This window comes from Balaenoptera musculus, chromosome 19 (assembly GCF_009873245.2).
Source record: "Balaenoptera musculus isolate JJ_BM4_2016_0621 chromosome 19, mBalMus1.pri.v3, whole genome shotgun sequence".
NCBI lineage: Eukaryota > Metazoa > Chordata > Mammalia > Artiodactyla > Balaenopteridae > Balaenoptera > Balaenoptera musculus.
The window spans coordinates 24,994,945-25,139,123 of record NC_045803.1 but is presented as its reverse complement, the minus strand read 5'-3'; the positions used below and the strand labels follow the sequence as shown (position 1 = coordinate 25,139,123).

The window sequence follows — 144,179 nt, the reverse complement described above, 5'->3', positions numbered from 1 at the left end:
TTGCGGCCTCTCTTGTTGCGGAGCACATGCTCCAGATGCGCAGGCTCAGTAGTTGTGGCTCACAGGCCCAATTGCTCCGCGGCACGTGGGATCTTCCCAGACCAGGGCTCGAACCCGTATCCCCTGCATTGGCAGGCAGATTCTCAACCATTACGCCCCCAGGGAAGCCCCTGTGGATATATTTTTAAACCATCACAATGACCAAGCTAGGTCTTGCTTCCTTGCAAAGGCTAATCTCCCTCCTTGCTTTTTATTTTTTATTTTTTTAACCATCACTTCTTGCTTCTTTTGGGTCTTTGAATCTTTCACCACTTTCTCCCTACCTTGCCTCTCCTATTTTCTCTGGTCATGGAAGTACACAGACCACCCCCCTCCACCGACACACATGCAGCATTCTTACAAGTCCCTTTTTCTCCTAGTCATCATCCCTCTGGTTCTGTGCTCTGGCCCCTCACTAGCGCCCCCTCCTCCCATCTGCTCTCCTTATCTCACTCTTCTGCTGGCGCCTCCTCCTCCTTCCTCTCTCTGAACATGGACATTCTCTAATACCCTTTTGTTTCTCTGTATACTCTTGTCCTTGAAACTCTCATTAACTTCTATGATTTTAACCAACCCTTCTTGATAGATGATATCCCAAAGCACACTCTTTTCTCAAACTCCATCCCCAAATTTCCTCCTGTCTGCTCTACTTCTCCAGCTGAATACCCCAGAAGCCACTCAGCCTGCCAAGTCTACATTTAGACCCCCTCCTCCAATCTGCTCATCAGACCATAATCACCAAGATTCATAACCTCAGGGACTCTGACACTTGCCTCTCCCCCATTTCACCACTACGCCCTTTGGATTTTACCACCAAGACAGTGTCACTAATCTAGTATGAGAGCCTATGAATTGGTCTCTCTGTCTCCAGGGTACCCGGTCCACTCCTTCCTGCTCAGCATGCCTGAATTGATCCTTATACAGCATGGTTCCGAGTATGTTACTCCCCTGGCTCAAAAACTTTCAAGGGCTCCTCCTGGTTACAGACTTTCAGCTGGGCATCCCAGGTCTCACAGTCTGTGAGATTATGGTGCTTTAATGTTTTTTTTTTTTTTTTTTTTTACATTATTTATTTATTTATTTATTTTATTTTTTTAGCTGTGTTGGGTCTTCGTTTCGTGCGAGGGCTTTCTCTAGTTGCGGCAAGCGGGGGCCACTCTTCATCGTGGTGCAAGGACCACTCTTCATCGCGGTGCGCGTGCCTCTCACTATCGCGGCCCCTCCCGTTGCGGGGCACAGGCTCCAGACGCGCAGGCTCAGCAGTTGTGGCTCACGGGCCCAGTTGCTCCGCGGCATGTGGGATCCTCCCAGACCAGGGCTCGAACCCGTGTCCCCTGCATTAGCAGGCAGATTCTCAACCACTGCGCCACCAGGGAAGCCCATGGTGCTTTAATGTTTAACCTCCAATAGGCTTGAACTCCGAAGACCTGATATGAAATCTTGGATGTGTCACTTACTACTAATGTGACCCTGGGCAAGAAGCCTCACCTCCATGAGCCTGTGTTTTCCTATTTCCAAAAAGGGAATAGCATTACTTCCAATCAGGCGTCTTGAGGATTAAACGAGATAATGTACATAAAGTTCTTATTCTTGTTCACATTAAACCAGGAGCTACACTGTAGCTGCCATCATTACCATCCCATTTAAAGACACCTAGCAAAAAAACACCTGCTGCAAGGTAGGTGCTCAACAAATCAGTGCTTTCCCAAGTGTTACTTGAGTGTGTACCTCTGGCGTTACTTTTATTTTTAAATTATTTGTTCCAGTTGCTTTTCATTATGACAAGTGACAGGATTTCCAAATGTATATGTTAATACATTTATTATACATCAGAGGTTGGCAATCTTTTTCTGTAAAGGGCCAGAGAGTGAATATTTTAGGCTAGGAGGGCCATGTACGATCTATGTCGTAACAGTTCAATTCTGCTGTTATAGCGCAAAGCAGCCATGGACCACATGTAAATGAATGGCGGTAGGTGTGTCAAACAAAGCCTTTTAATGGATGCTAAAATTTGGATTTCATATAATTTTTACATGTCATTAAATATTCTTCTTCTTTTCATGTTTTCCAACCATTTAAAAAAGTAAAACTATTCTTAGCCAGTGGGTCATACAAGAACAGATGGTGGGCTAGATTTGGTCTGCGGGGCCAATTGCTGACCCCTGGTACAGAGTGTTCATTACATTTAAACAATAAACAGAAACTGACTTAAGAATAATATGAAGTAAAGAAGAGTACAGATGATATGTGGATCTGGAAAATATTCTGACAATGGTGCAAGAATCATCTAAGTTGGGGCAACACATCAATAAAACTGCACTGGCCACAGAGCTCTACAGTCTGGTTCAACCTAGCTGTCCAGCTGCATCTCTTCCAGGGCCCAGCCAAGCCAGGCTTTTGTTTCCCACATACCCTGCATGTTCCCGAGTCCTTTGGTCTGGAACACCCTCTCTGAGTTATTTTTACTCCCAGTTCTTCTGACACCAAAGCTGTGGAATTCTTCCACACCAGCAACCAGTTCAATTCTCCAGACAACCCTGTCCTGACACTGTCTACGTGGAGCCGGTGTCAGCCCTGCAGGTTGAAGGGCGCAGTCCCACAAGAATGCCCTCACTTCAGATGACAGTCCCAAGCACTGGGTCCCCTAAGTGCCCACACTTCTATCAACTTGGCTACAAAGTTGGAGGTTCCCACAACCCCTTACTTTCAGGTTTGACAATTTGCTGAAATGGCTCACAGAACTTAGAAAAGTGTTTTACTTACCATTACCTGTTTATTATAAAGGATACTATGAAGGATACAAAAGAACAGCTAGATGGAGACGTACACAGGATGAGAAACGGAAGGGTCTGGAACACAGGAGCCTCTGTCAGGAGCAAAGACCAAATACATATTTCTTGTTTTAACATGATATCACCCCTTCTCATTAGGCCCATTAAAATCATGTCCTGTAAGGGCCACATTAAATACCATCTCTGTTAAAAGCCCTCCAGTGATTTCTCCCTCCCCCACAAATGATATTTTCCCTTCCCTGCCCCTTCCCTTCATGCCCTCTTCTCTCAGTAACAGCCTGCTGGCACCGTCATTATTGTACTTGTATTACAGTTATTTGGCTATTTATCTGACTCAACACCAAGGTTCTTAAGGGTCTGGGACCTTATCTAGCCAGAACTTGGCAGTACCTGGCACAAAGCAGGCACTCAGAAAGCATTTCTTGAACTTTGTTTCCTTGAATTGAAAATGGGATTTGACATTATTCTGGCCACTGTGTAAACTGACATAATGGAGTGGAAGAGATTAGCTGGTCAAATTGTCGTCAATGGAGCGGGTCTGCTGCGAGGCTGGGGAGGGGAGAGGTCACACCCTCCGATCTGCAAGGCTGTGCTCCTGGTCTATATCAGCGAAACCTTCAGGAAGCAGGTCTGAATAGAGAGAAAAGTAGGCTTCCTAGAGCTTCCCACGCACCCGAGAGGCTAAGCAAAGAGCACAGAGCAGTTCAACTGCTGATTGTCCCGGGCCCCTGGAGAGCCCAGGTCTGAGAAGGGCGTCCCGATACGCATCGTGCCCCAGTTCTGCGGAGTGAATCAGGCTCTGATGCAACTGGCAATGGGCCTTCATCACGAGCCCAGTCTCTCAGGTTCGGTACAGACGAGCTTTGTCATTTCTCTGAGGGAATCACTGCCGTTCCTCTTCCAGGCTCAAAGCAGCCCCCCTGCCCCATCTAGCCCTCATGAGATGGCAAGTTAAACTGCTCCGATGACCAGGTTTCATTAGGTAAGGAAGACCGATTAAGCAACGGTGACCCAAATAACCTTAGTGGTTCAGATGCTTTTTCGAAGCCAGCGGAAGTCTTGCCAAATTAAAGGATGTCAGGATGAGATACTATGAATATCAGTTTCCTTCTCTCTGGCAGTGGAGAGGATTAATTAAATGCTTGTGAAGTGCTTTGAAAATTTAAGCTGTTAAGAATTATCGTTCTGTGTAATAGGGAAAAAATAGAATTCTTGGCTCATTAAAGCTGTAATGTTGTAAGCCTGAGTGCTTTTTCCAGGATATCTTTGAAGGCTACATTTTTATTAAAAGAAAGGAAGAACGAGAAAGAAAAGAAATGTGTCTATAATATGCATACACACGTGCTGGAAAGTCAGCTGGGTTAATCAGTGTTTCTGTTGATTAAGAAATGAACTGTGAGAAGCTGTTTCTTACTGTGTACCAAAGAGACAGTTACTAGGAATCAAGCGTTCAAATGTGCAGGGACAGTTTCACTAAAATGTTAGCAGACACGCACTTGCTTTCTCTCAATAGGCTCAAGGGATTCAAAGGCTGTGAGACTGAATGCAGGTAAACATGGAGTTCGATGTGCTCTGATAGCCTTTTCCATCTTAACATAACCACATGAGGTGGACATCCTTCTGCCTTCACTCTATTGGCAGATTTGCCCAGGGATGCTTTTGCTTTGTTCCAGATGTCTTGTGATATTCAAAAGTGTGCCATCCTCAGTGGACCCTCGCGTCTCTTTCTTTTTTTTTTTATAAGACCCCAAATAACCAAAGCAATCTTTTCTTTTTTTAATGTTTATTTATTTATTTAATTTATTTATTTCGGCTGTGCCAGGTCTTAGTTGCAACATGCGTGACCTTTTAGTTGCAGCATGCAGACTCTTAGTAGCAGCATGCATGCAGGATCTAGTTCCCTGACCAGGGATCGAACCCAGGCCCCCTGCATTGGGAGCATGGAGTCTTACCCACAAGACCAGCAGGGAAGTCCCCTCAGTTCTCTTTCAATCCACATTGACTGAGGACTTAGACTTCCCTTTGTGTCTGCACCCGTTTCCTATTGCTGCTGCAACAAATTACCACAAACGTAATGACTTAAAATGACATAAGTGTATTCTCTTATAGTTCTGGATGTCAGCAGTCTAAAATCAGCCTCACTGGGCTAAAGTCAAGGTGTTGGCAGGGCTAGTTCCTTCTGGAGGATCCGGAGGAGAATCCATTTCCTTGCCTTTCCAGCCTCTGGAGGCCGCCTGTATTTCCTGGCTTGTGACTCTTTCCTGGCATCACCCTGACCTCTGCTTCCCTCCTCACATCTCCTTCTGTCAACTCTCCTGCTTCCCTCTTTCCCTTACAAGACCCTGTGATTACACTGCATGCACCAGGATAGCCCAGGATAATCTCCTCATCTCAAGATCCTTAACTCAATCATACCTGCAAAGTCCCCCTCCCAACATATTCACAGGTTCTTGGGGGGAGGTTGTGGATATTTTGGGGGGCCATTATTCTATCGACCAGACTCCATCTGCCAGCCCCCTTCTGTTGTTTTTTTGTGTTTTCTGTCTACTCAAGTCAGGCTCTGTTCTAAATGTTTTACATGGATTAACTCATTTAATTTTCACAATCATCCTAGAAGAGAGGGTCTGTTACTATAGATAAGGAAACTGTGGCAAAAAGGTTAGATTACTTGCCTGGGGTCACTAATTTAGTACTCAAGCCTAGAACTCACAGACTTTGTGTCCTTAAAGACTTTTTATTACCTTTATTGTTTTTAATTATAAAAGTAATGTCATATATATGATTAAAATAATTCAAATGAAAATTCCTTTCCTTCTCCTCTACCCCATCTTCAGCTGGATCACTCCTCCTAATAGCCCTTTGCAACTTTAGTGCTTCCTGCAGTCACCCTTATACCTTAATATTATACAGACACCTGAATTTTTAAATTAATATAGACAGTTTTAGGTAGTTGTCCAGATAATATAACATGTACTTTTTACTAATTCTTCTAAAATTATTAGAATGAAAATCCTGAATTTAAAAATTCTCATCAAGGACTTGAGAGCTCTGGAGAAGAATTCATGTATAAACTCTTATAGATCAGTGTACCTTAGTTGAAATACGCAGGCACAGAACAAAGAGCGAAGGCCTTGGAGCCAGGCAGGCCTGGCTGTTAGCTTTCACCCCACCTCTTATTATTAGGTACCCTTGGAAAAGTTACTTTTCATCTCTGCGTTTCAGTTTCCTCATCCATACGATGCTCCCTTCATATGTGTTGTTAATTTTAAAGTAAGTAACCTGTAAATTTTTTTTTTTAATTAATTTATTTACTTTTGGCTGCGTTGGGTCTTCGTTGCTGCGCGCGGGCTTTCTCTAGTTGTGGCGAGCGGGGGCTTCTCTTGTTGCAGAGCACGGGCTCCAGGAGCACGGGCTTCTGTAGTTGTGGCTCGCGGGCTCTAGAGTGCAGCCTCAGTAGTTGTGGCGCACGGGCTTAGTTGTTCCGTGGCATGTGGGATCTTCCCGGACCAGGGCTCGAACCCGTGTCCCCTGCATTGGCAGGCGGACTCTTAACCACTGCGCCACCAGGGAAGCCCCAGTTACCTGTAAATTTAAGCACATGTTAGGAGTTCAATAAATGTTAGTTCTTCCAAGAAAGAAGGAACAAATGTCTTCTGACAAAGAATGAAAACATATAAAACAAAAAACATAAACAGATTCCATAGACAGCCATAGGTTTTTAGGACATGGTCCTTGTCTAATATTTCCTCATTTGCTCAACAAAAATTTTGAGGGCTCTCTATGGCATTGTGCTAGGCCTGGATGGGGACACAATGGTGAATGAGCCATGCCCCTCACTGCGAAGGGCTTAGTGTACTTCTTAGCACAGAACAGGAGCTCAACATGGAATTTTTTAAAAGGCTAGCTTCTGATGACTATAAAGAAAAGATCTGGATCTGTGGAAATGAGTATGTGTGTGTTTGGGGGTCAGGGGGAGGCAGGGATTGTATCAAAAGCACTGGACAGGTGGATACTAATTGCATTTCACTGATTTAAGATTGACATTTGGAATGTAATTATTCTTAATACCACCAATCCCCACAGACCACCAGGTACATAAAAACCTAAATGATTTTCCAGCTTCTTGCAAAATTTAGTGCCTATTACATAACCTGTTTCGTGAAGAAATAGATTCAATTCAAGGAAAAAAACAGTTCTGGGTGAATGCATTTCCTGATCATTGAGGAACTTTTGGCAGTTAGTGCCCATCACGTTTTTGGGTGTTCATGCTGTATCTCCAATTTCTTCTCCACCTTGTTTGGCAAAATTTGTTTTGGATGCTATTTAATACAATCACCAACACCAGACAGTGACTGACTGTCAACAGGTGTGTCTGATAAAGAAAACATTGTTTCTGCTCTGCTTCAGGCATGTCTGACATGTTGGGGACCTGCTTTCCTTTGCAAAGCTGATAGGAATCTAGTATTTGGGAGGGAGGAGTGCTTCCCTGTTTCAGGCCAAGAAAGGCTCTCAGTTTGGCTAGCAGCAGAGCTAAGCTTGGAAGGGAATGCTAATATGTCTTCAGAGCTCTCCTCCTCAGCTGAATGATAAATGGGTATTAATGGTCTAACGTGAGAGAAGATAGCAGTAGTTTCCTGGGCAAGAGATATCTATGATTGCCCGGAAACAAACACAGCTCATTGACGATCCGGGAGAGATGGCTTTGGCCTTGTAAACTGGTCTGTTATAAAACAATTGTATTGACATTAGACACTTGGAAATCATCTGTACTGTCTTAACTGGTTTTGCCAGCTTTGACGGTGTTATCTGGGATTGCATGTAATCCATGCAAAGCACAACTTGCTTTGACTGTATAGAGGACAACCAGTGTGCCTTGAATGGTACTAGCACATCCATCAAATGAATCAGTGAACTAATAGAAGCTTGATGGAAGAGAAGTTTGAGAAATGGGCCTTCCAAAAACTCAGGGATTTCAGAGACCCATACAGAAAGCTATCAATTAGAGCAGGAGCAGGAGAAGGACTTAACAAAGGCAGGATTTATGCTTTGGAAAAAGGGCACCGGTGACTGGGAGAAGGGAGGGTGATGTTAAGTGGGGCTAAAGCTTTGAGTTTTGGGGAGCATTTGGAAAGTTACTGTAGCATTGTATTGTTGTATTGGAGGGACGAAATGGAGTTTAGAATTTTGTATACCTGAGGAATTCCCTGGCGGGCCGGTGGTTAGGACTTTGCACTTCCACTGCTGGGTCCCCGGGTTCGATCCCTGGTCAGGGAACTGAGATCCCACAAGCCGTGCAGTGCGGCCAAAAAAAAATAAAAACCAGAACTTTGTATATCTGAGATTTATATTTATATATATATATATATATACACACACACACATATCTATATCTATATATATACATATATATAAAATTTGAATTCATGTTTCTTAAATTAAGAACACTGGTGTGTCCAAAGATCTACATAGGTGTGTCTGAGTGCTCTTAATTTATAGAACAGTTACAAGAGAATGTGGAAGAGAGGAAGAATGTATGTATATGTGTGTATTTTTAGCAAATTTCCATGTGAAAGAAATGATATCCAATTTTGAACATGATTCAATTAGTAAAAATCATGGACTAATGCAGTACGTCAAAACACTTTCTACTTATTCCACTCGCTCCTACTTCATCTTTTGGTACAATCTCTCCAGACATCATGGAAAGAATAGTTGTTTTTGAGAAGATGTCAATGAGTTGGTCTCTAACCTATATTAAATGTCGAGTTACTATGAATTCGAATAAGATCCTAAAATATAGATACTATTATGAGCTCCTGCTTTATTCATAAGTAGGAAAAAGGAAAGTCACGCCGCTTACTATCACTGGAGCCTTTATTATGGGTCACCTACAGGATTAGCACTTTACATTCCATTGGAGTAGATGAAATTGCCATTTGATGTGATTTCAGGCGACCAGGAAGGATCCCTACCCTGAAATATTTTCCCCATATGGCCTGAAAATATTTGGCACTCACCCTGAAATCCCATCAAGTAGAGCACAATTTGGGTTGGCTTTAGAATTTACAAAATGCTTCTTTATAGATTAACTGTCATGGAAGAAGGGTTGCTTCCTTATTCAGAAAAGGATGTCTAGTTACTTCACAGTAGGGCTATTTTCCTTCAAATGTTTAAAATTTATAACAGCGTGTTTGTGTCCTACCCACACCTATCAGCCATTCATACCTTCAGTAGGAATGAACTAAATCAGATTAAGCCCCTCCCAAATCTAGGTAAGATTAGTGGGGATGAAATTATTCTAATGAGCTAGTTTTGCATAAAAGGGAAGCGGGAGAAGGAAGGAGACGTAGTTTCAACTTTTCTACAGGAGAGCAGGCACAAACCAAGCCAAGAAAAGCAAGTGTGAGAATTCCAGAAACAGAAGTTGCTTCTGAGTGGTGACGTGAAATCTCCAACACTTCGTAACTGACGTGTGGCATCTCCAAGGAACACGTTGTCCTGGGCGCCCCTGCAGCTCCAAAGAATCCACCAATTTATAAGGTACTCTAACATCAAAGGAGATAGTGTCATTTTCAGATGGACAAAATGCTGTTGATAAATGGGTATTAATGGTCTAACAGGGAGAAGGAACGGGGATATGAGGGGTCAAAATTTGATTTTGGCAAAGCATAGTATTTGTAATTTTGATTGCCACAAAATAATATGCACTGTAATTTATGGGCAATTCAAAGGATTTTCAAGGGTAATTTTTATTACACTTATTTTTTTCTTTATGGGCAGAGTTTAGAACCTAACTCTGCTTAGCTGTGTCACCACTATATGTTATGTACTTTTGTATATACCATATGTTTGATTCGTGTCTACCTTTTTTTTGTTTTAATTATTATTTATTTATTTATTTATTTTTGGCTGTGTTGGGTCTTCGTTTCTGTGCGAGGGCTTTCTCCAGTTGCGGCAAGCGGGGGCCACTCTTCATCGCGGTGCGCGGGCCTTACGCTATCGCGGCCTCTCTTGTTGCGGAGCACATGCTCCAGACGCGCGGGCTCAGTAGTTGTGGCTCACGGGCCTAGTTGCTCCGCGGCATGTGGGATCTTCCCAGACCAGGGCTCAGAACCCATGTCCCCTGCATTGGCAGGCAGATTCTCAACCACTGCTCCACCAAGGAAGCCCGTGTCTACCTTTTTTAAAAAAGGTAGACTGTTCCTTGGACTCTGATGAGACACAGCTCAAATCTCCAACGGAGAGGGAAGTATAGTTTGAAAACTGAGGGAATCTGGGACTTTCTCTGGTCTGGCTCCTAGGAAAATACCAGGTTTTCCTTGAGACCAATGTACTTGGCCCTCTCTTTATAAAGAGGCAGTTTTCTCAAAGGTAGAGAGATCGTGTCCCACTGGCTTACATTATCCCATCAAACTTCCCTCATTTTTTAAAAAAATTATTTTATTGAAGTATAGTTGATTTATAATGTTAATTTCTGCTGTACAGCAAAGCGATTCAGTTATACATAAAGATATTTTTTTCATGTTCTTTTCCACTGTGGTTTATCACAGGATATTGAATATAGTTCCCTGTGCTATACAGTAGGACCCTGTTGTTTAATCCATTCTATATATAATAGTTTGCATCTGCTAGTCCCAAACTCCCAATCCATCCTTCCGCCACCACACCTCCCCCTTGGCAACCACAAGTCTGTTCTCTATGTTTGCGAGTCTGTTTGTTTCATAGATAAGTTCATTTGTGTCATATTTTAGATTCCACATAAAAGTGATATCATATGGTGTTTGTCTTTCTCTTTCTGACTTACTTCACTTAGTATGATAATCCCTATGTCCATCCATATTGCTGCAAATGGCATTATTTCACTCTTTTATGGCTGAGTAGTATTCCATTCATGTCTACCTTTTTGATTTAGTTTATTAAGTTCTACCTTATATCTTAAAAATATGTACCGTATACCATCTTGTAATGTCCAGTTTTGCCTTAATTGAATTGAAATTGACAAACCTCAAAATAACTGCTGAAAAAGAACCTTTCTTGGTTTTCCTCATTAATTCCTTTACTAGGCCCCGTTCTCTGTGACTCCAGAGAATCTACTAGGAAGACACACCTCTGCCCCACCCCAAGCAGGGGTGGGGTGGGGTGGGGTGGGGTGGGGTGGGGTGGGCGGGGCAGGGACTGTGGGGAGTGACCTATCACCTCCTTCCTAAGTCCTGGGTTAAGTCCTGGTTTTTTACTTTCCCAATCTCAAGAAACACTGTGCTAATGGTCCCAGAGGAAGAGAGCAGCCACAATAGGCAAAGTACTAGGTTGAGAACAGAAGTATCAACACAGACACAGTCTACAAGTTTTTGGGGGGAAGCTGGAAATTAGCAGCTTGCGTTAGTACCTAAGAGAACTTTGTGTGCCTCTGGCTTTCAAGCAGAAACTTCTGAGTGTGTTTTCAGTGGAGTGCTTGCATAAAAATTTCCCTTTTTACAAAATATTTATTTTTGGCTGTGCTGGGTTTTCGTTGCTGCGCACGGGGCCTATTCTAGCTGCGGTGAGCAAGGGCTACTCTTCGTAGCGGTGCTCAGGCTTCTCATTGCGGTGGCTTCTCATGTTGCAGAGCACGGGCTCTAGGCGCTCAGGCTTCAGCAGTTGTGGCTCGCGAGCTCTAAAGCGCAGGCTCATCAGTTGTGGCGCGCGGGTTTAGTTGCTCCACAGCATGTGGGATCTTCCCGGACCAGGGCTCGAACCTGTGTCCCCTGGGCGGATTCTTAACCACTGCGCCACCAGGGAAGCCCTCCCATATATATTTTTTTTTAATTTATTTGTTCATTTATTTACTTTTGGCTGCGTTGGTTCTTGGTTGCTGCGCGTGGGCTTTCTCTAGTTGCGGCAAGCAGGGGCTACTCTTCGTTGCGGTGTGCGGGCTTCTCATTGCAGTGTCTTGTCTTGTTGTGGAGCACAGGCTCTAGACACGTGGGCTTCAGTAGTTGTGGCTCGAGGGCTCTAGAGCGCAGGCTCAGCAGTTGTGGCGCGCGGGTTTAGTTGCTCCACAGCATGTGGGATCTTCCCGGACCAGGGCTCGAACCCGTGTCCCCTGCATTGGCAGGCGGACTCTCAACCACTGCACCACAAGGGAAGCCCCCTCCCATCTTTTTTAGATGGGAAATCTTTTTGATTTTCTATTGGTAGGGAACTTGAACATAATGGGAGACTATTCCCTGGCGGTTTCTAAAATCTCATATAAAAAGTACCTTTTTGTTTTCACACAGAATACTACCTTTATGGAGGCTCTTACATGGAAATCCAGAGTTTGTAAAGGTCTGACACTGGCGTTTGCTCTGATATATACCTTGTACCCGTCAAGAACCGTGAATGACATTTTCTTTTTATTTTTTATGTAAAGACCCAGAATCTCATTTAGTTTCCAGAGGAGGACCCGGTGAAGGGCGTGCCACTACCCACTCTTCAGCTAAAATAAGCTTTTGTAACTCGTTCCGGTTTTGCTGAAGAGCAGCTCAAAGCTAAGGAAGCGTCTTGGACCTCTTCCCCTTTAGGCGTGGGGTCCCACGTCGGCGGCCAAGGCAGCCGGCTTCTTCTTCCTTTGGGAAAGAGTGGAGTTGGGAAGGGCCGGAGGAGGCATTACGTGAAACCAGCAAACAAAACAGGAGGGGTGGTAGATAGCGGGGCCGGGTCGCGGGACGACCCCTTGGGCCGCGAAACAAAGCCCCGCGGGGGTCGCGCAGCCGGGGTCCCTGACGCGGCAGGCGAGCGCCCGCTCCTCCCCGGGAGAGGACGGTTGCGGGCAAGAGCGCGATATGCCAGAGTTTGTGGCTCGCGAGGTGTTCAGTCACAGCAACAGTAGCCGAGGAGCCCGGGCTCTAACTGCCACCCTCGGATGCTTGCAAAACTCTCAGCCTTCCGCGCGAGAGCCTCAGCGCCTGCGCGCCCGCGGGAAGCCCCGCCCTCTTTGGGCCGCCGGCGCGCGGGGCCGCGCCTCCTCATGGCGGCCGCCGCAGTGTGTGGTATTTAGCGGGAGCGCGCGGCGGGCTCGAGGACGCGCGAAACGGCAGCGGCGGCCAGGGGGGAACCGGGGCGGCCGTTGCGGGGCGCGCTCTCGAGCGGCGGCGGCGGCGGCCCAGGGTGTCCCGTCGGTGTCGGCACGGGGAAGAGGCGGTGGCGCTGCCCGCGGTGGCGGGGGTTGGCGGCGGCGACGGAGCGCGTTTGAGCCAGGACCGGGGTCCGAGGCGCGCTCTCCGCCCACAGGTAAGTGGGGCCCGGCCTGGAGGGAGGAGCTGGCCGCGAGGGGCTCTGCGGGAGGAGAACTCCCAAGCCCGGTAATGGCGGCGGGCGGGAAGGGCGGCCGGACCGAGTCGCGCCGCCCGGGCGGGGGCGCGGGCAGCCCCCGGCGCCGGGCGCCTTTGTCTCGGCCGGAGCCCGGCTGCCCGGCCGCCGGGCCGAGCGCCGCCCCCCGCCCCTCCCCTCCCCTGCCCGGCCCTTCCCCGCGCCGCGAGCCGGCTCGCCCCCGCCCCCGGCGCCCCGGGCCCCCCAGGCCCGCGTCGGGGGTCTGCCCCGAGCGGCCGGGCGAGGGCGGGGTAGGGCCTCCTCGCCGCCCGGCCCGGCCCCCGCGCTCCCGGGAGGCGGGCCCGGCCGGGGGAGGCGCCCGGCGCGCCCTGCGCCCGGGTGCCGGTCTTTGTTGTGAAGGGTCCCGGGGTGTGCGGCCAACATGGCGGAGGTCAGCTGAGTGCGGGCAGTGGCCAGCCCTTCCCTCCGGCCCCTCCCCGCACCGGCCCGGGGGCAGGACCGGGCGACTCGGCCGTCCTTGGCCTCCCCTGCCTGCCCCCGACCCCGGGAGCGGCCGTCCCCGACTGTGCTGCGTTCTTCCTCCCGCTCCGGCCCGAGCCTTCATTGTGCGGTGGGAAGAATGCAGCCTCCTCCCTTGTTTATGTCGTTAGAGAGGAGATCGCGTGAACGGCTTGCCAGGGAAGCTCCAGCTTTTTATTGTAAACGTTGCTTTTCCTAGGCTTCATTTGTCGAGTAGTTTGGGGGCCTTTCTCGACTCTCCCAGATTTATAATTTAGGAGTGTGGATAATCTGGGCCACAGCGTTGCGTAGGTTTTTCTTTTCCTGGGCCTGGAAAGATTCAGAATTTGTTTGCTCTGACATCTAGAGAAGTCCAATTTGTGTGTTTGGAAAATCAGATGGTGTAGCTGATTTGTCAAAGTCGTAGAAGCCATGAGCACGGATATAGGACAGTGATCGGACTGACGGTTTCTAGCAGTTGAACATTTACCATTTCTTGATAAGGGGCTGTCAAGGGTAAATTTTTAACTCTTTGCACCAGTTGAACGTTGGGAGCACGACTCTGAAGTCAGACTGCCTGCTTTGGTTCCAGCCCTGCCCCACCGGTTTGTGACCTTGGGCAAGATGCTTAACCTCTGTGCCTCATTTTCCTTATCTGCAAAATAGGGGGTAATGACAGTACCTACCTGGTAGGACTGTTGGGAGAATTGATGAGATGATAGTAGGCGAAGGGCTTAGGGCTTAGAGCAGTGGCAGGCCCATGGTTAAGTGCTCAGTAAATGTTTACTGCTAAGGCTGTTGTTTAATCACTAAATTTGTGAGATTATCTTGGCATGTTGGATATGTTGGAACTGCATAGGCCAGAATATGTGAAATTACATTATAAATCATTAGTGCTTGGGTTTTTCTTTTAGTGCATTTTGTTAGTTCTTAAACATGAGAATAAGAGGTTTAGGTGGTAAATGTCCAGGCATTTGGAGATGATGGCATTGGGAAATTTTTATAGTAAGACATTTGGGTAGGTCTTGTGTGGTCTGGAATTTAAAAAATGAAATTCATGGGTCAGTTTGCTTTTGAGGACTTAACTAACTTGGAAGAGTGAAACAGTGAGTCTCTTTGAGTGTTAGGTGTCTGTGGTGTCACCATCTATTTTGGACATTACTGAAGAGCAGAGTGTAGTATGGTGATAAATGTAATGGTCTGGTAATTTTATCAGGCAGATATTGGCTCAAATTGGGGAGGAGAGGATTTTGGTTAGCTGTTAGGAGAACTTCGTGACAAGTAGATTTTGACCTAAAGAGGAGTATATGAATTATGCAATTTTTTGTTCTGGAAATTAAAGATACAGATTTTTGTGATCTGGAATAATTAGTTGCAACCCTAAGGTTGGCTTTGCCAAAATATTTTCTTTAGATATATTATAGAATTGCTTTACATGACCCCTCTTGACACCTTTCCAGCATAATTTAGTAACATTTAATAATATTTTAAGCTGAAGTATAATTGATAGATATGGAACTTTTCAGGATAAGTATTACACAAACTACAAATTCAGAAATTTAATTCAATTTAGTGTAATGTGTTCTCCCTCTAAGCTTTGGGAAATTCTTACAAAATGGTTGTAGAGCAATATTCTTTAATATCTGTAATTAAAAAGAATATTAGGCTACAATTAATTGGAGTTACAAAGGAAATATCTAGCTATGGCAACAATGACATAATATGAAGAATAGAATTTTATTTTCAGCTTATACAGTGTTTTGAAAACAGGTCTTACATAAGGATGGTAACAAAGTTAGTTTAGTAACTTTGCAAAGCAGCCACTTAAAACTGTATTTTAAAGCAGTTGATTTACTTGATTTCTAGAGATTGAAGGTTTTTCTTGGCTTAAGAGATCTGTTACACACTTTCAGTTATAATTATGGAATGTCCATACACACCTTATAAAAATGTTTAAATTTTGGTTATTTTTGGTCTAGACCTCATTACAAACAAAATCAATATGTGAAAACCTCAGACTTCCTACCCTTCCTCCCCGCACCCCCCAAAAAAAAACAGCAACTGGGTATAAATTTTTCCTCTCTAAAAAGCATCCTTAATGGTTTCTTTTATTTCTTTTATTTTTTTAATTTATTTTTTAAAGGTCAAGTGTTTATTTATGGCTGCTTTGACTCTTCATTGCTGTGCGTGGGCTTTCTCTAGTTGCGGCGAGCGGGGGCTTCTCTTGTTGCGGAGCAAGGGCTCTAGGCGTGCGGGCTTCAGTAGTTGTGGCATGCGGGCTCAGTAGTTGTGGCTAGCGGGCTCTAGAGCGCAGGCTCAGTAGTTGTGACCCACGGGCTTAGTTGATCCGCAGCATATGGGATCTTCCTGGACCAGGGCTTGAACCTTTGTCCACTGCATTAGCATGCAGATTCTTAACCATTGCGCCAGCAGGGAAGTCCAGTGGTTTTCTTTTAAATAGAGATTTTTCTAATGCATTTTGAATCATTTGGTTTTCCATGGCTATAGGTACTAGAGTTTCTGCTGCAAAAGGGCAGGGATTGTGGTTTTTTATTCCTATATCCTCAGTGCCTAACACTCAGTACAGACTTGTTTCCTGACCTACTACTTCTGTATTCTTATGACACTCAGATTTCTTTGCTGTGAAACTTAGACCCATGTATTCTCTTGCTCGCAGATCTTTTTTTTTTTAATGACTATTTTTTAGAGGAGTTTTAGGTTCACAGCAAAATTGAACCAGAAGGTTCAGAGATTTCCCATATACTCTGCCCCACTCCTGCATAACCTCCTCCATTATCAACATCTTCCATCAGAGTGATACATTTGTTACAATTGATGTATCTACACTGACACATTCTCACCCGTAGGTTATGGTTTACATTATGGTGCACTCTTGGTGTTGTGTATTATGAATTTTGACAAATGTATAATGATATGTCCCTACCATTATAGTATCACACAGAATAGTTTTCACTGCCCTAAAAATCCTCTGTGGTCTACCTATTCATCCCTCCCTCTTTCCTAACTTCTGGCAAGCACTAATCTTTTTACTGTCTCCATAGTTTTGTCCTTTCCAGAGTGTTATGTAATTGGAATCATACAGTATATACCCTTTTCACACTGGCTGCTTTCAGCTAGTCATATGCATTTAAGTTTCCTCCATGTCCTTTCATAGCTTGATAGCTCAGTTCTTTTTAGCGCTTAGTATTATTCCATTGTCGGGGTGTACCAATTTGTTTATCTACTCACCTACCAGAGGACATCTTAGTTGCTGCCACGTTTTGGCAGTTATGAATAAAGCTGCTATAAACATCTGTGTGCAGGTTTTTGTGTGGACATAAGTTTTCAGCTCCTTTGGGTAAATACCGAGGAGTATGATTGCTGGATCTTATGGAAAGAATATATTTAATTTTGTAATAAACTGCCAAACTGCCTTTCAAGTGGCTGTACCATTTTGCATTACCACCAGCAATGAATGAGAGTTCCCGTTGCTCCACATGCCCACCAGCGTTTGGTGTTGTCAGTGTTCTGGATTTTGCCATTCTAGAAGGTGTGTGGTGGTACCTTATTTTTGTTTTAATTTGTATTTCCCTGATGACAAATGATGTGGAGCACCTTTTCATATGCTCTTTTGCCATCTGTATATCTGATGAGGTGAGGTGTCTGTTAAGGTCTTTTGCTCATTTTTTAATTGACATGTTCGCTTTCTTGTTGAGTTTTAAGAGTTCTGTGCTGTATTTTGGATAATAGTCCTTTATCAGATATGTCTTTTGCAAACATTTTCTCCCAGTCTGTGGTTTGTCTTCTCATTCTTTTGACTGTGCCTTTCCCTGCACGTCATTTTCCACTTTCACGTACCAAGGTACTTCAAATTTATGTGTCTAAAACTAAAACCTTTGTTTCCAGCCATCCAAGGCTCTCATCCTCTGTATCCAGTGAGTCATAGAGCCCTGATTTTTCTACTGTCTGGTTATCTCAAATCTGGTGTTGCTTCTGTCTCTCACTCATTTGCACATGTACATTCAGTCCTTCTCTTTTACTTTCTAAGTGTCTATCTGCTTTTGGTCTCTGCCTCCTCCCTTCAGTTTTTCCCACTGCCATTTAAGGGAGCTTTCTAACATAGGTGACTTAAGGCCTTCAGTTTTAAGTCCCAAGTTCCTTGACATAGATAGTAAGTACACAGACCCTTCTGGAGCTGGCTTTTGTTACTTTCCTGTCATTTTCAACTGTGTACTTGCAAGTGCCTGTGTGCACCATATTTTGTCTTCCAACTAAGCTCTGTAATCTCAGCCTAGACATCACTTAGCTGAGGCACTCTTCCTGGATCCCCCACCTTGAATTGGATGTCATCTTTCCGTGTTCCCATAGCACTTTCTGCTTCGCCCTACTACAACCATATCCCCCTGAACTATAATTTTTCTCTACTACTTTGCTTCCCCAGATATAGACTGCAGTCTCTATGAGGACTTTGCCTTTATCACCCTTGTTGGTCTAGAGTTTAGCACTGTTGCTGGCGTGTAGTTGGTGCTCAGTAAATATTTATTGAATGACTGATACCTTCGCAGTGTTCAATTATGCTCTTCTAGCCTTATCCTCCAGCATTTCTTCTTGGCCATATCTGGTTAAACTGGATTCTTTTTGTTTCTTGAACATTCAGCATACTTCAACACCTCTGTGCCTTTGCTCATGATTGTACTTGATCTCTCAAATGTCTGTGCTACTTTGGGCACATGACTTAACCTCTCCAAGCCTTAGTTTCCACTAGCATGTGAACAGCTGTTAAGCATATTGCTGCCCCTTGCTCTGTGTCCTAAAGCTAGAGTAGCAGTGTAGCTGAGTGGTTAAGAGCCAGATCTGGATGTGTCTCTTGCCTCTATCACTTACTAGTGTGTTTATGACTTTAAGCTCAATAAGAGCAGGGACACTGCCTAAAAGCAGGGACACTTGCATTTAAAAGCACATTACTTAACACAGAGAAAGTGCTTAAATAATTTAAAACATTAGTTATTTAATTTCTCTATTATCACTTATATTCTAGTAAGGGAAAAAAGAATTACAAATTGTGATATGTACTATAAAGGAGTAAAGAGTAATGGTGGGAGGGAGACTTGCTGTGAGAAGTGGTGATATTCAAGCTACCTTAAAAGGATAAGGAGCTAGTCCTTTGAAGGAGAGAAAGGAGAACATCTCAGGTTGAAGGAGCAGCAGAGGTAAAGGCCCTGAGGCAGGAATGAACATGGACTGTTCCAGGAACTGAGAGAAGAGAGTGTTTCTGGAGCAAATGGATGAGGGGGAGAGATAGGCAAGGATCAGATCCTGCAGAGTCATAGTAAGGAATGTGAATTTAAGTGTACTGAGAAGCCATCAAAAGGTTTTAATTAAAGTAGTAACATAATCTGCTTTTAACTTCTAAGACTGCTTTAGCTGTTTGGAGAATGTTTGGTTAGAAGGCCATTTCTTTGATCAGGAAGTACCGTAGTTGAGTATAACCTGGATCAAGGTGGTGGCCGTGAAGATGAAGAGAAGTGGATGGATTTGAGATGTATTTGGGGACAGAATTAACAGGGCTTGTTGATGGATTAGATATGAGAGGTGAGGGAAGGAAGAAATTAGGTTGTTTCTGGCTTGAGCAACTGTGTGGATCATGGTGCTATTTACCAAGAATGGAAAAACTAGAGGGGGCGGGGGGTGGTGGTACAGATAGCAATAAAACTCAAACAATGGAAGGATAGCAAATCAACTCAAAGTTCTGATATGTTGGATTTAAGATACCTATGAGACATCCAGAATGATCCAGTGAGGTAGAAGGAATATCACAGAAGCCGGATGGGAGATAGTAGAGCGTGTTCGGGTGTTAGGGAATGGTCCGGTAGAAAAAGAGGGAGAGATTGATGTGAGAAAGGGATAATAGGAGTGTGAAGTCTGAGAAGGTGACAGGACACTGCCCAAGGGCCTGGGCCACTTCTTCCATTCTAAGGGGAGGAAAGGAAGTGGTAAGTCAGCATTTGATGGCTTCTGTTGTATTTTCTGAACGAGGTATGGGTTGAGTATTTACAGTTAGCGGTTACTGTACTATGGTGGGTTGAAGACATAGCAGAGAGAGAGATATTGAGAAACTGAGCAGAGGGGAGGAGAGAAGAGGTTCTGGATGTGTTACCAGCTATGACACCTGACACTTACTGTTCTCAGGAGATTCTAGAATACCTAGAGCAATAGTATTACTTTTTTTCCCCCCAATGTAAACTTTTTTGATGAAGTGTAGGTTAGCTACATATAGAAAAAAGTGCTCAAATATTAAGGATACAGCTTGATGCATTTTCACACTATCATGACCAGCTCCCATGTATCCTGTTACTTTTATTTTGATTTTTGGGGGGGGGGGTGTGTGTGTAAATCTTCAGGAACTCTAGGCTGAATGATACATCAATAGATAATACAGTCCATTTGGTGGTCAATTTATTCTCTCGGTTTGAGCCACAGTGACTAAAATGATATTGGCAAAGATCTTTTATTAGGTTTGAGGTTGCCCAGTCATGTTGAACTTACTTGTGGCTTTTGTTTTTGTTTATTTCGAATAGTAGGGGGTTGGGAGCACATGGAACTAGAAAGAGAAGTGGAGGAAAAATCTTTGGAGAACTAATCTATATTTATAAAGCAGGTATTGCCAGTGAGAAATAGTCTCTTAGAAAATTAGAAAAATTTAATGCCAGTCTTGAATTTTATAGGAAGTATTATGCTGTACTTGTTACTATTGTCATGTTGACAGGCTTAGGTAGTAATGGTTGATACAGTGAAATTAAGTGTACTGTACACTAAATTTTTTACTTCAATTTTTGGTTTAAATGAAGTAATCTAATTGTTAAAAACTTGCTTTTTTCCCCCTTTGTGTTTTACCTTTTAGCTCCTTTGAACTCAGCTAAAGTTGAGTTGTGGTTTTTTTGTTTGTTTTTGTTTTGTCAGAGTCCCTGATTTAGCTTTGTTAGGGACAGCTTCGGATATCTTGTTAATACAGATAGTTTTGAGATAATTTCTGTAGACTGTGTTCTTTTGATTTTGCTTGGAGAGGTGAGCAGATAAATTTTGTCTTAGAATTAACTTTTAAAATGCTAAATTTAGGTATTTTTTATAAGTATAAACTAAAATATATGTATCCATATTTGAAATATGTGGGTTTTAAAAAATGTGAATAAGCTGTTTTTTAAATAATTTTTTCCCTATAAGTATTCATCTATTTGAGGCATTTTAAGAAAAAAACTAAGAAAAAAAAATGCAGTAGGCAAAATCAACTCTTGATCTCTCAGTGTTTAAATTTGTGTATGAAGTCACTAGCAATTCGTTAGCAGCAAAGGGTGGAGACACAAAATATGCACTAAAATTTAATTATTAATCACCAAAGTAATATAAATATGTTTTATGGAACATCTGAGAAATGCATACAGAAATGCAGCCCCCACTTTCCTCATGATCGTTCATAATGTGATAATTGAAAAGTAACCATTGTAGACATTTTGGTGTAGTTTCTAGTCTATGTGTGTTCCACATTTTTTTGAGACAGCCATAGACATTTTAAAGTCCGTTTCTTTGATCTGACTTAAATCCTTGTAGATATTTTCCCATTAATGATTACCACTTGTCAGTAACTATACATGTTTGAACTGCATAATTCCACACGATGAAGTTTGTGCTTAGAGTCTATACCCTTCTGTTCTTGATATTTTGTGTACTCGTAGTTAAGTGGTCCCATCTCTTCTCTGTGATTTCTGGTTCTAAACTTGACCTCCTTTTTCCCTTCTCTAAACCCTTACCTTAAGTCTTTAAACCACGTTCTGCAATTCAGATGCCCTTCCAGTTTCTTTTCTGTGCCATTATGTGGTATGTACACACATGAGTACATATATAAAAATAGACAGCTATGTCAATGTCCATATTTACTTATTCTTTTTTTCTCTTTTAACATAAATGGGATTGTTGTAATATATCCTGTGGGTTTGTTTTTTTTCTCCACCTGTTTAAACAGTTTGCTTCTTATATGTTAGTAGGTATGAGTATCTTTTTTAAAAGAAAAAGGCAGCATTGTGTTCTGTTGTATGGACCATAATTTAATCACTTTCTTAAGCTAGGGCTGTTTTCAGTTTATTTGCTCTTACAAACAGGATTGCTGTAGGCATCCATATGTATACACCTTTGCCAATGTGTAAATCGTTGGATAGACTCTTGGAAGAGAAACTACTGGGTCAAAGAGTATACAAACTTTATATTTTGAAACAAACTGCCAAATCTTATTAGAAGCCTTCACAGTGGACATTTCCAACAGTGTAGGAAAGTCTGTTTCTGCACATCTTATGTAATACTTGGAATCAAATCTTTGAAAACAAATTTATGATTTTTAAGTAACGCATGCAGTTTGTGGCAGTTCTCATATCAAGTTTTTGAATTTCTTTTTCTTTTAGTCTGAAGAGTTTTACATGCACAATAATTAAAAATCAAATATTTCACTAGGCTTATTTTTTAAAGAAAAACTCCCTGCCCCTACTCCTCTCCAGGATCTAGGGGATGTAAATAATGTTTTGAAACCTTGCATCGTTATTCTGCCCTCAACACTTTTAGGATGATTTGGTTGGGCACAGAATTTCTAGAATGTTAATTAATCATTTTCTTTGTGGATTTTAAAAAGTATTGCTCTGTTGCATCTAGCTTTGGATATTAGTGCTCAAAAGTCCAAAGCTCTTTTGCCTTCTAATTTATTTATTCATCTATCAAATATTTCTTGAACCTGTACTGTGTGTCAGGCACTGTTTTAAATGTTTGGGACACATCATTGAACCAGACAGGTTCCCATTTTCCAGGTGGTGAGGCGGGGGGCTACAACAACAAACATAATAAATAAGTAAATTGTATAGCCTGATAGAAGGTCATACATTTTATTGACGACAACAACAGAGTAGAAATGGAGGAGGGGAAGGGAAGAGGAAGAGAGGTAGAATGGGCAAGGATTAGGAGGAGGGGTCAGTGGGCACAGTGCTGGGCACTGTTTTAAATAGAGGGAACAGGGTAGGCCTCATTGAGAAGGTAATATACAAGCAAAGATTAGAAGAAGGTGAAAGAGTTAGTCATGTGGCTATCCAGGAGAAAAGTATTTTAAGGCAGAGGCCCAAAGGAGCAACCTAGCCTTATGGAACAAGGAGGCTAGTACAGTGAGTGAGGGAGAAAGAGGTAGGAGATAAAGTCAAAAAGTAATGGGACACATCGTCATATTGTGTAGGGCCTTATAAGCTGTTGTAGGATTTATCTATTACCTGCACATGGGAGATTTTAATGGATTTTTTTGATTGCTGTGCTTGGAATCGGCGGGTGGGGTGGGAAACAAGGATGGAAGCAGGGAGACTGGTTAGAAGGATATTGCAGTAATCCAGTTGAGAGATAATGAGGCTTAGACTATATAATAGTAGTAGAGGTAGTGAGGAGTGGTTGGATTCTGGATATATTTTTCAAGGAGATACAGTAAGATTTCCTGGTGGTTTTAGATACAAGATGTGTAGAGAAGAATCAAGGATGACATGAAGGCTTGAAGGCTTTTGGACCGAGAATCTGGAAGGATGGAGTTTCCATCAAGTGAGGGGAAGGCTATTGGTTGAGTAGTCTGGGAGAAGATAAGGAGTTCAGTTTTGGTCACCCCCCCTGTAGGAATGTCTAGGAGGGTGTACACATCTGGGGTTTAAGACACATCTGGAGGGTTTTTGTTTTTTAATCTGGACTGGATATAAAAATGTTGAAGTCCATGGCAGTATCAGTGGAATTTTAAAAATACAAGAGTGAATGAGATCACCAAAGTGAAGAAAAGTGGGCCATGGACAACTCCCAAATTCAAGACTTTGGGGAGAAGAGCAGGAAGCAATACCAGGCAGGAGCCAGTGATCTGATCATCTCTGTCAGATGTTGGTGACAGCTCAAAACTTACAAATTAAATACAAACAAAACTACAAAACCAGTAAAATTCAAATTACACTAATTTATGAAAGTATTGAATACTGCCTGCTACATTGAAGTTTTGAAACAACATGAGTTATGGAATTGACTATTATGCTGTAAGTTCTTTTTGAGTTGAGCACACCAAAATTATCCCATATGTTGTGGTCACCACATGATGCATTTTCTTACCAATGTGTAAGTGCTTCAGTGAAAACCATGATGTCATTTGGGCTTCACTTCACACAAATGCATCATTTATATATTAGGTCCCCCTCTGTATTTCTCTTTAGCCTCCCATAATTAGAGTACTGTAGTACCAACTTGGAGCTAGTGTGACCATAAATGTAAATAGGAACATTCAGTTACATGGCTAACAGGTGGATTCAGATGATTCAGAATGTGCTAATGCCGGTTTTTAGATTATTAAACACGGGAAAATAAAACAAAAATTTTTGTAGAGAAATGTGGCACCCACCCTGAGTACAGAATCTTAGTTTGAGGAAAATTAGAGTCTAAGTTAATTTGTGTGTTATATCCTTATTTGAAATAACTAAAATGATTTGGTTAGAATTTCAGATGTGATGCTTATGAAGACACAGATTATAACTCTTTCAAAGGAATATAATTTCATTTGAATAAGGCTCCATGAATTTTTTAATATGGCATTTCCCCCTATAAATTCCATTATTTTTCTGCAGTAGTAGTAAAGATCTATCAATATCAGTGTATTGATATTAACATTCTCTGGTGTGACTTTTTACCTCATTTCTTTAATTTCTTCGTCTCAAGCAAGTGTTCTTTTCTGTTTAGCTTAGTATCACCAACTCTTCATAGGTTACTACCAATTTAGATATGCTTTAAATTTTTGTTCTCTGTATGTATGTGTGTATTTACTTACCATTATTTGTCAGGAAGAATGGGAAGATGAATGTTACAGTGCAGAACTGGGTACAAGATATTTTATGAGGAAGATTTAAAAAGCATAGCTTAACATCAAGATGGAGCAAAAGAGCAAAGATCTACTGGCATGTGTGACAATTTTACATCCTGAGAGAATATAAAACATAATCAGGGTAGTGAACAGTTGTTTTCAAACTTGGACATGTAACTAAGTGAATAGTATTTGGCTGCTTTTATCTAGAAACTGTGAGCCTTGGTTATATTGCAGTAGTGACTGTGTTGTAATCATGACCGACATGGTTTCAAGTGAATTTCAAGTGAATTCCCAAAAATTCTATTTAGTGATATGTGGTAGGACATAAAAAAGTTGAGAGCCTATTTTTGACCCTCTTCCTGCTTCTTTTACTCTTTTTTTTTTTTTTTGGCCGCGCCATGTGGCATGTGGGATCTTAGTTCCCCAACCAGGGATTGAACCCGCACCCCGTGCAGTGGAAGCGTGGAGTCTTAACCACTGGACTGCCAGGGAAGTCCCCTGCTTCTTTTATTTCTCTGCTCTTACCTCTCTTCTTGATTCTTTGCTTTGATTTAATGTCTAATGGTTTAGTGACTGTTAGATTATACCACTTTGAAACAAAAAATTTCAAAAAGCAACTACTTGCTATGACTACAGTTTTAATTTAAAGAATTTAGGGAACTTTTTTTTTTTTGGTCAATTTTTATAAACATTGAAGATTAGTTGGATGCTAAGTTGAATATTCTGTGCCAGAGTGAGAAGATTATACATACTTTTTTTTAGAGTTATTTGAAAGAAAATAAGATTCAGGAAGGAAGCAGTCTGGCTCTGTTCTTATTACCTCTTAATTTTTCTGATCTTCAATTTCCTCATCTGCAAAATGGAGATACACCCTTCTTTATGAGTCTTAAATAAAGACTGTATATGAAGCTGCTGACATGAGGCCATACAGGTTGGTAGATGCTCAGTTTGAAGCTTCTTTCATTGCAATCTGTTATCTTTATCATGTTTCAGACACAGTCCCAAGTTGAGGTTACGAAAATGAACACAGTACATTGAAACAACAGTTTTCAGTAAAATCCCGTATAATCTGGATCTTTTTAATTTAGTGATTCCTTGCAGGGTTCCTAGTATGGCTCTGTAAACATCACTGAGTGTGTTGTTAATAATATACCAAATGTTCCCACATACTTGATCTTAAAGTCCAAAAATCTTGTTGTTAGTTTTATTGTTTCACAAATGAGCAACTTGAGACCCAGGACATTGTAGTTTTGCCCAATATCAAAATAATTAATATAGGTATATGCATAGGTATATTCTTAAGGTAGGTTACCAGTGGTGCATTACTAAAAAATGAAACTACTACCTAGGAATGAATGGGTTTATGGAACTGTGATGTCACAAACATGTTTTGAAAACTTAGAGAACTGGTATGAAAATATATTCAATTTTTTAGACTGTGTTTATGGTGATAAAATGATTTACTTCACCACATAGTGTTATTACTTTTTAAAACAGACTTTATTTTTTAGAGCAGTTTTAGATTCACAGCAGAAGTGAACAGAAGATACAGAGATTTCTTGTATTCACCCTGCCCCATTATTATCACCCAAAGTCCATGGTTTACATTAATGGTTCTCTCTTAGTGCTATATATTATATGAGTTCTGACAAATGTATAATGATATGTACTCACAACTGTAGCATACAGGATAGTTTCACTGCCCTAAAAATCCTTTGTGATCCACCTATTCATCCCCTCCCTGCCCAGTCTCTGGCAAATACTGATCTTTTTACTGCCTCCATAGCTTTGCCTTTTCCAGAATGTCATATAGTTGGAATCATACAGTATGTAGCCTTTTCAGACTGGCTTCTTTCACTTAGCAGTATGTATTTAAGTTTTCTTCATATGTTTTTGTGGCTTGATAGCTCATTTTTTAAAATTTCTGTATTATATTCCATTGTATGAATGTATCACAGTTTACCTGTTCACTATAGGAAGACATCTTAGTTGCTGCCATGTCTTGGGAATTATGAATAAAGCTGCTGTAAACATCTATGTGCAGGTTTTTGTGTGGACATAAGTTTTCACCTCCTTTGGGTAAATACCGGGGAGCATGATTTCTGGATCTTATGGTAAGAATACGTTTAGTTTTGAATAAACTGTCAAACTGCCTTCCAAGTGGCTGTACCATTTTGCATTCCCACACGCAATGAATGAGAGTTCCCATTGCTCCACATGTCCACCAGCGTTTGGTGTTGTCAGTGTTCTGGATTTTGCCATTCTAAAAGGTGTGTGGTGGTGATACCTTATTTTTATTTTAATTTGCATTCCATTGATGACAAATGATGTGGAGCACCTTTTCATATGCTCCTTTGTCATTTGTATATCTGATGAGGTGAGGTGTCTGTTAAGGTCTTTTGCCTGTTTTTTAATTGGCATGTTCGTTTTCTTGTTGAGTTTTAAGAGTTCTGTGCTGTATTTTGGATAATATAGTCCTTTATCAGATATGCCTTTTGCAAACATTTTCTCCCCGTCTGTGGTTTGTCTTCGCATTCTCCTGACTGTTGCAGAGCAGACGTTTTTACTTTTAATCAAGTCCAGCTTATCAATTGATTCTTTCCTGGTTCATGCCTTTGGTGTTTCTGAGAAGTCATTGCCAAACCCAAGGTCATCTAGATCTTCTCCTGTGTTGTTATCTTCTAGGAGTTTTATAGTTTTGTGTTTTACGTTTAGATCTGTGATCCATTTGAGTTAATTTTTGTGAAAGGTGTAAGATTTGTGTCTAGATTCCTTTTTTTTTGCATGTGGATACTCAGCTGTTCCAGCACCATTTGTTGAAGACTCTCTTTTCTTCATTGTGTTGCCTTTTGCTCCTTTGTCAAAGATAAGCATAGTGTGTTGTAAAATAGTGTTATTTAAAGTGAATTTTAAATCTTAGTTGTGAATTCACTCTCTTTAATATCAAGTAACAGATATATTCTACCTTAGGGGTCATCAGGGATGAGTGAGTTCTGGTTGTATACATGCTATTTCTTTTATTTGGAATCTTTCATACTGTTGTACTTGATTTATTCATTCCTTCCAGAAATATCTGAGTACCTGGTCTGGGCTGGGTACTGTCCTAGGTGCTGGAGATAGAAGCGTGAGCAAAATAAACAAGGTTTATTCTGATGAAGTTTATATTGTAGTACAGAGCTCTTGAACCAAAAGTTAGTGGTTCAGGGATACTGGGAGTTCTCAAGACCCTTTGAGGGTCAAAACTTTTTTTCACAATAATGAGACATGAGAGTAAAGTGAGGTTCCCAGAGGCTACATGACATGTGGTATCTTCACAGATTAATTGCAGAAGCAGATATTAAATATCCAACAGTATTTTTTATTTATTTTATTTTATTTTTGGCTGTGTTGGGTCTTCGGTTCATGCGAGGGCTTTCTCTAGTTGAGGCAAGTGGGGGCCACTCTTCATCGCGGTGTGCGGGCCTTTCACTATCGCGGCCCCTCCCGTCGCGGGGCACAGGCTCCAGACGCGCAGGCTCAGTAGTTGTGGCTCACGGGCCCAGCTGCTCCGTGGCATGTGGGATCCTCCCAGATCAGGGCTCGAACCCGTGTCCCCTGCATTAGCAGGCAGATTCTCAACCACTGCGCCACCAGGGAAGCCCCAACAGTATTTTTTATTGCATCAGATATTAAAAAGATTTGCAGAAAATGTAAAACATAAACATTCTTCTCCCTATTATGGGAGATAGTTATTTTTTCATAAACATTTAACATGTAATAGATTTTTACTTGTTATGTAAAAAATGTGATGGTAATTTTAACATAAATATTTTTAAAGTTCTTGGCTTGAATTTCTAATATTGTAAATATTAATACATATAAACCACATTGACAAAATGCTCTTTTGGGGTCCTCAATAATTTTTTAAAACTTTAAAGCAGTAAAGACAAATTTTTTCTTAAATGGCCGGATAGGTTTAAAAGGGCTTTAGGAGTCATAGGGTCAACTTTTCAACTCCACCCTTGAAAGCAGTCACGGATAATATGTAAATGAATGGGCTTAACTATGTTCCAGTAAAACTACTTACAAAAACAGGCAAGTGGTCTGTAGCTGTAGTTTGCCAGTTATTGGTGTAAAGGGTTCCTGGTACCAAAAAAGTTTGAGAATTGCTGTTATCAGTGAAAAGCTGGTATTGTGGAGAGAGAGACGGGCAAAAGATAGACAGTAAGTAAGTTATTTAGCAAGAGAATTTCATATGGCAAGAGATAATATGAAGACAGTAAGAAGGGTGATCTGGCCTAGAAATAAAGTGGTCAGGAAAGGCCCCTCTAAGGAGCTGACTTAAGGTAACTCTTATTTGTTCAGGTTTTCAGGTTTTATCTCCCATCTTTTTTTTTTTAAATCTCTCCTGGCTACATTGGGATCTCTCTTGTGTTGGGAGGGAAAGCAAGACAGTTGAATCTTATTAAACTTAAATTCAGAAAAGGTTAATTTTTCAAGTTGAATTAGAAAATATCCAAAGCATATCTGCTTTGAAAGGATCTAGGAAATTATAACATATTGCCCAGATTAGAACATTGACCTACTTTATACGACATCTAGCAAGTTAACTTCTCTGTATCATTTTTCTCTTCTGAAAATGAGAGAGTTGGTTAAGATCTTTTCCAAGTCTAAAATTTTTCATAATGTCTGTTTGCCTAGGATGCCATTTGTCACCCCTTCTAAGTCCTCCTCGATCAGATAGCTCCAACTTCCTTTTTTTTTTTTTCCTTAAACTAGTTCTGTGATCTGAAATATTTATTTTATTTTGAAATCTATTTTCCTGTCTATAATGCAGGGGGTAAATGCTTAACCTGGAAGCTCATTAAAGACAATACCTGGTACATAAGTATGCTTATTAATAAATATTTGGGGCAGCTGTTTTAGAATGGAGGAAAGTCCCTCCTCTGCCTCAGTATTTAACTTGCTGACCCTGGAACCATTTAGGTTATAGCAGTAAGAATGAAACCAACCAACAATGAAGCTCCAATGAGGGACATGAAAACTTTAATAGAGAGGTTAAGGAAGTACAAGAGCAATGCAGTATGAATTTATGTGGCCATTCCAACTTCAGGGAAAGGAAGGGGACGTAGCCGTTCCTGCCATCAAACTCTCTGTTCCCTCGTTGGAGATTGAGGGTATCTACATAATTAAATGCTTTAGCATATCAAGAGATAGGTAACTTTAGCAAAACCAAATTTATGAATTAGAACTTAATGAGTTCTCTTGGAATGCAGTGCAAAACAAAGATTGGAATTATGAGAAAAAAATATATAAGTGACTTGAAGATAGATCCAGGAGAGTCAGTATCAGAATTACGCGGAGAGAAGAACTGAGTAATGGTAAGAGTCAAAGAACAATTAGAAGAAAGGTCCGCAAAGGTAAAAGACTTGAGTCTTGGGATTGAAAAGACTCACCTGGTGTTTGGCAAGTGCTGATGGCATATATCTAGATGTTTTGATGAAAATCTCTTCCAAAGATAAGAGTCTTAGAAGCCACCTGTCAGAGTAGAAAAGGTTACCTGCAAATGAATGAGAATAAAAATGACATTAGATTTTTCATCTACAGTTACATGTCAGAAGACAGCAGAATTTATGTAGTTCTAGGGGTAAAGGGTGTGAACTAGAATTCTAAGCTTGTGCAAGAGCTTCAGATTGTTAAGACTGAGACTTGATTGCTTACATGCCCTTTCTGAAAACTTTTTTGAGGTACTATGGCCATACCAAAAAATGAATCATAATTAAGGATTCAAGGGGAAGAAAAAGATGGGTATTTGTCTTATGATATAGTTGTGAGAAATGAAATCAGAATGGTTGCAGTTAGGTTTAAATGATTGTTTTGACAAAAGTTTTGAAGTTTAGTACAGTCTTTATCCTGGCAGGTGGGAAAGGGAAAGTTTCACTATTAGCACATTAAATGACCTGCCTTGTTTTGGGAGATGTTAATACTTTCATTCTTGATGTTAATGTAGATTCAATGTGAAATAAAAATAATAAGGATAATAGCTAGTAAAATAAAATTAGGATGTAGAATCATGCTTTCCAATAGGACTTTCTGCAGTGACAGGATATGGTGATACTGTTTTGCATTCCCACCAGCAGAGTATGAGAGTTCCATCTCTTAGATGTGTCACAGGCATCTCACTTCTACTTTGCATTTCATCCATTATTACAGTTTGGTATCTAGCATAGTGCCTGATGGGCTCTGGTTAAGTATATGTTGTTTTTTACCAGGTGTAGAAGCCTCAAAATACAGTGTTAGGCATTAAAAAGCAAATGTACTTTGCTTTACACTTTTAAGTTATGGTTTGCATTTTCCTCTCCGTTTACTGTCATCACCTTTGTTCAGACTTCTGGTTTTCCAGGTCTTCTATCAGGTCTTTTGTCCTGGGCTTTCCCCACTTCAGATCATCACTCTTACTGGACACATAACTCTGATTCTGTGGCTACAACGTCTTCTGAATTATCTTCAGGAAAATAGAGCTTTTAGGAAAATACTTTGTATAATTTTTTTAAATTCCCATTACTTTGGTGCAGTTCTGGAAACTAAAAATAGATTGCTTTACTTTTTTTCTTGGCATTATGGTTTTATAACAAAGTTTGATTTTTAACTTTTGGCATTTTAAGCTGTTGAATTTTTAAGGAGACTTGCCTTAGTTTTAATTTCGTCTGAGGTGGACAAACTATTAGGATGTGGCCATCTTTGAGGGGGGCCATTATTAGCAGGCCGCAGTAGCATTAGTAAACTGCAAGAAAATAAAAAGCACAACATTGTTGTATATTCATTTTAATCAGAGAAATTCTTCATCAGTCATTTATAATTTATAATAGGAAACAAAGGTTCCCCCATGAAATTGAGAATAAAAGTTTAAGACTTTACTTCTATCATAAGTTTGTGAATGTGGCAAAGCAATGGTTAAATGCTCTGAAATTACTAAGGCAACATTAAAGGCTGATTCTAAAATGTTTTTATCTAAATTAAAATCTGTTTAAACTTTATACCAAACGGGGCCTGAGATGTAGGCTTTATGTAGGTAGATAATAGTGCACTCTTGGTAAATTTTGGATTTTTGCTAACTTTGGATTCTATGGGCTTGTCTTAGTGTAATGTAGTTTTTGTGAAATTTTCCCTCGTAAAACCAGTTTAAATAAATGTTTTACCTAGTGGAGAAATTCTACTATATTGTGCTAAAAATTAGTTAAATGGCAGTTGATCTTTGGTATACATTTTTGATAACCTTACAAGCTAAAGGCATCTTTCAGAGTATATATCTGGAACCCACAAGTTCTAGGTCTCTAACTAATTGATGACCTCAGGCAAAACAAGTTAACTTTTGGAATTGTGTGAGTACTTACATATTTTGGAATATGTACCACCTATGATATATATAACTTACCCATCTCCCTTAATCCAGACAAAAGCCATGCAAGGCTGGAAATATTGTCCCAGTTTTACAGCTGAGCGGGTGAAGACTGGGTTTGAATCCAAGTGTAGATGGCTCCAGAACACTTCCATTTTTACTGTCCTGACTCACTTATTGTGAGGTTTGTCCATAGATTAATGGTTTTCAGATAGTAAGGATCTGTACAGGTCCTTTGGAAGTTTGGGAGAAAATTTTTCTTTGGCTTGAGAAATCTGTCATCCCTTTTATTTGTTTTACACATTTAGACTCTCTTAATTCTGTTTGGAAAGAGTTTTTCCTGCCTAAAACATTTGACGTCTCCTGCTTTAGAAACCTGAGACTTACCTGTTGAATAGAATGAATATGTATTAGAAAATAAAAACCTAGGTAATAGTAATTTATATTTGTTAGTGAAGAGACTGTATTTTCAATTATATTTCTATTCCTAAAGATTTCCTAATATCAAAATGAGGTTGAGGTGACTGAACACACTATTAATAGGGTGGGTAAGTGATTAGAGTTAAGATTTTATGCTGAAAATGGGCAATCTACAATTTGCAGCATAGGGTTCACTCCCCACTACCAGCTCTTGCTGCCTTTAAAGGCTGCCCTAAGCATGATGTAATGACAGGTTAAACCTCTGAATGCCTGAGCTGACGCAATGCAAATCTGAGGCCCTGGACTTTATTGGGGCAAGGGTAATGCTTGTTTAAAAACAAAACAAGCTACTCTGTTTAATGAGGCCGTTTAAGATGGCTTTCCTAGAGTGGGAAGAGAATAAAATCTCAATTTGGAGGTTGAAGCAGGAGTTTAATATGGTTATGTGTGTTTACTACTCTCACTGCGAAGTCTTCTCGAAGGGAGAAAGGGGGAGTTTAAAACAAGGTGCGGTAAAAATGGGGAAGTGAGTTACAATTGAGGAAATAAGGTAGTTGACGCCCGATAAATAGTTATTGAACGAAGTAGGGAGAATGTTCTTACTGTATAAAAACCTAGCGCTCTCACGGTTAACCGGGAGAGTGTAGTGCAGAGAAGAGTGCTTGTCTGGCCACGGATTCCCGTATATTCTGTGCAGACCTTCGGTTGAAACCAGCCGAAACCAACCGAAATTGCCGATATCTGACTGTTTGGGCCTACAGAAGCGGAGTGTTTCGACCTACTTGTAAGCTGGTGGAAATGCTGTGGCGTGCGCAGTGTCTCCAGGTTCGCGGGGATCTCGGGTTTAGCCCGGCTGGGTGGCTGGTGGGAGTTGCGCGCTGCGTGCTGTAGAGCCGCCCTAGGCTGAGTGGGGTGGAGCCTTAATCCCCGCCCCCGTGCGCCGCCCCGCCCTTCGCCCACAGAGGCAGCCGCCGCCCTGAGCACAGCGTTCCTGCGGCCGTCTGACGCTCTGCGTTGGAGCGGGCTCTCCCAGCTGCGGGCCGGACCCTGCAGTGGTAGCTCGAGCTGGCACCGAGAGCGCAGTTCCTCGTCCGGTCGCCTCCACGCACCCTACAGTCCTGTCCTTCACCGAGCTGGCTGGAGCCTAGCCGATGAATTTGGGGACGATAGACTTCCGAGACAGACAGACGAAGGTTTAGGGCCCAGCAGAGGACAGCTCGGCAATGGCTCCCATTTTTGGAGACGCAGGCGAATTTGAGCTCATGGGGAGGTGTGGTCGGCTCCTCTTGGGACAGGATGGGTGCTTCAGTTCTCTGCCTCTGTAGCCAGTGCTTCTGAGGAGTGAATGCAGTGTATGGAGCAGGGCACGTGCCTTCCCTTCTTGAAATCTTGACCCGGGACATGTTTAGGAACAAGAGGTGTCCAGGACGGCCCTCTGTTGCAAGTCGTCTTTGCTTCTGGGGGAAAGGCTATGAGCTGCCTGGCTTCTCATGACGGGGAAGCCTCCCTTACCTTTTCTGTACTCCTGGAGGGGCGTCTTGCTCACTTGTTTACCAGCATCTGGAACAAAGAAGAGAAAAGGTACTGCCATTAAGAGACTGGGTTGCTTAAACTGTGAAATGGGAAAGTTGTGTGAGCCAGTGGAATCGAAGTGGATCAGGGAATGGCCGCACCATAATTGAGCTGGCAGTGATGTTTCTTTTGATCAGCTGTAGTACTTTTCTCAATTTAAATCAAACTTCAGGTTATGTCATGACTCCTGCAGAGTTGTCCAGACACTTGAGTCCTTGGCTCCTACTGCAGGGCTGTGTGTGGGTTAGGGCTCTTTCTCTGTTTGAAGATGGAGCTGGGTTCCACCTTCCGAGCTTTGGGAGGCTTTAGCAGCTGCTATCCTGTAATACTTCCATTCACAAGAAATAGAAGCCACATTTTGCTTGTTTTCACACTTTGAATAGGAATTTAAGTTGTGCTTTCTACAATGTTGGAAAAATAATGTACATTGTAACATGAGCCTGAACTATTGATGATAAATGTATAACTATTTTGCTTGGTCAAGAAATTAAAACAGTAATACTTTTCTTGCTTAATAGTTATATTGAATACAAACTGAGTTTGCTGCCTCTCGATGTGTGACTAGCTGTTTTGGTTTAGTGATTTGAAAGGCATTGGTGGCTTAGATTATTTTGTGCCCAGGGAACCACTTCCCAGTTATTATGTTGCTCTCTGAAATGAGCAGCATAAAATGGACCATGAAATAAACATACAGCACACATACAGGATATTCTGGCAAAGCTAATAAGCCCATTGTTTTACTAGTGACCTAAAACAAAGTGCGTGGATCATCATGTGCACAGAGAATCTCCTCAGGGGAAACTGGGTTACGGCAGAGTTCCTTTACAGTGCTTTTGTTGGGCTGGAATCCCGGGGTTATAGAGGGCTTCAGTGATGAGAGTTGATTCCTGTTGTCCTAAATCCATGTGATGAGCCACATTATGATAGAATTCTGTGGTACTTTTGTTTCCCCTTGTACTTTAGAATATACCTTTAGTGACAGGGGAATTGATCTATTTGTTTTGGGGTTTTTTTGTTTTTCTTTCACTCTCAGTCCCCATTTAAGGTGTCTATCCTTGAGCAATCTATGAGTAATAGAAGCCAGATTGCATTTATGTGGTCACATTGATAACAGCATTTTTTCAAAGTTAAATTCTTTCCAACAATAACAAGTACAATTGAGAAAACATTAAATTTGAGGAGTTAAATTTTAATTTTTTAGAAATATGGCTTATGGTTATTGGGAGTATATACTCTTAGGACATCAGTAGACTCATTTTTTTGTCACCCCCAAGAAAGCGGCCCACTGTATCCTAGCAAAGATAGATTCCTGAGAAAAGGTGGCTTGTTTTATCTTTCATTTAGCTTAACAAGTTAGTTAATATTGTTGATCATTTCTTCCAGATGGCATTTATTTCTTAAATAATGTTTATCACTGTACTGGTGAATGCCTCAGCAACACTGGTGAACTCTAGGGTACAACGAGCTCTTTACCTGTTGGCTCTATCCCTCACCCCCAATGTTGTGTGAGTCTCTCTGATGCTTTTTATCTTTATTCTTTATTTATCTTTTCCTGGCTCTCTTTCTGCTTTGCAAATTATACCTGATTTATATTGTAGAATGGAAGTAGAATAGAATGGTGTACTTTCTTTGAATACCAGACTCAAATCTTTTATTTGAGGATGGCCCTCCATTTCTCCTCCATACTTCCTCACTTTTGAAGGGGGCACAGATCAGTAGGAAACAAGGTTAATACCTAGCTGGTGTTAACATTCCATGGAGACGGATGATGGAATGGCAGTAGACCCTTCCCCTTGTAACCCCTTCCCTTCCCCCAATACACCTCTAGAGCAGATAACTGTTCACCATTAGGAGGAGTTAATCATAGTGCCCTGGTGATCCTTTGGATCACGTATAACTCACTGGAGCTATCAACAGCTGACTTAAGAATGAGAAAGAAATAGAATGAGTAGGGCAGTTGAACACAGAGAGGGAGGAGATCCAGTCAAAACTGATTGCATCGAACTTAAACTACTTGTACAGTGTTCCTTAGTTGTTTATGGTCCAGTTTCTATTTTAGCATTTATTACATACAGTCCATCCAAGGATGATTTTTTTTTAACAATTTTTAGAGAAAAGGAATTCTAAATGTGCTCTGGAACATTTTGAAAAGAGATTTTATCCAGTGTACAATGCACATATTTCGTGTAATTTATGTTTTTTTAAACCCTGTTTTCCTTTATTCTTTTGCTTACAGTAAGTTTTGCATGAAACTTAAGTATTTCTGGCATGTAAACATTATTTACATAAAACAAGTTATAGTTGTAATTATTTTTCTCCTGCCTCCTTTTATTTTTATTTATGTTTTTTATTACAGAAATGAGCCGTCAGACTGCAACAGCATTACCTACTGGAACCTCAAAGTGTACACCATCCCAGAGGGTACCTGCCCTGACTGGCACAACTGCGTCCAACAATGACTTGGCGAGTCTTTTTGAGTGTCCGGTCTGCTTTGACTATGTGTTACCACCCATTCTTCAGTGTCAGAGTGGCCATCTTGTTTGTAGCAACTGTCGCCCAAAGCTCACATGTTGTCCAACTTGCCGGGGCCCGTTGGGATCCATTCGCAACTTGGCTATGGAGAAGGTGGCCAATTCAGTACTTTTCCCTTGTAAATATGCCTCTTCTGGATGTGAAATAACTCTGCCACACACAGAAAAAGCAGACCACGAAGAGCTCTGTGAGTTTAGGCCTTATTCCTGTCCGTGCCCTGGTGCTTCCTGTAAATGGCAAGGCTCTTTGGATGCTGTAATGCCGCATCTGATGCATCAGCATAAGTCTATTACAACCCTACAGGGAGAGGATATAGTTTTCCTTGCTACAGACATTAATCTTCCTGGTGCTGTTGACTGGGTGATGATGCAGTCCTGTTTTGGCTTTCACTTCATGTTAGTCTTGGAGAAACAGGAAAAATACGATGGTCACCAGCAATTCTTTGCAATTGTACAGCTGATAGGAACACGCAAGCAAGCTGAAAATTTTGCTTATCGACTTGAGCTAAATGGTCATAGGCGGCGATTGACTTGGGAAGCCACTCCTCGATCTATTCATGAGGGAATTGCAACAGCCATTATGAATAGTGACTGCCTAGTCTTTGACACCAGCATTGCACAGCTTTTTGCAGAAAATGGCAATTTAGGCATCAATGTAACTATTTCCATGTGTTGAAATGGCAATCAAACATTTTCTGGCCAGTGTTTAAAACCGTTGCATTCAATTTCACAGAGAATAAGGCACCTGTCTGCCTACCAACCAGAAGCTTTTGGTAGGTGGAAGCTAGACACATGAAGGTAAATAAAAGGAAAGGCTGTTAAATACAGGAAACAGTTGCATGTAGTAACACTAATATATTTAAAAATAAGTCAACAGTAAACCACTGAAAAAAAAATATATATATATACACCCAAGATGGGCATCTTTTGTATTAAGAAAGGAAGCATTGTAAAATAATTCTGAATTTGTGTTTGTTGTAGATTGAGTGTACTGTTAAAAAATATTGGGTTCTTGTTTTTTGTTTTGTTTTTTTTGTGTGCGTGTGCGTGCGTGAGTGTGTGTGTGTTTGGGTTTTTTTTCCTTTAACTGACAAGCCATGTTGAGTGGTCTTGGACCACTGCTTTTCCCCTATGTGAGTCAATACATAGTGCTGCTGTGTGTGTATATTTTTTTGTGTGTATTTGCTAATTTTTATTAATTCTAGTTTTTCATTAAATAAATTTGACTTTCTTTTCTGTAATTCAGGTTTTTCCTCACTTTTTTTTTGTACCTTTTTAAAGTTAGTGTCTTTTTGATATGCATAATTGTTTATGGTAAAATTTATACATATGTGTTCAATACATATTTTCTTTTTCCCCCATTAATCAGTTCATTAGAAATATTTTAAATTCAACTATTTTGTGAAGATACGAGTTTCAGAAAGGAAAGGTAACATCGGAAGAATTATCAGAAGCTATTTAAAGCAGCTATAAAGTGATCTCTCTCTCTCTCTCTCTCTCTTTTCTCCAGTTGAGTCATACCTTCAAACTTATTCTTTGTAAGGTTAGGGAGTACTGATTTTTTTTTTTTTTTTTTTAATACTGGGAAAAAAAAATCAGGCTCTCTCCCTCCCCCCAAATATCTTGGACAAATCACATATGTTTAAAATGTGTTCTTGTATTTATTGGTTTTGCAAAAGAAGGCATCGTCTCACACAGTATTTGTAATTAAAAGCAAGTCATTTGTTTAAAAAAAAGGCAGTTTGCAAAAAAAATGTTTTTGGTCTTTTATAATTCTCATTAAAAGAATATCTGGCAAATTAAAAACTCTTACGTGTCTGCTTTAGCTCCAAGTTTGATTAAAATCCGAAGTTATTTTCCTGTTAAATTCTGTATTTTATAGCCAAAAGCAATATATTATGTACTTTGAATTTTGGTGGATAGAGATCTGTTCTAAAGTACAGTAAAAGAATGGGTATATGGTCTCTGTTTGGCCTACACAGAATCTTTTTTCCTTCCTCTTGCTTAGATTTTGATTCTCACAACTCTGTTAGGAGGCCAATTAGTTAAAATGCTGATCACTTTTCCCCCCTTTTTAACAACAAAAAAATGAGTTAGTATTTTATAGCCTCGTGGTTAAGAGCCTGGTTTCTGCAGCCAGACTACATGCCTATGCTAGCTGTAACTCACTAATCAGCTGTGTGATCTTGGGTTCCAGTTTACTAGTGAAAACTGAAATGAGGTTAATTATGGTAGCTACATCCAAGGGTTAAATGGGATGGATACAAGTTACCTAGGACAGTGCTCTGTACATAATAAGCTAACCCAGCATGTTAGCTGCTTTTAGTATACCTGTAACTAGCACCATATAGTTAACTGATGTGAGTTAGCCTGAAGCACCTAGCAAGATTCTGAAATTGCCTTCTGATTGGCCAGAGATCATTTTATTTTGTGTGGTTTTTATGGGTACCCTAAACATAGGAAGTCAGTTAAAAATAATTTGGACTTCCCCTTACCCTCCCCCCCCCCACCAATTCTGGATAACAAAATTTACTTCTGTTAACCATTTTCAGGAAAGAAGGTTGTGTAGTTTCTTTCCTACGTAAGCCTTATTTTTTGAATTGGTTATAACTTGTGCTTGTGTAGCCATTTTTGTGGCGAAAGGAAACAGGTCAACCACCAATGTATATCTAGGTCTATTCCTCCTATTAGTATGTGTGTTTAGAAAAGCAGTTTTTCCTCCTCATTTAGTATACTGAATATTTTTGTGGAGGTATATCAGTTGTATTTAAAATATTTTAAAATGTTTCTTTGATTATAAAACATTTCTTTGATATATGTCTTCAATATATAGACTTTGGCACACGCAGTAGAGTCTGTAGTCTTATCCATTCAGAGACGACTACAAACATTTTCGTTTTTCTAGTTCTTTATGTGTATTTACATGTGTTTACACACATTTATTTTGAAATCATATAATTTGGGATTGTGTAACTATGTAACTCCCTCGCGCCCCTACACACGTGATCATCTAAGCATTTAATAATCTTGGAAAAACATCATTTGGGGTAACTTTTGTGAAGATTGACTGTAGTTTTAGCCAGGTCCCCAGTGTTGGATATTTGCTTTGCCCAGTTTTTCCAGGTAAGTTTTTTTGGCTGATTATAAATAGCCTGTGAACATTTCTCTGTTTTCTGGTTATATTCTTTGGGTTCTTTTTTATTTTCTTTAAAGGTCTTGATACTTTTTTCATTGCTTTCTGGAGAGGTTTCAGTGGAAACTTATGGTAGCAGTGCGAAGGATTTTGCCTTTCATTGTAACGTCATGTTTTGCCAGTTTATGCCTAAGAGAGTAAATTTTGTGTGTTTGATAGGTAATAAGGTTGATATTTTAATATTTGTTAACTATACTTCTTATTTGTCTTCATATTTTTGGCCTATAGGGATAATGTGATCTAGAGCTGTATTTATTTCTTGGTCCATTTGAGATTTGATTTATGAGATCTAACTCTTGTTCTTAAATCATCTGTATTTATAATCAATATTCTACTTTTCCCTATTGATGCCCCCACCCCTTCTGGTGTCTTGGTTTTTTCTTTCAGGGGATTATATAGGGTAGGGGTAGGTGATACTCTTTGTTCTTTTACATTCTTAAACTTGAATTCATCCTGTTGAACTGAATCATGGACCAGTTTAATATGCTAACGATTGTTGGCGAATGTTTTCTTTTGCTTTGAGTGATTTTTATTATAATATGTATAACTTTTTAATTTAAAAGGCCCACAATTTTACAAACTTTAAACTTAAGTGAAGCAAATGTCTATAGATGTTTTTGGCTCACCAAAAAATCTTAGTCATGTTCCCTGCCCCCGCCAAGCTCAAGAGCTCTATATCCAGGAACATCTGCAATGATTCTACTAATGGAATTTTATTTCACTCAGGTTCCTGAGTGGAAAAATTGGTCAGTAACCCAAATTAAAAAACAAAACACTGGATCAAACTTAAACATACCTGGGGGCCAGGCCAGTCTGTGACTGGTGCATTAGACTAGAGTAAGATTAGAACACATAGGGTGAATTGAGTGTATGACCTACCAACTAGTACTGTAGTCATTTATGTAAGTTAAATAAGAAAGGTACACACAGAACGTTTTGAAAATCTATAGATTGAATGCACTGCTAGAACCTTCGTCATTCCCCTCCCCACCTACCTGTTGCGCATGTTCCAAACATAAAGGATGATTTGGTGGCTTACTGCGTACGATCTTAAGCTAGTTGAGTCATTTACCAAAAGAAACTCACATTTTCCTAAAAACAGCATCATCCCCCAAATTCAAGCATCTCCTAAAATGTAAAGTGTGGGCTGTAGGTTCTAACTGCCTGGGTTTGAATTCTGACCCTTTACCTACTAACTTTGACTTAACTTTGCTCTAAGTTCCTTCTCTGTAAAGGCTGTAGTTGTGTCTGCCTCGTAAGGGAATGAGGATGGCTAAGTGTGCTGTAAAGTGCTTATCCTTATGCCTGGCACTATAGCTTCATTGCCGAACCATTTTCCTTAACTTTATACAGCCTTAAGAATTTTCTTTGAAAATAATTTATTTTTCTTAGGCCTTTCTAAATTCTGAAAAGTAGAAACAATGGTTTGAAGGAATACTTGGTTTTATAATAAAGTCACATTTTGACAAGCTTGCAGTGTCATGTCAAGATTAGGATTTAGCCTAAAGGGTTTTAGTTCCTATTGCCTGGAAATGTACTGACAGTATGTTAGAGCTCAACTTAATTAAAAAATTTTTAATACGAAAGATTTTTTATGAGGTCCAAGAATGTTAAATACATTCTTTAGCTCATTGATAGTACCTACCATACCTAGTATGTTCCAAATAAGTAAATTTTCATAGCAAATAAATCCTAGATTAAAAAAGAAACTTTTGATACAGCTGTTTAAAAACATTTCAATAGCCATTCAGTGCATTTGCCTATTGTGTCCCTTCAGATCCTTTTAATATTTATTTCTTTCCTGTTTTGGTGCTTTAAAAATTTTTCTAGTAACTGTAATTTTCATTGCAGTATCCACTAAATGTTATTAAAACAAAAAAGGAGCATAGCATTGGATCATAAATCATCAAATTGGATAATGACTGTACTTTTGTAGTCTTGACTTTTTAAGCTGCTGGATAAAATTTTCATGAAGATGGGCACTCAAATACAACGCATTTTTGCCAAAATAATGTGAGCTTGAACATGTTACACTTCATTAAAAAAAGGTCTTGATGTTTACATCTAATAAATAGTCCCAGACAAAATAAACTTTGGATTTGGAAGGAGAATTGGCAAAATTAACATTCTTTGTGGCTTAGTGTCAAGTCCCTTTAATTATAGTAAGGTTTTTCTCATTTCAGTGGTCAATAAAAGGAAAATGCAAAGTCAGCCCACTCTACCCTCAGCAGTTGGTTACCTCACAACATGGTAGACTTTGGTAAGGTTTAAATGTGGACCAGTCACCGAGCGCCGGGAGCTCCTCTTGGTAGACATGACTAGTCACTATGTTCAGATGATGGGAATCAGAAACCTGCATTTCAAGCAGCCTCTGCAACTCAGATGGCACTGGAAATGGAAATGAATTTGCAACCCCACTCTTCTTATGAAGAGGATCTGTGCTATGACCAGAATGCAAATCTTGACTGATGTCCCGGGAAGAAAAGGAGAGAAGGAAATCGTGTGTGTTTCACTCAGCACATAACTTTTACCTCCCCTTATTTAGAAAAATTCAGGTATGTTTAGTACACTTTAAATCCACTCATTTAGTCAGGAGACCTTAACTATGGTCCAAGATTTGTAGGCTGATGTTAAATAGGATCACTCATTCTGATGGCATCTTCCACTGTATACAGGTGATTAAAAGCAGTAAATCTCTGACATGGTTTACAGTAAGGTTCAAACAGAAGGGGCAAAGCCAAGTGAAAACCACTGAAGGGGCAGAGCTAAGTAAAAAATGTGTGCCTCAAGCAGTGTAAAATTTCTTGATTACCAAGGCACTTAAAGCTTTACATAGTTTTAATACTTTTGAAGAGTTTTAAAAGCCCACATAAAAAGTGTGGAGAGCACTGGTTAAGTACACAGATTCCCAAGCCCTCACCTCTAGGCCTGCTGAATTGGAATTTAAGTTAGTTAGCAGTTCTCAAAAAACCTAGCTGACTGATATATGAGGGGTCTTTGGGAAACACTTTTTACAAACAGTACTAAGAAAAGATACTCAACCATTAGTCATCAGGGAAATGCAAATCAAAACCATGAGCTGCTTCTTTACACTCTCAGGATGGCCATTATCAATAATGAAAATAAGTGCTGGCAAGAATGTGGAGAAATTGGAACCTTCTTTGTGTATTGCTGGTGAGAATGTCAAATGGTGTAGCTGTGGTGGGAAACATGGGTGGTTCCTCAAGTATATTTCCAAAAGAATGAAAAACAGACTCAAAGGGATAGATAGTTGTACGCTCATGTTCACAGCACAATAGCCTAGAGGTAGAAACAACAGATAAACGAATAAAATGTGGCATGTGCAGCAGTGGAATATTATTCAGTCTTAAAGAAATGAAATTGATACATGCTGCTGCAACATGGATAAACAATGACATGCTAAGTGAAATATGCCAGACACAAAAGGGCAGATATTCCACTTACATAAGGTACTTAGAATAGGAAAATTCATAGAGACAAAGTAAAATAGTGGCTACCAGGGTCTGGGGGACGGAGGAATGGGGAGTTAACTTTTTATTGGATACAGAGTTTCAGTTTAAGATGATGAGAAGGTTTTGGATATAGCTAGTGGTGATGGTTGTACATTAGTGTAATTAACAACCCTGAATTACACACTTCTAAGTTAACATGGTAAATCATTTTGCCACAATTAAAAAAAAAGGTGAATAAAAGAGCTCAGACTTAAAAAACCAAAAACAATGCTAGAGAAATGAAGGTCATACTGCTAATTTCATATACGTACGGGTTTTCTCAGTCAGCTCCTTTAGTAAGGAAAGTTACAGAAGATGCCCTACTGCTGTTCACAGACCAGTACAAAACTGCATACTCAGGTCTCCTGAGGAAGAGTACAGATAACTCCCACTTTTTAAAAGTGTGCTATGTTGCCACTGCTGGGTGGGACAAGGCAGAGCAAGGTGGGTATGGATTAACTCCCTCTGGTTGCTGGAAACAAATTAACATCATAGTTTCTTCTACCTTGTAAGATGATTGTGCAGAAATAATAAAATCATAGTAGTGGTAAGATAGTCAATGAAATGTTTTCCAAGTTCCCGGTGCTTGCTTTCTCCCACTGGCCATGGCCCTAGGTCTGCACTTGTCCTCCCAGAACACATTCAGATTTTTACCACCAGGTCTGAGCACAGTATTTGGGTAATTTGTATATCCCATTCTTATCCAAGAAATTCCAAAGTATCTTTACATATCTGTTGTTATATTTTGTAACATAAGATTCTGAAGTCTATTACTGGCTGGAATAATGATTAGAAATTGTTCCGTGTTACTATATGTTGCATTCTAACTGTATCTTCACAATAACACTGATGAGTACGATTATTTGCATTTTAAAGGTAAGGAACACTAAGATACAGAAAGTTCAAATGCTAGTAAGTAGAAGAGCCTAACTTCATAGTTATCCATGTCCTGGACTGAGTCACAGGAGAAGAGAGGCATGGAAAGGCTACCAGAACTGGGGATTGGCACAGGCAAACAAGCAACACAAGGGGAGGTGGCAGGAATCAGGATACCAAGTGTAGGGACCATCCCAGGATGGATGGCTGCCTCCCTCTGGGGACTGGACTTTTTTCTAAGATGACAGGCATTCAGGGCCAGTATGTTTCTGTCATGTGGGCCAACACATGCCACTATGCTGCTTCCCTCAGCAAAGGAAGGGTAGGATGTATAGACCTCATCACAGAGTTTGCTTCACTTGAATATTTTCCAAAAAGACTAATAGTTGGCTATTATTTTCACCTTTGCCCAGTTCCCCTTCTGATTGCTTTCAGGGGCCAATAAAGTCTACAGGTGAATCTGCTAAGGTAATGGTCTATACCAATGGTTCTTGACCTTGACTACACATCAGAATCATCTAGGTGGCTTAGTAAAGCAGATTGGGTCTCACCCCCAGAGTCTGATTCAGAAGGTCTGCTGGTGGGTTTTGAGAATTGACATTTCTAACAAGTTCTCAGCTAATACAGATGCTTCTGTTTGGAACCACAAGAGAACCACTGTTCCATAACTTTCCAGGGACAGTAATGAGCCCATTCAAGACAAGAATTCAATTCCAATTTAATCAATTTATTAAATTGACATTTCTATAATAACCACTTGCCACCACTTGAGTCAGGTTTGTTACTGCTGTGAGTAGGTTCGCAAATTAGGGACATTTTGCTTACCCCTGCTGGTGTGAATAAAATCATCCTGTCAGTACCTTTCGGCACTTTATAACTTAAAATTCTAAGAAGTTGAGATCTGGGCTTACAATTTGCTATTTAAGAGGCCAGGTGTGGTGCTGACAGTAAAGCCACCATCAAAAGCTGCGTTAAGAACTTCATCCAGGCAGGTTGCTGTGACAAAACTTAAATCCTGCCGGACATTGCCTGGGATTTCTTCAAGGTCTTTCTCATTCCTCTGAGGAATAATGACACGCTTCAATCCCGCTCTGTGTGCTGCCAGCACTTTGTCTTTAATTCCACCCACCTGTAAGGAGAGAAGAATGTTATTAAGGTTTATGATCATCCTCAGGCTGTCAAAGAAACCCTGACCCACCACCTTTCACTGCTTTTTTAAAACATCCAAATCATCTTTCATTTTGCTACAGCATGAGCTAGGAAAGCCACTAAAAAGGTTAATAGTAAATTCTTTACATTTCAATTAGTATTATATTAAATCCTTTTAATGGAAAATTCTAAATTTTTGACAGGTATGAGCACCTCTTCTGTCCGTGATTCTCTTTTATATTGTCAAGGTTAACATTTATATTCCTTTCTGTACTCACAACAATCTTGTTTATAGGTTAATTCTGAAAAAGCATTACATTATTTTGACCATAAATACCATTCCTACAGAGCTTAGTTGCATGCCAGGATTATTTTCTTCTGTACAGGTTTAAAGCAATGACCTCTGTGCTATGTGATGAAGAAAACATCTAGGCTCTTGTGGTGGTTTTAAAATATGTGTAAAATGGTCCCTTCAGAAGGTGGAGTCTAATTCCCCTCCCTCGAATGTGTGCCAGGCTTAGTGATTTACTTATGAGTGTGGTGGAAGTGATGCCGTGTGACTTTCAAGGTTAAGTCACAAAAAATAAGAGCTTCTGCCTGGATCTCTCTTGGATCTCTTGCCCTGCAGGTAGCTCAGGTAGCCCAGGTGTCTGAGGTCACCCCAGCAGTCCGGCCAACCAGGACCAATCTGCAGTCACGTGAGTGAACCACAACAGAAGCAGATGCCCCGCCCCAGTCAGCCTTCAGATGACTGCAACCGGGCTGGTATACGACTACATGATGAGAGACCCTGGGCCAGAAGAGCCCAGCTAAGCCTCTCTTGAGTTCCTGCCCCACAGAAACTAAGAATAATAACTGCTGTTTTGGGGTGGTGTGTATGAGTAATAGATAACAGACACAAGTCTCAGTCACGCCACGCGGAACACGCGACCCCTGGAGACAGCCCTCAGAAGCCTGCTCCCGCCTGTGGCACCAGACAGGCTGGGCTCTAGGCCTTTCTGCACAGCGGCCATCCTAGCACACTGTCACTCTCTTGCCAGGCTTTTGCTTTATGCTGCTGAACTACACTTTGAACGTAACTTCTTCAGAAAGAGTGTGAGATAAACGGATTCCCTGCACGTATGGAAATGTCTATCTTGCATTCACATTTGATTGACGGTAAGGCTGTGTATACAAGACTTGAGTTAAACCCATTTTCCTTCAGTCTTGAAGGTGCTGTGTATCTAGGGTCACGGATGAGAAAGCTTTTTCCTCGGTGATCTGAAAAGTCATGAGGATGCAATCCTTCTTCCTAGCTGGTATAGGCCCTTTCAATCTGAACATAGCCTTAAATTCTAGGAAATGCTCCATTATTTCCATGACAATTTGTTCTCTTCCATTTTCTCTGTTTAGTTAGATGTTGGATTTGTCAGATTGTTTTTTCTATTATTTTTTTCTGAATAGTTCATTGACCAATTCCTAAAACCATTGTTTTAAATTCACGAGCTCTGTCTTATCCTCTGTTCTTGAATTACGTTTTCTCCAGACTTAGCAGGTCTTTCTCTTAAATGCTGCTGCTTTTCTCCATGTCTCCCATAATAGTTTAAAACTGAAGGCTTACTCAGAGCTGCTGTGGCTTCTCCTCTGCTGGAGGTGGGGAAGCCTTTACCTGGGTGCAATTTGCTCTGAGTGCAGGGGACCTAGTGGTAGAACCATTTGTTCTATGGAGATTGCAACGAATCCCCTGGTTTTCATTTCTCACCCCCTTCCTTTTCTCCTGGTCTGAACCTTCTGGCTCTGAACCAGTGCTTTTCAACAGATTCCTGCTGGGAAGACTGTCTCTACCTCCAATTCTGTTACATCAGCTGGGGACACTTCTATCTTCTAGAAGTTGGCTGAACCATCAGCTGATGGCTCCCCACTCATTCTTTTTTTAACATCTTTATTGGAGTATAATTGCATTACAATGGTGTGTCCCCCTCATTTTTTTTTTTTAATATTTTTCATTTATTTATTTTTGGCTGCGTTGGGTCTTCATTGCTGCGTGCGGGCTTTCTCTAGTTGCGGCTAGCGGGGGCTGCTCTTCATTGCGGTGCGCGGGCTTCTCACTGCGGTGGCTTCTCTTGTTGCAGAGCATGGGCTCTAGGTGCGCAGGCTTCAGTAATTGTGGCTCACAGGCTCAGTAGTTGTGGCTCGTGGGCTCTAGAGCGCAGGCTCAGTAGTTGTGGAGCACGGGCTTAGTTGCTCCGCAGCATGTGGGATCTTCCCGGACTAGGACTCAAACCCGTGTGCCCTGCGTTGGCAGGCGGATTCTTAACCACTGCGCCACGGGGGAAGTCCTCCCCCCTCATTTTTGACTGTTATAATTTATTCCCTTTATTCCTTGCTTAGCTTACCATTTTGAACTAGGAAACTATAGAGTTTATGGTCAGTAAAGCATTTGCTCATTTCCTTTTAGTAGTACAGCTAGTATTAACCACTACTGTCACTAGAAATGCAGTAGTTCTGGGGTAAGGTGAAGAAAAGAGATCGACATTCCTATTGAGTATAGATATACAGTTATATCATAGTAAATAAGGTTTAGAATATGACTTTCTGGTTGAATTAAATTTAAAAAATCAGGGAACTGAGAACATTTTTTGTGATCCTAATTGGTGATTCTATGACCTACTTTCACCATTACCTCATAAAATAAAGGCGTTCTCAGAATAAAGAACATTCCTTTTTTTCTCATTTTGCTATTGAACTCACCAAAACTTTATTGTAGTCTGGTACTACTAACTAATGACTTAAACCTCTAAATGATCTCTCAAGTTCTATGAATTTTTCAGTGTTTTTATAAGTAGTTATGATATAGGTTGGAGCCCTAAAGCCTCATGTACAGAACTTTTTCAAAATTTAGCAATTAGGCATGGTTAGTCTTTACTACAATTTCCATTTTATACTACTTCTTTTCTATTATTATTTTTTTATCAATCTATCAATTACAGTAATCTAAGTTATCTACAGGCGGATAGGAGGTCTCACAGGAATTCCAAAAGGTGAGAATTGGGCTTAAAGTTTAAAAATAGCTACCATCCTATTTTACACACATGCCATATATTTAACAATTCGTTAACTAGAACAAAGCCTCAAATCTTCACCTGAACAGCTGATATTTCTGGTGACCAGACTGATATTTTTTTCTGTAAGCAAGTCTTCTTTTTTAGTAGAAGGGAAAACATGGGGAAAATGGTCAGTTTTTCCTTTATTTGATCAAAATTTAAAAATCTGAATTACAGATATAAAAATTTAATATGTGTTTAAAACTAAGCTATTGATAGGAAGAAGGCAAACCACTATTAATTTAGATTTTAAAATGCTATTAATAAAAATTTTAAATTAAAAAATTTAAAAACCATATAAATAGGTTTCTTCATACATACTGGAAGAACAAGACCTCGCAGTGTGATTTCACCAGTCATGGCTACATCTGAACACACCAGCCGCCCACTAAAAAGTGAGGCGAGACAGGTTGCTATGGTAACTCCAGCAGATGGTCCATCTTTTGTGACAGCTCCAGCTGGGAAGTGCAGATGGATGTCTGTGTTCTCAAGAAGATCAAAACTTCCAGAAGCTTTAAAAAAGGAAAAAAGGATTTTGATGTAGAAAAATTAAACCTGTTTTCTTTTTCTCCGAAAAAAGAAAATCAAAGAGATAAAAATGAATGTTTCGGGTAAATAAATCCTTCAAAATATTAATGGGCAGTATAAGTAAAGTGGGGGTCTGGAAGAACAGCTTCATTCTATTCCAAGTAGCAGGAAAAACAGAACAAACCCTTGGAGTCAGTTTCCAGCTCAGGTTCCAGTCAAACAGTCCTCAACTGGGAACTAGAATTTCCACGGGAATTCAAGAGCAAAGGTCTGTGCTTTAAGGGGTAACTGGATCTGTCTCTGAACTGTGGGATGCCTCCTGGGTCACGATCCCAAGGCTCTCCTGTGCCCACGGCTGCACACCCCCCCCCCCCACTCCCCGGGGTGGGTCGCTCACCATTGGTCAGATGGTATTTCTTGGCATTGCTGCGGAGCCAGCTGATAGCCAGGTGGGCAGACTCCTTCATGACGTCCCCCAGCTGGCCGGTCAGAGTTAACTGGCCTTCGCCATCCATCCGACTCGCCTCCACGAACATGATTTCCCCACCTAAGGGAGTCCAAGCCAAACCTATCGCCACTCCTGGCTGACTCAGACGCTCAGACACCTTGAGAGAAAGAAGGAAAATGATCGGTAAGGCCAACAAGAGCCGAATTCTTTTCAGGCTGACCTAATCACAAGCGTTGGCTCTTCCTCAGAGGGCTTAAGCTTAAGCTACACCTCAAAGTACTTATTACTGCACATGACTTGGAGTCACATAGGGCTTTTTTGCCAAGAGAAACTTTGGCATTTATCAGAAACAATTTTACCTTGAAGTATGTGTGAATGACTCTGATTCTTAAGCACCACATCTAGTTACACATGCCCTAATTTTCAAGGAACAAACGCAATCGTTTTATCTATCTCAATGCTTTTATTAGGCTGCATATTTAAAAACACTACACCACCGAACTTCATATTAGGCAATCATAAATTTGCTTCTGGAAGTAGAAATGCTCTTTTCAACATACTTTTGAGAAGTGTTAGCTCCAGAGGCCAAGGTATATATTAAAACCCCTGGATCTTACTTCCCCGCCACTCATCTTTACTTTATTGCTGCAGAGACACTATAAAATGCTACTTTACTATGTCCTGGATCCTTTCTGTGTGCTCGGAGGCCCACTGTGCTGCCTCACTTCCATATTAAACTGATCGTGTCACTCACTGGTGATTTCAAGCCAAATAGGTTAACACATCCAAGTTATGAAAACATATCAAAAGTAACAGTTGAAAAACAGTCATGTTAACTTTTATCGCACACTCTGAGCCTCCAAATTTCTTATCCTATAGAAGTTATCCATGTTAGAAGAACTGGGCACAATATGTCAACCCAGCACTAATGCAATCATGAGATTTTTCCACCGAGAGGTAACTTTCTCACTAAGGAGCAGTGGAGTCTATAGCCTGAGTTTCTGGTTAAAGGGCTGGGTGGCTGATGCTTACTTCTTTTCCAAGGGGCTGAGATGCTGAAAATCCTGATTTTAAATGGATGTGTGACACCCATTGAAGCTATTGGGCACTTATTTTTAGTAGTAAACATAAAAGCCTATTTTTTAAGTTGGTTTTATATTTAAAATTTTAATTTTATATTTAATGATAAGTTAGAGACTGGGAAGGCCCGGTTGCACTGCTGGCTGAGCTGAGGCTGTGCACCATGGATTTCACCTTCCCTCAGCTTTGCATTTGCCCTGTTTTCTATCTATTTGAGGAGAAAGACGCAGAAGATCAGTACTATTTAAGGAAAACATAGAAACAACTATTTATAGAAGTGTTCACAAGGCTTGTTCTTGCTAATATGAAATCAATTCTCTATACCTGAACGACATCTACTTTGGGTGGGAACTTGTCAGGGGTTCCTGTTTTTACTGCGTGGCTCTTTTCTAGGGCTGACTGAACCAGTCCTAAAGAATTATCCTCAATATACTGAATCCTGTGCTAATTTAACAGAAAAAGCCATATAATATAGCACAACTTCATTAGCTATAATGAGAACAATCCCTTTTTTTAACAGCTAAATCCTCAAAACTCATTTTGTCAGAGTAATACCAAACATGTCCCCAAAGAATCAGAAGTAGGATTCATGTTGATTACCACATTGCTTCAAGAAACCACGCCAGTTTCCAACACTCTCCATCTGCTGGAGAGTCGTGGTGCTCTGGGTAAAAGTAACTGGTCCGTTGTTCATTGAAAGGACAGGGGGTAGATAAGTACACGTGACCAAACCAAAACCATCCAGGATCGTAATCACTTTATTCTAACTTGACGGTAAGTGCTGAAATATTAACCTGAAGATGGGACCAGTGACAAATCTGTGTAACTCAACAACAACATACACGGGTGGGAGAACTGAGGGCAGGAGTTACTATCAAACCTATAGTCTCGTGATCAGGCTAATAATCTAAGAAGTAAAGAATCTGTAATTCTTAGACTTGGAGTCATATTCTTCAAAGCCATGTGTTCTGAAATTGTAACAATTCTCTTAACAACCAAGCATCCAGTTTCTATGTATTTTTCCCTCAGAAATAATGAGTGCAAGTAAGTATGAATTTAAAAGATAAGATATATGCTCTTTCTTGCTCCTGAATGCAGTTTCCCAGCCTCTTAAACCCTTTATACAGAACAATTTGTATTTTACAGACTTCCCTAACAAGTGATTCAACACAATAATTTCAAAACTATGTTTATCTACTGGTACTTTTCTACCAGTTTCTAATTCCATTACTGGTTTGTGGAATCATCAATTATATTAGCCAAGACAGGCCTAGGCTTGATGCTTGAACGTTTTTCCCTCTAAATGTCAAAGCGGAACAGCAGTATCTCAAGTTCACTTCTGTCATTCAATTTCCCTTGAAACTGGTGCTTCAAGTTTCCTTTATCTGTTAACTAAATCTTGTTCAAAGAAGTGGTCAGGGCTTCCCTGGTGGCGCAGTGGTTGAGAGTCTGCCTGCCGATGCAGGGGACACGGGTTCGAGCCCTGGTCTGGGAAGATCCCACATGCCACGGAGCAACTGGGCCCGTGGGCCACAATTGCTGAGCCTGCGCGTCTGGAGCCTGTGCTCCGCAACGGGAGAGGCCGCGATGGTGGGAGGCCCGCGCACCGCGATGAAGAGTGGTCCCCACTTGCCGCAACTAGAGAAAGCCCTCACACAGAAACGAAGATTCAACACAGTCATAAATAAATAAATAAAAGAGCGTGAATTTAAAAAAAAAAAAAAAAAAAAAAAAAAAAGAAGTGGTCATTTTCTTCTGTAATAATTCTATCAATCATGTAAATATGCAGACTGAGGAAGTGTTTAAAATAGTTAATGAAAAACCTAATTAATAATAGGATATGTCTTATAAAGTATGATTGCATTCTGAACACTTCAATGATAGCAGTGTTTAAGGAGCATTTGAGCATCTAATCGTTGCCAATTTCACACTGTTCTTTCCTCTCGATTAACTTAAAATAGTGATATTTAACTGAAATAGTAAATACGTACAACTCTTTGTGACCCTTCCAAACCTAGACCAACAGTTACAGTTTTAATACCTTGTTATTTACTGCTGCAGCCATCAGAGGGACTAAGAGTTTTACCTTCATCCAGTGGGTGCTTTACTGGCAATGGGAGCCTGGCCCCATCATGGACCATAGGGGTATCAAGTGAAAACCTCTGAGCGGTGACAGACTACCTACCTAACCACATCAGATAAGGGGCCGCTTACCCCCCAGCACGGGGAGTGCAACAAGACCATCTAGCCAGTGCCTGTATCTACAGAGAGCCCTGCAGAGGCAAGGGTCCGTGTCTGGGGAGTTGGGACAGGTGTCACAGGAGAGACTGAGCGGTCTTAAAGTCTGCTGGGCAGAAAAGGGCCAGGAAGCCTTTTCACAGCAGAGAGGCCAGCAGGTGCCGAGGACTCGAGACAGGAATAATACTGTGGGCCTTCTCGCCAGGGACAGGCACAGTGCCTCGCAAAACCTGAGCTGTCAGATGGCTGCGGCATGTGTGCAGGTTCGTGCCTCAGTAACGCTTACACCACACGTTGGTTTGTTTTCTCTATAGCTCGCATAGCATTTTTTATGCTCCCGCCAGGGTTGTCACCACGGCGGCTCTCCATCTGCCAACCTCTTTAAAGTCTCTAGGAATATTTGATTTTTCCAGCTGTGAACTTGTTTGCTTCGGAGGGGTGCCGGGGTCGGCCACCGTCACCTCTGGAAGCTGCGCGACACAGCCCCGGTGTGGCGCGGCACCGGCGCTGCTGAGAGCCAGCTGCTTGCCGGCCCTTCAGTAAGGCCTTTCCTTGGTACCACCGGCTGGTGGTGGGCCAGGCTGAGCGCAGCATCGGTGCTGTCCTAACAGGGGCATGGGGCACAGCAGGTCTGAACGGAGAGGGAGGAAGAAGGGATTTACTACCATGACTCTTCGGGCATTTCGTTAGTGTTTATACACTTTGCTCATTTCTAGCACCTGCTTTTGTCTGTCTGCAAGGCAAGCACCCTGATGGAATCTCCTGGAATTCACCTGTGGGTGCATTCTATTCAGGACGTTTTTTGAAATCTGCATGTCTTGTCTCTTCTTCCCTTTATTACTATTTTTTCTAAGGGCAGTGACCTTTGCATAAGGACTTTTTGTCCACCACTGAGGCTTTCATACAAACTATGAATGGAGTCAGGAATACTCAGATGACACATTCTCAGGATTAGCAGACTGGACAAAACATAGACGCTCGTGGCTTGGATGACTGGTTTTCTGAGGCTGAAAAATCAAATTTATCCTGGAAAGACTAGAGTTTATGTGTTCTTCTGATTGTGTCACCACATTTGCAGTCTATGAGATTGACTGTTACCCCCAGAGATATATAGGAACTCTATATGTCGGGTTTTTTTTTGGGGGGAGGTGTCAACTGCAGGATTGTATTATATTTATATAATGTATCTAATTATGTATATATATCTAATATGCAGATAATATATGTGTGTGTGTATATATGTATCTCATAATGCGGAGGCTTCTCCTGGCTTCACTAGGATGAAAATGAAAATTATCAGATTCTCATCTCCCCCCAAAGAGGTTCATGTAATCAACAAAAGTAACTGCAACCACGTTTACCATTATTAATGGCAATCTCATAACTGATCAGATCAAATAAGACTCAACAGCTGCGTCCTTCCTAAACCCTCCACGCAGGGACCCGGGCCTGCCTCTGAGGTGTTCTGAGAAGCAGTCAGGGAGAATGAAGTCTCGGCTGCCCCAGACGCCGGCACCTGCCCCACCCTCTCCCACTCTCTCTCTCATAATGCAGGGCGATCTGTTATTCTTTAAAAGTGGGTGTTTAACTGATCTTGCTTCTTTAGGAAACTTTATTGTATTTGAAAAGGTGACTTATGATACTGTTCCTAAATTTGAAATCTAGACAAAGTTTTAGGAACTCATTTTTCAACCTGCTGAGAGAATTCTGAACGGATGTAACACGGGTAAAAGTGTGCCTTCTCATCTTTCCTCCTCACTGTTAGTTTGCTAGGTCAGTAACATTTTTGGTACTAATGTATTTTTGCAGACTCATCCTCAATGAAAATAAAGCACGGTAAGGGGTGGTATAGGTTATTAAAGCAAATATAAAATTAGGGTTATAATAAAAATAATAGGGACTTTTACTTTTGTGACTGGGCATAGGTCTATTTGTTTTTAGGGTGTATGGTGGTTGCAGGAACCAGTATTTGTTTGTTTTTTTAGCATGTACCGGGCACTATGGTGGGTGCCTTATATTCATTAACTCAGCAGATTCTAAACACTCTCTAAAACCTACGTATAATTCTCCCCCATGCATCGGATGACGCCAGCACAGTCAAGGAGGCGGGGTTCATCATGGTGAGTGACAGGCCTCTTCCTCCTCCTACTAAGCCCTGCTTACGGCAGCTGGCTTCCCATCTTCATTCTCTGCTCACTGCCTTCTATATGCAAACCCACTCTTCTCCTTCCTGACCACCCTGAGTCCCGCCATCACCCTGGGTTTCTTCAGTGAGTACCTGAGACTCGCGCAACCCGGCCTCTCTGTCTCTAAACACCCCTTAACTCCAAAAGCACGCTCCTTACCCTCACCCAGCCACCCTTCTCCCGGCCCTTATTGCCAACAGAAGCCATACGACCTCCGAAATCTGAATTTAACCACCCCCTTCTCCGACCACCACTTTTTCATCCTTCTAGCTCACTTGTACTCAAGACCATCAACTCTACCTCCTTCACATTATACACCAGCACTGTCCCAGCTTTACTGCTCTCCTTGTGCACGAATACTCCTTTGTTCCAGCGTTATCATCTTTTCCTTGTGATTACTCAATACTCTCAGCCCCCCTTCTCCATCATACCCCGCCACAGGGGATCCTCATCACAGACCACCGCCTCCTTCACACTGGGGACCCCACCGCCTCGCACTGCCCAAAAGACTCTGCTCCTGTGGTACCACCTCTCTCTCCAGCAACCTCAGTCTGACTCTCTCTACTGGACTATTCTGATCAGCAAACAGGCTGCCATTTGTTACCACACTCCCTTTGACCTCCATCCTCCCTTCTAGCCACCTCACTTCTCTGCAGTCGTTCACAGCCAACCTTCTGAAAGAGCTGCCTACAAACGACTTCTACTTCCCCACCTTCCATTCCCTCTGCAACACACTCCCATCACACCCTGTGAACCCACTCTGTCAAGGTCACCTACAACCTCCATGCTGTCAAATCCAGTACACAGCCAGCAAACACATGTGCATGTTCCCCCTTCCTGAGACAGTCTCTGCCTTTGTTGTCATGGCGGCACAACATCCTTGTTTTGCTCTTACCTGACCGCCTGTTCCTTCTTAGTTTCTCTCTGTCTGTCTTGAGGGCTCCTCTTCCCCTACGTGACCCTAACTGTCCAGGGCCTGCTCCTAGGCTCCCTGCTCTTTCCTCCGTATCCTTTTCCTTTGGTGATTTCAACGTTCCCAGGACTTAAAAAATCCTCTATTTTCTAACAACTCTATAATTTCTATCTCCCATTCCAAAACAGAGTACTATAGTTGGTAAGAATAGAAATGAAAATCTGAGGTAGAGCAGGTATGCCTTTTTGTTAAACTGCTGTACTTAAAGCAATTCTCTTTTAGCAGGAAAGGGCAGGAATTAGCTTGGCTGCAGGGTATTGCAGGAGAGTGGAAAGAATACTGGACTTGAGTTGGCTGATCTGAGTTTAAAGATTGGCCTCGCTAATTGCACCTTATGTGAATTTGCATGATTCATTTAATTTCCTTAAGCTCTTTCCCTGTGTGTAAAATGGACGACCCCTAGCACACTGATGGACCTTGTGGACAGTAAAGAAAAGTTCCATAAATCTTAATTTCATGGATGCAAAAGCTGGGGCAGAAAGTGGTTATATAATTTGGGGCTGATGGTCATCAGACCACTAAAGGTAGACAAAGAAACCCCTGGCGCCAGAGTAAATTCTCTCAACTGTGGAAAATATGAACAAAATGTTCCAAACTCCCAGATACCAGACCTTCTATTCTAAGATGCTATTTATAGAAGGGAAAATGGCTACTGGATTCATGCTGGTGAAAGTGTTCATATGTAATAGCTCAGATGCTACAAGGAAAATAAAATAGTTTTTGCAGTGATATCAAACAGAGCTATTAAGCAGTGTTTATAAAATTTCTCTTTTCTGTCCTTTGGCTCCTTCTCTGCCAAAGCTCCAAGAATGTCAGCAATGCTTCCAAACCTAACAGGAGCAGTCATGGCTGGGAGAGAAGGGTCTACGCAACAGAAACACGCATCCATCTTTTGTTTTTATCAACTGCTCTGGTGTAAATTCCCAAAGAATGGCTGGCATGTACTGTTCTGGAAAGCCAAGAGAAAAAAGCCCGCCGGACATGCAGGAGCAGAACCTGTTTCCACTGTCACTCACACAATCACTGGGTTCACTCGGAGCAGGAAAGCAGCTTTGGCCCACATTCTCAACCAAAACAAGTTTTGCTCCACTTCTTTCAACACTTCAAAATTTAAATCCATCCACAGTATCTTAAGAATTCAAATAACCAAAATAATGTTTCTGATTCTATCGTTCAGGACCAGGTTTACTGCCAACAGTAAACGTGTGCTATTCTTGTAGCTGAGAGCTTTGCAGAACTAAATGACTAGCTCAGAGTTTAAGTAAATAAACAAGATGGGTTTGGGGGCTACTTCTCCTCTTCTCCGTTTTAAGACTTGAGGAAAATCATGTTTACTGGTAGTGATTTCAAATGCTGGATGGAGAGATTATCTTCTGCATAATTCACCAGATATATCTTCTGCAAACCTTTTTTCCTTTACACAGACAAGGTGATGGTAAAGCTTCTGAAGAAAGATGCTAATAAGTTCAGTAGTAAAATACATACTCTTTCTAGTAAATGCCCCAGGAAAGCTCATATAAGCATCCTATAAAGTATATCACAATACCTCAGCAGTCACAGCTTCCAACACCTATTTCTATCCCGCTCCCTCGACTCAGTTCTGCTCCCAAGGCCCTTATGGCTCCGCGTTCCGCTATGAGGGATAGTTAGGGGAGACAGATGGAAATAGGGAAGGACTTGCATGTCGGTTTAACCCGAAAGGAACTAGTGATAACAATGAAAGAACAGATCCTGAAAGATGCCATCTGGTCTGCACTAGAGCAGCCTGAAGCTAAAGCCAGGCTCATGTCTTCAGGTATTCTGTACTGGGTTGTTTCCCTCCATCCTCCCTCCAAGTCTTTGATAGCACAAAGGAGTACTTAATTAAAGCACATACAACAGGAATATAGAATTTCTAAGGAGGAAAGTCAGAGAAAGTCAGAGACACTGTTCTTAAAATAGAACTGGATGCAAAGAATAAGATCAGACTGGGTTTCCAAAAGAGGATGTGGCCAGGGTCTCTGGCGCTCTGCAAAAGCCGTATTATCACATTAAGCACCAAAATTTAATACCATAGAGAATGCAAGTTTCCAATCTTAAGACAAAATTCAGCCTCCCCAGATACCCAAATCTACTTCTCCCCCAATCTATTAGGCAACCAGCAGAGTAAACTGGTGGGTATCAACAAAGGAATGAGAATGATCACCTCCATTTCATACATCGGGGGCCCGAGGATGTCTTTCAGAGCATGGAAGTCGATCAAAATTGGCATTTCAGGTGGTAGGGCCAAGTCGGTAGTGTCACTGGTAGATTCCGGTTTTGTATCTTCTAAGATGTGTTCTCTGTAACCTAAGAGAAAATTTTATTTAAGAATTCTCAGAGATTTGCAGGTATGAAAATTCATTAGCAGTAAATATCAAACAGAAGCTCAGTGGACTTCCAACCGTTCAGTCACCTTTATACATTTATTAAGGCACAAAAATTCACCTTGTGTACCTGTGGCACGCAACAGAAGAATCAGTCTTTCAAGAGCCCCCGGGGGTGACACAACGCATTGCCCTGTTCATTTACTTTCACTTGTTTGTCCTCCATCTTCCCCCATTAAAGTGTAAGCCCCAGGAGGGCAGCAACCTTGCCTGTCTTCTTTTCAACCATTATATTAAGCCAAGAGCAATGCCTGGCACTGTTCAACTGATGGCCTTTAGAGGCCAGATACTCAAGTGTCAGATGTAATAGATTACCTTGTACAATTCTCTGTGAAATCAACACAACTCAAACTGTTCAATTCCCTCCTCAGAGGAGTTGCATCAGGTGTCCCATTTCCTGACAGGCAACGTGAACTTGGAAATGACAGAACCCCTAGAAGCAATGCCTCTTGTGTAAACATATAGCTCAACTCCAAGGTTATTATTTTCCAATAAAAACGAATATAATTGTCATCGCCAGGGTAAGATAATATGAAGCCTGGCTTGAAATCCCTATAATAATGGACTATTTCCTTTACCTGCCTAAGAGCCCTGGTTGCTGACATCTTGTCGAAGGACTGACTCATTCTGGTTGAGATTAGACAACCAGGGAACAGGAGCCAATTGCCCTATGACCACCTTTTCTACTGGTGTTTGTAATTCCAACCTGAATAAAGAAAAATGTTACTTAAGTCTGTAGCCAGAAACCTAAAATGAGTAGAGGTTTAAAAATGTAGGAAATATCTGGCTCTATTCATTTTCATTCCCTGCTTTTCTTTTCTTTTTGTTTTACCATAATTCTTCTAGTTCTTGTACTACCTCACAAAGTGCTTTAAAATATTTTTCTTTTATTACTTTCTTTACATATACCCTTCCTTCTGGAAATGATTACTGTATATATTAATATACAACACATAATAATTATAAAGTCACCTCAACATTGTATATCCATATATATTTATTCTAGCTTTGCTATCATTCTTCTATTCTGATATCATGAAGTTAAAGGAATTGCTTTTCACTAACTCCTTTCTTTTCCAAAGTGATTACTGAATATGTTTAATCATATTAGACCTTAATTTTAGATTCCAATGATAATTGGACACATCCTGGGGTGTCCCCAAATGATCCCCGTGTCTCACGGCCTTGCGGTGACCTTCAGGGGAAGGGCTCTCTTGGTCTACTCTCTTGCTGGCCTTAGGGGGCTCCTCTTCAAGACTGAATTACAAGTGAAAACAGACAACAGTTCAGACTTTTTGCCACTTGCTGGCTATTTGACTTTATGCAAAACATTAAACCTCTCACTACCTATCTCTGCAGGACTCTTGTGAGAATTAAAGAGAAAACCCTTTGTAGACTGCAAAGTGTAATACACACACTGTATCCTAAGTGTGGTTCTTGAGTTATACATAATCTCATAGTCATACCTCTGTAATGTCACTTGATCTTTCAAAGTTTGGCTCAACCAGATTCTAGGAAGTCTTCCCTGATCTTTCCAACTTCTTACAGCACTTACTTATCTGTTTCACTAAATTGAGCAATTCCTGGGTTACTCAGTCGCGTGTAGGAGATCTTCTGTCTGCTGCTCTGTTTGCAGCAACGTCAGTGACCAAGGGTGGGGAGGCACTTAAACCATCAGTTTAGCTACACGTAGATCTCAGAGCGGAACAGAAAGTAGGTGTCATTGCTTAATTAAAGTTAATGCACAGAAAAAAAAAGCACTACTGTCTAAGGTTACCGTACACTAAGAATGAAGGGCTCTGAAACTCTAGCCGATGCATAGAAGAGGCTGTGACTTTCTTTAACCTGTTGTGTTTTGTGATGGGCTTTTCTGAGATCTAATTACTGTTGCCAGCCTGGAATTCACTATCACAGGAGGAAGTAAAGCTGGATGGGTGAAAGCCAATCCACAATTATGTAACCACTGCTTTGGGATATCCCATCCCTTTCCAAGTGGAGGAGTGAATTCAGTGCTTTGAGTACTGAGGGGGCTGGGGGTGTGGAGAGCTACTTCTAATGCATCTAGACCTTACAATGCAAAAGATGGCCATTTACTCCAGGCTCTAGGCACAGCAGCTGGGTGATGAAAAATGCAATAAACTTAGAACTAATCTGTGCTTCAAAATGTTCCATCATGGAGCAGAAGCCTAGAGAACTAAAGCTCATGTCAAGAAAATGGTGCCAGCTAATCACGAAAGACGGGCTGGCACTGGATTTTAAGAACCATCCACTGCACCTTGGGTAACGCAAAGTGAGAGTAAGAGAATGCTGGGTTTTCAGAGAATACACGCTCTGATTCCTCATTAAACATCATCTCGCCAACATGCCATTCAAGGAATGAGGCCCAGGTTAGAGCTGAACCCTGAGTCCTCGCACAAGCTTTAAGTACTCAGCTCTAGTGCCACGGTCTCCCTAGTCAGAAGGGATCGGCACCAAGAGAAGATAGTGGCAGAGTCCCTGGGCCTCATTACGGGCCTTGCCCCAGATCATAACATTCACGCCAGGTGGACTTTTTAAGGCAAGGCAAACAACAACAATAAAACAAAGTTCAACCTCCCTATAGGACATGGACCCTGTCCCACAAATCCTTCCTGTTGGAACTGCACAGTTAACTTTCTTCTTCTATGCCCTTATCTTGGGCTAAAACAGTGGTTCTTAACAAATGGGGAATAGTCACATGAAAAAATGATTATTTCACCAAGAAGCAAAGAAGTTTAAATTATAAAAACAAGATACATTTTCTGGTTACAAAATTAAAGTAACCAGTAAAAAAGTTTAAGAAATGACAAAGATCAATGGAAAAGAGAGTGGAGAGATCTTCTCAAATACTATTGCTTATAAAAATATAAATGGGTTCAATCTTTCTGGAAAGCCATTTGTCAATATATTGAAAGTCTCCTAAATATTCATTATCTCACACCCAGTGATTCTATTGGGTTGGCCAAAAAGTTCCTTCGGCTTTTAAGTAAAAATAAAAGAGACATTTTTCATTTTCACCAAGAACTTTATTAAACGACGTATTCACCGTTTTGTTCCACTACCTTCCGCCATTTTTCAGGCAACATCATAATTCCATCTTCCCAAAACATTTTATCTTTTTGAGCAAAGAACTGTTCCAGGTGCCTTTTACAGTCTTCCAGGGAATTGAAGTTTTTTCCATTAAGAGGATTTTGTAAAGACTGAAATAAATGGAAATCCGAAGGTCAATGTCTGGTGAATATGGCCGATGAATCAGAACTTCCCAGCCAAGCTGCAACAGTTTTTGCCTGGTCGTGAAAGAAACATGTGGTCTTGTGTTATCCTGATGGAAGATTATGCATTTTCTGTTGACTAATTCCAGACACTTTTCTTTAAGTGCTGCTTTCAGTTGGTCTAACTGGGAGCAGTACTTGTTGGAATTAATCTTTTGGTTTTCTGGAAGGAGCTCATAATAGGACTCCCTTCCAATCCCACCATATACACAGCATCACCTTCTTTGAAGACCGGTCTTGGTGTGGTTGGTGGTGGCTCATTTCACTTGCCCCACGGTCTCTTCCGTTCCACATTATTGTACAGTATCCACTTTTCATTACCCATCACAATTTGTTTTAAAAATGGAACTTTTCATTACGTTTAAGTAGAGAATCGCATGAGGAAATACGGTCGAGAAGGTTTTTTTCGCTTAACTTATGTGGAACCCAAACATCAAAGCAATTAACATAACCAAGCTGGTGCAAATGATTTTCAACGCTTGATTTGGATATTTTGAGTATGTCGGCTACCTCTCACGTGGTATAACATTGATTGTTCTCAAATTAATGTCTCGATTTGATCGCTATCAACTTCAACTGGTCTACCTGACCATGGAGCATCGTCCAGCGAGAAATCTCCAGCACGAAACTTCACAAACCACTTTTGACAAGTTTGATCAGTCACAGCACCTTCTCCATACACTGCACAAATCTTTTTTTTGCATTTCAGTTGCGTTTTTACCTTTCTTGAAATAATAAAGCATAATGTGCCAAAAATGTTGCTTTTCTTCTTCCATTTTCAATATTAAAATGGCTACACAAAAATTCACCAGTTTTGATAAGCTTTTTTAAAAAATGCACGCTGATATGACAGCTGTCACTATACAATCTAACAAAATTGTTTTGAATGAAGTTAAAGACAACTCAGTGCTACTAAAAGCATCTTACAGAAAACACCAAATGAACTTTTTGGCCAATCCAGTATTTTGAAGGAACCTATCCTTAAGGGCATAACCAAAAGTTTAGACAAATGTTTAGACCACAAATATACTCACTGCAGCACTATCTGTAACAGCAAAAATTAGATCCATTATAAATACGCAACATTAGGAACATGGTTATGTAAACTGTGGCACAGCCACACATCTAATAAAATAGTATACAGTCACTAAAACTGTTTCCTAAGTGTTTTTCAAGTGATGCGAGAAAATCCTTTTGAAACAACATCAAACGGAGGAAAGGGGGGGAGTATAAAATTTCATGTGCCATGATTTTTACTAATATAACATGATATAAATGTATATGAGAATGAATGAAATGATATAGTCCAAAATTTTAACATAAGCTATTCCCTAAGTTATGAGGTTAAGATTACATGATGAGATAGTCAATAAATAATAGTCTCCAATCCTGGCTCTGGCTTCCTGATTGGCCTTGACAAAAGTTACTTTACCTCTTTGTATCTGGTTTTCCAATCCGTAAAATCATAATAATTATAGTAACCCTCAGAGTTGCTGGGAGAATTTGATAATGCTGAAAGCCTTACTATGCATAAATGAGGAAATGAATTATGTAGTTAGAGCAGTATTTAATACAGACTTCTAAGACTCACATGTCTTACTCCATAGTCCCTTTCACTAGAAGAAAACAAAATGCTCTCTGCAGCCCAATCCCACCCAGGGCTCCATAGACAGGGCTTTGACTACAAACACACGACTGCTGGGAATCACATAAATTAAATACATTTAAGAAAAAGAAAAAGATACCAAGGCTCAAGACTCTGCCCCATGTTTCTCAACGGTATTATCAGCCTGTTCTGAGTCTAATTCAGGACACAGCCAGGGTGGTCAGGGCATAGCCAAGGAGCTTCACGGCATGAAGGTAGCAGATAAGCAAACAGCACCAGAGGCAGAACCTGCAAGGCACTTGCTCTGCCAGCAGGACAAATGTGGACCTTGGCAAAGCAGGGGTGAAACTCAGGGGTACTCCCCAAGGGCCAAACCAGGCTCCACAGCTGATGTCGCCACAGCTATGACAAAAGGATATTCTATAGCTACAAACTCCTCAGGGGAAGGGTCTGGCTTTCCCAAAGCAGCTGTCACGAGGACATGATCACGTGATCTTTTCCAGCCACTTTTCCTCTGTCAGAGGAACATGATTTACATGAAAGCAGGCCCAAGAGCCAAAGAATCACTGTGGGAAGCGGGGAGAAAGAAAGATCCTAAGAAGGGAGGACAGGAGGAAGGACAGAGGGGTGTAATACTTCAGGAAACTCCAGTAGCTTTCTTGTTTAAAAAAAAGTTTCTTACCTTTTGAACAAACCTTGCAGCAAATGGTGTCTTTGGGCAGGTGATCCAACCAAGGGAAAGTAGCAGAGGCCAGGAACAGGGTACTGACACCAAACAACTATTCCGCAGAATGTGGCAGAAACAAAAATCTCCCCAACCACAAACAGCCCCAGGTTATCTATAATCATCTTTACTCAGGACAGAACTTTTTAGGTATCACTTACTATTCTCTATATTCTGCTTAACTTGAAGCATATGCTACACTCTCTAGACCACTCTCATGAGTTCAAAAGCTACATTTCGTGGTACCGCCATAAAAGGAACCCCTTCTTCTAGATTATTGAAGACGTGTGCATCTTCCCGAATAACCGTTTCTTTTTTAACTCCTTCGGGGTAGGTTTGGAGGAGAAGATAGGGTGTACAATACTGTTAACTGCAGCCAGCAATCGAATAACAGGGCCCAGAAACAGGGGGTTAATTCTCCAAAGGAACAAATATCAATACTACCTGTTCCTGTCATACTAATACAATGTCCCTGAGAACATCTCAGATCTCATTCTGAGGCTTAGCAGAATTCAGGACGCATCAGAAATTCAAGAATAGGATGGAACCATGATACATAAAAATATAAGAGCTAGTCAGAAAGTAAGAAATCTGGTCCAATCTTTCATTTTATACTCAAGGAAACTTGAGACCCAGGAAGGTGAAGCAAATCGCCTGACGTCCACAGCAAATCACAGACAGTCTCAGGGTTCTGGACACCCAGCTAAGGGAACGTTTTGTCCCACCTGAAGTCCAGTCTAGAAAAGCTGCCTGTAGCTCAGGAGTTCCTTGACAAGGCAGCCGGGTGGTAAATTTAGAGATTAGATTATTTTTTTCCTGACTGAAAATAATCAACACATCTGGCATTATATACACGGATTCCCTTCTATGACTGTTGTCAGAAAAAACTGTGAAAGACTTGGAAATGAGCAAAACATAGATTACTGGGTATGCTGTCCAGTGTGCCCTCCCAGGCTGTCTGTGTCTCAGTGCCTTTCAGCTATTTTCCTGTAAGTTGTAGGAAACTAATAGTAATACGAGTGATTCTTGTCCATAGAAATGAAAATGAATTTTGCCCTCTCCCTTTCCCAAGAAGCTGGTTTTGCAAATTAATTTCAGCATTCCTGATTGCCTATACAGATGTCTGCTTTCTGAATTCTCCATGGAACCAGATCTTACTGGTTCTCTAATTAATTAATGAGTTCATTAAAATCTTTAACGCATGTTCATTTTATACCTGTATAGTAGTGATGATTTTGCCATTAAAAATTATCCTTTAATACTGAACAAAAACAACTGTTTCTAAAAAGTGACAAATTCTCCCAGTAGCCAACTCTTAACCACTAAGAGTAGCTGAAATGTTTCGATTAAAAAGCTTTAGGGCCTCAGACAGATATACCAAATTGCTTTAGATACAAAAGCATGAAACTTCCCGTTTTCAGTATTCCTGATTTTGGGTAGATCCTCAGAAATATGCAGGTGAGGTACAACTGATGCTCCTTATTTCCAAGAGGCCTTGGAGTCAGATAGCCTGGGTTTGTGGTCCATTTCTTACAAGCTTGTATGATTTGGGGAAATTTCCTTAACCTCTTTTTTTTTTTTTTTGGTAACTTTTTATTATGGTAAAATAGATATAATATTGATCATTTTAGCCATTTGAATTGAACAATTCGGTGGCATTAAATACATTCACAATGTTGTTGTAACCTTCACCGCTATCTATACCCGAAACTTTTTTTAATCATCTCAGTATAAACTCTGAACCCATTATATAATAACTTCCCATTCTCTCACCCCCACAGCCCCTGATGACCTCTATTTTACTTTTATGTCTCAATGAATTTGCCTATTCTAGCTACCTCATATTAAGTGGAATTATATAATATTTGTCCTTCAGTGTCTGGCTTATTTCACTTAAGCATAATGTTTTCTAAGTCCAGCCATGTTGTGATATATATATCAAAATTTTATTCCTTTTTATGGCTGAATAATATTCCACTGTATGCAGACACCACAGTTTGTTTATCCATTCATCTTCTGATGGACACTTTGGTTGTTTCCATCTTTTGGCTACTGTGAATAATGCTGCCATGAACACTGCTATTGTTTGAGGTCCTGCTTTGAACTCTTTTGGATACATACCTAGAAGTAGAATTGCTTGGTTACATGGTAGTTCTACATTTAAGTTTTTGAAGAACTGATGGACTATTTTCCACAGCAGCTGCACCATTTTACACACCCACCAGCAATGCACGAGGGTTTCAATTTCTCCACATCTTCACCAATGCGAGGCTTTTTATTTTCCACTTTATTTTATTACAGCCATCATACTAGGTGTGAAGTAGTATCTCATTGCAGTTTTCATTTGCATTTATCTAATGACTAACAATGGTAAAACATCCTTCCATGTGCTTATGGGCCATTTGTCCATCTTCTTTGGAACAAGTGTCCATTCAAATCCTTTAGTTTTGAACTGGGTTGTTTTTTGTTGGTTGAGTTATAGGAGTTCTCTATACATTCTGGATATCAACCTCTTATCAGACATTTGATTTGCAAGTATCTCCTCCTATTCTATAGGTTGTTTTTTCTTACTTTCTTGACTGTGTCTTTTGATGCACTAAAGTTTTTAATTTTGATGAAGTACAATTTATCTATTTTTTCTTTTGTTACCTGTGCTTTTGGTGTCATATTCATGAAGCCATTGCCAAATCTAATGTCATGAAGATTTTCCCCAAATCTTTTATGCCAGGAGTTTCATAATTTTAGCTCTTACGTTTAGGTCATTGATCAATTTTTAGTTAACTTTGGTATATATAATAAGGTAAAGGTCCAAATTCATCCTTTTGCATGTGAATATCCAGTTTTCCCAGCAATCATTTGTTGAAAAGACTTTCCTTTCCCCACTGGTCTAGGCATCCTTATTAAAAATCAACTGACCGTATATGTGACCCTTTATTTCTGTGCCCTCTCTTCTATCCCATTGGTCTATACGTCTGTCCTCATGCCTGTATCATACCAGCTAATTACTGTAGCTTTGTAGAAAGTTCAAACTCGGGACATGTGAGTCCTCCATTTTGTTCTTCTTTTTTAAGATTGTTTTGGCTATTTGGAGCCCACTGCAATTCCACATGAATTTGAGGATCCGCTTTTCCATTTCCCTGAAAAAGGATATTGAAGTTTTGGAAGAGACTGCATTGAATCTGTACATCTTAACAATGTTAAGTCTTCCTATCCATGAACACAGGATATCCTTCCATTTACTTAGATCTTTAAAAAAATTTTTCCAGCAGTGTTTTGTAGTTTTCAGCACACAAGTCTTTCACCTCCTTGGTGAGATTTATTCTTAAGTATTTAAGTCTTTTAGATGTTCATTGTAAATGGAACTGCCTTCTTAATTTCACTTTCAGACTGTTCATTTCCCTAGTCTCTTTAAGCTCCATTTCCTCATCTGAAAAGAGAGAAATGGTACCTACACTTCAAATAGTTGTTATAGGGATAATGGATATAGGATATATAGGAATAATGAAAGCATAGTATAGCTACTGAGGTTAGACTTGGAGCTGTTTGGCGACTTGGAGCTGTTTGGCCTAGATTAAAATCTTGACTGACATTTACAAGCTGTGAACCTTGGGGAAGTTATTGAATCTTCTGTGCCTTAGTTTTCTCATCTGTAAAATGGGCCTGAAAACAAAACTTACAGGGTCATTAAAGGATTAAATGCGTAAATACATGTAAAATGCTTAGGACAGAGTCTAGCAAATAGTAGGAACTTTATAAATGACAATCAGCCTTCCTGCCTGGATTATCACGTAGCCTTCTAATTTGGTTTCTCTACCTAGTTTCCTACTATCCCTTTTATTCACTACTTGTAAATGAATCTTTCTTAATCACTACTCTAATTACATCATTTCCAGACTTAAAATCTTTACTAGTTTCTCATTACAAATTAAGCAAATTCTTAACTTCTAAGAGGTGCATCCAAGATCTACCACCATATAGTGTCAAATTACCTTTCTAATCATAGTTCCCACTGGAATCCCTTTTAAACTGAAGGAGTAACCACCACCCAGGACTCGACTAACATTTATAGAGCAAAATCTTGGGTAAGAAACTGCACCCTAGATTCCCTATTTGTAAAATGTCAGACTAGATGAACTCTAATCTTACCATACCAATTCATCACAGTGCCTTATACAATACAGGTATTGAATTATGGTCTGCTGATTTAAGTTGAATTTGGCTACTGCATTTTTTTTTTCATTTTATTGGAGTATAGTTGATTTACAATGTTGTATTAGTTTTAGGTATACAGCATAGTGACTGGCTATTGCATTCTTAAATCTTAATAACATCTATGGACAAATGACAAATCACCAAAACACTTAATCATTACTTTGATTTGCCAAGAAACTATCAGGTCTTTAATACTGGCTTTGTCAAGTAAATATAAAGATGTTTAATAAATGAAAATTAAATATGTGACAAAATTATTGCCGAATGATTAAAATTTCTTCTTGAAAGTTGAATCCAATCACACCGGGCTCCTGCATCTTGAAGAAGCAGCAAAATGAAACTTACAGATTGGTTGAACTATATTTGTTTGCAGGGCGTAGGACGTGTATTACTAGGTATATTAACAGGTAGTTGGCAGAGAGGTCGTGTATGAACCAATGAATGGGAATACTGTTTACATCTCAATTCCTTAGCATACATGGGTATGTAAACATGGATCCAGACCCCATTTAGGCAGGAAGAGAGATTTGTATGGCTGCAGTTATAAAACTACTTTAAAAAAAAAAAACCAAGTCTACTTTACAAATTTAGATGAGATGCTGAGATTATAAATGGCTTTGTTATTTCTTACAAGATAATAGATGTGCCTCAAAGCTAAATTGACCATAGATAAAAAGCATTTGAGAGCCTTCTCTTAGGAAGGCAGAAAGGGGAAAACAAAATATCTAAAAACAAATCAGAAAAACCTGAATATTTTCAACTATATAATTTGTCTGTCCGTTTCAGGTTAATCTTTTCCAAAAAACCATCTTCCCAGCCAGAGGAAGTGTGCTACACGCAACTGAGATTCAAGTTACTGACCCTGGCTGCCAAAGCATTTGTGCCTGCATATTTTCAATCTGTTTTTCTTTCTTTCTTTTTTTTTTTTAAAGGAACTAGTAATGGGGAAATCTGTGGATCAAATGCCCAGAAAAAACCTTCATGCTAGCAATAAAATATTTTAAGTCCTTTCTGCCAATATTTTCTTCATTATTTTGGGGACGATAATACAACCTTAACATTACCAAATACATTTTCTTTCCAGTTTACCTACTAAACATTTCTACATAATAACTGTTGAGATATAGATGGACATTAGGATTGTGAACCATTTCTCAATTTTAGTAACAGTTATCTATTCATAAAAATAAAGAACATCAAAAAAGGTATCTGGAAAACATTTTTTTTCCATCTATTTACCTATTCAAATCAATTCTGAGATGTAAATAAATGACCATTTTATCTCGATTTACTAAAAGCAATTCTTAAAAGCTACAATATTTATAATAAATAAAATGAAGCTTTCAATGATCAAGTCAATGCCTCTACAGCACTTTAAAAACCAGCATTTATCCCACATCTAAAAATTATTTGTTTATATATCTACCTCCCACACTGGACTACATACTTGTTAGAAGTTCTCTTTCATCTCCTTCCGAGAATCCAATCTAGAACCCGGCATATCATAAGTATTCAGTGACTGTTAGCTGACTCACTTACTGAATAAATCAGTATTATACAAAGGTCCAAGACATAGGACCCTAACTTTAAACCAGACAAGAGAGATTGTACCGTCTCCCAGGGTTTTTTTTTTTTTTGTATTAATAAATCTCATTTCCTGTGTTAGAGATTCAGAAAATAGTCTTTGAGAATTACTTGGATTAGCAGTTAAGATGCAGACACCATCTGTAGTATTTTTTTTTTTTGTAGTATTTTTTTAAAGTATTGTTTTATTATCTTGTAACTTAAGGCTGGTTTTGATAATATATGTCAGTGACACCCAAAGGCCACTGTATCTTCCTATATGATTCATTAAATGGAACAATGACTTTTTAATTTTTAGACAATATTTGATTTTCCTGTTTCCAAATAAAGTTTAAATAACAAACGTTTGTCTCCTATCATACGTAAGTAGGATTTTTCCTTTATTACAGCTTCCTTCCAGTCTACATAGGCAAACAAATCTCTTAAACCAGGCCAGTATTGAAGAGGGAACAATCAGTAAATCAGCATAAATGTCAGAACAGAATATCTTCATGATACTGGCAGTATATACCAATATAACACTTTCATCTCAAATTTGAACACCACTTGATTTTAGATGTTTGGACACAACATGCTGCCTAATATCCCTACAAATGCAAAGGATTTAGCATAGAAAGTCTTAAGCTAAATTTAATTAGATCTTGGTTTGCAAAATCCAATTAGCTGTAACAGAACCCTACAAACCCCCAAAGCTTTAGAATCAGCAAGCCAGGTAGGTGCCCTGGTAGTAAAACTCTCTCTGAAGTCCATATTCCTTAACAGTTAACCTTAGTTGTTCCTTTGACTATTAGAAAATTTTATTTGCCCCGAGTCACTAATACAATCAAAGGAAAGATTAAGCATGAACAGATGAAGCAAGACTTTAAATACTAAAAATGCAAAAATGAATCAAAACTTCTTAGCCCTATCTGTGCAACCTGGGTCTTTAATAAGAAATCAGCTTAAGTTTGATGGATGGATACTCAACAGCACAAACTTAAATGCTGGCTTAGAAAAATCCTTCTGATAATAAAGCATCTTAGATTGTGATGACTATTGAACTGCTACAGCCTTTTAAATCAGTAAATTCTGTAAGGATGTGCAGAAATTCTCAAAGTCGCTGCTTAAAGATTAGGAAAATGTAGGCCAATTTAAATTTGGCCCCCATAATAACACTAAAACTGTGGCTCGTCACACTGTATTCAAAGACCTCAACATCAGACGTAGGCGTTTCTTCAGAAACTAAAAATCTGACTTCTGAGTATTATTATAACAATCTAAAATAAACAGCCCAAGCATCTGGTCTGTGGTTTTTGGGTTCAGAGGCAAACACACAAATTACTCTCTCTTTTTTGTTCTAACTCTAGCCAGAAAGGAAGATATGGGATTTAGGTTAAAATGTTTGAGGATTTTTATATGTAACTGGAACCAAGTAATAAGAAATGACTCAATTATCCTCACTTTATTAAAAACAGTTAACAAAGTTTTTATGTCCCCAAACAAAACAAAACAAAACAAACAAGAACAATATCAACAAAATCCACATTAAAAGCTGACAAGTAAAGGTTGCTTCCGTTGTTACTAAAGAATCATTCATTTGCTTGTGGGTCTTATTAAGCTTTTCTCCCCTGAAGGCCCACCCAACAGAGTTATACAGCTATTCTTAACTGTTCCTGCAGCACAGAAATTTCCACCCTCTATTAACAACCCAAACCACAGGTCTTCTTTAAAACTCTAAACAAACTATTTCAATCTTCAGGAATGGGGGTTGTATTAATAGAAACGAAATGTATAATAACCTTCTTTAAAATAAGTAAAAAAAAAAATCTGTGAGAGCCAGCCTTCAAGATGGTCCCCAATGATCCCTACTCCCATGGAGTGCCATCTCTCACTGTACCAGGGTTGGTCTGTATAACGAACGGAATGTGGCAGAAGTGAGGATTATAAAAGCCTGCAGCTTCTGTCTTGGGCTCTTTGTTTCTCCCTTTTGCACAGCACACTCTCTGGGGAAGCCAACAGCCGTGTCCTGAGCCTAGGAAGAGGCCTAAGTGGCGAGAACCTCAACATCTGGCCAACATTCAGCAAGGAACCCAGGTTGCTATGCGATACTGTGATTTTAAGAAGTGTTTCTCATCTGTATCTGCCCATCATCCAGGCTCACAGTTCCCAAAGCCTTTAGAATATCCTGAGTGTTGACAGCGATAAAGCTGTCTTTTGTTATGTGAATGAGGTGACTTTTAGGAGCACCTAGGATGGGTGCTGGTTGCCAGGAGATTAGAGGGTTGAAACTTTCTGTCCCACCCACTGATACCTGGGGAGGGGAGAAGGGTCTGAGGTTGAATCAGTCGCCACTGGCCAATGATCTAGTCAATCATGACTAAGTAACAAAGCCTCCATAAAAGCCCCAAAGGACAGCTTTTTGGTCCATTTTTGGAGAGCTTCCCTGTGCCAGGGTGCCAGGCCCCAGGCTCCACGAGGACGTGGGCTCCTTTGTTCCGGACCTCACCCTATGTAGCTGATTCGTATCCTTTAATATCCTTTTATAATAAATTGGTAATCTAGTGGGTAAAGGGGGGATCTCCTGAGTTCGGTGACACGTTCTAGCAAATTAAGCCCAAGGAGGGGGTTGTGGGAAACTCCAATTTGAGCCAGTCAGTCCGAAGTACAGGGAATGACCCTGGTGTATGACGTGCCTCTAGTGGAGGGCAGTCTTGTGAGACTGAGCCCTTTGCCTGTGGAATCGGACGCTGTCTCTAGGTAGGTGAGTGTCAGAATTGAGCTGAATTCTTAGACACCCAGCTGGCATCCCAGAATTGCTTGTTGGCGTGGGAGAGCCTCCACATACACGGTGGAATTGGGTGGGTCTCGGAACCCTTTTCAGCTAACAGCGCCATCAGTGAGCCTGGAGGTAGATCCGCCCTGAGCTGAACCTCCAGTTGGCTGACAGCTTGACCAGAACCTCACAACTACCCAGATAAACTGCTCCTGGATCCCTGACCCACAGACACAGTGAGGTGATAAACGCTTGCTAACTGATTTACTAAGTTTTGGAGTAATTTGTTACACAGCATTGAATAATGTAAAATCCAAAAGATAAAGGGACAGATCCTGCAACAGTTAGAAGACTGCTCCAAGAAGTCAAAGACAAAAGAATTTAGCAAAAAGTTACACAAAGCTCAGAGGTTACTTCCTGAAAACATTATATACAGTATTTTCCATTAATATAAGAAATTCATGACATTAGACAAGAGAATGGATATGCTTCAGATCTGGCGATGACTAGTAGGAAAAAAAAAAAGAGCTGAAAGGATCAAAAACACTTGTTTCTCCTGCAGGAACAGCTTCCTGTTTTGGTTACAAAGGAGTCATGCTTAAAATAACCATCGTAAAGCATGCTGAGGGTCTGAGAAGTCAATGGCAGGAAGCCACAACAAAGAGCCCTGAATGCAGCCCGACAGAAGGTGATTCCTCCGTAGAAAAGGACCCAAGAAAGGCTAAGGAAAAAGCTACCCTAGCAAATGAGTGGGATGTTAAGTGAGGAAGGCCCATCAGAATGCGGCTCTCCTCTCAGCATCTGCCCCCCGCCCCGCTCCGGCAATAAGCAGACGGGCAGGACACCCCTCCTCCAGCCGGCATACTCTTGCTGACAGCCAAGAGTGTGGTGACCCAGGAAAATTAAAGCTAATGAAGGAGGAGAATAGTGCTGTAAACTTTGACTATTTTATTTTGATGCATTTTTAACTGTGAAGTCTGGAAAGAATACACCAAAAATTAAGGATATTATATCTGCCTGTTTCCACTATATTAGGTTGATTTCACTGTCCTACATAAGGCAAACATATCAGAGAAACAATACATGTCAAAATGCAACTCACTCAAACTGGGACCCAGATTGAACTAGAGAAACTCCTAGAGTTAGATCTGTGGTCTAGCCAGCCCAATGTTTTGTGGCCAGTGGGGGCCCAGGGCATCTATCATGAGAGGATAGGCATGTTTTCACTGACATCAAATCCTAATGCTTGTGACTCATACCACCCAGCCACTTAGCCCTTTTTCCAATCTACAACTTCTGTTTTCTTATGGACTGGGAAGTAGACAGCTAAGTTTATAAAGATGTGTCTGTTAACAGAGTCAAATAGGCAAGGCTCAGTGTTTATTGGGGAATTCTGTGAAGGGACTTAGGAATCAAACCAGAGTCAAACCAGACAGCTGCTGCGAATCCTACTCCACTAAGATTTTGTAATAGTCAATCAAGTCACCCAAAGGTACAAAACAAAGGCTACAGAGACTGGTAATTCTTCATAGGCATTTTTTCTACCTCCTTTGTGTATCGTCACTATTTCTATTCAACATCGTCCTGGAGGTCCCTGCTAGTTCATTAGGAAAGAACCGAAATAAAAGGTATAATAATGATCAGAAAGGAAAAAGTAAAAACTGACATTATTTGCATTTGTGATAACTGATGGTATATGTAGAAAATCCAAAAGAGTCTATGGTAAGAATTAATAAGTCAATTTGGCAAGTTTGCTGGATACAAGTCAATGTAGTATTCCCATATACTAGCAACCAAAAAAACTAGAAAATTAAAAATTAAAAATACTACTTATAATGATACACACACAACACACACATATAAGGATCAATTAACTAGGAATATATTCAATATCTAAAGAAAAATATGCAAAAGCTCACCACTGAAAACTATTAAAACACTTAAAAACATTTATTAAGACAAATAAATGAAGCTAGTCATGAACTGGAAGACTTGATAATATCAAATTGTCAATTCTCCCCAAACTAATTTACAGATTCAACGCAATCACAATCAAAATATCAGAAGGTGTTATTTATTTATTTACTTATTTATTGGTAGAGATTGACAAGCTGATTCTAAAATTAACACAGATATTTGATGGACCTACAATAGCCAAGGCAATCCTGAAGAAAAACAAACCTGGAGGATTTATACTACCGGGTATCAAGACCAAATGAGATACAGTCATTCTTGAAACCGTGTTTGATGCTGCCACTGGAAATTTCATCCAAAGTACCCACCACCCACTTACTGTAAGTCAGCTAGTTTAATTCATTTTTCCTTTGAGTGTTTATCTAAGATCTCCATAACATAACCACATACATATTGCTTTAAGTGACATTTAAAAAGCTTATTCATAATAACATCTAACACACTTCATGAATAACTGTTAAATCTGTTCATTTTGTCTCTTTTTTTCCTAAGCAGTTTTTCAGGTGACTTCGACGAGAACAGTTAAGAAACTAACATCTTGAGGTACATTAAGTTTAATGTAGCTTCTCCAATGAATACCATATTTTTCAAAAATAATTGAGAGTGCTCCATATTCTGAGAAACTTTATAAGATTGGTTATAAAGTGAATCTTTCTTTGCTGAGGATAATTTTTGAGGAAAAAATCTTACTAGATATTAACTGGACATATATGGTACATGAGTGATTGAACAAATGGACATATGCCTAACTCTTTAGAGAGAAACATCCAAATCTGCAAAACTGAATACATGGAACATGTGTGTCCTTGGCTAAAGGCAGGCAAAAGCAGAATAAAACTTTAGCCGCAAACTTTTATATTTCAACCCAACTAATATCCCAGAAAGGAAAAGGGCAATTCAGAACACACTAAAAACATACAGAAAAACATACGCAGTGCTGCTTTTATGAAATAATTCCCATACTTTATAGGGAAGTGACCGAAACCATAAATATTCCTCCTCTAACACAAATCAATTGGAAATCTCACCCGCCTTTTAAACTCTGTTATTTGTTCTGACAGTTAAGACCCCACAAACACAAAGACAACTGTTCACAGACCAGTATTTCTGGGCCTACTCCAGAAAGTTTGTTCGATATGCTGAGGTTTCTGCCTGTCTTTAAAGCTTGTGGCCTGAAATTACTTTTCTTCCTGGCAGCAACTCTAGGTCCAGCAATACTTTTAACATTAAAAATAACTCCCTCACTGCATTACTTGAAATTTCTAAAACAACTTCTATTTTAGACTCTAATTTTATGTAATTCATTTCTTAATGAGAAACTTTCAGTTACTAAGCTAGCTGCATTTGAACTTTGTGGCATGAGAACCCAATAGAGACTTTTTTTTTGTAGAAACTTTTCTTTTGGCTTGGTTGAGGTCATAAACATCAATTCAGGATACTTTATAATTATTTTGCTAAAATCTGGAGGAGAGTCACCTACAGTAACTCCAGGGTATCTTACAATGTAAGACCCAGCTTGGAGTCCATGTATCTCTAATAAGAACTACAATCAAAATCATCCTCTCAAGAGACAAGTACTTGTCCTAATTATTTATTCATATGGGTGTCCTAGGTAATATCTTAACCACCCAAGTCTGCTTAACTATGTTATCTTTTACGATTTGTTCTGTGAATCAGGGATTAAAAAAAAATAACCAAATAAATGTTACCATGAAACACTGGATGTTCTCACACAGTTCACAAGCTGAACAAGTTCTTGACTATTTCTGGGTTACCTTGTAATAGCTAATGTGGTCACAGACGTTATTAGAAATATGCTAATGGATGTATATAAGCACTGTATAACTATGGAACGCTTCTCTTAACATCAAATCCCTCTGAATGTGTTATTATAAATTCCAAAATAAACTGTCTAAATCCTAAACACAATTTTCGAAATGTGTTAACTAGATAAACTCATTTCACTCTCTGCCTTTCTATTATATCACAGACAAGAACAAAAGGACACAGGCTCAGGTGCCAGAGGCCACAGCACGAAGGGAATGTTCTAAGTATAAAAAGGGGAAACTCATGAGGATCTAGCCCTTATATTTAGAAAGGGAAAAAAAAGAAAAATACATTAGTTCTACACTGTCATTGTCAGCTACACCGAGTGACACAATTCTTAATAGGCTATCACTCACCTAGGGTACTTTTTAAAAATTCAGATTTCTGAAAATGGTGGTCTGAACATGTGTTTATCTTTAAACTTCCTCTCCAAATCCTATTAAAATGACAAGAAACAAACAAACAAAACGGATAAACCCACAAGAACAAAAAGAATAAGAAAGAAGAAAAGAGACGCTGACAACATTTTGGATACGCGCAAGTAGATGGGCAAGAAGTAATAAACACTTAGCAGGCTAGAAAATATGGAAACTTTAATGTCTGTGAGGGCGGGGGTGGGGTGGTTATCCACAAAGGCTCAGGAATTTGAGGTACTCCTGAAAAGATGGGTGAGAAGTGGGACTAAAGACAAAAAGTTTTTTAAGTCTGTGTAAGAAAATAATTATGGGTTTAAGATCCCTCTCCTACTCCACATAACAAGGGCCCTACCCCTCCCCAATTCAACAGAAGGTGGGAGGTTCACTCTCTGGAGAAATGAACCAGTGAGGTTCTAGGCACGGTGCGAGCAGGGGTGAAACACATATGAGGAAGAGGAGGATCTGGGAAAGTCTACTCTTTGGATGATACTGCGGTTAAATGTACTGCGCTTAGCAGTAGAAGGAAAAGCAGGGAAGATGTTTAACTGCATCTGTTCTACTGAGCTTATCACAAATTATGGTTCTTCAGCTATATTCATCAAACTCCTTTCTAGAAAGAGCTATGGAAATGGTAGCACATCTAATAAATCTCTTTACTATGCAAGAGTAAAGAGACTCTCTACTACTCAAGTCACGTGTGTGAAAGCAAATTTTGGCAGCTATGCAGCAGCGTGGCCTGGGGCAAGAAGTTAAGACATTTTAACTGGGCACCGAAGGAAATGTCCACGTGTCATTAACTCGAGGAATAGACTCCTTCCCTTTTTTTCCTTGTCACCACCTCCACAATTATTTTTCAAAGAAAAAATAATTTAAATTACATCTTAAATGTGTACCTCTCAAAGAAAATGTGTGAGAAAAACAAATATTACACATGAAGCTATTCCAGAGAACACAGATCTGCCCTTGCAGTACTTGGACAGCTTGGATTTTTTTTTTCTTTTTTCTTTTGTTTTTTTTTTACTGTTGTAGCAACTTTCTATGCTATAAATATTGAATGACTTAACAATCTGGATCAGAAGGAAAAATGAGAACGCCAGAACCCAAACATAAAGTGTACCATCATTACAAAGCTGGAGAAATAGATCCCTAAAGCATTAATACTAAGTATTATTCCTGCTAAAACTCTGTATTATTTGTAGGAAAGAATCCTCTTGATAAAATATATCAACCATTAAGTTTTACTTACTCACTGGATGCATTCACCAGTGGAGAAATATGTGCCATTGCTCCAAGGACCACCCCACACTATCCCTCCACATCCAACTTTTTTTTGCCATTTACTCCTAACCACCAAGCCTGTGGGCACCAGATCAAAGTCACAGACCTTGTCCCTCAGCCACATCAGGACGGTCCAACCTGGCCTCTCTGTGCTGTCCCTCTGCCACCTTCACAGCAACAGCGCGGCAAATGGCCCCCAGCTTCCTGTCCAGAGAGCGAACCCCTGCCTCTCTGGTGTACCTGTCATCAAAGAAAAATATTTTATTTTTGGCTAAACACCACCTGTAAAAATAGAAGTCATGTGATTAACAACTATCCTAAAGGAAGTGTACATTTAAAAGTTTATTACAGTTTCTTGAGTACTAACTGCCTCACCTTTAAAAATTCCTCAGTAAAGTATTCTTATTTCTTAAATATTCAGAGTATTTCTAGCAACAGCTTTTCCTTTTATATAGAATATCTTGGACTATTACGCTATACTTAAAAATGAATTATTGGTTCTTCAATTTATAGCACCAAAGTAAATTTAGCAGCACATAAAGCATGATTTACTCCTTGATGATATGTGTAAGAGCTTTCTTAAAATCTGTCGATTTAAGAAAATTCTGATAAATTTATTATACATGAAACATTGCTGAAAGAATCAGAAAAATAATTTTTTTTCTAAACTAAAGCAAAAATAATTTGAGACAGAAATCTAGTCTTTACCTGGAACTGTGCTAATTACCCCTATTTAGTGTCTTTTCATTGTAGAGACTTCTAAAGAAAGAAATATGCTAATGATGCAAGCAGTGTGATAAAATGGAAAAGGTTCTAAATGTGGTTAGGCAGAGCTGTCTTAAAAAACATATATGTTAGACTCAAATTCCATAAGCCACTTCATAATCCTTTATACAGTACAATCATTTTTGGCCACCCAGCTCTGGATGAGTTTGAATGGACAGCATCAGCTAGAGAATGCAGTTTTATCTGAAAAACTGGATTTGATTAGGCAGTCAGACATATATTCAAGACTCTGGGGAAGCAGATTTTTTAAGTTCTGAGAAAAGACAAATAAAATTCTTGGCTAAACACTCTAAAGTAAAAAACTAATTTCAATCAAAGGAATAGGAAGATAAAGGAATAAAGTCCATATTATACAAATGCATGTAATTTCAGTAAGAAAGAAAATAGGGAGGCACTTTAAAAATAAACAAACCAACATGTAAAAACAAAAACAAAAACCTAATGTAGCTTCCTAGACAACTATTTGATGAGCTCAGATGAAAGGGTCTGGACAAAAGATGAAAGAGAAGGGCCTGAAGATGCTTACAGAGGGATGGTGTGAACATGCAGAAATGGTACCAGGAAGTTCAGAATGAACTGGAGCTTGCCAAAAATAATAAGGACATCAACAACAAAAAAATACTTTTTTAGGTGTTTAGAACAATCATGGGCTAGGAACTAATGCAGACAGTATAATATTAACAGCGACTGGAGGAACGTAGACACATCAACTGCTGGTTTGGTTTAGTAATTTTAAACCAAAAAAAGGAAGAATCGCCAGTGTCAAATAAGAATTGGTTAATGTTTCCTAACCATGACTAGATGATCATGAAGACACTAACTTTCAGAGAACATAAAACTAACGTACTGGATGATAATCAAGATGAAAAGAAAATCAATTTGCTGCAATGGTAGCTGAAACTAACATGTATATTAAAATATACATAATTGTAAACGTCTACATCTGGGCTTTAAAAAATTCAACCCTATAAAGATGGAATGAGATAGACCAAGTGCAGCAGAAATTCAAAGAACTAAAGGTGTTGGGTAACTATATGTGCAATAGGCAAGAGGATAACCTAAAAAAGCTAAGAATCTTGAGACACAGTCATAAAATAATATAGTCAGAGTAAGAAAATCAGTGGTCTTCTTACACCGTGAACTGTTTAGGCTATGTCTGAAACACTGAGTTCTGCTCTGGGTGTTTATTTTAAAAGAGACATTGGCATCACAGGAGTCATTCAGAAGAAGACTAATCAGGAAGGTGAAAAGTCTTGAAAATGGGTCAAGAGGAATGGTAAAGAGAATAGGAATATTCAGCCTGAAGAAGAGAACAGTTATGGGATGTGGACCTGACAGCATTTTTTTTTTAATGCCAGAAGGGCTGTACAAGGGAGGAATTAGATTCTAGGTGTACATATAGGGCACAATGAGAAAACTATAGGGAGGTGAATATAAAGACTCTTTTATAACAATTATATTTACTCACCAAGGAGTGGTTTGCAGTAAGCAGTGTAATTCAAGCAGTCTAGTGACCCTGGGAGGTAAGGAGGACTAGATGACTTCTAAGACTTCCTCCCCTCCTCCTGAACATTATGGGTCTATGACTACAACACAGGAAAAGATGAAAAACACATGAAAGATGAAAATCTATGTCCTAAGTTGGGTAACTCACTAAATACCCAAAACTCGCCTGGAGTAGCAAATACCTGTGCTGTTTTTATAAATATTAAAACTGCTCAGAGAAATTTCCTAATGTTCACAGCTTTTAATAGCTGATGTTTTGAGCTAACAAGTATATAAAAAAGAAATAATTCTCCAGGCAACAATTGGGAAATACAAATAGTGATTATTCTTCAAGTCATTAGTATTTAGTTCCAGATAAGCTATGAATGGATATTTTTCTCTACCACTCATATTTTACAGATGGGGAAGCTATCAAAAAGGTTAAGTGACTTGTTGAAAGTTACCCAAAGACATGAGAGGTATTATCTGGAATAATGATATTTTTGGAAGACTCTGGCGCAGAAATCACCTACTTTATTTCCCCTGGCATTATCCACACAATAAATCACAAGTTAAGAAAAGGAACTCCTAGGTCAGATTGAGTCTTACTTGTTTCATAAGTAAATTTAAACAGACTTCCAAATAGACTTCCTTAAGAAGGCTGGCTTAGATCAAAAAGCAGCCTGACTGGCCAAACTCTAAGTCAAAGTTCAAAACAGAGGGAGACTTCACTTCTTTTGAAAAAACAGCGGTTACTGGGAACGGGCTGCATGAGGAGCCCTGGCAGCCTGACACAATTTGCCAGATGATGCAACAGACCTGCAATACTGAGCCAGGAAAACTGTGAGAGGCTATTGTAGATAGAAATTCTCAACAGGATATATTTTCCATTCAAACATGCAATCTATAAATTAGACTCAGCAATACTCGACTCAGATAATTTATGTGCTGCTTGCCAAGGGCTTAACCACTTGGTAGCTAACTCGGGAATATACCTTCTCCGTTGTTCTGGTGTTAATTCCAAAGATGAAAACACTAAGGATTTTTTTAAATCTCTCAAAGAGAAGAAAAGAAAATCTGAATAACTTAAAACTGATGTCTGAAAGTACCATCTCACTTCTCAGGAGAATTCAACTTTCAAGATCCTGGGACATAAAAGGTGTCTCAATATTTTCCATGTTTTTGGTTGTTAAATTTATCGAATTAATCCCTTATATTGCAACTGTGGAAAAGTTGAAATTCTGGCTCAACTGAAGTCCTTAGTTAGCTATGAAGATACTCTAAATGCTTTCCCTGTGAATTTCTGCCTAATACAGAGCCCTGTGTAAATCAACAGTTATGGAAATGCTTGCTGGGAATCTGTTGGAGAGAGAGAAATGGATGCTGTGAGTTGCCAGTGAAATAGGAATCTCCTTTTCAGATCTGAACATTATTGAAGCCTCAGGACGGCTGACTAACCTGGTGATGATGTCGAGGGTAGTAACCTGAGGGATCTGAATCTGCTGAGGAGTCAGCCCATGCTGTTCCAGTTGCTTCGGGATCAAGTGCCTGTGGGCAATCTCTATCTTTTCCTCTTGTGTATACCCTGGAAAAGAAGCAATTTTGCTTTGTGATTATTCACAGTGCTTCCACAGTGCCATGCTTCACTAATAAATCCAACACAGATGCAATGGATCTTGGATTTAGAATGAATTTAAGTATGACTTCAACTAAGATTATAATCAGAATAAAGAAATTTAATCTCCAATCAATAATTGTTAAAATTTCCAACTTTTTCACAAACAAAACAAGCACTTAACTAAATAAGCACAGTGTTTGAAAGTCTTCTGATTAAATGATATCTCTTTCAAAGAAGAGAAAAAAATCTCAGTTTCATTAACTTAGAGATAATTACCTCCTTAACTCAAATGCGAGTTTTTATTATTTAATAGGAAAATAATGCATCCCTTTTCTTTAGCGTAATTTGACACGTAATTGAAAACACTGACAGCAGCAACAACAGAGACCTCAATTAAGACTTCAAGGGAAGAGCTGCAAAGGAGCTATTTCCAGAGCTCCGACTATAAACTTTAGCAACAAACAAAACAGAAACTAAGACTTCCCTATAAAAGTTTTATTCCTTACATGCTGGAATTATACATATAATTTATATATTTAAAAGACTTCATAGTCTTATCTACTTAAAGCCTCAACGAGTATAAATTTACTTTGTCTTTAAAACAAATGTCCCCCACAATAATTGCCCCTTTCCATTTAACAAGCAAAAATTAAAAAGATGAATTGACAAGGCATCTTTTGAGCAGAAAAAGGAAATTAAAAACACCAGAAAAGCTAGAAGATAGGATAACCAAAACTGCAGAAGAAGGTGGCATCATATGTCCACCTCTGCAGCAGCTGCCCTGATTATTTCACTTCACGTTAGTATATCTTATGGATTTTGATTTGGAGTTTCCAGGCAACTGGATCTCATTACTTACTTATTTTAGTGTTATAAATAGGCACAAAGCAAGTTTAAAGTTCTCCACCGTATTTTAAAATTAAATATAGGGACCTGCAGGGTTCACAGATAACTAAGAAATCCAATTATCATTTACTGGAGGGTGAAAATATATTTCAGTTTAATATGAAATATATATTTAGATTATACTCTATTTTTTATTTTAAAAGATACCCACTGACATTTGATCTCTTCGAGGGAAAAATAATTCTGAGCAATTTAAATAAGGTAAAAACACTGGGATTTATTTAGTGTTAGTAACTAAAGGACTTTTTTTTACACACTCCAGTGAAGGGGAAGACATGGTAAAAAAAAAAAAAAAGTATATAACTACTTGACAGATTCAACTAAAAAGAAGAAGAATTTAAAAGCACCCTGTACTTTTATATAAAAATGAGGCCAGCTGTAATAAAAAGAAAGTTTTAGGACCTATTTCTTAACAAGAATAAATGATTACACTTTCCAAGAGATGGTAAAAACTTCAAAATCTGATAGACAGGAAGCTACATTGGGTATGTAAAGACCTATTTTTGTGTTTTATACACTTACTTTAAAAAAAATAATTTTTATCTATAATTTTAGAAATTGCTTCAAAGAAGAATATCTTGTTTTCCATAAAAATGATCATTCTTTTATGCTAAGTTAAATCTGAAAGTGTTATGTTGTATACAACGTACATACACTCTTGTCTGTCATGGTTAAAACAAACAAAATTTTGCAAAATTTTGTAGACTTTGAATCTACAATATATAAAAGCTGGTTTATATGCCAGATTCAGAACTTCTGAAGGTCATACACTGGCAAATCAACTTTTTACTCAAAACTCCACAGCTCGACCAGTTTTGAAGAGTTATGCTCAGAAAAGCAAGAAATAGCTTTTTATTGATCAAAATCATTATTTAACAATCATTATTTAACAAAATAATGATTCTGTTTACAAATCAACTACCTGGCACCTGAATGATCTCCATTCTGTCCAACAAAGCAGGTGGAATAGTAGCAGTGGTGTTGGCAGTAGCTATAAAAAGAACTTGGGAAAGGTCAAAGGCCACATTTAGATAATGATCTGTGAAGTTATGGTTTTGTTCAGGATCCAACACCTGTGGGAGAACAATAAACATTTAAACAGATTCAGTGCTTCCAAAAGAAAGCTGTATAAATTAAAACATGATATTTCTGCTCAATACAGTTAGTTCGGGAAATATGGGGATAACACTAAAACTAAAATTTTTTGAACATATGTAAGCACAAAGAAACAAAAATTAGCCATTCAAGCTGTTCTCAAATCTATTAATGACTCACTGCATGGCCATAAATAAGTTATCAATCCTGCAAAACCGGTTTCCCTCTTGGTAACACACCCTCTCTTAACTGCTATGGGAATATTAAGTAAATGTGTACAGCATTTTGAAATTCTTAGGTAACAGGTAAAATAATAATTAGTATATTCCTCCTCAAACATCATCAGAAAGTCTTTAACAGGTTTTTTTTTCTTTTGGTTGCATCACGGCATGTGGGATCTTAGTTCCCTGACCAGGGATCGAATCCAAGCCCCCTGAAGTGAAAGTGCGGAGTCCTAACCACTGGACCGCCAGGAAATTCCCCTAACAGTTTTTAAAAAAGTAAAACCTTTCTGTTTATAATGAGCAAAATATTACTATCTCTTAAAAATATTTTAGTTGGATAAATGAGATAATTTACCAATTAGGTTCTTAAAACGTTGAACAATTGTATGTTAAGGAGAATGTATCTTCTTAGATTACTGCTCAAATGCTCCAAGTCGTAGGCACTCGCAGTGAAGAGGCCTACACTGGACTTAAAAGAAGGCAATGAGTGGCTTCCACATGTTCTGATCTTCCAACATATTACCACTTTCACTTAGACTAGGTTAGTATAGATATAAATAGGGTTGACATGCACAAGCAAAAAGGAAGCAAAATGACTAAAATACTTACCACTCACAATTTTACTATATAACTATCTTTTCCTTGCTTCTGATTCCCTTTCTAAAGTTTTACTTGTTTTTAAATATATCCACAAGTTAATTCGAAGCCCTTTACTCTTGAAAACTCTTGAATTTTGTTAAACATTCATTGTTATTGGCAACTCAGTGTGTATCTAGATTACAATTCCTAGAAAGTTCTACTATTCATATTTTCACAAGACTTAATAATGTTTAATGTTATAAAAATGTTACTTTCAAGTCATCAAAGACAATTTTAATTATGTTCAGCATAAATTGGTTAAGTGTGATATTACTGTCTACCAACTACCTGAAAACTATTCATCTATGTATGGCAATCTTAGTTAAACCCACTGTCTAGTTAAATAAAAATCTATCATTTAATGGCTATAATTAAATTTAATACATACATGTTAGATATGTTACTGTTCAAGTGAAGTAATTTCTTTTTTCCCTTAAAATTTTAAGACACTGAGGTTTTGGGACTTCCCTGGTGATGCAGTGCTTAAGAATCCGCCTGCCAATGCAGGGGACACAGGTTCAAGCCCTGGTCTGGGAAGATCCCACAAGCCGTGGAGCAACTAAGCCCGTGTGCCACAACTACTGAGCCTGCGCTCTAGAGCCCGTGAGCCACAACTACTGAGCCCGCATGCCACAACTACTGAAGCCCGTGCGCCTAGAGACTGTGCCCTGCAACAAAAGAAGCCACCTCAATAAGAAGCCCACGCACCGCAACGAAGAGTAGCCCCCGCTCGCCACAGCTAGAGAAAGCCTGTGCACAGCAACGAAGACCCAATGCAGCCAAAAGTAAATAAATAAAAAATAAATAACTTAAAAAAAAAGACACTGAGGTTTTAAAAAGTAGGAAAATTAATAAAGCAAGGTTCCTGAGTTATGAATGAGGTCTTTTAAAGTGTATTACAGGATACCTAGGTTATGAGGACAGAAAATCAGTGATGCCCAATTTGCCTACCTCCATCTTTTATTTAGGAAAATACAAAAAGATATGTAGAGTTTAAACAACATCAGAAATACTAATCCTTAGTCTGCCAGATAAAAAGCATTTCTAGGAACCATACTCAAATGAAACCTTACGGTAAACTGGTGAGTTCATGGAGGGACAAGAATTACAGTCAGAACTTTCTAGCCATCAAACCTCTGCTTTTCCCCCAAACTTCAGAGTCAGGGCTTCCATGGCCCAACTCACCCACATAAAAGAGCAGATTCCAAGAATGACCAGAGCTGTTTTTTCTCTTCTCCTGATTAAAAGGTATTTCTACATAAACCCTTAACTATAATTCCTACCTACGGAGTATGACTAGGAATGGAAACAGCTGTGATATGACATTTTATTCTTAGGGACGTGAAGTCAGAGGTAGGATAAACTCTGGGAAGAGGTGTACACTGAGAATTTTTCTTCAGTAAGTTTCTAGCAAGAGAAGGTGTTTGTAGGCAATCCAGGAATATACTCCGCTTATTACACATGATGTGGCAACTGTCACCTTTAAGTATGATACTATGGTGATACTTTTTAAAAGTCTGTATCTTTTAGGGATAGATGCTAAAATATTTATGAAAAGATATGATGCCTGGAATTTGATTCAAAATAAATAGGAGTGGGATGAGGGAGACTGGGTAGGAATAGATGAAATAAGATTGGTCATGAGATGGTAATTATTAAAGGTGGGTTACAAGTTTTATGGTTCATTATCCTATTTTCTCCACTTTTGTTACGGTTGATATTTTCCACAACAAAAAGTAAAAATAAATAAATAAAGTAAAATAAAGTAACTAAAATCAACTCTGGAAGCCACATACAAATACTATAGAAATTAAATCAGTGATGATGACAAGGTTGAGAAAAATGTCCAGAGCACAGAAGAAAAAGGCAGTAAAGCTACGTAGGGGAAATATATGGAAAAAATAAAGATACCTAATTCATAGATAATTGATATAACTAAAGAAGGGGTCTCAGCAAATGTAAAATTGGATATAATTAAAGAAATTACCAAGAAAATATTCTAGAAGACTCAACACTACAGATTGAAAAGCCTCAGACTCCTCTTGTGCAATAATAAATGACAGAATGTTAGGATAACAGCTACAGAATTTTCAAGCAAACTTATGACTACTTTAAAATGTTTAAAAAATATTTTATTACACAGAATACATGCCACAACACATAAGATACAAAGGATAACAAAGTGAACACCTGTGAACCGACTACCCAATTGTGACTACATCTGTATTTTGTGTTTAGATGAGTGGTCACCAAAGTGGAATGTTTAGAATAACCCACCAAAGCGCAAGTAGAAAATATGAGTACATATATTCACCTTTATGTATCTATAAATACTAGAAAGAAATTAGTTTTTAAAATATTTAATATACAAAATGAAGTAATGCCCTCACTTGGAATACACGTTACACACATGAGATATTCTAAGAGAAGAGTAGAAATCCCATAACATACTGGGCTGATGTGGGGCCCTCACTCATCTGCTTTAACTGTAATTATAGCACAACTGCAGTCCATGTGTGCCTGATTAACTGTTTTTACAGAATATAAATGGATAAATGGAGTGTTTAAAAAAATTCCTGCAAAATATCATTAAAGATAATAGAGGCAAAGATGTGAACAACAAGAAAATGGTAAGAGTTGACACTTTTACTTCTGGAATAAGCTTTGATAGCCACATTATAAAATAAAAACAATTATCTAATTAGAATACATTGTTTTCACTAAAAATAATTACTTCTAAAAATTTATTCTGTGTGTGTTGTACATATAAATATCTAACATTACTACAATGGTACATTTATGTTATGTTTATATTACATATTTATCCTTTGTTATGGATTGAACTGTGTCCCCTCAATGTGACTATATTTGGAAATAGGGCCTTTAAGGAGGTAATTAAGGTTAAAAGAGGCCATAAAGGTGGGGCTCTTATCCAATATGACTGGTGTCCTTATAAGAAGAAAGAGAGAGACCAGGGATGCAGAAGCACAGAGAAAAGGTCATGCGAGGACACACTGAAAAGGCAGCCATCTGCAAGCCACGGAGGAGACCTCAGGAGAAATCAAACCTGCCAACAACTTGATCTTGGACTTCTAGCTTTCAAAACTGTGAGAAAATACATTTGTTTGTTTTTTTTAAGCCACCCAGTCTGTGGTATTTTTGTTATGACAGCCTTAGCATTCTAATACACCCTTATTACATATGTATTTATATTATAGAGAGATATATTTTCAAAAATTTTTACTGATGGAATATGTGAACAAAACATACGGGGATTACTGGTGCAGACAACAAAGAGACCTTAGCAAATATAAAGGGCCTCAAAACATAACTTATAAACAAATCCTTAAAAAAAAGTAACCTGAAGATATAGTCCATCTGAACAACAAATAAATCAAAATAAAAGGATCAGAAGCAATGAAATCATTTAAGCCCAGAATTCAAACTAAATGTATGAGGACACACCTTTAGAACAAGGGACTAAGGAAGTCTGAAAATCTGCTCCTCCATAAAAGCAATGAGAACTGGCAAATGTTGTCAAAATCAACTTTTTCAGTATTCTAGAAATTAACTTGCAACAACCTGTTTATTCAAGAAAAACAACTGAATCTCAGTAAATATAACAAGCTTTATGGTCTATTAACTTGCTTTACACCCTACCCTTCTCCCAAGTTCATGGTAGCCTTGAAAACTAATAGCCTCACAACCACAACAGCTGTGAAAACCAGTAGCCTAGCAACCCCTATAAGGGGCAGAATAAGATCAGAGATCCCCAGAAGCCACATCTCCAGAGAATGTCACCCACCTGTCTGAAAGTTCCTTGGAAAGGCTCAATTCTCAGGATTTATCTTTATTTGACCTGACTCAGAGAACACTCTGTGTGAACAGCCCTATACTCAGGGCATTTGTCAAAAACAACCGACAGCAATTGTTTAACACTGCAGCTGCCTGAGGCAGCGATACCAGTTGGGACTAACAAGAGGCTGATCATAAAACTTAAAGAAAAAAATCTGGGTGATGAGATATTCATAGAGGCTTTTGAAAAGCTCTGAAATATTCCTAGGAATCTAGACGGTCATATATATGTATAGGACTCTAAGTATGATCAGGAAAGATCTGAGAAAGGCTTCAAAGCTCACCTCTGGCAGACACTGAAGCTGTATAAAAGCAAGAAGTGAAGGCTAAGGTAGAGTTATAAACTCTGCCCAAATGTTAAGCACAGAGCCCCTTGGAAAAGAGTGGGAGACCTATTGGTTCAGGCACTTAAGGAAATCTCTGTCCTACCATTAGCTGACCACTAAACAAGCAGCAACTTCAGTGGCCACCCATGACAAAGAATACAGACTTTACAGAAAGAGACCAGGAAAAACACTAAAACAAACCAAATAACAACAACAATAAACCAACAAATCCTTGAGGGAGTGAGAAATCTAATTATATTATTTAAAAATTATAGCATTATATATGTTCAGTTTCAACAAAGAAATTATGAGACACATGAAGAAATACAAAAGTATGGCCTAAAATCAGTAAAAGAAAAAAAAAATAGTGAATAGAAATTGTCCCTGAGGAAGCCCAGATGTCAAACTTCTTAGACAAAGATTTAAAATCAGGGGCTTCCCTGGTGGCGCAGTGGTTGAGAATCCGCCTGCCAATGCAGGGGACACGGGTTCGAGTCCTGGTCTGGGAAGATCCCACATGCCGCAGAGCAACTGGGCCCGTGAGCCACAATTACTGAGCTTGCGCATCTGGAGCCTGTGCTCCGCAAAAAGAGAGGCCGCAATAGTGAGAGGTCCGCGCACCGCGATGAAGAGTGGCCCCCACTTGCCACAACTAGAGAAAGCCCTCGCAGAGAAACGAAGACCCAACACAGCCATAAATAAAATAAATAAATAAATAAACAAATAAAAAAGGCATTCCTGCAAAAAAAAAAAAAAAAAGATTTAAAATCAGCTATTACATATATGTTCAAAAAAACTAATGCTCCAACATGGATGAACCTTGAAGATATTATGAAAAGTGAAATAAACCAGTTACAAAAAGACAAATACTGTATGATTCCACTTATATAAGATGAATAGATTAGTCAAACTTATAAAAACAGAAAGGAAAATGATAGTTACCAGGCACTGAGGAAGGAAAAAATGGAGAGTTGCTGTTTCATGAGTACAGAGTTTTGCAAGACAGAAAAGTTCTAGAGATTGGTTACATAAAAATGTGAATATACCTAACACTACTGAACTGTACACTTAAAAATGGTTAAGAGGGCAAATTTTATGCTAAGTGTATTTTACTACAATTAAAAAACAAAACTAAAGGAAACCACATCTGAAGAACTACAGGAAACTATGAAAACGATGTTCTAACAGATAGAAAAGATCAATAAAGAGACAGGAATCATAAAAAAAGAAGCAAATAGAAATTTTAGGATTGAAAAATATAGTAACTTAAATGAAAAATTCACTAGATGGGCTAACTAGCAATTTTAGCTGGCAGAAGAAAGAATCAATGAACTTGAAGATAGGTCAATTGAGATTAACCAATCTGAGGAACAGAAAGAAAAAAGCAAAGAAATGAACAGTGCCACAGGGACCTACTGGACATTAGAAAGATTACCAACATACTCATATTGGAAGTTCAAGAAGAGGATAAAGAGAAAGGAGCATAAAGAATACCAAAAAACATTAATTGACACATCTAATAAGCTCAACAAACCCTAAGTAAACTCAGAGATTCATACCTACACTCATCATAGTCAAACTATCAAAAGCCAAAGACAAAGAATCTTAAAAGCAATAAGAGAAAATACTGTTTTCATTAAGTACAAGGGACCCTCCATAAGATTAACAACTGACTTTCCATTAGAAACCATGAGGATGGAAAGCAGTAAGAAGACATATTGAAAGAAAAAAAGACTCAACCAAGAACTGTATATCCAACAAAGCTATCTTTCAAAGATGAAGAAGAAATTAAGACATTCCCAGATTTAAAAAAAAGAAAAAACACTGAATTTGTAGCTAGCAGACCACACTATAAGAAATATTAAAAGCTGAAGTGAAAGGTCGCTAAACTGTATCCAAACACACACAAAAAAGAACACCAATAAAAGTAATTACATCAGTAAATATAAAAAACAGTATATGGGAAGGGGGAAGGGATAAATTAGGAGCTTGGGATTAACATACATACACTACTATATATAAAATAGATAGCCAACAAGGACCTACTGTATAGCACAGGGAACTATATTCAATATTCTGCAATAACCTATATGGGAAAAGAATCTGAAAAAGAATGAATACATGTATATGTATAACTGAATCACTCTGCTGCACACCTGAAACACAACATTGTAAATCAACTATACCCCAATAAAATTTTTTTAAAAAGACAGTATAATGCATTTTTGTTTGTGACTTTTATGTTCTTATCTGATTCAAAAAACTTCATTAAACGATAATTACAGCTGACCCTCATTATTCATGGATTTTATATTTGAAAATTCACCTACTTGCTAGAATTTATTTGTAACTCCAAAATTACTACTTGTAGTGCTTCTGCAGTCGTTTGCAGACATGGTATAGCACATCACCCAAGGTGCATATTCCCAGCTGAGGTCAAACAAGATGATGCTCTGCCTTCTTATTTTAATTCTCATATTCTAAGCAAGGATCCTCCCTGCAGTCTATTTAGTGCCAGGTTTTTTGCATTTTTGTGTTTTTTGTTAGTGATTCTGCCCTTTAAAAAGCCCCAAAGGCAGTGCTGAAGTGCTGTCTAGTGTTCCCGTGAGCAAGAAGGCCATGATGTGCCTTATGGAGAAAATACGTGTGTTAGATAGCTTCATTTGGGCATGAGTTATAGGGTTAATGGTCATGAGTTTAATGTTAATGAATCAACAATATATATTAAATATATAAATAAGGCAACTTTAAACAGAAACACAAATAAAACAAGGTTATGTACTGATTGATGACGAATTGGCTTGCAGGAAGCTAACCCTGTATTTCTTCAAGGAGCAATAATTCAGTATTTGCTACTTCAGTGCTTGCTGCAACTTTATAGAACATAACTACTGCAAATAATGAGAAGCAACTACATATTACTGTGCTGATAAGCTTACAGTGTATAGAGATGTATTTTCTATGACAAAAATGGTACAAAAGAGGGCTGAGGGTAGGAGGGCTTGTTGAAACTAAGTTTTTACATACTATTTGAAATGGTTAATTTCATGTATCAACTTGGAGAGTGTTTTGGATGAAATTAATATTTACATCAGTGAACCTTGGGTAAGTTTGCCTCCATAATGTGGGTGGGCTTCATCCAAACAGCTGAAGGTCTGAAAAGAACAAAAAGACTGGCCTCCTTGAGCAAGAGGAAATTCTCCAGCAAACTGCCTTCAAACTTCGTCTACACCATCAGCTCTCTTTGGGTCTCAAGCCTGCTGGCCCACACTATAGATTCTGGACTTCCCAGCCTCCATAACTACATGAGTTAATTCCTTACAATAAATCTCTTTACATGAGTATATCTAGATATCTATCATATCTATAGATACACATGGATATAGATAATCTATATATTATAAATATATCTATATATTCAATAATAGGTAAAACTGGGAAAAGATAAGCAAGGACATAGAAGACTTGAACAGTACTATCAACCAATTAGACATAACAAACACCTAGAGAGCAAGCCATCCAACAACAGCAGCAGGATACATATTCTTCACAAGTGCACATGCAAACATTCTCCAGGGTAGACCATAAGCAAGCCATTAAACAAATATCTATATTTCAAAGCCCTGAAATCATACAAAGTATAATCTTTGACCACCATGCAATAAAATTAGAAATGAATAATTTTTAAAAATTTTGAAATTCACAAAAATATGAAATTAACCCCTAAATCACAAGGGAAAACAAAAAGAAATCACAAGGGAAATTGGAAAACATTTCCAATTGGAAATTGGAAAAAGAGCAAACTGAATACAAAGCAAGCAGAAGGAAGGATTAGAGAATAATCCTTAAATAAATGAAACTGTGACAAGAAAAACAATTGAGAAAAATCAATAAACCAAAAGTTGGTTCTTTGAATAGTTCAATAAAATTGACAAACATTTAGCCATACTGAGTAAGGAAAACAAGGACATTCAACTTACTAAATCAGGAATGACACAGGCCACATTACTATCAACCTTACAGAAATAAAAAAGAAATAAGAGCATACTATAAACAAACTTGTATGCCAACAAATTTGATAATCTAAATGAAATGGGAAAATTTCTAGAAAGATATAAACTATTGAAAGTAATCTGTTAAAAAGTAATAGAAAATCTGAATAGATCTTGCCATTCCTATCCATCATTGTACTGGAGGTTCTAGCCAGGGCAATTGGGGGTGGGGGGGAAGGCATCCAGACTGGAAAAAAGTAAAAGTATCTCTATTTGCATATGACATGATCTTGTACATGGAAAAAATCTAAGGAATCCACTAAAAAAAACCATTAGAACTAATAAACAAGTTCTGAAAGGTTGCAGAATATAAGACTGATATACAAAAATCAATTTGTATTTCTTTACATAAGCAATGAACAATTTGAAAAAGAAATGAAGAAAATAATTCAATTTATTTTCTTCAATAGTATCAAAAAGAATAAAACACTTAAGAATACATTTAACAAAAGAATTGCAAGACATATACTCAAAAACCACAAAAACAAAGTTGAAAGAAATTAAAGACTTAAATAACAGAAGGACCCCCTGTTCATGGATTCAAAGAATTAATATTATTAATATGGCAATACTCCCCAAAGTGATCTACAGATTCAACAGAATCCCTATCAAAATTCTATTTAGGTTTTTTGTAGAAAGTGACAAGCTGATCCTAAAACTCATATGGAAGTAAAAAGGACCCAGAAGGGCTAGGCAATCTTGCAAAAGAAGAACAAATCAGGAGGATTCACACTTCCCAATTTCAATAATTTTTACAAAATTACAGTAATCAAGAGTGTGTGGTACTGGCATAAGGATAGAAATTATGGATCAATGGTACAGTTGGAAGTCCAGAAATAAACCCTTACACTTATAGTCAACTGATTTTCCACAAGGGCAACATTACATGGAAAAAGAAGTCAACAAATGGTACTTGGGACAACTGGATATCCACAAGCAAGAGAATGAGACGGATCCTGACATCTCACACCACATACAGACATTAACTCAAAATGGATTATAGATCTAAATATAAGAATTAAACTGTAAAACTCTTATAAGAAAATGTAGGAGTAAATCCTCATGACCTTGGATTAGGCAATGGCTTCTTAGATATGACATTAAAACCAAAATAACAAAAGAAAAATACATATAAATTAGACTTTATCAAAATTAAAACCGTTTTGTGCCTCAAAGAACACCATCAAAAAAGTGAAAAGAAAGCCCACAAAACTGGTGAAAATATTTGCAAATCATGTATCTCACAAGGGATTTATATCCAGAATATATAAGGAACTCAACAAGAAAAAGACAAATACCCAATTAAAAATGTGTAAATCATTAAAATAGATATTTCTACAAAGAAGATATACAAATAGCCAATAAACACATGAAACGATGCTCAATATTATTAGCAATTAGGGAAATGAAAATCAAACCACAATGAGCTATCACTTCACACATACTAAATCAAATGGATGGCTAAAATAAAAAAGACAGACAATAACAAGTGTTGATGAGGATGCAGAGAAACTGGAACCCTCATACACTGTTAGTGAGATAGTAAAATAGTGTAGCCACTTTGGAAAATAGTTTGGAAGTTTCTCAAAATGTTAAATACAGAATTTTCATATGATCCAGCAATTCTACTCCTAGTCATACACTGAGAACTGAAAACCTATGTTTACACAGAAACTTGTACATGAATGATCACAGCAACATTATTCAGAATAACCAAAAGGTGGGAACCACCCAAACATCCATCAACCGCTCAATGATAAACAAAATATGGTATATATTCATATAAGAGAATACTATTTAGCCATGAAAAGGAATGAAGTTCTGATGCATACAACATGGAGGAATCCTGAAAACACTATGCTAAATGAAACACGCTAGTCTCAAGAGGCCACCTATTGTATGATTCTATTTATATGAAATATCCAAAACAGGCAAATCCACTGAGACAGAAAGATGAGTGGTTTCCAGGGGCTTCTGGTGGTGGGGGGGTATGGAGAGTGGCTGCTAATGGTACATGGGCAAAGACAATGTTCCAAAATTAGATAATGTTCATGGCTGTACAACTTGTCAATATACTGAAAACCAAAGAATTGCACATTTAAAGGGGTGAATCTTATGGTTTGTGAATTATATCTCAATAAATTTGTTATTTAAAAAATAAAGGTGGGAAATATGTTTACAAAAAAGAATACAAAAACAAGACACTCTACACACGTCTTAAAATGGCCAAAATCCAAAACACTGACAACACCAAATGGTGGTGAGGATGTGGAACAACAAGAACTCTCATTCATTGCTGGTGGGAATGCAAAATGGTACAGACAACTTGGAAGACAGTTTGACAGTTTCTTACAAAACTAACATGCTCTTACCTTATGACCCCAGCAACTGCACTCCCTGGTATTTACTCAAGTGAGCTGAAAACTTACATCCACACAAAAACCTGCACACGAATGTTTACAGTAGCTTTATTCATAATTGTCAAAACCTAGAAATAACTAAGATGTCCTTCAATAAAGGGATAAACAAACTGTTGTACATCCATACAGTAGAATGTTATTCAGTGATAAAAAGAAATGAACTATCAAGGCAGAAAAAGACATGGAAGAATCTTAAATGCATACTACTAAGTGAAAGAAGCCAACCTAAAAAGGCTATATACTGTGTAATTCCAACTATATGACATTCCTGGAACAGACAAAAATATGGAGACAGATCAGTGATTGCCAGGGACTTGGAGAGAGGGAGGGAGGAATGAGTAAGTGGGGCACATGGGATTTTTAGGGCTATGAAACTATAGTCTTTGATACTGTAATGGTGGATACATATCATTTACACAGTCATCAAAACCCATACAATGTACAACACAAAGTGAACCCTGATGTAAAGTATGGACTTAAGTTAAAATAATGTATTAATACCGACTCATCAATTTTAAGGGGAAACTGGGGGAGGGAGGGTGAGAGGTTATATGGGACTCTTTGTACTTTCCACTCAAATTGTACTGTGGACCTAAAACTGCTTTTTTAAAAAAAAGCTATTAATTTAAAAAAAAGAAAGAATATAAAAGTTGAAAATAGTTTCTGATAAAGATTCATAATGTAAAAAAATTAAATCCTCTAAAGTAACTAGGTAGTGAGATGAGGAAGGGATAGATTACTGTGTATTAATTATTTCATTTTATACAAGGGAGGGAAAATATATTTCATTTATGATGTTGATACTTAGAGAAACAGAGATGTGTGATTTTTAACTGAAAGGTATCACAAGTAGTATTAAAAAAACAGAATACATGCCTTCTGATCTAACAAACTGTCCATACAGTTAATGACGTAATTCAAAGGAAAAAACTAGGACCCTTTTTTAAAAAGGGGACAGAAAACAACCAAACCACAGATGTCAAAAGTCCCAACACACCAGTTAGTACAATATTTGAAAAAGCCTACTGAATATCCAGACTTCCAGGTAGAGTCAAAAGTAATCTAAAAATTGATTATATGAAATACTAATACAACATAATGAAACAAGAAGGTTAAAAATTCAAAAAAAGCTGTACCTGGTATACACTAACAAAAAGGAAGGATGAACTGCAAAAGTATTACCAGCCTAAGGAGAAACCAAGGTAAGAATGGAACAAAGAAAATGGCTGTACTAGATAGCAGGAAATGGCCACAATGATGACATAACAAGTAAATACTATTAAAATGTATATTAAAAAATTAGAAATTATAAAGTGAAACTGACAGAAAAAAAACTGTCGTGGCAAGTTTAATGCACTTCTGTATATCACAACGTGCAGAAAAAATAAAGCTATAAACCTAGAGAATAGCAATCTCATAACACACACATATACTCTTGTTAAAATATTGCTGTATTCAGATATATATGTATACACAGACACACACACAAACTATCTTTCCTAGAACCTATGGAATATGTATAAAAACGGTTCCTCACTAAACTCCAAAATTAAGAAATTATTTAAATTACATACTTAGACAATACATAAGTGGTAGACAGTACATTTATTTAAGTTATATACTTAAACAAAACATAATAAACATCAAAATTATAACATAATTATTATAATACAAAAACAGTGAAAGTGGAAGTCAAAATTTTAACTACAGGCAGCTTAGAATAGTAGGTTTACAATACAGACAGCCCAACACCCTCTACCAGATGATACCACATGACCCTTCTTTGAAAATACCAACTTGTCTAAGAGATAAGATTTATAGATCCTGAAACATGGGGAACCCCACCCCCAATTTATCACTATCTGATGAAGCCCACCAGGTAACAAGCCTCACATGTGCACACAAAATGTTCAATAATCTTAATGTCACACCTTATATATATATAAAGAGACGTCAAAGAATCACCAAAGATTGGAGGAAAGCCCTAACATAAAACACAGGGGCCAAACAAACAAAAAAGGTAAAGAGACAAGGTGATTAAAATTAATGAGTTTACTAGCAAAGTTGTAGAATACAAGGTTAATATACAAAATACAAATTGTACTCTTTCTTTATATTAGCAATTATCAAAAATTGAAATAAAAAACAGCATCAAGAAATAGGAAATAATTTGAGATAAATTTGACAAAGTGCAAGATCTGTATGCTGAAAGTGAAAAAACATTGTTGAGAAAGTTAGGAAGACCTAAAAAAAAACAGAGATATACCTGTTCACAGATGAGAAGAAACAATATTTTTAAGATGACAATTCTCCCCAAATGATCTACAGGTTCAAATGAAATGCCAATTAAAATCCCAGCAGAATCCCAGCAGACTGTTTTGCAGCAACTGACAAGCAGATTCTAAAATTTATATGGAAATGCAAAGAACCTAGAAGAGCTGAAAAATTTTCAGACAAGAAAAGCAAAGCTGGACAACTAACACTAAATGATTTCAAGACCTATTATAAAGCAAAGTGATCAACTCAGTGTGGTATTGGCATAAACATAAATTAATGGAACAGTACAGGGAACTCAAAAATATAAAACACACATTTGACAAAGATGTCTAAGGCAATTCAATGGAGAAAAGATACTTTTTTTTAAACAGTATTGGAACAATTAAATATCTATATGCAAAAAGAAAAGGAACCTTGACCCATACTATGCATCATATACAAAAATTCACTCAGCATGAATCATAGACTCAAATGTTAGAGCTAAAAATATGAAACTTCTAGAAGAAAACATAAGAGAAAATCTGTGTGACCTTGGTTTAGTAAAGATTTCTTAATTACAACTCACAAGAAACCATTAACAAAATTTTTTAAATTGGACTTTATAAAAAACAAAAACTTTTGCTCTTCAACAAACACTGTCAATAAAATATTTGAAGAAAATATCTGAAAAATATGTACCTGACAAAGGAAATATATGTAGAACACATAAGGAATTCTTACAACTCAAGAATGAAAAGACATCTCAATTAAAAGGGCAAAGTAAAATTGGAATTTCATCAAAAGACACAAAGCATGGCCAATAATCACATGCAGAGATGCTCAACAAGTCATTAATCACTAGGGAGATGCAAACTAAAACCACAATGAGATGATACAACACACCCACCAGAATGACTAAAATTACAAAAACTTACCACATATCAATTATTGGCAATGATGTGGAGCAACTGGGACTCTTACACACTACTAGTAGAAATGGAAAATAGCACAACCATTTTGGAAAACAATCTGGCAGTTCCTTAAAAAATTAAATCTATACCTACCACTTGCCCAAGCCATTCCGCTCCTAGGTATTTATTTATCAAAAAGAAATAAAAATATATGTCCATACAAAGACTTGTATTAATACATGAATATTCATAGCAGCTTTATTTGTAATAGCCAAAAGTTGAAAAATCCAAATATCCATCAAAATATGAATGGCTACACCATCTCTTGTTGCTTCCAAAGGTTTCTGTCTTTCAGCATTTTTACTACATTATGTATCTATAGATTTCTTTGTGTTTATCCTACATGAAATTCATTGAGCTTCTTGGTTGTGTAGATTTACGTTTTTCATCAAATTTGGGAAGTTTTCATCCATTACTTCTTTGAAAATTTTTTCTGCTCCCATCTCCCTCTCTTGTCCTCTTTTTCACATATTCGTGTGCTTCACAGTATCCCACATTTCCTTGATGCTCTGTTCATTTTATTCATTTTTTAAAATCTGTTCTTCAGATTGCATAATCTCTATCAATCTATCTTCAAATTCACTGGTTCTTTCTTCTACGAGTTCAAGTCGACTGCTGATTCTATGAATTTTTCATTTCAGAAGTGGAACCACTATGTTCATTATCTTGATTATTCATATGGCTTCATAATTTATACATATGTCACAGTTTATCAAATTGTGCATTTTAAATATACTCACTTTACTATATGTCAATTATACCACACCCTAAAGCTGTAAAAAAAATTAATCAATAAAATATCTTTAAATAACAATTTGTTAAAAGGGTGAGCTGCTTCGGTTTAATGAGTGGCAATCAGTTGACATCTCAATCTGAATGCTCATCTCCATTTGTGAATTAAACTGCCCAAGGCTAAGCATACATTTTGTAGAACATTCAAATGTTTTCATTTATTTCTGGCAAAACAGAATCATTAATATAAAGGAGATTCCTATATAATTTTTAAATACTGTCTATTCCTTGTGTAAAAAATAGGAATACATAACTTGTTAAATACTGGTAAAATACTTCCCTAAATGGACAGGATATTTTGAAAAGTGCTTGCTCCTGGAAACCTGGGATGTAGACACTAAACCCAATGCATTATTTCTCAATTCATTAGTCAAATTTCTATTTCTCAACTTATTTTTTCTCAATTTACCATTTATTGTCTACTTCTCTCAAGTTTCCTTTTTTTTCTTTTCTTATTTTACTAGTGAATCCAGTGGGGGGGTCCTTGTAGAGAAAGAAAGATGACAAGAGCCAGGATTTGGGCCACACGTTTGTCTGCTGATTCCCTGATATAGCATCTCTGAGATTGGCAGCAGAGGAAAGGAAACCCTTGGAGATTATCCAGTCACAAATTCATACCAATAATTATCCCAAAGCATTCAAGATTAGTTTTCATGTATATTTAATCATGCAATCCAATTACCACCAAACTCTAATACCAGGAATGTTAAATAGGATAGAAATGAGAAATAATAATTTTGGTTGAGAATATTGCTAAGGGCTGGAGGGCAGTGGATAGTCTGGTGGCAGCTGGTGCATGTATATGCGGGGGGTAGGGTGGGTGGGTAATACAGGAAAGACAGAAAATGGAAGTGGGTATAAAAAGAAAAGAAAAAGGCTAACAAAGACATTAAGATATTTTTGTGTAATCTGCAACTATGCCTTGGGGACTGGTAAAAATGGTTGCTAGCATTGAAAAGTAATGATTAACAAGCCTTAAGCTTCCCTAATTTAGCTTAGTTCATCTTTCAGTTGCAGTCTTTCCCCTAATTAGAGACGGCAGAGAGAAAAAGAAAGCAGAAAAATGGGTATGGGTCTTCACCTACTCTTCTCTCATAACATCAGTATTTAAGGCATTTTTTACTCTGCTAGAGTTTCAGAATTTAAATTGTAAACATAGCATGTGATGAGATGAAAAACTAAGATAATATCCTGGACTTCAAGTTTTTTATTTATGAAAGTTTAGAGCTGGATTTTCCTAAGTCTCTTTGACATTCTTTGACAATAGTTGTACATCTTAGAAGATAATATGTCTGTTGTATCTAAGTAGTAAATATACTACTTGATTTAATTACTAATTGGATCTAATTGTTTTTTTTAACATTTTTATTGGAGTATAATTGTTTTACAATGATGTGTTAGTTTCTGCTTTATAACAAAGTGAATCAGCTATACATATAATATATCCCCATATCTCCTCCCTCTTGGGTCTCCCCACCACCCTCACTATCCCACCCCTTTAGGTGGTCACAAAGCACCAAGCTGATCTCCCTGTGCTATGCAGCTGCTTCCCACTAGCTATCTATTTTACATTTGGTAGTGTATATATGTCCATGCCACTCTCTCACTTTGTCCCAGCTTACCCTTCCCCCTCCCCATGTCCTCAAGTCTATTCTCTACATCTGCGTCTTTATTCCTGTCCTCCCCCTAGGTTCTTCAGAACTTTTTTTTTTCTTTTAGATTCCATATGTATGTGTTAGCATACAGTATTTGTTTTTCTCTTTCTGACTTACTTCACTCTGTATGACAGACTCTAGGTCCATCCACCTCACTACAAATAACTCAATTTCGTTTCTTTTTACGGCTGAATAACATTCCAATATAAGAGCCACATACTCTATATCCATTCATCTGTCGATGGACACTTAGGTTGCTTCCATGTCCTGGCTATTGTAAATAGCTGCAATGAACATTGTGGTACATGACTCTTTTTGAATTACGGTTTTCTCAGGGTATATGCCCAGTAGTGGGACTGCTGGGTCATATGGTAGTTCTATTTTTAGTTTTTTAAGAAACCTCCATACTGTTCTCCATAATGGCTGTATCAATTTACATTCCCACCAACAGTACAAGAGGGTTCCCTTTTCTCCACACCCTTTCCGGCATTTATTGTTTGTAGATTTTTTGATGATGGCCATTCTGACTGGTGTGAGGTGATACCTCATTGTAGTTTTGATTTGCATTTCTCTAATGATTAGTGATGTTGAGCATCCTTTCATGTGTTTGTTGGCAATCTGTGTATCTTCTTTGGAGAAATGTCTATTTAGGTCTTCTGCCCATTTTTGGACTGGGTTGTATGTTTTTTTGATATTGAGCTGCATGAGCTGCTTGTAAATTTTGGAGATTAATCCTTTGTCAGGTGCTTCATTTGCAAATATTTTCTCCCATTCTGAGGGTTGTCTTTTCGTCTTGTTTATGGTTTCCTTTGCTGTGCAAAAGCTTTTAAGTTTCATTAGGTCCCATTTGTTTATTTTTGTTTTTAATTCCATTTTTCTAGGAGGTGAATCAAAAACATAGAGTGTTCTGCCTATGTTTTCCTCTAAGAGTTTGATAGTGTCTGGCCTTACATTTAGGTCTTTAATCCATTTTGAGATTATTTTTGTGTATGGTGTTAAGGAGTGTTCTGATTTCATTCTTTTACATGCAGCTGTCCAGTTTTCCAGCACCACTTATTGAAGAGGCTGTCTTTTCTCCACTGTATATTCTTGCCTCCTTTATCAAAGAAAAGGTGACAATATGTGTGTGGGTTTATCTCTGGGCTTTCTATCCTGTTCCATTGATCTATATTTCTGTTTTTGTGCCAGTACCATACTGTCTTGATTACAGTAGCTTTGTAGTATAGTCTGAAGTCAGGGAGCCTGATTCCTCCAGCTCCGTTTTTGTTTCTCAAGGTTGCTTTGGCTATTCGGGGTCTTTTGTGTTTCCATACAAATTATGAAATTTTTAGTTCTAGTTCTGTTTTTTGTTCTAGTTTGTTTGGTCTAGTGGGTTTTTACCTTGCTCCTTCATCTGCTGTGTGTTTCTCTGTCTTCTCAGTTTGCTTAACTTACTGTGTTTGGGATTTCCTTTTCGCAGTCTGCAGGTTCATGGTTCCTGTTGTTTTTGGTGTCTGCCCCCAGTGGCTAAGGTTGGTTCAGTGGGTTGTGTAGGCTTCCTGGTGGAGGGAACTGGTGTCTGTGTTCTTGTGGATGAGGCTGTATCTTGTCTTTCTGGTGGGCAGGACCACGTCCGCTGGTGTGTTTTGGGGTGTCTGTGGCCTTATGATTTTAGGCAGCCTCTCTGCTAATGGGTGGGGTTGTGTTCCTGTCTTGCTAGTTGTTTGGCATAGGGTGTCCAGCACTGGAGCTTGCTGGTTGTTGAGTGGAGCTGGGTCTTAGCGTTGAGATGGAGATCTCTGGGAGAGCTTTCACCATTTGATATTATATGGAGCTGGGAGGTCTCTGGTGGACCAATGTCCTGAACTCAGCTCTCCCACCTCAGAAGCACAGGCCTGACACCCGGCCAGAGCATGAAGACCCTGTCAGCCACACGGCTCAGAAGAAAAGGGAGAAAAAAAGAAAGAAAGAAAGAAAAAAATACAATAAAATAAAGTTTTTAAAATAAAAAATAAAAAATAAATTATTAATAATTTAAAAGTAATTAAAAAAAGAAAGAAGAGAGCAACCAAACCCAACCCCAAAACAGATCCACCAATGATAACAAGCGCTAAAAACTATACTAAAAAAAAAAAAAAACAGAACCCTAGGACAAATGGTAAAAGCAAAGCTATACAGACAAAATCACACAAAGAAGCATACACATACACACTCACAAAAAGAGAAAAGGGAAATATATATATATATCTATATATATTAAAAAAAAAGAAGAGAGCAACCAAATCAATAAACAAATCTACCAATGATACTAAACTCTAAATACTAAGATAAATATGAGACCAAAAACAAATTAGATGCAGAAAGCAAACCCCAAGTCTACAGTTGCTCCAAAGTCCACCGCCTCAATTTTGGGATGATTTGTTGTCTATTCAGGTATTCCACAAATGCTGGGTACATCAAGTTGATTGTGGAGATTTAATCTGCTGCTCCTGAGGCTGCTGGGAGAGATTTCCCTTTCTCTTCTTTGTTTGCACAGCTCCTGGGGTTCAGTTTTGCATTTGGCCCCGCCTCTGTGTGTAGGTCGCCTGAGGGTGTCTGTTCTTCGCTCAGAGAGGACAGGGTTACAGTAGCAGCTGATTTGGGGGTTCTGGTTCACTCAGGCCGGGGGGAGGGAGGGGTAGGGAATGCGGGGCGAGCCTGCAGTGGCAGAGGCCAGTGCGATGTTGCAACAGCCTGAGGCGTGCCGTGTGTTCGCCTGGGGACGTTGTCCCTGGATCACGGGACCCTGGCAGTGGCGGGCTGCACAGGCTCCCGGGAGGGGAGGTGTGGATAGTGACCTGTGTTTGCACACAGGCTTCTTGGTGGCTGCAGCAGCAGCCTTAGCATCTCATGCCTGTCTCTGGTGTCTGCACTGATAGCCGCGGCTCACGCCCATCTCTGGAGCTCATTTAGGCGGTGCTCTGAATCCCCTCTCCTCACGCACCCTGAAACAATGTTCTCTTGCCTCTTAGGCAGTTCCAGATTTTTTCCCGGACTCCCTCCCGGCTAGCTGTGGCGCACTAGCCCCCTTCAGCCTGTGTTCACGCAGCCAACCCCAGTCCTCTCTCTGGGATCTGACCTCCGAGGCCCGAGCCTCAGCTCCCAGCCCCCAGCCACCCCAGCAGGTGAGCAGACAAGCCTCTCGGGCTGGTGAGTGCTGGTCGGCGCCACTCCTCTGTGCGGGAGTCTCTCCGCTTTGCCCTCCGCACCCCTGTTGCTGCACTCTCCTCCGTGGCTCCGAAGCTTCCCCGCCTCCACCCCCCATCTCCACCAGTGAAGGGGCTTCCTAGTGTGTGGAAACTTTTCCTCCTTCACAGCTCCCTCCCAGAGGTGCAGGTCCTGTCCCTATTCTTTTGTCTCTGTTTTTTCTTTTTTCTTTTGCCCTACCCAGGTACGTGGGGAGTTTCTTGCGTTTTGGGAAGTCTAAGGTCTTCTGTCAGCGTTCATTAAGTGTTCTGTAGGAGTTGCTCCACATGTAGATGTATTTCCGATGTATTTGTGGGGAGGAAGATGAACTCCACACCTTACTCCTCCGCCATCTTGAAGGTCTCAACTGGATCTAATTCTAATTAAGAACTTCAGTTGTTTTTTTTCGTTTAATAAATTTTATTTATTTATTTATTTATTTATGGCTGCATTGGGTCTTCATTGCTGCGTGTGTGCTTTCTGTAGTTGCTGTGAGCAGGGGCTACTCTTTGTTGCAGTGTGCGGGCTTCTCATCGCGGTGGCTTCTCTTGTTGCGGAGCACAGGCTCTAGGCATGTAGGTTTCAGTAGTTGTGGTGCATGGGCTAGGTAGTTGTGGCTCGTGATCTCTAGAGCGCAGGCTCAGTAGCTGTGGCACACAGGCTTAGCTGCTCCGAGCCATGTGGGATCTTCCCGGACCAGGGCTTGAACTCGTGTCCCCTGCATTGGCAGGTGGATTCCCAACCGCTGCGCCACCAGGGAAGTCTCCAACAACTTCAGTTTTAAAGAAAGAAGTTTGGACTTCCCTGGTGGTGCAGTTCTAATATTAGAACTGTAATATTATTGCCTATATAGAAAATTTGGTATAGTATCCATGTATTTTATTTGCCCATTCACACAAAAGTGTATTTCAGAAATGCACTTATATTTAACCAACAGTCTGAATCTTGCATTAATTATAAATATGATAATAATCTAGCTGATAAAACTTCCATAATTTTGAGTCTAATAATTACATAAAAGGACTTTCCTTGATCTAATATTTTAACACTATTCAACAACAGACTTGCCTGAATTTTACTACCAACATTTGTTTATCAAGTAGTTAGATCTAGTTTTATATTCTTCCAATAAATTTTCAAGAGGTATCTAAATTTTAAGTAAATATTTCTATGCTGAAAACAGTATGCTGGAAATACATTCTATGCTGGAAATACATTCTATTTTATATAAGCAACAATTCCATGGAAGCTCAAGGAAATCAGCAGATTCTTCATGAGTAATATGAAGGCAAGAAGAATCTACAGGCAGAACAAGTTTATTTTTTAATTTATTCAGCGTAACCACTCTATATCTACTATTATGTTCTTCATATCCAGTACATATTCTCTTAATACAAATTAGCTGTAAAATAAAAAAAATCTTGTATGAGTAAATTTTATAAATAATGTCTAAACGTCAATTTTGAAAAAGTAGGTTTTCTATATGGAAAGATAAAAAACACATGCTTTTGAATATTCCAGACTCTCAGTAATATTCTACTTCAAATACAACGTGTTGAGTAATTGAATTTATTCTTTTTTTTCATTCAGGGGGATCTACTGGTATTGGAAAATTTGAAGTGGCTTTCAAAACAGACACAAAAGAAATGTCAGTGGATATTAAATTAAAATATTATCTGTAGAGTGCTTTACAGTTTACAGAGTGCTTTTACATATATTCTTATTTGCTTCAATAACCTGTGAGGTATGAGAGGTTTTTACCCAGGATTTGGGCAGGTGGGCAGAAGGAGGATGTCAGGGACCAAGACACTCGGTTCTTCCAAATCTACATCTTGCTTCACAGATACCACAGTCTATAAGGAACTGATGCTATTCGTCACTAAACATCAGAGATAAGCATGTGGCCCAGGGTGGCATTTACTTTGAGGTATCATTTGAGGCTTTTGTACTTTTAGTTTGGAAATTGCCAAAAGAGTGAATACCAAGTTCTACGGCAGGTAAGAAAATATCAATGTATCAGCTGCTTGTTATCAAAGATCAATTCAATTCAACAAATATTACTGAATCACCACAAAGCACTAGGTGAACATTTGAAATAGACAGTCAAACAAACATACAGGGGGCTTAATCATCTTCTCCTACTACTTGTGAAGCTGTCTTTGGTGGACTTGTTTCAGGACTCCTACAGATAGTCTGTTGGGAAATCTAACTATCAGGGAATCACTCTTAAGTTCTTTTCAACAGGGTAACAGTAAGTGTCTAACGGGAGAATCTGTCAGATTATCTGAAAAGTGCCCCAATTAAACTGCAAGTCTAAAGTTAACAACTAAGAAACCACTAAAATCTTAAATAATGTTCACTATTTTATCATTCAAAACCAGTTACTGAGCCAGAAGAGAACTGTCTTCAAATAAAAACAAGCAAAACCAAAACAAATCAAACTCTTATCTCCAAGCCCTGGGGCTTTTAAAGTAGGGTAACTGTACTTTTTATTGTCCGAAGAGGACCCACTTCTAAGACTAAAAGAGAGTGCAATTAATAATTAGGCATAAACTGGGACTGTCCCATGCAAAAGAGAATGTATGGTCTCCCTGCTCATAAGACACAGGCCCCAGTCCATCCTGTTCTAAGAAGATTACAAAAACAGAAAAACAGGAAGCCAGAGGAAACTCAAAGCAAGGAAATAAACAAGAAAAAAACCTTTTTACAAAGCAAGTTTTCCCTCGGTTTTACAAATCAGTTTGAATATTAATAATATTTTACTTAAACCAGGGTGAAGAGTGGGGGCAGAGGTGGCAAAATAAGGAGGACGGGTTAAAGTAAATTTATGAAGCAGTCAGGCACACCAGATCCCTTCCCCTATCCCAGCAAAGTACTGGGATTTTTCTTAAGAACATAAAGCAGTGGTTCCCTGTGCAGGTGACAGTGGGCACAGCTGAGTAGAGTACATACTACACTGAAAACAACAGTTCAGGTGAATGCATACATCCAGGATGCTGAATGCTTGGTTCCTAGAATGTTGGCAGCCAGGCCTTCATTCTCAAGCCAAGAGACTTAAGGAGTCTTCTCTGAGAAATGTGACCAGCCTCAACAGAAAGACCTAAAGTTATTGACACAGAAGGTTCCTCAATGAAATATATTAGTCAGATGACCCTACTGTGAAAATTGTAATCAATAAGCCCCCTCTCATATGCTCATAGCTTCCAATCAGCTTTTTCATGCCTCACTATTAAATATGAACACACAAGAACTGCCAGACATCTAATGAAAGACTCTAATATAAAAGACAGAGACCAGAAAACATATATAACAAATAGATAAATGCAGCTTTGGAGCAAAGCAAGGAAAAAAAAATTTTTTTTAATCTATTAGTATTTTTCTCACAGAGACAAAAGGACATTTTACAACTATGTAACAAGAGCAAGGTAGTATAAAAAGAACATGCAGAGAAGTTAAAAAAAGGGGTTCTTTGAAATGACAAACTCATAGAAGGATTAAAAGATAAAGCTGAGGAACTCTTCACAGAAAGTAGAACAAAAAATAAAAAAGATGAGTAATAGGAGAGATAAGAAAATTAAAGATCTAACATCAAATTAATAGGAGTTCCCAAAAAATGGAGAAGAAATCATCAACAAAAGGATTCAAGAAAGTTTTACAGAAATAAAAGGAGAGGATTTTCCAATACAAAGAACCATCAAAGCATCAGCAAAAATGGAAAGAGACCCATGCCACGGCAGATTATTGTAAATTTTCAGAACACTGGGATAAACAGGAGATCTGAAAAGTTTTCAGACAGTAAAACAAGTCACAAAAGACAGAACCACAACAGCTTAGTCTCATCAATAGCAACACTGAAAACCGGAAAACAATGGAGAAACATCTTTAAAATTTTGCAGGAAAATTACTTCCACCTGGAATTCTATACCCAGTCAAACTACCAATCAAGTATGAGAGAAGCATAAAGACATTTTCAGATATGCAAAGTTGAAGAACGTTTACATGCAAGCTTTCTCAGGAAGCTACTGGGAGACTAACACCAGGACAATGAGAGAATAAACCAAGAAAGAGGAAGACGTGGAATACGGAAAACAGGAAACGCAGTGTGGGGGGAGGTGAAGGGAGATCCTCGGACCACAGCTCTGTGCCTAGTGTGGGAACAACCAGTTCAGGTTAGAGGCTTAGAGAAGACAAAACCAATAAAACACAAAGAGTGTGGAAGTCTCCCAATGAAAATTAGACAGTTGGTGAAAGTGAACAAAAGAAACAAGATGATTATTAACTCTAAAAACATTTTTAAAAACACAGAAAAACAAAAAGGACAGAAAAAGAAAAGTGATCATAGTTCACCACATGGCTCAGCTGTGAAAAGCCCTTATATATAATAGTGTAAATAGTCAACAATGACTTAACAAAATCAGGATAAAATTTATATTGGGAGATTGGGGATATAAAAATGATACAGTAGGGGCAGAAGGAAGCAAGCAAGCAAAATCATCTCCTATAGATAGGAATCTATAATGCCAAAAACTCTAAAATCAAGAAAGCAATACAGCCATGATCCCTAGAAAATGGACTAATCAACTGAAAGTCAGAGGATCAAAGTGCAGAAGAGGAAATAAGGAACCCGAGGGAGGAGACTTGCTTGCTGTTTTTTGTAACAATCTTATAGAACAACTGGTCTCTAAACAATAAGTATGCATAAAATTTTTATTAAACTATTTGATAAAAACAAAGAAAGAAACGAGGGGAATTAGAAAAAAAAAAAAGAAAATCTCTATGACATTTTAATTTAAATACCAAATGGCTTCAGATTTTAGTTTGTATCAAAGTGTTTTTCCCATGGCTAAACCCACATCAACGTATATGTTCCCTAAATATGATTATCTACTCTCACCCATACTCTTCCAGTGTGATTACAGACAGGGAATTTTCTAAATCTTACCTCAAGCAGAGCTGCTGCAGGATCACCCTGTAGACTTTTTCCTAGTTTGTCCACCTCATCTAACAGGAACACTGGATTGTTCACCCCGACAGTCTTCAAGCCATTGATTATCCGACCAGGCATGCTGCCAACATAGGTGCGCCTGCAGAAGGTGAGCAGTAGATTAGCAACAGGGAGATGGCAGAGCAGTTATCACTTAGACATCAAAACTCTGGACTGGGAAACAGTCATTTAGTTATCACAGGACTATAGCAAAGAGATACTGTCAATTTTAAAAGCCCTGTGATACATCAAAGAGTTACTAGATTCAATTCTTATCTTATTTTCTATTGAATTCTGGCTGTAAATTACCCATGATATTAGAAGCACTGTATCTAATTTTTGCCACTTACTGAAACTGAAAAAAATTACACTTAAATCACATAGTTATGATTCTTACTCTTTGAGATTCTAAAACATCCAAAGAGCCCTATGAATTTAATTCCCACATTTTTCACAGTTTTTCTGGGCACCTCCCTGGCACTTACCAAACCCCAACATAACTACCTGCTTACAGACTGAAATGGCTGACCCAGAGCTGGCTAAAACATCACCACCATCTTCATAAAGGAAATCAGAACTGGTTCAAAGGACCACTCAAAATGTAGGCCTCTCCCCAAAAAAAGAAAGAAAAATTCCAACTTTTTCATTTTCAGAGGGAATAATTTGTTATTCACTGTAGTAAGAGGATCTGGGGCCAACAGTATTTATATCAAAATTCCATTAATTCTGGCCTTTTGAATAAAACTGTGTTCACCCTATATACACTGATTGGCATAACCAAGCTCAGCCAGACATTATGTCATGCATTCAAATGTTAGAGGCTGCTTTAACATATCTGAACAAGAATCATCTACATAACTGACAAATGTACGTGACATGAAATAAAAATATGCTTGTCAAACTGAAAAAAGTGCCTTTTTTACAAAGCCAGCAAAACTTTATTTTAAGCAGCAGTTTACTAATTTTAGTTACAACCTTGCTGCCTAAGCCATGAGCAAATCAAATGCTGTCTGTGAAGAGGCATAAAAGGGCGAATGCCTGCAAGAAACAAACCAAGGGCAAGTGGAACAGCGGCCGTATCTCATGATCTGCACAAAGCCAGCTCACGGAGCAGTTCTGCCACATGACTGGTATAAAGTAGGACAGAGTAAATAGTGACCTTTGAAAAGACAAGAAAGCCTTAAAAATATCGTGGGAATGCCTTTCATCTGGGGGAGTGACCAAGGCCCTGGAACCAGATACAGTAAACACTGTCCAGTTATAATAAGGAGTTAGCACATTTCAAGATTTCAGAACAGGATATAGGAACGACAAGACTCACGATTAATAAATTCTCTGAAATTCTCTCTCTAGAGAACTTACAGATTTGTCAGCCTTCTGTGAATAAGTAGGGAAGGGAAATTAAAAACAAAACAAAAAAATCTCAAAGCCTCTAAGGGTCATTTCTTGCGCATTAATTTCTTTTTCCTTACTGCTTTTGATAGGCAGATTTCAAAAAGAGGTACTAACAATTCTAGACCTAAAGTCATGGAGAGAAAATAATATTCTAGGCAGCTGCCCCTTCTAAAGAAGAAGCGGAAATCTAGGTACTAGTCACAGTATACAAACAACTCCTCCTAAACTTTCTACTGCTTCCCAGAACCTAGAGAATAAGGTCCAAATTCCTTTGTCTGGAATTCAAGGCTCTTCACAATCCAGTCCCCACCAGCTTTCCTAACTTGCTGCCCTTATGCTCTTGCTTCATCCACAATCAAGGTCCTATTAATAGCCCTTAAGCTTTTTTACCTTTGTTAATATGGTGCCTTCCTGCCCTTAATACTCTCCCCACCTAGGTAAATCCCAGAAATTCTACCAAACTTTTCCTGACCACCCCTCACAAAGTGATTTTTCCAATAATGTAATGCCTGCAACATTTACTGGCCCTACAATTTGCCTGATTCATACTTACAACCTAGGTTTTATCCATGGGTATCAAGCATATGGCTTCCTCTAAAGAGCCAGTGAGCATTCTGATGACAGAAAGTGGGTCTAAATACAGATTAGATGCTGCATACAGAGTTGTAAGATTGTTCCCCAAACAACAGTTTGTTTCTCCTATTTGTTTAAGGACAACAGATCAACAATGATAGCACCCAAAGTATCTTTCTATCACCACTGTTAAGGTCATATAAGTCTCTGAGTACTGCTTTGCATAAATAACATGACCCAAGCCTCAGTTTCCTCATCTGCTAAAATGGGGATAATAACAGTGCCAACCTGATGGATTATATGAGATCACGAGAGAACATAATACGTAAAGCACAAAGCACAGTGCCTGGCACATGGTAAGCTTTCAAAAGATGTTAATTGTAATTGTTATTAGTAATAGCCACTTAAAGTCAACTTCGAATTTCCTAGAAAAAATACAAAAGCAGAAATCAGTACACCTAAATCTGGGTCCCATTTCAATCTCTGTCTCATGGAAGCAACTCTTTTTTTTTTTTTTAATTTTTTTCTTTTTTTAAAATTATATATATATATTTTTTGGCTGCGTTGGATCTTCGTTGCTGCGCGCGCGGCGTTGCAGCGCGTGGGCTTCTCATTGCAATGGGTTCTCTTGTTGCCGAGCATGGGCTCTAGGCGCACGGGCTTCAGTAGTTGTGGCACGTGGGCTCTAGAGCACAGGCTCAGTAGTTGTGGCTCGCGGGCTCTAGAGTGCAGGCTCAGTAGTTGTGGCGCACGGGCTTAGTTGCTCCGCGGCATGTGGGATCTTCCCGGACCAGGGCTCGAACCCATGTCCCATGCATTGACAGACAGATTCTTAACCACTGCGCCACCAGGTAAGTTCCAGAAGCAACTCTTATAAATGTCTTTTCATAGTGAAACCAAGCCCCCCAAACCAAGTTCTCTTACCGAGTTTATGATTAATCTCTCTATCCAAAACTTTACTCCTTTTCTTATCCCCTCTGACCTCAATCCTGCCAACACTGGTCAACCAGAGTCAGATGACTGAAATTGCTGTTGCCAATAACATTGTTAATGTACTAAAATCACTGTTATAGATCTTATCAATAACATACAAACTCAGGTTATTTCTCCAGGGCAAGATGAGCCACGGACTACCTGGCCAGAGAACTGTAAACCAGAGACATCCTGACTCCTGAAACTATGATTAAGAAATGTCACAAGATGATAATTAACCCCAGCCTTTTTGTTCTTTGCCTTTTAAAAAACCCCTCACTCAAAGATCAACTGGAATTGGATCTGGGGTTTGTCTCCCAAGCGTTTGCTTGGAGCCCTGCAATAAACCCTTCCTTTGCTACAAACCCACTGTCAGGGTTTGGCTTTCTGTGCTGTGAGCACACAAGCCCTTTGCTCAGTTACAACAGCACCAAGTGTGCTCAATGCCCCTAGAGTTCCTTAATCACAGGTGACATCCTCAAATGTGTACCACTAGTCTAGACGTCAAACCAAGACAACTATTATCAGAGCCTGTAAGCTACTGAAAAAATCTATAATGTGCTTGTCTTTTGCCACAAGGTATGCGTAACAGGCAATTCACTAACTGAAGTTACAGAATAAACTTTGAATAAACCTTTGGAATATGAATCAAATGGTGAAAAATGTAGCAACACACAAATGAAAATGTTCTCTTTCAACATCACTAAACAAACACAAACATTTTAAAAACCAAATTAGCATACCAAAATATCCTGAGAAACTACATTAAGTAGGAAATAAATGAAACTAGTATTCTTTTACAAACTATAACTTTTTTGAGGGCAAAATACTATCTTTTCTATGTTCTTCCTTGTGATACAACATCTAGAAAGCAATATAGCACAATATAGGAAAGTTTGCAAAGAATGTATCATTTTAATTACTTATTATTCAGCTTGAATACATAATTACCTAGGAGTTTTTCTTAAAGTATACAAGTGAACTAAAAAATATATGGATTCATAGGTATAATTATTACAGGCAGTTCACAGGTTTATCAGGACAATTCAACTAGTGTATAAGATACACAAAAACAAAAGTGTCTACACAGTTCAAAAGTTTAATATACAAGGTCAACGTTTTTCATTTTCCAAAAAGTAGTCTGTGTTATACTTCAAAAAACAACTACACAAAATTACAATATCATCTATTTACAGCTCCATGGTAATCAACTATTTTACTACTCTGCATCATCCCTAGATATATTCAAATCTAACGTAATCCAAGAAGCTGGTCATTCTGTCACTGCCAAGGATATCAGGATAAATGTCAGGAATAAGGGATGTTTTACTCACCTCTTTTCCAGTATGTAGACAGGGAGAAAAGCAGGCATTTACCATCAATATTTTCATGCCTATCCAATTAAGGAGTTCTTATGGGCTATAACACAAACTATTCAAGTGATATTTACAAACAATTTGTAATATAAAAAGTTTGTTATAATGTTAAGTGGAAAGGGTAGGATAATTCTGTTGCTTTAAAAAAAATGGCAAAAGCTGCCCAATGAAAAGTTGGGCAGGAAATAAAATGTTAAAGGTGATTTACCTTTGTATGGTAGAAAAACATGAGGATTTTTTTCCTTTTATTCTTCTAATTTTCTACCAAGGGTGTATATATATATATATATATATATATATATATATATATATATATATATCTCAAGTTGGAAAAAGTAATAAACCTAAAAGAGATCCTAATGATTTCTTTTTTAAAAAAAAAAAACAGTCTTTAAGGAACTAAAAATAGTCTTTAATATAGCATGTCTAAATAAATCAAATTGTTCTTACAGCAGTCATTCCTAAATCATTTGCATGGATGTGCTCATCTAAAGAACTGCATGACTTCCAACATGGTTTAATCCTACTTGAACTCACGCAGCACTTAGAGAGCACTTACCACGTTTGGCACTGTGCTTGGCAGCACAGACTGATACAGAAGAGTATAAGATATGTGAAAATGCCTACCCTACAGAGCTCCTACTTTTAATATATCTATGTTTCACCTCTGTAAGAATATATTAGAAATGCCAGAGGCCTGTATTATTTGATCACTGAAGAGCACAATAGACAGTAAGTAGTCAGTTCAGAGGAGAGTATGATCGTCACTGACTGCACTTATCTTAATGGAGGAAGACTTGGGCTGGGGCCTCAAGATAACCTGAAAGTTTTTCGGAGGCAAAGAAGAGCTGCATACAAATATAGGTTATAAAGGAGGCTAGTGAGCAAACCATAACATGTCTGGCATACCATGCTAAGAATATTTTAAAGGCTTGCTGCTTCAGGTATTTTTCCCTTGTAGAGACTAATAATGAAACAGCAAATTTATTTAAAACATCATTATTTCAGGTTACACATGAAAATTTATCAATGTGGAAAGAAAAGTTCATTTTTCTTCTCATCTTGTTTAAGAATTGAGCCAAGGATTCCTTACAATGATAGAACTTTATCATCTGAACAAATAGCTGGTCAGTGACCTCCAGCTACTCTCAACAATAACTTGAGAAACGTCGCAACAGTAGTATATTTCACTGAGGAACAGCTAATGAAAAAAGATCGTTATAGAAACATGATTTCATAAAACTTCATCCTAAAAGAAGTCACTTTATACTTAATGTCTATGAACTGATTTAAATTATTTAAATATAATATTTAAATATAAAAATGTAAGTCGTAAAAACTGATAGATGGGAACAGAGATTCTATGGCTTATAAAAGTAGAGAGAAAAATCCCAATGGAGATAATGAGAAATGTTAAATTGAAAAAAATGCATTAGCTAATATGGAGCATAAACATGACTATTCTTCCTCTAATCCACTCAAAATAATATGAACCAAAACAATGGGCCAATATTTAGTCAGATCACTGTATTTTCCCAGTTTAAGATTTAAATGTAAACCAAGTCTTTTTTTTTTCTTCCCCATCTTTCTTTCACCTCATTATCATTTTAACTCTAAAAGGCATATCTTAGGTTGTTTTTAAAATAAATTCCTAACTTATTAGCACCTTCCTCCACATAAACAGGTACTTCTACCAAAAGGCTGGAGCTCCATGCGTGGGAAAATGGGGAAAGTGAGTGACAGAATCAAGAGAATGAGCAAGGAAGATAGATAACAGAATGCAGCTCTGTTTTTCCTTGGCTATTTTAAGGCCGCAGAACAGTGGTGCCTACTCATAGGCTGCGGAAAAACAAAACTCTGCATGAACTCTACTTGTGAGCATGTGACCGGTACTTAAATGCCAAGACCTGGGTGTTCCCAAATGCCCACACACTCCACCCCGTGGCTGTGCTATAATCCTCTACTGTTCTCTCCCCTCCTATCACCTCCTCCAACCCGCAACTCTGACACAAGCGCATACTCTGCTCTCAACCCCCTCCCCTTAACCACCACACCCCACGCTCCACCTGCTTCCAAACAGGTTTTCAAACAGAAATTTTCACCAGGCTTTGATAATTTAGTGCGTAGCTGGGTAATAAGTCCCCAATAGCACAAGGGCAGATGGCTATAGTGTTCAGTGAAACATCTGGTACAGGGATGGCTAGTGAGTACATGCTTACCAGCAAGGTGTATCAAAAATCAGGCTTAGTAGAATGAGTCATAGACAAACCCACAAACCTTTTATTTGGCAACAATCATAACCTCAATTCGCACCACGCATTTCTAAAAAGCTTATATTTACACATATTTTAGGCAAATACACAAGCTCCTTTCACAAAAGACTCATAAAGAAAATAAATTCTCATTTTCTTTAGGTTCAATCCTCTTAACAATAGTCACACACACGAAAGGATACTCACTTGAAAAAAAGAGAACAAATTTTAGGTCTATCAGTTTCAGTAAAAATTTAAAACAGAGATCTGTTTAAACCCAACAATGCTCATAAGAAGTGGTGGGGATTATGACATTATATACTGCCTACCAGCAGGCATCATAAAAATATATTTTCCACAATTCTGCCACATAAATTAAATAATAATGCCCAAAACAGGATATTTTAGGTACAATTTAAGAATCAGACTGAATTTTATAAAAAGTCATATTGAAGCTTATAAATCTAAACTTGTCCTCCTGAGAATTGAGAATTAAAATAATAATGAAAGCTAATTTTTATTGAACGCTCAATGTGTGCTGGGCACTAAGCACTCTCCAAGCCTTAGTGAATAATCAATACCAATGTAGGAAGAAATAAGGACAAATACCTACATGTCATGTGCCCATGACATTAATTTCACATGACAGTAACTCCACAAACTCACTCTCTAAATTCCATCAAATATCACACAATACTGTGCCACAGATAATAAAAGGAAGAAATAAACTAAGACAACTCTGAGTGCAGGAATCAAGTCTCTTGCATGGAGAACACCTCCCTAAAGCTCTGTAGCATAAATCAGAAGATTTAGGCCCTAGATCTAGCTTCTCCAGGATTGGTCCACGATGCCAATTTCTTTACAAAAGCAAACTACAGCCTCTAGTGGCACATGTGAGAATAAGAAAGTCTAGGCAACAAAAACATGATTTGAATTGCCAGAAAGACTGACCCAAATCAATTCCCTGACCTAATTTGCAGTCCTCATTGCTTATTTACTAAAATCTTGGGATGCTTTTTCTTCAATGCGTAAGAATTGTAAATAAGCAAATAAAAGAGAATAAAAAGAACCATTTTTCATGAAAAAGTTTCTGAAATCGTTTCCCATCCCTGCCTAAGGATCCCATGAATAAGGCAAATGGAAAATAAGATGTTATAAAAGCATCGTATTCTTTTCTTTTCCCCACAATCCAAGTTTAATCCATATTCACCAAACTGTAAATATGCATTTAAATTACCCTTGGCCACTGGCAGCTGTCCACTGTTTGCACTGGCATGCCTGCCAAAGCCCCCATTTACAATCTGCAATGCTTTTACAACTTTAAGATCGAGTTTATGATCTTGAGGTTAGAAGTTTTATATTCAGTTTAATTACTTTCTACTTAAAGCTACATGCCCTCTTTTAAAAAAATTGTTTTAACTGAGATATAATTGACATATTACATTATATTAGTCTCAGGTATACAACGTCATATTCTTTTAAGCAGTTCATAATTTCTACATTTTTAAATGTTCCTTAACACATAAGCTACAGGAATGTTTTCTCACAACTTGCAACTATGAAACAGAGGTTCATGCTTTCCCAAAGCATCTTCCGACATGAGCCACCGAGAACAAAACAATGAACGTAACATGCAAATCTCATTCTAATAATGTCAGATTAATCAGAGACACAGTTCTTACAGTTTAATGTATTTTTATAGAAAGGGTGTCAAAAATGCAAAGCCTTAATTATCTTTTCTCCTTATTATTCATACTCACACTGTAAACCAGCCTCCTTGAAAGAAAGTTTAAAATGCAAACATAATAAATTTGTCATCAAAGATTTCTTACCTCCTCCTACTTGCCTGCTATTGCACTTATTCCTTAAACTCTAAAAGTTATGAGTCATTATTTATGAAATGCTATTGGGCCAAAATAAATATAAAAATATAATATTTAATTATAACTAATTTATAATTGCATTCAAATGAGATTCCAGGAAAGCTGAGGCACAGACCCCCACCCCCGTCCACCGTCACACAGACATCAAGGTTAGTTTGGGTATACCTTGACGGTAGAGGCGTTGGCTAGCAGGTAAGTACCATAAATGTCCTTTCCATTCAAGGTAACACAAAGAGCCCTTTAAGAAAAAGATATACCTTATGCCTTGGCTTTTGGGGGGGGGGCTCTAGACAAATGAAAAGGAAGGAAATCAGAGATTAAATCGAGAGAAGTACTCTACCTATGTCCTCGAATGTCAGACTGATCACACACGCCTCCAAGTGCGATCCTGTGGAACTCTCGGCCCAGAGTCTTGGCCACTGATCTTCCCACGCTTGTTTTACCAACACCAGGAGGACCGACAAAGCACAGAATGGGGCCCTTCAGGTTGTTTTTCAGCTGTCTGACAGCCAAGTATTCCAGCACTCTTTTCTTCAATTTTTCCATGGCATAATGGTCATTATCCAGAAGAATCCGAGCTGCTCGAATATCCAGACGGTCTGTCAAGCAACCCAACAGAAACAATCTGAGCATGTGGAATTTTTCAATGGGACAACTCCTTTCCAGGCTGGTTAAGAGTCAAAATAGTTTTTTGAAAAAAGATGTGACAAGAACAGGCTTGGTTTCTTCTAAATGAGTCTTCAGGGAGACCCAGACTTGGTTTTCTTGCTTAAAAAGATTTAGTACTTACAGAAATAGTAGACACTACATAATTAAAAAACTCAAGGAGTTAATACTCATTTCATTTGGAATGATTTTCTAGATACACATTATTTCTATGGAGACATAATTTCTACATATTCTATTTGTGCTGGCATTTGTTCTTTTTTTTTAAGTGTTTTTTTCTTACTACAGTTAGTTATATATGCTCATTCCAGAAAACCCTATGACACTAATAAAAAAAGAAGGAAATAGTCACCCATAATTTCATTTCTCCCCTAGAGAACATCACTACCTTCACTTCAGTACATATTATTCCAGATTCTGTGTGTGTGGGGGGTGTGTGAGTGTGTGTGTGTGTGTGTGTGTATGTGTGCACACACGCTTACATACCTATTTTTCAAACTAAGATTATATGGGTCTTCAAGTTTTGTAAAATGTTTTTTCACTTAATATATTACAGACATCTTTCAGTGTCAAATGTATTGTTCAGTAACAGTTTAGTGGGTACATATTATTCCATTATTTAATTATCCACACTCATTTAACTAATTCCCTATTGCTGAGCATTTAGGTTATCCACAAATCTTTACAGTTATAAAGCATGCTTCACTGTGCATCCTTGTAACTAAATCTCCACATATATCTGTAATTATTTCCTTCAGCTAATCTTCTAAAACAGAAGGGCTGGGTCAAAAAAAAAAATTAAGACATAAAGAACTGCCTAAGTTCTATCCATTCAAGTCTCACCAGAAATGTTATGAATTAGGCCCTGTTTCTAGAGCCAAGCTTTCATTAGGTTTACTGATATGCTTCAGGCTCTGAAATAATCACAGATTAAACACTAGGTCATGGAAGCCAAAAGGAATTCATCAGCTGGGTGGCAGCTAGAGGATAATCCACAGCCACAGTACTGACAGTGAAGGAAGAAAATGGAAGAGAGAAAAACACACACAAGTCCACTCTTTCAATCAGTTATTTGGAAACTGTTATACATTTTTCCTACAAGAAAAAAAAAAAATGCCTTAAATGGTAGTTTGGTTCCCAAGCTAGTCTATAAAAACCCAGGTAAGCAGTAATGTATGTAATTTAATTATAGTACTATTCATTTTAGTCAGTCTTGGCTGAGTGATTTGGAAAGGGAAGAATAAAATTTCTTTCCCTTTCCTGGCTTCAGAAGCCAACCAATGAATATATGAATAAATGAAATATAGAAAGTTTCCTGTTTCATGATGCTAACCCTGACATTAAAACCTACCATAGTAAATAAAAAAAAACCACTTCAGACCAATTCCATTTTGCATAGCTCTAAATATTAAAATGCTTGTAAATCAAATCTATTCAAAGAGTAATCTACTAAGTCCCAGTGGGATTTATTTTAGTTATGCAAAGATGGTTCAATATTCAGTTATCAACATATTTATTACATCATCATGTCCAAGGAGAAACACTTTCTATCAAAATGTCATTTTGTACCTAAAAAGGCACTTGTTGTATGCAACATCCATTCCTAATTAACATTTAGTAAACTAAGAATAGAATTCTATGTACTTTAGAAAAAAATGAAAACAGTGAAGGAATTTCTTCTAATATGCCACGTAAAGACAAGTTTAAAAGTTCTTTCAAACTTTTAAGGAAAGATAATTTCCATGTTACGTATTGTTGTATATCTTTTCTATACAGGATGCATCTTTTCTGAATATTCTTTTTAATGATTCAGAATGTATGTTTCCTATTATGAATAACACTTGTGGTTAAACATAAAAAATTTAAAACTTACATGAACATATATTTCTCTATTTACAATTAGAAGATTGAAATGGTATCTACTGGCTCCCTCCATTCAAGATGGAAAATCAACAAACTTATTTCCTCCAACTCGTTCCTCTCTGTTTTCCTTTCTGCTTTTGATAATCTCTACTTAGGTAAGCTTCCCTTTTCAAGAATTATGAAAGACATTTTCACAGTTTTATGATCTTACTCATAACTATTTAGACCTAAGTCTATATAGTACTGGTTTAGAAGCTCAACATGACTACTTCTATACCACAATTTACCCATCTTCAGTTCTCCACTGAAATGATGAACAATGAGAAGTGTTTTCGTGATGGGTACATGAGTGCTATGTATCTCTAATGCTGACCACATCCAGCAGAAACTCTCTGAGTTGTAAAGAAAAAAAAAAAAGCTTTGCCTTGTTTTCATATTTTCTTGGTTATTTCAGTGAAGAATGGGAGCTAGCACTCTGCATTCAAATAAACATTTTGCCCTCAACTCTCCACAATTACATTGTATGAACCTCACAAAAATTCCTAGTTACTAATTAATTTCACTTTACAAATAGGACAAGTGGGGAGGGGAGGAAGCCAAGAGCGATTTACTGGGCTACTAATAGCAAATAATAAAACCGGCAATTTTAATATTCTCAGGCCATTATACTACATACACCCTGCATTTCTCTTAAGTCATTAGTTAAAATAAATCCTGAAGCACAGAAAAACATTACCAAAAGAACACCAAAATTTCAAAACAAGACCCTTGGTGTTACCAAGTTACCTAGATGTGCTGCTTCACATTGCACACTAGCCCTACTGTCAAAGGAGAAAATAACAGGGTTTGGAAATTACCACCACTCCATCAGTGCCACAAACAAATACCCATCAAACACACACCAGAATGGAAGATGTTTCATTTCACGCAGATGAAATGAAATCAGAGCAGTTAAACATGTAAAGTTTAAATGCAACTTTCTTTCCCAGGTCTAAACTAACAGGGAGCAGGACCCTCTCCAAATCTCACAGAATAGGACCACTTCACTTAAAAGCAGGCACTGGAGAGTAAGGAGTTAACCGAAGACTATCTGAACCAAAATGTATTTCCTAACAGCCCAGCTAGATCCAGACAGACATCAGAACTCAAACTGACCAAGTGACAACTAGGGGCTAATTCAATGGGAATGCATGCTCCCCTGCATTCCTCTTACTACGGCATTCCTAGAAAATGTAGAACTAAGAATTAAACCAAGAAATTCAGCTTCAGTTTGTCTGGTAAAACACCGTCAACTAGAAGGCAATATTCTGTCATGAATGTAAACATGAAATAAATTAAGAAATAAATGTACCAACATAGTCCGTAGCAGCTTTATATACAGTTGCCAAAAACCTAGAAACAACCCACATGTCCAACAACAGGTAAATGGATAAACCAGTTACTGATATATGCAGTAACATGGATGAGCTTTAAAATAATTATGCTGAGTGAAAGAACAAAAAAAAAGGGGGGTGGCACATACTATATCATTCCATTTATATAAAATTTTAGCCACACACATTAATGTGTTAAGTGAGCCTATCAAAAAAAACTAATTACAATAGGGTTGTTTTAACCTTAACACTGCCCCAGCATAGTTAATTTAACACAAATATGCTTCATTCTGGGCCCTCTTTGAGACAAAAATAATTTTTTTGAATGCTCAATACCAGAGAGCATGGTCCTCTGTAGATTAACTGAAAAGTATTTTTTTAGAAAAGTATTTTTTAATATTAAAAATTCAACATCCTGAAATCTAGTATGTATATCATACCTCATGTGGGGCATAAACGTGTGTTTTGGGGCTAATGCTTCAAAATTTCTAGCACTGTTTTAAATGTAAGAGTTTTATTAGCCTGGATAATATACCTGTTCAATTTTCAAAAGTCAACCATATAGCTATTCTTATGCCAAAAGTAGTTCAGGCAATCAACCCCCTGCTGAACTCAACAAACCTTGTATGTAAACTTGACAAAAGAGTGTCCAATAACAGACATAAACGCAAATAAAATGATTCTGAAGATTCTGAAAGACGACTGAGTATATTTCTTACCCCAAGAGAAAATACATAACAAACACATAAGAAAACTGGTATAAAATGCTCCTGATAGGTAGAAAAGTTTTACTGAAGGATAGAGAGAGAAAAAGAATTTAAACTCTTTAAATAAGTTCTAGTGGGAGAAAAACAAACTTCCAAATGATAAAACTGTTCCACTGTTATCCTGTCTTTATATGTAATTATTTCCTTTAGAAAACATAGAAGATTTACTGTCTCTAGTACTGGGTTGGCACTTGTTGCCGACTATCTCAAAACTGTTTTGTTTTCCTATGTTCCTGACAAAGAGCACATAAATATAAAAGTTTATTGTCTAACTATTGGTATTGAGAAACACATATTTCACCAATTATAGAAAATCTTACTTCCTCCAAAATTAGGCGAAAGGTACTTGCATGAAGCACCTTCTTTTCCTTTTCATCCTAAAACCTAGATGACACAAGTTTAGTCTCTAAATAGTTTACATCATGAACTACTATAACAGGAAGATAACCAATGGGGAGTATTTCAACAGAATTTGCTTGAGCTTCCTGAGTGACAATTAGACTGCAAAAAAAAGGTGTTATTTTGTTTGCTCACCAGTTGTACTTTTGTTCCAGGGAAGTTCCACCATAAGTTCTAAATAATTTCTAGTCAGAGCATATTCTGGCATCGACTGAGGCATTTTTTTGAGCCTGTGTGGAAAGAATACATAGCAAACCTGTTCAAGAACATAGAAAAATTCTGTAAAACAGAAAAACCAAGTATATCTCCCTTTCATGGTCAGATATATCATGCATTTTTGGCTAAACAAATCTGAAAAAGGTTTTAAAAATCTAGTTAATAAAATGATTATTTTGTTTTAAACAGATACTTGCAAACTGGTGGGGAACACTATATGTGATTCTATCCTTGAAATATGGCCTTATCAGTATCAGGATCTCACAGGGAGGGTCTAAGTCACACTTACCCGTTGATTTACTTAAGTGCCTAATCATGCATAATACAGTAATTACATATTGTTTTGTATCAGAGATGAAGTCAGCTCACCAGATATTTAATAAAAAACTGCAACTTCCATAATATAATATGCAGTGCGTAATAAGGTGTTCTGCACACAAGAGATGTTCTGCATTTATTAACTAATGTCAGAGTCAATATAAAATATGCCTCAACAACATTTATATTCTTAACTGTGAACCTCAGAAGTCAAATCTTCAGTTACTGAGCATTCAGTTAGGTTGATTACAATTCACTCATAAAAGAAAATGCAATATAGTTACAACGTTACAAGTATGGAAAGGAAAATTTGGTTTTCTGTTTAACCCTGAGATTATCCAGAAAATGTAATCAATCCATGTACCCTATCCTGTCATCAAGGTTCCCCTGTACTTTATCTTGTACAAAGAGAAAGTGACAGTCTCTACCCTCTAGAGTTTATAATCTAAGGAAGAAAACAGTAACTGAATAAACATTATTTCTAAGCAAAATATGGTCTTTTATTTTGGCTGCGCTGGGCCTTCATTGCTGCGTGTGGGCTTTCTCTAGTTGTTGGCGAGCCGGGGCTACTCTTTGTTGTGGTGCAGTGTGTGGGCTTCTCATTGTGGTGGCTTCTCTTGTTGTGGAGCACAGGCTTTAGGTGTGTGGGCTTCAGTAGTTGTGGCTCGCAGGCTCTAGAGCAAAGGCTCAGTAGTTGTGGCGCACGGGCTTAGTTGCTCCGCGGCATGTGGGATCTTCCCAGACCAGGGCTCGAACCTGTGTCCCCTGCATTGTCAGGTGGATTCTTAACCACTACGCCACCAGGGAAGCCCAAAATATGGTCTTAAGACTGTGAAAAGGAACACTACCTAACACCATACACAAAAATATACTCCAAATGGATTAAAGACTTAAATGTAAGACCAGACACTATACAACTCTTAGAGGAAAACATAGGAAAAACACTCTTTGACATAAACCACAGCAAGATCTTTTTTGACCCACCTCCTAGAGTAACAGAAATAAAAACAGAAATAAACAAATGGGACATAAACTTAAAAGCTTTTGCACAGCAAAGGAAACCATAAACAAGACAAAAAGACAACCCTCAGAATGGGAGAAAATATTTCCAAGTGAAACAGACAAAGGATTAATCTCCAAAATCTACAAACAGCTCATGGAGCTCAATATCAAAAAAACAAACAATCCAGTTAAAAAATGGGTGGAAGACCTAAATAGACATTTTACCAAAGAAGACACAGATGGCCAAGAGGCACATGAAAAGATGCTCAACATCACTAATTATTAGAGAAATGCAAATCAAAACTACAATGAGGTGTCACCTCACACCAGTCAGAATGGCCATCATCAAAAAATCTAGAAACAATAAATGCTGGAAAGGATGTGGTGAAAAGGGAACCCTTCTGCACTGTTGGTGGGAATGTAAATTGATACAGCCACTATGGAAAACAGTATGGAGGTTCCTTAAAAAACTAAAAATAGAACTACCATATGACCCAGCAATCCCACTACTGGGCATATACCCTGAGAAAACCATAACTCAAAAAGACACATGTACCACAATGTTCACTGCAGCACTATTTACAATAGCCAGGACGTGGAACCAACCTAAATGTCCATCGACAGATGAATGGATAAAGAAGATGTGGCACATATATACAATGGAATATTACTCAGCCATAAAAAGAAACAATAAAATTGAGTTATTTGTAGTGAGGTGGATGGACCTAGCGTCTATCATACAGAGTGAAGTAAGTCAGAAAGAGAAAAACAAATACCTTATGCTAACGCATACATATGAAATCTAAAAAAAAAAAAAAAAACGGTACTGATGAACCTAGTTGCAGGGCAGGAATGAAGAGGTAGACATAGAGAATGGACTCGAGGACACAGGGTGGGAGAGGGAACCTGGGGTGAAGTGAGAGTAGCATCGACATATATACATTACCGAACGTAAAATAGTTAGCTAGTGGGAAGCAGCAGCATAGCACAGGGAGATCAGCTCGGTGCTTTGCGATGACCTAGAGGGGTGGGATAGGGAGGATGGGAGGGAGGCTCAAGAGGGAGGGGATGTGGGGACATGTGTATGCATATGGCTGATTCACTTTGTTGTGCAACAGAAACTAACACAGTATTGTGAAGCAATTATACTCCAATAAAGATCTATTTAAAAAAAAAAAGGCTATGAAAAGGCAGTTGCAATAGTGATCGTGTTTGATAGCATACAGTAGGTGGAAGAGTTGTATCATTTATACTCAGCATTTGAGGAAAAGACTAGTGAAAGTGGTGCTGATTCAGGAGTATTAAGAACATTTTGAGAATCAGATTCCGGTGGAGCAATGAAGAGGAAAAAGCACTCCACAGATCACAGCTATAACCTGAGAATTAGGAAAGCCATAAAGATAAGAAATATAAGAGATAAGAGTTGACAGTGGAAAGGTAAGATGAATAGAGTGGTCCATGACTATACTAAATATAAGAAAAGGAGAAAGATGAAAGAATATGAAACAAATGACTCAGCTTTGTAACGGAAAGTAGCAGATTCATTTCCATGAGCAACAATTTTTAACGTTAATAAGCAAAATGAAAATACTAGTAAATGAACAGCTTCTACAATTTACCTTTTTATCTCTTTGACACAGACTTTGTGGGCCTGGTCTGGCATACTGGATGTTCGTATTTTTTTCTCTAGCATGACAATGTCGTCATTGTCTTCATCCTCATCCTCATCTTCTAAAGTACCTGGGATGTGTGTAATCCTCCTAATAGGGCGTATTGCTATAATCTAAAGCATAAGGTAGAGAAATAAAACCACATGTCAAAATAAACTGGAAACGAAGTATCGAGCTAGACATATACATTTTTATGGCTAGAGTCTAAATCTTTAGGAACTAAAGTTCAGAATAAGTAGGACGCACATGCACATATGGAGGGAGCAGGATTTAAAAAGCAGACCAAGATAAGGTGGACATGATTCTTCCATATATGCTAACACTACCAGCATGAGACAAAAAAAAATTCAAGGAACTGGCTACTAGAAATAATTAAAACATCTAAGAATTGTCTTTTCTTGAGCTACTACTGCAGCCACTATTTTCTTGATAAACTTATGACTACTTACCATTTGGCAACTGAATAAATTCCATTTTTCCCCCCTACACTGAAAAGTTTCTCTCTAACATCTTTAATCTTTCCACCATTGCTTCTATTCTGTTTGTCATCAACACATAGAAAAGTCTTCCTCCTTTCAAAATATTTTATCTTACCTATGGTCCCTTCCAGTTAACTATACATTATTTACATCCCTTGTGATGTTCTGCTTTTCCAACAAGAGGCTTTAACCACCACTTCCCCCTTCTTACCAATTACTTAGTAATTTGTACTTTGTACTTTGGCTTTTGTCTTCATTGTGCTGAAATTGTTCTTTGAAATCCAACAACATTCTCCTTTGCCAGGTCAAATGGTCTTATTTAAGTTCTCTTTCTCCATGACTCTCTATCATATTTTAAAACTACCTGCTCTTTTGAAATTCTCAACTCATTATTATCATGAATCAACTCTAGCCATTACTGGAGCAAAATGGTATACTGGTATTTAATTTAAATGTCTCAGAATTTATTTTTTAACCTATGACATTACCTATTTAATACATTCAAATATATAAAGTTAAAAACATAAAACAGTAAAAAAAAAAGTAATTTTATAAAGACAGAAATATTAAATATATACTTTTATTCTTATGTAAGTCATTAGCAGACAAAATTAATAAAATATTTTAAAGTATGAAAAACTAAAAATAAAATATTTAAGTGAGATTTTTTTAAAAGCACATCAATTATTTCATTGCTGAGACAAAACTACTTTTTTATGCAATTTTTCCCCAGCTGCTAAAAGAGAACTCTTGAACTCTTTGGGGAATAGGCAAGGAGACAGTTTTAGGCAAACTCCAAAAATTGTCCTCTGATTCCTACATTTTCAAGTAACTGTTGCTTGTTTGATAATTTTCTGGAGCAACTTTCTTTTTAAGCAATAGTAATATTAGTTGCTAGCAAGCTGTAAGTTTTCTGTCTCCCAATGCAGAGTATGCACTGGCTTGTCCTTTTGCACAAAATAAATAACTGAGTTGATATGATCTCAAGCCAGAAATAATTCAGATTTCTGGTGTTTGCTTTCAATGGCATGGTATTCTAGAACACCAACCACCAGATAAGCTACTCCCATCTCTCTCATTCTCAGCCTACTTCCCTGCTCCTTCTTTAGTCTCACCAGGGAGGAATCCTTCACGTCTGCTCTTCTGTCTCCACAATGTCTTCTCTTCAATGGAGGAACGTTTCTGTGCTGATGACCATCAAATCTGTAACATTATTCTCAACCGTTCACTTAATTTCCAACAGCCTTCTGGTTCTCCAACAGCCTTCTGAGAACCATCATTTTCACCCTTGTCCACATCAAATATATTTTCCTGATCCTAACTCTGCCCACACATAACAACAGTAAAATCAACAGCTCAAAGCAGTCTTTAGACAGATTGCATCATCCATATAAATGCACAAATCAATAGAGAAGTGAAGGATTATTTGATAATGGTGTTAAGTCAAATAAAAAGGGAAAAAATATAACTGCTATCTTTACCTTATTAACAGGGCAAAATAAAATACATATAGGTTAAAAAGTTAAATACTTTTTAAAAATCAACAAAAGGAAAACTAAAAGGAAAGTGGATATTATCAAATCCCTGGAGGATAGAGGACTCTAAGCTTAGAAGAAAGGAAAAGACTAACAGTTTGTATATGAAAATTGAAACGTTTATAAGTTAAAACAAAAAAGTCAGCCAAAAAACTTTAAAAAGTAAAAACAATTAAATTTTTAAGAAAGCCAAATTATGGCACAACACACTGACACAGTCCTTTTAGGAAACAATTTTGTGGTATGTTCTTAACAAATACTGTATACAGAGAAAAAAAGTCATACTCAAAGACACTCATCGTGGTTATTTGCTAATTTTTAAAATACTGAAAACATCACACAATGTTTGGCAGAAAGAAAAATGGCTTAGTAAACTATCCTTTTCAGTGATTACCAAAACAAAAACAAAAAATGAGAAAATGTCTACATGCTTAAAAGGAAAAAAAAAAAAGATCCAGACATGGAGAAGTAGCAGAGGGAAACAAACTAAAATTCAAAATTGTATCAGTAACTTGAGTGTAAGAGACAATGAACTTGTTTCTTCTTGTTCCTTTCTTTATTTATTCCCCCATTTTTTTTCTTCAAAAAAAACACACCTGAATCTCACATCACACAAAAACAACTAGGAACCTGAAGAAATGGATTAAAAGAAGCACTTACCCGCTTATCATCATCTTGCTTGTGTTTTCTGGTTTTCTGAAGCAATTTCAGGCCTTCAATTTGTCTGACAAGCAGTGGTATGGTCATCTTGAACCGTTCCTCCAGACTCACAGCATCTAAAATCTGAGGAAATGTATAGCATCTCTCTCTCAGAAACACATGCTCCAAAAACAAGGCAGTAAAGACTCGTGACTTAAACTGAGTAGAAAAGACAATTCTATCAATATTCACAGCTACACTATGGCTAACACAACCAAATTATCAGCAAGGTAATCTGACACAAATACCAGAATCCTAAAAAAGACAAGAATAAAAATACCTTGAGTTTCCATTTAAAGATGAAGCCTTATGTATTGTTCCAAGAGCAAGAACAAAACACATTTTATGTCAACTCTTTCTGGGAATTATTCTCTTAAAGCCCAGTCTACATATTAGGTCTATACAAACCTTAGGTTCAAAATATTAAATTTTTACAAACACAAGAGACTAGGAGCACTTTTAACCAACCTCCACTAACGATTTGTCTGAGTGACTAATGCTCTCCAGTCCTTCAGTATAACACTCTTGCTAAACCTACAGCCAGGTCACTCTCTAGAGCTCCTGCCTTCTCTGCTCCTACCAGCTGAACCGAATTCTTGTGTTTAAACCCAGCCTTTCTGCATTAGTTGCACTTGCTAGTATAATTGTTAGACTGAAGTATTAAATAAACTGGGGATTTATTTAATAAATAAGGAGGGTTGTTTCAATGAAAACTAACTTTAATGTTCTAGGAAGATTCAATAAAGCAGACTGCTTAAAAATACTACAAAAATAAGTGTGCAAGAAAACTTTTATAGTTTGCAGGAAAGACATTCAAATCTAAGAGTCCGCACTTGGATTATTTTTCAAGTGTCTTTGAAACTCATTTCACTTTAAATAAATAGAAATTGAAAATCATAAAAAAATCATAAATATCGCATCATAGGGGTGGTTAACGTAAGAAACGTGAAGAATTCTAACAAAGCAGGCCTATACACAAGGGAAAGGTCACGGCTCCACACTTTTAAAAAGTAGTGAGACAAAGCATATTTATATATTTAAGTTAAATTAAATATTTACCTTTTTTATTATTCTAGCTTTAACTTTTTCCACAAATTGACAAACTACCAGTACTGATAATGCAGATAAAAGAACGGCCTAAGTATACAAAAATGTAAAGCAATCACTTTAAAAGTCAACTTAAGCCTCGTAAAAGCATCTTAACTACTTCTGAGTCTCCAGTATCTTACCTGAAAGTCAAAACTTACTCACTATCTAGATTTGAATAGGAAGTGACAAAGCAACGTGGCATTCCAGAGTGGAACACTGTTACCTGGAGCTTCTCTTTGTTGCTTGTTCGGATAATTGATGTCAGAATGTCTGGTAAAGCTTCCCTCGGAAGACTGTCTAAAAGACGTCTCAATTTAGCAACTGCGGGGACAGACATATCCAACATTTCAACCAACTACAAGGGAAAAAAACATCTTTTTAATGAAATATGGCATTATTTGTGAATTTAAAAAATCAAATCGTCATAGAGGTTTAATGTTCTGGCCTCAGAGAAAGTCTCTGTTTCTGAAAAATCACTGTTTATTAGAGTCCAGGCATTTTTACAGGACTCAGAGGAAAAGAGAAGTACTCTTAAAATGTCAATCAGAATGAAAAGCAAAAATGGCTCAAAAAGTGGATAATACTAATGTTTATAAAAGGCTTTGTAAATTTGTGATTTTATTTTATTTTGGAAAAAAATTAAAACTTATAGAAAAATTGCAATAGTACAGGAAACTCCTTCCCCTAATATCCTTCCCCTAAATTCACCAATTGTTAACATTTTGCTACATCTGCTTTCTCTCTCCCCAACTCTACACACACACACACACACACACACAATTACTGCTGAATGTTTTAGAATAAATCACAGACATCATGACCCTTGTTCTTAAGAACCAAGGCATTCTCTTAAACAATCAGTGTAATTATCACATTCTGGAAATTTCACATGGTTGATGCTATTATATTAACCAATCGGTAGCTGAAATACTGTTTTTTAGTAGAACACTGGATAAACTAGAATCTGAGCACTGACTGAATGATTTTTTTAAAAACAACTTCCAGGGTATAGCCTGGAGTTAAGACAGATTAAGCTCAAGGCAACCTTTCAGTAACTGTGACAGTCACTGGGGCTATTGACAAAGTTGCCCTTTCCTTTTCAACTCATGGTAGGGCTGCTCCTTCTCACCTTTGAATACAGATGTACATGGCTATGGGTCCTGCCTGGAACCATGAAACATGAGGGGAAGTGACAGTTCCTTCTGGGCAGAAGCATCAAAAGCCATTGAGAGCTCTGCCACATTTCCTTTTCCTTCCTCAGCAATAACAGAAGCACGTTTTGAAATGAATCTCCAACCCACCGGGGTCCCGAGGTGACTCTAATTGCTAGATCACCACACTCGCTGGTTTGAGGCATGAAGTGTAAGTGAGAAATACACCTTTGTCATGTTATGTGACTGAGATTTTGGAGTACTTAACACAGCAAAACTAACTTAACACCATACTGACTAACACAGATGATGTACCAAATCCTCATACAGTCACTCTAGTGAGATTTCATATGCCAGAAATAATCAAACCTCTCTAAAAGCACTGTAACTTTGGAACCTATCTGTTACCTGCCTAGAGTCAAAAGAATTAAAGCATAATTATGATGACGCTGTCCAGGTGGGAGAAGTAGATAATAAAATTTGAAAACTCTTTCTCCTAGGAAGTCATTCTAAGAAAATAAAACAGTTAAAACTCATTCTCCAAGTACTTACTTGTGTCTGTCAGACACAATAAAGTGCTCAGTATAACATGGTTAAAGCAGGGATGAATTCAAGTTTGGTAGGGAAAAGAGACCTACAAGACAAATTTCAATACAGCGTGATAAGCATTATATTAAAAGGGATGTTTAAGCGATTGTGGATACGCATGCAAAGGAGCACTAACAGCCTACAGGAGTTGGGAAAGCGTAAGTCAAATCTGAAAACTCAGAGAAGGAGAAGCACTCCTAGCAGAGAAAACAGAAGGTAAAATCACAGAGACACGAAATAACAAGATGTGAAGCTCTTTGACATATACAGTGTGGCTAGAACTCTGGGTATAAATGGAAGTAACTAGAGTTGCGAAGGGCCTTAATGTTATACCAAGAAATGTAAACTTTATCCTAGAGCCGTTAAAGTCTTCTACTCAGGGGAGAGGCATACTCAAAGCTTATTTAGAAAGGATTAGTGAACAGGTGGGTGAGAAAGAGAAGCAGCTAGAAGGAATCAGTTAGAAAGCTCCTGAAGAAGTCTACTGCTGAGGGCTGTAGAGGGGATGGAAGAAAAGCATTAGCTGGAAACAATCCTAATGTCTAAGAAGAGAAATGATAAAATTATGATATCCCAACTCAACAGAATTCATAAAAGTACTTAATACGAAAGTTAGATATGGATAAGAAAACAAAACCTAAGACTGAATAGGAACCAAGACCAGAAGACAAGCAAAAATAAAATTGGATGCATGATGGCAGTAAATAATGGTGATGTTTCTCTCTAAAAATCCCTTTAATGTCATTACAGAATCTTTACATATTTAAATTTTTTTTTGTTGATTGATAGTGGGGAGAAGTAAAGAACAAGGGAAAGAAGCTATAACGCTATGTCCAACAGAAGAACGGAGACTCAGGGAGGATTACTCAGGAAAAGAGAGAGAAGTTCTATTTTCCCCTCTATTTTCTTCGCTCCTAAATAGCACATTCACTTACTCTGGTTCTCAAACTGAAGTCTCTTTCAGCCCCCACAGCAGCTGTAGTGCCAAATTTTCTATTTTGCTATTGTTGTTCACCACACTAGCAATGTGTAGCTTCAAATGCCACATCAGGTGCAAATACCACAGGCTATGAACACCTGCCTATGCATGCCTCATGTGTGCTTCCCTCCCAGAATTCTAGAGGATCAAGGTTTCAGCCATACTTGAAACCACGGGCTTAATCTTCCATACCACTCACAGTGTGATCCTGACTTCTGAACCAACATAACATATAATTTGATGCCTAGACAGCCTAGTGACAAATAGCTTCTGTACAGTATTTTAATTTTTAAGATGATTTAGGTTTAATAACTACCTGGTTTGGAGACACTGGAAATTATAAGGAAAACTCTAGAAATACTCCTTGGAAAAAGTTTAGGAAGGGTTGGCTAGTATGTCCTAGAATGATTTAGGTACAATCCCAGACAAAAGTGGTTTGAAATCAATGTACTATAATATATTGCGAAATCATTTAAACATATACTGCCCGAAAACTTCACCACTCAGCAAATTCATCACATCTTAGGGCAACAAAGAAACCGAAGAGGGTTTTAAGGAAAAACTAAAAGCAACTCACTTGTACCGCATACTTGTAGAACTGTTCCGAGAGTTCTCCTAGCTCCTCCCTAGTCTTACAGGTGTTGGGAAACTCCTCCAGCCAGTCCAACTGTTCCACTTTGGCAACAGGATATGGCTTCTCTTTTATGACCTGTACGATCTGGAAGCGGCACAGGCCCGTAATCAGCAAAGTATAGTGGGGCTTGGGCCAGTTACTGCCCACAACCTGGACCGCCAGTGCAGCTGTCCCAATCCTGAAAAACACACAGAACATCAGCATTACAAATGCTCAGTATGGTAGAAGAGAAACTCACCTCAAGAATAAAGACGCAGATGTAGAGAATGGACTTGAGGACACAGGGAGGGGGAAGGGTAAGCTGGGATGAAGTGAGAGAGTGAAACCGACATATATACACGACCAAACGTAAAATAGCTAGCTAGCGGGAAGCAGCTGCATAGCGCAGGGAGATCAGCTCGGTGCTTTGTGACCACCTAGAGGGGTGGGATAGGGAGGGTGGGAGGGAGACGCAAGAGGGAGGGGATATGGGGATATATGTATATATATATAGCTGATTCACTTTGTTGTACAGCAGAAACTAACACAACATTGTAAAGCAATTATACTTCAATAAAGATGTTAAAAAAAAGGAAACCTCAAAAGGGTTGCGTTTTCTGAGAAATTCATTAAAAAACAAAGAACGTCTAAAGTGCAAATGAATTATTTCTCTATTTAATTTAGCATCCAGTACACGGTCTTTTAAGTCCCTACCATCTGATATGGGGCCATCTCATTCTAATTAGCCATTTAAAAATTAGGTAGAAATTCCTAAACATTTGGATTATTTAAGCATAAAAACATGAGTAAAAGCAGTTGAGATTTATATAGCTTAAGTTAATTTTGCCAGCTAGGAATGAGGCAATCTTACACCAGAATATATATGAGCATTTTAAACAGATTTAAACAGCGTGATGTAAACCAATCTAAAAAATCCCCTTCTGATACCAGTTTTGCTACTAACACCAAGACGGTTTTTTACATAATCCATCTATAAAACTGCCATCAAATCTGGGAATTAACATGTATGTCCTTGAATTTTGAATTTCTAAATCTGGGGCTAAATATCAGAGGCCACACTTTCATGGACTGAGGAGAGTTAGTCAAAGACCTACATCTCAGGAAGACGTAAACCTAGTTCTGTTTAAGTGGTAATCACCTCACCTAACACTAGCTGAAAAAGTTATACTTTAAGTCTTAGCTCCATATCATGCAATTCTGACCAAGTCATATATAAACTAATTCACAGAAAGAAAGTTTCATCCAAACTAAACTGAAGTGATACAAAACAGAAAGATCAAGGTTCAGAGGACACTTCCAGATCCCAAACTACCATTATATTTTCTCCCCTCAGGCATAGGAAAGGTTGTAATTTCAGAAAAGAAACTAAAATCAAAGTGACCAGAGCTCTCAACACCCTGGGACAATGGTGACACTGGAATACTACACTTGCCCATCTCAAACATACTGATGGCACAGACAGTATGTGCATATTTTTAGTGAGCTTGCTCACTTCTATATGCAGTTAATTCTTGATTAGTTCCTTGTAAATGATTCATTCTGTAGATTATCTGTACCTTCAGCTTCCCACCACCACTCAGTTTATTCTGAGCTATGCATATAATTTCCTTAACACCCTTCCAGGCATATCACGTGGATAGGGGATAAAACTTGATTTAAACAATAACTTAAACCAAAAAATTAGGAAGATAATTTGGTGGAGAGAAAAAACATCATGTACTTTAAAAACCTGAAATGATTTGGCAATCATCTATTGAGTTATTTGTGTTGTGGCTGCTTTTCTTCAGTCACTAATCAAACAGTAGGTTCTATCTCCCATTCCCTTAAAACCAACTCCGATTGCCTGAAAGAGTTAGCCATATCTAAACTGATTAGAGACCAACGAAGACTATAATTCACTGCAGATGACAACCACCAATGCTTACACAATGCAGAAAGAGTTTACAGTTCTATATACAAGAAACATTAACAGACAAGAAACCGGATTCCTGGCCTAAGGGGTTTACAAACTAGAAGCCAAGGAGAAACCAGAGAGAGATGAGACAAATCCAAACTTCCAGATTAGGAAATAAATGTAATTATTTGGGCTATGTCACTGATTAAAGGTGAGACTAAAAGTGAGTTTTCTTACAAAGCAAATAAAAGTTTTCCTAACTGTGAAAGGAAGATGTTCCAAACTGAAAAGAGATTAAGTTGGATTTATACTATGCTTTTCCTCCTAATAAAAAAAATATATATATATATAAAGGTTTTAAATATGTTAATTATTTCTTGCTTTAAATCACTTATAGTTGACAACATACCTAAAAAAATAAAAGGGTACATAAAAAGAATGTACCCTTTTTAAAGAAAAAAACATGATGTGTGAAATAATTAGATGGCTAGAAACAAACTACCTAGTGAAAGACATTTGGGGTAAAAGCTCTGGAAAGAAGGACGACGTTTAATGTTATTTTAGACAAGTTGCATTGCCATGTTGGGCTCTAGGTTTTACATATAAAAATAGGTAAACAAAATAGTCAATTAATCTAATACTTTCCTTCTAACTATGATCCATATGATACACAGGCTTTATATCAACTTAGTCATCTTTCAAAATATTCTAGTTCTTCTATTACTATGCACTTTATTAGGCATGGCCAAAAGCAACAATTTGATTTTGCAACAGATCCGCATTTATTAGTACCCAAATGTGTAGTGTTTTTTCCATTTAGGTGGTAGCTCTGTAAATCTACACCTTAATTACTGTGGTATTTTACAGTTCAAAGAATTTCTGAAATTCCTGAGAACTACTCTCAGAGTTGTAAAATATTATTTTAACCCAAAGTCTGACAACAATGGGTAAGATCTGTATAATTTGGAAACTGACTTAGATAATGTAAGTTTTTGAGAACCATCAAACTACAGTGGTGGGAAAATCTAAAAGCAGCACTACTGCAAAAAGCAGTTTTCCAAGATGAGGATAGCTGTGGTCTATTTGCCAACCACTTGCTTTTTTCTTTTCTTTCGTTCTTTTTTTCTTTACTTTAAAGCCCTCCATTTTTCTTGGAATCCTTAATCTTCCAAATCTTTTTTTCCAAATAACGCTACTTCAGTTCTGCCCATATTAAAAGAAAGAATATGGGGTCTTCCCACTCCTTCCCCCAACCTCCATTTGTGAAATCTACACTTAAAACTACCCATGTGGGCAATGGTAATACCATTAACATACAGGGTTATTGCTTTGCAGTTTACAAAAGGCTTTCATAGGTATTATTTCATTACACACCACCTTTCACCTCTGTGAGGAAGGTAGCACTTTATTAAAAATGAGTAATTCAGATTCAAAAAGGGTAAACAGGTTAGTTATCCATGATTAGAAGGATATTAAATAGCAATAGGGGAGTTGAATTAGGTTTTATGACAAATTTTACTCTTTTCCCACCACAATGGACAATATGAATTTGTACTTATAAGAAGTATAAAAATAAACATAGCTTCTAAATAGCTGAGATACTGCAAAGCAAAGCTATTATTTAACATCTAATGTTTACATCTTAACAACACTTAAGGAAGAGAAGTATTTCCACCAAAGCTCTGGAAGCAAAAGTTACACACTTCTGGGAAAGGACCACTGAAACATCTTTTTGGATTTGACTTGGTGTCACCCAACTTATCTTCCTGAATATCTGATGATTTTGAGCAAAATTTATCATCACTGTTAATAAAGATTTAGAAACAAGGAAAGAGTCTATTAGGGTAGTCCCAAATTCTACCACAGATGAGGCTTCTGTGGCTACAGGATTTTTGATTTTCACTCCTTTCTTGAAAGTTCATTTCTGAATTTAAGAAACGCAACTTGCAGACAGACCTTCCTTAAAAAGAGTAAATGCAGACTTAGGAACATCTAAGTAGAGCTATTCATTACATACTTGCTAATATAAAAGATTAAATTTTAAAATCTTAGTGTTATCAGGTTTCTTGAATGCTGAAGAGTGCTAATAGATACAAATAACAGTAACACATGGATAGAGACTTGGCAAATTATGAAACTGTGTATCTGCTCTATATAAAGCATTCATTTTTTTTTGCCAAATGCCAATGAAACTGATTTGGGGTCCTAGAGATGAAGTACACAAAAAATGAAGAGGGACTGAGCATTCAGCACTATGAGGAAATGAAGGCAGGTGCCCTGAAGAATGGAAGGCTGGGAGAAGACTGTGGGGCCATCTTGAAATGCATGAAAGGACAGTGCACAAGGAATGCTAATTATCCATTTGCACTAAGAAAACAATGGGTCACTGAGGAGCCACTAAAAAAGACAGTCCAGGGCTTCCCTGGTGGCGCAGTGGTTGAGAATCCGCCTGCCAATGCAGGGGACACGGGTTCGAGCCCTGGTCTGGGAAGATCCCACATGCCGCGGAGCGGCTGGGCCCGTGAGCCACAGCTACTGAGCCTGCGCGTCTGGAGCCTGTGCTCTGCAACAAGAGAGGCCGCGATAGTAAGAGGCCCGCGCACTGTGATGAAGAGTGGCCCCCGCTTGCCACAACTAGAGAAAGCCCTCGCACAGAAACGAAGACCCAACACAGCCATAAATAATAAATAAATTAAAAAAAAAAAAAAAAAAAGACAGTCCAGTGAAGCAGGGTGGCCTGAGGTGGCATGGGAACCAAATTCTAGACTGTGGGAATAATCCAAAGCTCTTCCTGTGTTAGGCGACATGCCTGCACACTGACGTGCAGATAGGGCCTGTGCTGTTCCAAACGGTAAAGGAAGTGGTTCAGGTAAGTCAACACCTGGCCCTGCCACTTTGTATGACAAGGAACCCAGGGGAACAAATTACTTCTGCTGCTCCCTGAAGACTGAGGCACTGTCACCTGGATGGTCTAAAGGAAACAAGGGACAGGAAGAGAGCCCTCACCGTCCCTCTGAGGTCCTACTACCACCTGGAAAAGCAGGTAACGGGGGAAGGAAGATTTGTGTATCGAAACAGAATAACATTATAGACAACGCAGTACTTGTACTATTAAAGCTCTTTTAGGGACTTCCCTGGCGGTCCAGTGGTTAAGACTCCACGCTTCCACTGCAAGGGGGTGCGGGCCAAAATAAAATAAAATGGTTACTTTAAAAAAAAAAAAGCTCTTTTAACTTTTTAAAGTAAGAGCATTTAAAGGTGATATTAGAGAAAAAAGACATTGGAACCTAATCCTAAGGAATGCAATGCAAACTTTCTACAGACTTTTCACGTAGCAAATAATATTTCTAGGATAACGAGATGGTCTGGTGGGTCCTTATAATGCTGAAATTCTCTGAAGAATTTTCTATGTATGTTTTCTAACTTAAATGATTAAAATTTAACACTGCTATTCATTTAAAACAAAGGCAGCAATATGAACAGCAAGGACCAGATTACCCATCATCTGATATTAGTGATTACTTCCAAGCAGAAGAATTTAGTTGTTTTGGAGGAATTTACATAAAAGAAATTTAAAACCCTCCAAAATCTTGCCAGAATCATACCAACAAATAGTCACTCAAACCTGAAACATGACTAATCTACTTTCGAAATTCACAGTGTACCCATCGGTAATCAGCAGAACTAATACAAAACAGCTTATCATGAGCACTCTTGCCTCAACATGCAACTAAGTCCCTGGGCACAGAAAGCAAAAAATTAGGGGAGAAATAAACAAAGGCTAAAGGAATGGGGTCATATGTAGGGAAACCAAAATCCAACACAATTTATCACAGTTTACTGAAACTTGAAAAGTATCCAATTTCACTCAAGCAATAAGCAAAGTACATCAGATGGGAACCAAAATGTTTTCCATGCTTGAGAAAAGCCAGGCTTTTGCAATGTGGACCAACAATGGACTGCTAGGGTTTTTTTTGGCTTGGTTTTGTTTTATGAGGGGAGGGGAGGAGAACCAAATCTCCTTTGAGAATTTTAACAAAGCTATGGACTCTCCTTTAAAAGGAGAGTATATAATCACAAGATTTTGGACAAAAACAAGACATTCCTAACTCTCCCCAAAACCATTCAGAGTCAGGCTACACCTAATTTTAAAAAAGGATAACTGTAGATGAACGAGGGAGGGGCTCTAAGTTAAAAATACCTCAAGAAGAGTTAAGGATAGGAGGCAGGGGCGTGGGAGGCTTGAAGATAATGGCATTTGTTGAGAGCATACGACATACCAGCGCTGTCTGGCAGAAATATAACGTGAACCACATATGTAATTTTAGTAGCCACATTAGAAAATAAGACAAGTGAAATGCTAATATTTTACTTAATTCCAACATTTAATCTATATGAAATTTATTAATCAACAACACATTTTTCATACTAAATTTTCAAAATCTAGTGTGTAGTGTACACTTACAGCCCATTTAGGGTGACCAACCACCCTGGTTTGTCTGGAACTAAGTAAGGGTTTTCCTGGGATATAGGACTTTCAAGGCTGAAACCAGGACAGTCCCTGGCGAACCGGGACAACTGGTCACTCTAATAATACTATCTCAGTTTGGACAAGCCACATTTCAAGTGCTCTGTAGCCAGTGGCTACAGTACTGGACAGTGCAACCATTCATCCAGGCTGGCGCAAAACAGACCACACACGTGTGATTTCACTTCATCTTCATAACACACGTAAAAGACGGATGCTGCTAATTTCCAAATTACAGGTGAAGAAAGAAAGAAGCACAGGTTCAATCTGTCACCCAAAGTCACACAACTAGGGCCATGGTGTAGGGGAATCCAGTGGTAAGCTTGGGGCCTAAGACACGTTACGATATGAGAAGAGATGAGAAGACAGGAAAGTTCTAGAAAGGGAGACAAGGGAAAATGTGAACAGGGAAGGTCCTTTAGGAAGGAAAACAGAAGCAGTGAGGGGAGGAGAGAAGGCAGGGGGCGGGGGAGGCAGGGAGTGTGTTAGAAAGGCACCCCCAAATTAATAAGGAAACGGTGCAATTTAGGATGGGACGGGAAAAGAGAAAACGTGAGGCAGCCAAGTATCTCCGTTAAGAGGACAAAAGAGGTGAGAAGGAAGTTAAAGAAGGAAGAAGGGGGAGGGGGAAGGGAAGAGAGGAAGGAAAAGAAAGAGGGGGGCCTGGAAGGTTAAGAGCACCGGCCTAGGAGTCTGAAGACCCGGGGGGCGGGAAAGGAAATTCACATCAGATGGTGAGCAGCTAATCGCGCAGCTTTCACGACTCCGTGAGTCATCTCATTTAACGGTCACGAGGCATTCCTGTCACCCCCGTCTGGCGCGTGAGTCGTCTGGAGAGGCGGAACACCGCCGCGGGGCCCCCCGAGCCCCACGCCCCGAGGCCGGGCCGGGTCTCGGGAGGAGGCCGCGCCGCCGCCGCTGCCGCCGAGCCGCCCGGCCTACCTGTGCAGCGGCGGCAGGTCCTGCGCGTCGCTGGCCGGGTCGGGAGTGTTGGGGATGACGCCCAGGATGGTGCTTTGCAGCGACGTGCCCTTGAGCAGGCGGCTCCGCACCAGCTGCAGGTTGCGGGCCGAGTCCACGCTGGTGCGCATGGTGGAGCCCGGCAGCAGCACGCCCTCGTGCGTGAGCAGCAGCGGGAGGCGGCTGGGGATCTGGATGGGGCTCAGGGACGACATGGCGACGGCCCTCCGCGCCGGGAGAGTCCACGGGAGCCCGACGGCCGGCTCCCCGCGGCCTACGCTGCGACGACCAACCCTCAGACCCCGGCACGCCGCAGCTTCCGGCCCCGCGCTCCCGCCCGCCCCCGGGCTCTGCCGCCGCCCCGCGCCGTACACACGCGAAGAGATGCGCACTCCGCCCGCCGGGGCGACCCCTGCCTCCTGGCCCCGCTACTCCGCTTTCTCCGGAGGCTCCCTCAGAGCAGAGCTGTATGCCCAAGGATGATCCCATGTAAACTGTGTCCACTTGAAATGTTTGTACCTTTCTATTCGAATTGATTTTAGATGTACAAAAATACAGTAGGGAGTTTCCATGTACCTGTCACCCAGCTTCCCCTGTAATCATCTTACACAATCATCCTTCAACTATTAAAAACCAGGAAATTAACACTCCTATTATCTAATCTATAGACTTCCACAAATTTTGCCAGTTTTCTCACAAATGTCCTTTTTTCTGGTCCCCGATCCCACTTTTCATTTAGTTGTGATGTCTCCTCAATCTTTCTTTTCTTTTTTTCTTCAAAGCTTTGCAACTTTTAAAACGTATTGATCCCTTAGTTTGTAGAATGTCCCTCAATTTGGGTTTATCTGATGTTCTCTCAAGATCAACATTATACATTTTTGTCAGGAAGACCACAGAAGTGATGTGCCTTAGTGATACACGATGGTAAAATGTCTTACCAATGATGATTTTGACAGTGATTACTTGGTGAAGGTATAATAGTATCTGCTAGGTTTCTCCACTTTAAGGTACTATTTTTCTCATTATAAGTAGTAAGTATGTGTAGGGAGTTAAGTCTACATTAATTGAAATCTGTAAGAAAAAGCTGCCCCATCTCCCTCCCCAATAATTGAATAATTTACTTATTCAATTACTTTTTATGTTAGTATGGACTCATGGGTATTCAGTTTTTTATGGGCTATCATGCAATAATATCACGTATATCATTGCTTGAATTTTTTCAGATTTGGCCCTTGGGAGCTCCTTCACATTGGAATTTGACTTGGGTTTGGCTGTAGTTTGCAGATGGAAATTTTTCCCCAAATATGAAATCCAGCAATGCTCTCAGAATCCAGGAGGGAATTGAAAGTCTAGTCAAGACAACATGCATTTGTTGAGGGCCTGCTGAGTGCAAGGCCCCGGTCTGATTGTGGAGGGTAGAGAGCGGAACAGAAGGCAAGATCCTACCCTCAAGCACCTCTTGGCCAGAGGGACAGACCCATAGACAGCTGAGTCTGATACAGTGCAGCAGGTAAGGGAAAGGAGAAGGCAGGTGTCCTAGCTGCTGTGCTGGAGACAGAAATTCAGGAACTCGGAGTCTCCGGCCTAAAGCTCTTTCTCTGACATGATCCCACCTTTTATTCATTCTCTAAACAACCATTTTTTGAATGCCTACTATGTACTGGATATTACTTTAGGTGCTGGGGATATGCGATGGTCCAGCCACCGCAGAGGGTCTTCCAGGTCCCGACGGAGAGGGGCAAGGGACTGAATAGCACCGCGAGTATGGGGTCAGAAGGACCAAGACAACTGATGGTTGCAAGGCACTTTATTCAGAATTTACTGAATCTTATATAGACAGAAGAGGAACTCATTATTAGACAATAAACCCATGGAATTGCTTATCATCTCAGTTCAGTCATTACCAAGGACGTCAACAAGTTTACAACAACTATCCTTGAACATTATCTTCCCTTAACCAGGGTCACACACAGCCCCCAGCCATAAGGAACAACCAGGACTCTCAGTTCCCTGAGGTCTCCTGGCTTGAGATAGCTTTGCTAATCTCTTTTACATCCCTCAGGCCTGGGAAAAAGAGTGCATTCCAAGGTAAGGGCTTTGCTTTTTGTGAGAGACATACTGTCTCCTCCAGGAGTTACCTCCGGCTAAGACTGCATGCTTCCCACAGGGATACATCAGTGAACACAACAGACAAGGTTCCTGCTTTCATGGAGCTAACATTCTAGGGGGAGAAACCGAAAATAAGCAAGGAAAATCCTTTTGGATGGCGATACGCCCTTTGGATGGTCAGAGCAGGCCTCTCTGAAGAGCTGAGCCCTGTACTGCAGCCATGCAGAGGTCGTGGGGTGGGTGCCGAGGGGGTGCTATTTCAGGCAGAAGCAGCAATGATTGCGAAGACTTTGTGGCTGGAATGAATTTAGGATGTTTGAGGAGACTGCTCCTGTAATTTGCTGAGGTGGGGCCTGCTGAGGGAAGCAGGAGAAAAGTGGGAGGGGAGGCTATAGAGGGCCCTATAAGGAGTGAAGAGTTGGGGTAAGGAGTCTGCTAAGGAGTTTGGGTCTTACTCTAAACCCAGTGCAAGCCATAGGCAGTTTCAAGCTGTGGAATAATTCTTCAGGCTTCTGTTTTCAAAAGGTCATATTGGCTGCTGTGTGGAGAATGGAATGCAAGGTTTTTTTTTTTTAATTTTTATTTATTTATTTATTTATTTTTGGCTGTGTTGGGTCTTCGTTTCTGTGCGAGGGCTTTCTCTAGTTGCGGCAAGCGGGGGCCACTCTTCATCGCGGTGCGCGGGCCTCTCACTGTCGCGGCCTCTCTTGTTGCGGAGCACAGGCTCCAGGCGCGCAGGCTCAGTAGTTGTGGCTCACGGGCTTAGTTGCTCCACGGCATGTGGGATCTTCCCGGACCAGGGCTCGAACCGTGTCCCCTGCATTGGCAGGCAGGCTCTCAACCACTGCGCCACCAAGGAAGCCCCAGAATGCAAGGTTTTAAGGTCAGACGCGGGGAGGCCAGTTAGGAGGTGGTTGAGATTGTCCAGGCAAGAGGTGATGGGGCTCAGACTCGAAGCAGTGGATTCAAGCCATGTTTGAATGTAGCTTTAACAGAGCATGCTGATGGATTGGACGTGACGAGTGAAGGAGAAACAGTCATCAAGGATGTTCCCTAGACCAGGGCCCTAGCTGCTAGGGCCTAGAGAGCAGTTGGGCTGGTAGCAGGAGATCCTAGACCCAATCAGCAAGCTCTGGATCACCTCTCTGGATGGGGCTGAGTACCTCACCCCCTGATAGACTCTAGGGGTTAAAAAAATAAGATTAAAAAATGCATGGCCCAGCTCCTCAAGAGCTTACCTTTTCACCAAGACCTCTCCAAGGTCAAGGGAGAAGGGCCCCATTTTTTGAAGAACTTCAAAAACCATCTTATAAACCTTGTGGTATATTTTTTGATCATGTTTAATGCTCTTAACATACACTCTCCCCAACAACGACAAGCAATATGAGTGTCTAGTCACATAATAATAGCTGGATTTATTTTTAAATACAAATTCCTTCTGCACCGTAGAAGGTGTGGTATGGGACCGGGTCCACGTTTAAATTGCTTGCTTGATGAACACCCTCTTTCTATCCCATCAGTCTGTCTCTGTGATGGGGTGCCAGCCCACTTGGGAAAGCATCAAGAATCTAAGTGTGAGTTCTTAAGCGACCGTGTGGCTCTCCTGGTTCCTACTTTAACCAGCTCTACATCTACTTCCTTCATTGATCCATCAAATACTTATTCTGCATCTGCTATGTGCTAGGCACTAATCTAGATTCACGGATGCATCAGCGAAAAAGACAGACAAGGCCCCTGGTGTCAAAGGGCTTACATTCTAGTGAGGTAGGCAGAAAATAAGTAAG

At 38.9% G+C, this 144,179-nt stretch overlaps 2 protein-coding genes across 4 annotated transcripts; one reads left to right on the top strand and one right to left on the bottom strand.

Moving 5' to 3' along the window:
* Positions 1–12,807: 12,807 nt before the first annotated feature.
* SIAH1 (siah E3 ubiquitin protein ligase 1) lies at positions 12,808–38,229 on the top strand. Of its 3 annotated transcripts, none has more exons than XM_036833067.1 (2): positions 12,808–13,082; positions 36,249–38,229. In XM_036833067.1, the coding sequence occupies exon 2, from the start codon at positions 36,251–36,253 to the stop codon at positions 37,097–37,099; it is 849 nt and encodes a 282-aa protein (XP_036688962.1). In that variant the 5' UTR covers positions 12,808–13,082; positions 36,249–36,250; the 3' UTR covers positions 37,100–38,229. The 3 variants fall into 3 exon arrangements, with proteins under 3 accessions (XP_036688962.1, XP_036688963.1, XP_036688964.1); XM_036833068.1 differs by lacking the exon at positions 12,808–13,082 and adding an exon at positions 33,332–33,901; XM_036833069.1 differs by lacking the exon at positions 12,808–13,082 and adding an exon at positions 33,929–35,397.
* A 6,481-nt stretch (positions 38,230–44,710) lies between these two features.
* Positions 44,711–140,688, bottom strand: LONP2 (lon peptidase 2, peroxisomal). The gene is made up of 15 exons (XM_036833066.1): positions 140,269–140,688; positions 132,848–133,082; positions 129,776–129,907; positions 128,425–128,547; positions 125,700–125,863; positions 122,680–122,774; positions 117,817–118,075; positions 108,984–109,125; positions 83,475–83,625; positions 81,487–81,613; positions 77,864–77,997; positions 57,875–58,017; positions 49,162–49,369; positions 48,558–48,748; positions 44,711–45,133 (listed from the first exon to the last, which is right to left on the bottom strand). The coding sequence occupies exons 1-15, from the start codon at positions 140,499–140,501 to the stop codon at positions 44,912–44,914; spliced, it is 2,559 nt and encodes an 852-aa protein (XP_036688961.1). The 5' UTR covers positions 140,502–140,688; the 3' UTR covers positions 44,711–44,911.
* Positions 140,689–144,179: the final 3,491 nt, after the last annotated feature.

What these genes read in the sequence shown, in the direction of transcription:
- SIAH1 (XM_036833068.1), top strand. Translation starts at nt 33,811, where the DNA reads ATGACGGGGAAGCCTCCCTTACCTTTTCTGTACTCCTGGAGGGGCGTC. An exon ending in TGGAACAAAGAAGAGAAAAG is followed by an intron (nt 33,902 to 36,248) that starts GTACTGCCATTA and finishes TTTTTATTACAG; the next exon opens with AAATGAGCCGTCAGACTGCA.
- LONP2 (XM_036833066.1), bottom strand. Translation starts at nt 140,501, where the DNA reads ATGTCGTCCCTGAGCCCCATCCAGATCCCCAGCCGCCTCCCGCTGCTG. An exon ending in CTGGAACAAAAGTACAACTG is followed by an intron (nt 118,076 to 122,679) that starts GTGAGCAAACAA and finishes GTTGCTTGACAG; the next exon opens with ACCGTCTGGATATTCGAGCA. An exon ending in ACCCTCGACATCATCACCAG is followed by an intron (nt 77,998 to 81,486) that starts GTTAGTCAGCCG and finishes CTTTGATGACAG; the next exon opens with GTACACCAGAGAGGCAGGGG.